The following is a 121896-nucleotide window of genomic DNA, read 5'->3' as shown; positions in this document are numbered from 1 at the left end:
AAATCTGGATGGGCACATGGACAGGAGGAGTAAGAAGGGTTATGGTCCTGGTGCAGGCTGAAAGGATGAGGCAGAATAAGTTTGGCATAGACTAGATGGGCCAAAGGACCTGCTCTATATGGTATTGTTCTATGACTCTATAAGCACTAGGTGTAGTTGCAGCCAGAGAGTCTAATATTTTGCTTGGTGAACAGTAGGAATAACATGACCATTTCATGTGAATGTAATTACTTTATTTAATGCTTTTAAAATGACTAAGGAATAAAACCAGAGCTATTAAATTAAGCTCAGCTTCACAATGCTGATGATCCCTACGTCGCTTAGCCGAAATGAGGAGAGCCTGTGAAATCCTGAGAATTGGTGTTTCCTCTGTCCGTGAAGCTGGTCAATAGGCTGCCGCGACCAGCTTCATTGCTTCCTTACAGAGAGGGTCCAATTTCCCATCGCCTCCTGATTCAAGAGATTCAAGATTTTTAATATTATTTCCAGTACACAAGAGTAAAGGAGACAAAATGTTTGTTAATCTGGATCTGATGCAGCAAAAAAAAAACAATAAGATAAAGAACACAATAATAAAAAAGACACAATAAATATAAATATGATGGTATAGTGGCATCCACACTGGACTTCGAGGTGAGAGGTCCCAGGTTCGAATCCAGCCGACCCCTTGCACATTTTCCACCCTTGCCGGGTTGAGCATCGAGCTAGCAACTCAGCCTCGTAAAACAGACAAACGCTAAAGAAACAACAAGGTTGCCACCTGATGAGCCAGTGAGGCACAGAAGGATATGATTATTATATTACCAATCATAAATATATAAGAAAGCTATACACACAGTAAAAACAACAGAAAATATGCAAACATTGGAAATCCAAGCAACACACACAAAATGCTGGAGGAACTCAGCAGGCCCAGGCAGTATCTATGGAAAAGTGTATATTTAACGTTACGTGCCGAGACCCTTAATCAGGACTGGAGAAAAACAGATGATGAGTCAGAGTTCAAGGTGGGGGGAGGGAAGGGGAGGAGAGGAAGAAACACAAGGTGATATTGGAAACCAGGAGGTGGGGGGGGGCTGGTTAAAGTAAAGGGTTCGGAAGTTGATTGGTGAGAGAGATACAGGGCTGGAAAAGGGAGAATCTGATAGATGAAGACAGAAGGCCATGGAAGAACGAAAAGGGGAGGAGCACCAGAGGGAGGTGACGAGCTGGCAAGGAGATAAGGTGAGAGTGGGAAAAGGGAATGGGAAATAGTGAAGGGGATGGAGAGGGGTGGAGGCATTACCAGAAGTTTGAGAAATCGATGTTCATCCCATCAGGTTGCAGGTGACCCAAACAGAATATAAGGTGTTACTCCTCCAATCTGAGTGTGACCTCATTGTGGCAGTAGAGGAAACCATGGACTGATGGGTCAGAATGGGGATAGGAAGTGGAATTAAAATGGATGGCCACTGGGAGATCCTGCTTTTTCTGGCAGATGGAACAAGACTACATGTAATGAATAAACAAAAGAGATTCTGTAGATGCTGGAAATCTTGAGTAATACACATAAAATGCTGGAGGAACTCAGCAATTCAGGCAGTATCAATGGAAGGGAATATACAGTCGGCATTTTAGGCCGAGGCCCTTCATCAGGACTGATCAGGAAGGGTCTCAGCTGGAAATGTCGACTATTTATTTCCCTCCGTAGACGCTTCCTGGCTTGCTGGGTTCCTCCAGCATTTTGGGTGTCACATGAAATAAATATTGCTTTTATTATGGGTAAGTAAAAATCTGTGTCATAATCAGAATTAGAATCATATTTAATATTACTGGCATAATTCTTGAAATTTGTTAACTTTGTGGCAGCAGTACAATGAAATACATGATAATAGTGAAAAAAACTCAATTACAGTATGTATATATAGTGTATGTGTAATAAGTAGTGCAAAAATAGAAATAAAGAAATAGTGGAGTGCTGTTCACAGGTTCAATATTGATTCAGAAATCAGATGACCGAGAGAAAGAGGCTGTTCCTGATTGCTGAGTGTGTGCCTTCAAGCTTCTGTACCTCCTTCTTGAGAAGAGGGCATGTCCTGTGTGGTGAGGGCCCTTAATGATGGATGGTGCCTTTTTGAGGCATCGCTCTTGATGATGTCCTGGGTACTACCAGTGCCCATGATGGAGCTGACTAATTTTACAACTCTCTGCAGCTTATTTCCATCCTGTGCAGTAGCCCCCCTGCCCCCTTAGCAGACTGATATCTTCATGCCTCAAAAAGGACAATCCATACGAACCATATCAGAAATGACTGGAATTAAGACAAAATTTACATCAATGCAACAGTTCAATTCAGAAAAAGTAGTCATTTATACTTTTACCTCAACTATCTGGCAAACTTTGTATGAATGCAGTCAGTTAGAATGAAATAAAATTATACTGAATCAAATGAGACAAACAACTAGAAAATGAGGAAGCTTGTACTGTTTAAGCTACAGGCTCTCCTGCTTTCTCCCCATAACCTTTGGTGCCCTTACAGATCAAGGATCCATCAACCTCTCTTTTCAGTATACCCAAAGGCTTTGCCTCCACAGTCATCTGTGGCAGAACTCAATTCTCGGTCATGCTTTGTCACAGTTTTCCTGTGGACAGACCAAAACTAATATCTTCATGCCTCAAAAAGGACAATCCATACGAACCATATCAGAAATGACTGGAATTAAGACAAAATTTACATCAATGCAACAATTCAATTCAGAAAAAGTAGTAATTTATACTTTTACCTCAACTATCTGGCAAACTTTGTATGAATGCAGTATTTACACAATTTAAGTTGGCTTAGAAAAGATATCAAATATCACTGGACAACAATTTTTCCAGAAGTGTTGTTTCCCCAGAACTTTTTTTTTTGCTTATGATGGACCACTAGACGCCGAACATAAATATAATTTCAGACAGCTTGTATCATGTAGGAATTTGGAGAAACAAGAAATTAACTTTTCTTGAATTTAATGTGTTTAATTGCATAATGGTGCTGACGCTTTGCAATAGTCAATGAAGATAAAAATGTTTAGTTGATGATTTTCATTTGTACTCAGTGTCTGAGGCTACTCTCTTAAGTATCCAACAATAATCAGCCAGCATTGATGGATTTTTGCCTTGATACAGTTTCTCGCTGACTGCAATTTCCTGGTGAAAGTTTCCACAATGTTCATTACTGACAACACCAAGATTTGCAGGGAAGAAGTCTAAATGGGAATGCAGAAAATGAATCTTTAGTGACATGTTGCACTTCATGGTTTTGTATGCTTGAAGCATGTTGTCAACCAGCTGCACATGGTTTGATGCTCTGTAATTGCCAAGAAAATGTTCAACATCCTTGAATGCCTTCCTTGTGATTTTCTCCAGTCCCACTAGCGGTTCTTTGAATTGTCTGTCATTGATGATCTGTTTGATTTGTGGACCAACAAAAATGCCTTCCTTAATCTTGGCATCAGTTATTCTGACTTCAGTTCTGAATTGAAATAATAAATTTCAAAACGATGATGCATCATGGGAAAATTTAATGGTGATTTTCATGATCAGCAGTCCAAATTCCAGAAGATACAAAAATCAGGAAGCAAAATCATTGTTGTCCAGTATATTCAAAGTAGATAAAGTACATGCAAACACGAGGAATTCTGCAGATGCTGGAAATTCAAGCAACACACATCAAAGTTGCTGGTGAACGCAGCAGGCCAGGCAGCATCTCTAGGAAGAGGTACAGTCGACGTTTCAGGCCGAGACCCTTCATCAGGACTAACTGAAGGAAGAGCTAGTAAGAGATTTGAAAGTGGGGGGGGAGAGGGGAGATCCAAAATGATAGGAGAAGACAGGAGGGTGGGGGGATGGAGCAAAGAGCTGGACAGGTGATTGGCTAAAGGGATATGAGAGGATCATGGGACAGGAGGCCCAAGGAGAAAGAAAAGGGGGGGGGGACCCAGAGGATGGGCAAGGAGTATAGTCAGAGGGACAGAGGGAGAAAAAGGAGAGAGAGAGAAAGAATATGTGTATATAAATAAATAATGGATGGGGTACGAGGGGGAGGTGGGGCATTAGCGGAAGTTAGAGAAGTCAATGTTCATGCCATCAGGTTGGAGGCTACCCAGACGGAATATAATGTGTTTGTTGTTCCTCCAACCTGAGTGTGGCTTCATCTTTACAGTAAAGGAGGCCGTGGATAGACATATCAGAATGGGAATGGGATGTGGAATTAAAATGTATGGCCACTGGGAGATCCTGCTTTCTCCGGTGGACAGTGCGTAGGTGTTCAGCAAAACGATCTCCCAGTCTGCGTCGGGTCTCGCCAATATATAGAAGGCCACATCGGGAGCACCAGACGCAGTATATCACCCCAGCCGACTCACAGGTGAAGTGTCGCCGCACCTGGAAGGACTGTCTGGATTCTCTGGGTTTCCCCCCCTCCCCCTTTTCCTTCTCCCTGGGCCTCCTGTCCCATGATCCTCTCATATCCCTTTTGCCAATCACCTGTCCAGCTCTTGGCTCCATCCCTCCCCCTCCTGTCTTCTCCTATCATTTTGGATCTCCCCCTCCCCCTCCCACTTTCAAATCTCTTACTAGCTCTTCCTTCAGTTAGTCCTGACGAAGGGTCTCAGCCCATAACATCGACTGTACCTCTTCCTAGAGATGCTGCCTGGCCTGCTGCATTCACCAGCAACTTTAATGTGTGTATATAAAGTACATTATTCTTTTTAAGGGATGTAGCACGGTAACAGCCCCTTCTGGCCCAATGAGCCAGTTGCACTCATGTGACCATCTAACCTACTAACCTATACGTCTTTTTGGAATGTGGAAGGAAACCCATGCCATCACAGGGAGAACGCACAAACTCCTTACAGGCTTCGGTAGATGTACTTTGATAATAAACTTACTTTGAACTTCTAATGGTAACTGCATCACCTCCACACCATATCAGAAATGAAGCTGCAGGTCAATATACTGGCAGATGTTATAAAACTGACTCATCTTTATGCAAAACTGTTGCATCTAAGATGAATCAAGGGACTTTGCAATTCAATGGTTTATGCTATCGGACTGGTATCAGCTGTGTTGGAATTTGAACTCAGTTCAAGTAAATCTAGAATCAAAAAGCTGATAACATTACCACAGAACGCCCAGATCTTTATAGACATCTGTTTGCTTTGTGACAACAGACCAAATTATCAGAAGATTGATGCCGATAAGAGGACAATGGGGGAACATTCAGAAATGGTAATGAGAGACGAAAGGGATTAACGAAAAGGAGACACAGTTCCGAGTATTGTCAGAGACCGGTTGCTTTGAACCCTGAACTGTTTGAAGTTTGATGGACAGGCGATACCCCAGCAGGGGGATAAAAAGGGACAGGTTCGCTAAGGCAACGGACACACGACACCACGAGGTAACGAGACCCTGGAAGCGGTGTGCCCCCACAAGTTGGTGGGAGTTTTGGAGGTCTGGTCGCGGGACTAGCCATAGACGCACAGGGTGGAAAGGTACGGTCGGGCGGGAACCTGGTATGTGTGTCCGCCCTTGCCTGGGTGCCGGGTTCATCGCAGAAGAACAATCGTATCTGGAACGGAGGAGTCACAGTCGGTGACCTCAGAAGACATTACAAAGGGCTCGCCCGAAAGCTAACTGCGAGGAATATCGAAGGTCTGTTTGGAATTCAATTTGCATATTCATTCTCTCCCTCTCCAACGGCACAACAGCGATTACTGCAAACTGAACTAAATTGAACTGAACTCTGTCACTTGATCATTTTACCCCTAGACTGTGATAGAGCTTGATTGACCCTATTATCCTAGTTCTGTGTACATGTGTCTTTATTCATTGCTAACCTGTTGCATTTATATCCTTACTATTAGAGTACTGTGTTGCTTATTTCTTTAATAAAACTTTCTTAGTTCCAGTAATCCAGACTCCAACTAAGTGGTCCATTTCTGCTGGTTTGGCGACCTAGTTACGGGGTATGTAACAGCTTCAGTAATCTTTTTTGGAAACAAATCTGTTTGCATCCAGCCAGGACCAAGCTTCATGCCAGACTCCCACAATCTTGTTGGCTTGTAATTACTGTTAAATATGCACAGAGCAAAAATTACAACTGAGTAGTATGACTAAACATTTTTACTGAATCATGTTGGCAACAGTACATGCGGGCAACTGAAAGTGGAGGAGTTATGAACCAGAGCTACGCCAAGACGAACTCATGCGCATTCAAAAAGATAGCGGCTCACACAGGTAGGAGGCCCAGTTGATTTACTGCACAATCAGTCGTTCTTGCCACGTTATGTGGGGGTTGGTTTACTTGTCAGTCGAAAGCTGCTCCATTGTACTAGTCATCGATTGGCCTGTTTGAAGTATGCAGCTGCTTTCTCCCATTGGTTGCCCTGTGTGCTGCAACATCAGTGTCCAGTTCCACCTCAGAGATGCTAGAATACCACATGTAGGGGGTTTGCCCTCTTTCTTTTTGTCTCCAGGGCCTAGTGCTGAAGAAACATTGGGAAAGAATGCTCCAGACTCATACTCTTAGCTAAGTGTCTGATTGTTGAATATTCAGTTTTGTAGTTTGTGTAACTTGGGTGGACTTAGATATTTGGTGAAATCTTTTACTGTTTGTAAGCAAATGATTAATATGCTTATTCATAGTCAGAGTCTTCTGTCTCCCTCACCAAACCCATGAATTTGCTGCTTCCATGTTACACATTCTTGCAATTGATCCGATAGGGTTCCATTACTCCAATTAAATAGCTTGGTAAGTTGCTCAGTTACTGGGCATTTAGCAATGAACAATAAAATATTGGTCTTACCAGGGAACCAGCATCCTATGACTGAGTATAAAACAGATATCTTTACACAACACTTCAATAGTTAGTTCAAATACCGAATGAAAAAGATAAACATTATCATTATTTGTCACATATACATTAACACATCAAAACATACAGTGAAATGCGTCATTTGCTTCAACAGCCAATACAGTCTGAGGATCTGCTGGGGCAGCCTATAAGTGTTGCCATGATTCATTGCATGCCCACAACTTACTAACCCTAACCCATAAGACATAAGAATGTGGAAGGAAAGTGGATCCCCCAGAGGAAACCTCTGCGGTCAAGGGAGAACGTACAAACTTCAGTAGCAACTGAACTGTGATCACTGGTACTGTAAAGCATTATGCCAATGGTTATGCTTTTTTTAATCAAAGAATATCTCTGAATTTCAAAGTAATCATGAAACAGAAATTTACAGATAATGGCTTGGAATGAACTGATATCCAAAAGGATCCCCACGCAAAATGCTGGAGGAACATGGTAGGTCAAGTATCATCCATGGAAAAGAGTGAATTGTTGACGTTTTGGCCAAGGCTCTCCTTCAGGGCACCCGAAACAGCGATTGTTAACTTTTTTCCACAGATGCTGCCCGGTTTGCTGAGCTCCTCCAGCATTTTGTGTGTGATGCTTTGGATTTCCAGCGTCTGCAGATTTTCTCATGTTTGTGATTCCAAAAAGATCCCAGCTTCTGCAACAACGGTGTCCACTAGGAATGACCTCCAGCTCTTGGGAACTGGATAAATGGGATTAGTTCAGCTCTCCGTCATTAATGAGAGTGACCTCTGGTGTACATTCCTGCACTGTGTCAGCTAGGAGCTGACAAATGTCTAGCCAATTTGGTTAAGTGACCTGAATGACGTTCAGCTGATACTATTTGGTACTTCAAGGTTAGTTGATTTGACAATGAAAATGTATATTAATCATGGAATAACTCTCAAGCTGTGAACATATGCAGAGAATATCATTATAAAAGTGATTGGCAATTTTTTCTGGATGAGGAAGAAACAGTTTCTCAGCATGTAAACACTGCTTGGCCCTTTAATGAGATTTATGCCATTGTGTGGCATGATTGTGAATCAACAGTGAGGACCCATGGGAATTTGTTTCATGAAATATTGATTTTCAAGTCTTGAGATGTATCATTTTAAAGGATGTTGCAAAGAATTAAAAGCAAGGGTGTAATGTTGAGGCTTTATAAAGCAGTGGTGAGGCCTCACTTGGCATATTGAGGGCAGTTTCAAACCCCTTATCTGAGAAAGGATGTACTGATATTGGAGAGGGTTCAAAGCAAGTTCATGAAAATGATTCTGGGATATAAAGGTCATATGAGGAGTGTTTAATGGCTCTGGGCCTCTATTCACTGGAATTCAGAAGAATAAGGAGTGACCTCATTGAAACCTATTGAATGTTGAAAGGCCTCGAAATAGTGGATGTGGAGAGGATGTTTCATATGGTGGTGGTGGGGGAGGTGGGGGTCTAAGACCAGAGGACACTGCCTGAGAACAGAGAAACTTTTTTTTAGAACGGAGATGAGGAGGAATTTCTTTAGCCAGAGAATGGTGATTCTGTGGAATTCTTTGCCACAGGTGGCTATGGAGGCCAAGTCATTGGGTATGTTTAAGGCAGAGATTGATAGGTTCTTGATTAGTCAGGGCATGAAGGGATATGGAGGGAAGGTGGGAGATTGGGGCTGAGAGGGAAAACGGATCAGTCATGATGAAATGGTGGATCAGACTCGATGGGCCAAATGGGCTAATTCTGCTCCTAAATCTTTTGGCCTTAAGGTCTTTCATTTTGGCATCTATATAAATTACCATACTATGAGTGTAACAGCCAGTAATGTGAGATGATACATGTTCACCCGTTGTGTACATTCTGCGTAACTGAGTACAGAAATTAGTTCAGAAAGTGAGAGAGTCTGAGTACAGTGTGGCCTGGGCTTAGAGGCGTAGTGCCAGTTTTTATTTTAGATTTTCAGTATCTGCAATTTTTTTTTACTTTTTTACTTACTGCAACTTCCTGACTGAAATTTTCTGAAATGGGTGACCTGTGGTGCAGGGATTCCTGATCACTTTTATGCCACGGGCCCAGTACCGTGAAGCAAGGCGTCCATTGACCCCAGGTTGGGAACCCCTGATTTAGTGCCCTGTCAGACTGTTACTGCAAACAGGGGCTTGTTTGTGTTAACAGAGAACACAGTGCGAGAATGAGCGGGGTCAGCCCAAAAGGGTCACCGTGCTTCTGGCACCAGCAGAGCTTACCCACAACGTACTGACCCCCACATGTTGGTTCTTACTATTTAAAACATGGAGCACATAAACAATCACAAAACAGAAGGAAACAGGGGTGGGAGTAGGCCACCAGGCTTCTTGAGCCAATCCCGCCATTCGGTTTCACCATGAGTGACTTGCCCCAGGTTCAGCTTCTCTTCTGCGTATTCCCCATAAGCTTCAATTCCCTGATATTTCAAATATTATTATTATTCTTTTAAATTTAGCAACACATCATGGTAGCAGACCTTTCCGGCCCAAAAAGCCCACTCTGCCCAACTACACCCATGTGACCAATTAACCTCCTGACCCATCCATCTTTAGAATACGGGAGGAATCTGGAGAACCCAGAGGAAACCCACACAGTCACGGGGAGAACGTACAAACTCCTTACAGACAGTGGCAGGATTTGAACCCAGGTCACTGGTGCTGTAATAGTGCTATACCGCTATGCTACTATGTCATCCAAATATCTACTTTTCCTTGAAATACCACGAACGATTCAGACTCCACAGCATACTGGGTTAGAAAATTCCAGAAATTCACCATCTTTTTCAAGATGATATTTCCACACACCTCAGTTTTAAAGGACTACCCTTTATCTTATAACTCTGCCTGCTCTGTCAGGACTCTCAGAAATGGAATCACCTCCATATGACTCGTTAGAAACTCGTTAGATTCTGGACTAGTTCCTGAGGATTGGAGGGTGGCTAATGTAACCCCACTTTTTAAAAAAGGAGGGAGAGAGAAACCGGGGAATTATAGACCGGTTAGCCTAACGTCGGTGGTGGGGAAACTGCTGGAGTCAGTTATCAAAGATGTGATAACAGCACATTTGGAAAGCGGTGAAATCATCGGACAAAGTCAGCATGGATTTGTGAAAGGAAAATCATGTCTGACGAATCTCATAGAATTTTTTGAGGATGTCACTAGTAGAGTGGATAGGGGAGAATCAGTGGATGTGGTATATTTGGATTTTCAAAAGGCTTTTGACAAGGTCCCACACAGGAGATTAGTGTGCAAACTTAAAGCACACGGTATTGGGGGTAAGGTATTGATGTGGATGGAGAATTGGTTAGCAGACAGGAAGCAAAGAGTGGGAATAAACGGGACCTTTTCAGAATGGCAGGCGGTGACTAGTGGGGTACCGCAAGGCTCAGTGCTGGGACCCCAGTTGTTTACAATATATATTAATGACTTGGATGAGGGAATTAAATGCAGCATCTCCAAGTTTGCGGATGCCACGAAGCTGGGTGGCAGTGTTAGCTGTGAGGAGGATGCTAAGAGGATGCAGAGTGACTTGGATAGGTTGGGTGAGTGGGCAAATTCATGGCAGATGCAATTTAATGTGGATAAATGTGAAGTTATCCACTTTGGTGGCAAAAATAGGAAAACAGATTATTATCTGAATGGTGGCCGATTAGGAAAAGGGGAGGTGCAACGAGACCTGGGTGTCATTATACACCAGTCATTGAAAGTGGGCATGCAGGTACAGCAGGCGGTGAAAAAGGCGAATGGTATGCTGGCATTTATAGCAAGAGGATTCGAGTACAGGAGCAGGGAAGTACTACTGCAGTTGTACAAGGCCTTGGTGAGACCACACCTGGAGTATTGTGTGCAGTTTTGGTCCCCTGATCTGAGGAAAGACATCCTTGCCATAGAGGGAGTACAAAGAAGGTTCACCAGATTGATTCCTGGGATGGCAGGACTTTCATATGAAGAAAGACTAGATGAACTGGCTTGTACTCGTTGGAATTTAGAAGATTGAGGGGGGATCTGATTGAAACGTATAAAATCCTAAAGGGATTGGACAGGCTAGATGCAGGAAGATTGTTCCCGATGTTGGGGAAGTCCAGAACAAGGGGTCACAGTTTGAGGATAAAGGGGAAGCCTTTTAGGACCGAGATTAGGAAAAACTTCTTCACACAGAGAGTGGCGAATCTGTGGAATTCTCTGCCACAGGAAACAGTTGAGGCCAGTTCATTGGCTATAGTTAAGAGGGAGTTAGATATGGCCCTTGTGGCTACGGGGATCAGGGGGTATGGAGGGAAGTCTGGGGCGGGGTTCTGAGTTGGATGATCAGCCATGATCATAATAAATGGCGGTGCAGGCTCAAAGGGCCGAATGGCCTACTCCTGCACCTATTTTCTATGTTTCTATGATCTTGTCACGCCCCAGCTGTATGTTATGTGTTTCAATACAACCACCTCTGGTTCTTCTGAACCCCATTCCTCTAAAGCCTGCAGTCAGAGTTCCATGTGGGCAGGAGGAATGAGTTCTGATGGCCCCCTGGGTTCATGAGTCAGTGAAACTGGAATCTGAGGCCTGTTGTTCAGGGTTCTACCACCAGCAAGTCTGGAGTTTGAGGCCCAGTGTTCAGAGATCGGTAAGTCCAGTATCGATGCAGAGGATGAAGACCCAACGACAAATCAGAAGCCGCAATCAAGGCCTAATGGCCGGAGCCAAGTCTGCGGATCTCTGAGAATCTGCTGGGGAGGTTGAAGCTGGTATCTGTTCTCTCTAGACCTGAGTCTGTACCTGCCGGAGGCCTGCCCAGGAGTTAAAGAACTGTGTATATGCAACAGGGTGTGATGAAAGAACAGGGCTTGCTTATCCTGTTGTTATAGTTATAGTCATAGTCATAGTCATACTTCATTGATCCTGGGGGAAATTTGTTTTCGTTACAGTTGCACCATAAATAATAAATAGTAATAGAACCATAAATAGTTAAATAGTAATATGTAATTTATGCTAGTAAATTATGAAGTAAATCCAGGACCAGCCTATTGGCTCAGGGTGTCTGACCCTCCAAGGAGGAGTTGTAAAGTTTGATGGCCACAGGCAGGAATGACTTCCTATGACGCTCTGTGCTGCATCTCGGTGGAATGAGTCTCTGGCTGAATGTACTCCTGTGCCCACCCAGTACATTATGTAGTGGATGGGAGACATTGACCAAGATGGCATGCAACTTAGACAGCATCCTCTTTTCAGACACCACCGTGAGAGAATCCAGTTCCATCCCTACAACATCACTGGCCTTACGAATGAGTTTTTTGATTCTGTTGGTGTCTGCTACCCTCGGCGTGCTGCCCCAGCACACAACAGCAAACATGATAGCACTGGCTACCACAGATTCGTAGAACATCCTCAGCATCGTCCGGCAGATGTTAAAGGTTGTTGCTTGTTGTGTTTTCTGCTGTTCTGCCGAGCTTTGTGGGCATTCTACGTTTGAGCCTGAATGGGGGGGTGACACTTGCCAGTACAGTCCCCAGTACACCCTCGGATGTGTTGGGCATGCTAAATTTGCATCTGACTGTGGGGTGACACTTGCCAGTACAGCCTTGGGTGTATTGGTTGTTAATGCAAATGATGCATTTCACTGTATGTTCCAATGTGCATGTGACAAATTTGAATCTTGTAACCTTGAATCTTACAATACGAGACAATATAGTTCCAACTTTGTTGGCTTCTTTAGACAGAGTATCCTCTGGATACCCATTGAATCTCCTTTGGACAACATCCAAAGTTACTATTTCCTTTCTTAAGTAAGAGTACCAAACTGTGCAGAGTATTTTAGATATAACCTCACCAACACCAGTACAATTATAACAATAGCTCTCTATTGCTGAACTCCAGTCTCCTTGAAGAAAAGGATTCCTCACCTCCTACCGCACTTAGCTGCAAACCTTTCACATATTATGCACAGGAACACTTGGATCTGTTTTGTACTTCACCCATATACAATCTTTATATTTCACTTGTACACAATTCATTTGTACTTGATAGAGGTGTACAAGATGATAAGAGGCAGAGTTCAAGTGGACGGCCAGTGCTTTCTTCCCAGGGCAGAAATGGCGAATATGAGGGAGCATAATTTTAAGGTGATTGGAGGAAAGTATCATGGGGTTGGGAGGGGGTGGTGTCAGAGATGTGTTCTTTACACAGAAATGGTAAAAGCATGGGAAATGCAGCCAGGAGTGATGGGAGAGTCAGATACATTAGGAACGTTTAAGAAACACATAGTTAGGTCTGATGAAGGATCTCGGCCCAAAACATTGACTCTTTTTTCTCTCCATAGTTGCTGCCTGACCCGGTGAGTTCCTTCAGCATTTTGTGTGTGTTACTCTGGATTTCGCGCATCTGTGGAACTTTTTGTCTTTAGTCTCAGGTAGACATATGGCCGATAGAAAAATGGGAGGCGGGGGAGCAGGGTCACACAGGAAAGGAAGGGTTAGATTGATCTTAGAGTAGGTTAAAAGGTCAGCACAACATTGTGGGCTGAAAGGCCTGTATTGTGCTGTAATGTTCTATGTTCTATTTAGATAATAGTTTTCCTTCTGATTTGTTTGACAGAAATACATGATCTTACACTTCCCCACGTTAAACTCCATTCACCAAGTTTCCACCCAGACCATTCAGCCTGTCTAAATCTATCGCCCAAATATCCTCATCGCAACATCATTTCCAGCCTACTGTAGTGTCATCAACATTCTCTGTATGGCCCCAAACAAGAGAAAATCTGCAGATGCTGGAAATTCGAGGAACACACACAAAATGCTGGAGGATCTCAGCAGGCCAGGCAGCATCTATGGAAAAGAGTATACTTGTTATTTCAGCTCGAAATGTTGACTGTACTTTTTTCCATAGATGCTGCCTAGCCTGTTGAGTCCCTCCAGCATTTGTGCATGAAACTATGTATGGCGGCTTGTTGCAAGCAGTGCTCTGTAGATTTACTCATTATTTCTATCATGATCGTTTTTCTCATATCAGTCTAGGTTCTCTGCTAACTGTAACACTTTATCCTGTATTCGCTGCACACATGCAAAATGCTGGAGGAATTCAGCAGGTCAGGCAGCATCTATAGAGAGGAATAAAGAGATGACCATTGTGGGCTGAAACCCTTCATCAGCACCTGAAAAAGGGTTTTGCTCCAAAACATCGGCTGTTTTTTCCTCTAAGTAGATGTTGGCTGGCCTGGTGAGTTCCTTCAGCATTTTGTGTGCATTCTTCTGGATTTCCAGAAATCTGTTTTTTTTTTATTTTCTGTTATTGTTTTACCTGGTCCTGTGTCAATGCCCTGCTGTAATGAAGTAATTTACATGGGCAGTATACATACGCAATAGTTCTCACCGTCCCTCTGAACATAACAATAATAAACCAATTTACCTATTTATTCGCTGCCACTTTCTCCAACATAAATAATAGTAATTGAAAGATAAGAACTTATCCTTGGGCCACTCTGCTGCATCCTGTGAAATAAAACATTTAATCCGATTCTCTGTCTTCCAGGTGATAACCGGTCTTCAATCTATAGAAACATAAAAACATAGAAAACCTACAGCACCATACAGGCCCTTCAGCCCACAAAGCTGTGCCAAACATGTCTTTACCTTAGAAATGACCTAGGGTTACCCACAGCCCTCTATTTTTCTAAGCTCCATGGAGTCTCTTAAAAGACCCGATTGTATCTGCCTCCACCACAGTTGCTAGCAGCCTATTCCATACACTCACCACTCTCTGCGTAGAAAGCTCACCCCTGACATCTCCTCTGTACCAGCTTCCAAGCACCTTAAAACTGTGCCCTCTCGTGCTAGCCATCTCAGCCCTGGGGAAAAAAAACCTCTGACTATCCATGCTAAACCCTTTCCCCAAGGAAAAAGGAAAAGATGTGAAGATTTTACATAGATGCTCAAAAGAAACCACTCTCAATTATACTTCCATGGCACAGTCCTGATAAACTTCAACTATTATTTATTTTATATAAAATAGAATGTACTCCACTTCTTAATAACTGCAATCAAACTGGAACACTGGTATTAGATTCAATAACAGATGCTCCCATCAGTCCCTTGAGGAGATGCCAGGGTAGATATACCAGCTGTGGTGAAATCAGATTTGTCAGAATTTAAATTATCCAGTGAACTGAACAGTGTGGATCTCTTTTATCTCTTACTCAAACATGTTTGTCTCACCAAACATTGCTTGAGGACTGAGGCATCAAATACAAGCCGTCTGTCCACGGGCAGCCAGTGTCTCATCAGAGAGGCCTGTTGGGATGGGTTCAATTATAATATCAGATGCTGAGGCAGTAAAACCCTTGGGGATGAGAATGGTCAGTTGATATAGGATTGATAGGAGTAAAGCTGAAATCTGAGTGTCCATAAAATAATTCAAGTTGGTGCCGTAATTAGAATGACTCTTAAATAAAATTTAAAGTACAGTGTGGCATGAATATTGATTCCTCCTTCCAGTAAGCAGATGCCACTCCTCCCCTTCCTTCATTCCCCTCTCTGACCTTTTACCTCTTCTCATCTGCCTATTACTTCCCCGTGTGTCCCCTCCTCCTTCCCTTTCTCCTATGGCCCATTCTCCTCAGCTATTAGATTCTTTCTTCTCCAGCCCTTGACCTCTCCCACCCACCTAGCTTCACCTATCACCTTCCAGCTAGCCTCTTTCCCCTCCTCCGACCTTTTTATTCTGACATCTTCCCCCTTCCTTCTCAGTCCTGAAGAAGGGTATCGGCCCAAAATGTTGACTCTCTTTACAATTCCATATATAGATGCTGCCTGACCTGTTGAGTTCACCCAGCACTTTGTGAGTGTTGTGTTAAAGTACAGTATTTTCTAAAGCATTCTACCTAAACATTCTCAATTGTGGAGCAATAGCTACAATATACAGTACTGCGCAAAAGTCATAGGCACATATATATAAGGTTAGAGAGCTAAGATCTTTGCACAGTACTGTAGTAATTTTATGTATTGCATTGTACTGCTGCCGCAAAAAAAAAAAAATTCTTGACATATGTGAGTGATGATAAATGGGATTCAGATATGTGTCTCTACTGTGGACTGTGAGTGAGATGGGGGCAGGGAGGGGGAATCATGGTTGGGAAAAGGGGAAGGCAGAGGAGAGGGAGCAGGAGGCACCAGAGAGACATTTTGTAATGATCAATAAACCAATTGTTTGGAATCAAGTGACCTTGCCTGGTGTCTCAGGGCTGGGTGTGTCTGCATCTGTGCCAATGCCACCAGTGGCATTCCTTCTGTGCCACCTGTCCCACACCTGTCCCACTCCTCTGCCACCTGTCCCACACCCCTCCCGCGATGCTCCTCCCTCACCCTTCCCAACATCCTTTGCTCCCGCCAGATTTACAAACTCACTCTCCGCTCCACATTGACAAATACAGTACTGTGCAAAAGTCTTAGGCACTCTAGCCTAGGACTGTATTTGTGCCTAAGACTTTGGCATAGTACTGTATAAGGAAGGAAAAAGGATCACAAGAGACTACAGATGGTGGAACCTGGAGCAACAAACTATCTGTTGGAGGAAATCAGTGGGTTGATTTTTGTCCCCTTTCCCACACACCCCCAAGCCTCCCTTCACCCTTATTCTGGCCCTTCCCCTTCCCCCTCCTCTTCCCCCTCTTGGTTTCAGCCTCCTACTTTGCCCTCGTGTTCTTCCCCACCAACTACCTGGTTCTGTCTGCCATACACCTCTCCCCTAATGGTTCCCATTCTCAACCCCTTTACTACCAGAATCCAGCAGTGGAGATAAACAGCAAATCTATGTGGAGGGGCAGGAAGCAGGGTGTCTGCAGAAGGACTTAGACAGATTGGGAGAATGGACAAAGAAGTGGCAGACGGAAGACAGTGTAGAAAAATGTATGGTTGTGCACTTTGGTAGAAGGAGTAAATGCGTTGACTATTTTCCATATGAGGAGGGAATTCAAAAATCAGAGGGGCAAAGGGTCTTGGGAGTTCTGGAGCTGAATTCCCTCAAGGTTAACTTGCAAGTTGACCTGGTGGTAAGGAAGGCAAATGCAACGTTAGTATTCATTTCCAAAGGACTAGAATATAAAAGCAAGCACGTAATGCTAATACTTTATAAGGCATTGGTCAGACCATATTTGGAGTATTGTGAACAGTTTTGAGCCCCATATCTAAGAAAGGATTCTAAGGTAGGTCATGTACCCACCAAGTCTGCTCTGCCATTTGATCATGGCCAATTTATTATCCCTCTCAACCCCATTCTCCTTCTTTCTCCCCATTACTTTTGACACCCTGACTAATCAAGAACTCATCCACCTCTACTTTAAATACAACAAATGACTTGGCTTCCATGGCTGTCTGTAGCAATTAATGCCACATATTCAGACTGAAGAAGTTCCTCCTCATCTCTGTCCTAAAGCGACATCCTTCTATTCTGAGGCTGTGCCCTCTCGTCCTAGACTCTCCCATTATTGGAAGCATTCTCTGCACCTCCACTCTATATAGTCCTTTCAATATTTGGTAGCTTTTCAATTTGGTCCGAGTGAAACTGGAGAGAGGTGACAGTGAGAAGGTCAGAGCTGATTAAGTGCCACTTCGTAACACTGCTAACGATGCCTTCCATCATTTCCATGATTGGGAGTGAAATGATTGAGCAGTAATTAGCCTGCCTAGATTTGTCCTCCTGCTTTTTATGAACAGGATGTACCTAAGAAATTGTTTACACTGTCTGATAGACACTAGGGTTGTCATTGTCCTTGAACGCTTTGGCTGGAGAGCAGCTAGTTATCTGGTCCTTTCCACAGCAATTGTTTTCTGAAATCAAATTGGTCACTGGGCTCCTAAGGAGAAAGCAACCTCATACAGGTCATGAGTGACTCACGACTGCAGATGCAGGAGTCATGTAAATCAGATGGAGGAGCTCATTAGGTCTGGATGAGAGAGCTAGGGTTTTTCTCCTTGGAGCAAAGGAGGATGAGAGGTGACTTGATAGATGTGCATAAGATGATGAGAGGTGTAAAACAAGTGGACAGCCAATGCTTTATCCCGGGGGAGAAATGGCTAATATAAGAGGGCATAATTTTAAGTATAGGAGGATGTCAGACGTAAGTTTTCTTGCACAGAAAGTTTTGGTGCATGGAACAACACTGCTAGGGGTGATGTTAGAGGCAGGTACAATGGGGAGATTTAAGATACACTTAGATAGACACAGGGATAAAATAAAAATGGAGGGCTATGTGGGAGGGAAACATTAGATTGATCTTGGACTAGGTTAAAAGGTTGGTACAACATTGTGGGCAGAAGGGAAATGGACAGTCAACATTTTGGGTTGAGATTCTTCATCCAGACTGAAAGACTGAAAGAGATAATGAGTATGAAGAGGTGAAGTGAATAAATAGGGCAAAAGCTGGCAGGCAATAGGTGGATCTAGATTGTGGGGGGGGGGAGGGGGGTGAAATGCAGATAAGGGAGGGGAGAGTGGGAATAGCACCAGGAGCTGAGAGGTGATAGGTGTAAGTGAAAAAGGGCTGTCAGATGATGGTAGAGCATGGGGTGGAAGTGGGGAGGACAGAAAGGTCTAGTGGTGGTGGGAGGACTGTGTGAGTGATGGACAGATGGACTGGGCGGAAGAAGGGAAAGAAACAGGTAATTCAGGTGGAGAGAGAAAAGGGACCGAAGGGGAGCAGTTCACCAAAAGTTGGAGAATTCAGTGTTGGCTGTCCTGGCTTGTAAACTACTCAGGCAGAACACAAGGTGCTGTTTCTCTAGTTTGCATTTAGCCTCACCTTGGCAGTAGAGGACGTTGTTCCAGGTTATGGCAAAATCCTGATCCTATAAGCTGTTTGTAACCTAAACAGGTCACAAGTCAGATATATGACCATGAACCCAGTACCCACACGGCAGATTTCTACAACCCAGCAGCAGCTGGCAAATACTTTTATGTATATGGACTGCACAAACATCATGTGATAGTAAACTGGATTATTCAGAAGCTCTAATTTGCACAGACTAGGTACAGCAGTTTAGTTACTATTTAACTTAATAATTATTCATCAAGATGTCTTGATATTATACTTCTCTGAAAATAGAGATTGTGATAATAAGACCATAAGTCATAGGTGCAGAATTAGGTTTTTCAGCCCAACAAGTCTACTCCACTGTTCCATCATGGACAATTTATTATCCCTCTCAACCCCATTCTCCTGCCTTTTCTCCATAACCTTTGACGCCCTGTCTAATGAAGAACCTATCAACCTAATTTTGGGTTGACACTTAAGTAATTTCTCAAATGGCTTACCAAAATCCAGGTCTGTTATGTTACACGTGAAGACAATTTCTCCATTCACAACAAGTTCCACAATATTCCAGTCAAGAGATTGTTCTTCAATCCAGGAGTGACCATTAGCTTCTAACATTGCTTCAAAAGAGGTAATATTCAATGAAATCCACTTATTGAGGACATCTTTCTGACTACAAACAATTCAAAAGTCAAGATAGTTTGGTGTCATTCTTCAGTACAGGAGTGTAAAGGAGAACAAAATGATTGTTACTCCAGATCCAACGCAGCAAAATAAAAGCATAAAGGGCACAATAAATATAAATAAAAAACAGTCCTATAAATGTACATCATGTACAATTAACTGTTGAGTGTAGCTATTTATACATAAGATTAGCTTATATCCATAGGGAGTGGCTGATGTGGATGTACTGGTGGTGGAATGAGTTAATGGGTTGAGGTGTTGATCAGCCTGACAGCTTGCAGCAAGTAATTGTTTTTGAAGTTAGTCGTCCTGCACGGATGCTGCATAGCCTTCTCCCTGATAAAAATGTGACAAACAGTCCACGACCAGTGTGGGCAGGATCCTTTATGATATTGCTGGCCTTTCCCAGCACCTTTCTGAATGTATATCCTTGGTGATGAGTTGGAAAGCTTTAGCTACCCATTGTAGAGCCCTCCTGTCTGCCACAGTGCAGATTCCATAAACACACAGTGATGCAGTTTCTTAGGATACTCTGAATCGTGCACCTGTAGAAGGACTTCTTTATAGATATCTGTTGAGGGTGAGATGCGGTTGTGCATCCTGACTGTCTGAGCTCTGTTGGTTAGGAAGTCCAACACCCTCAAGCAGTATACATAGTGTAAATAAAAGCAAAACTTGTACATTAAATAACATCAAAATGAAACTTAAGACCAAAACTATGTTACCTGATCAGTTAATCTTCAGTGCTAGTTTACGTAGACAGGAAATGAAATGGTGGCCTCTTTGTTTGGTGACCTTTAGCTACCTGTGATTTCTAGCTCTCCCAGAGGAACTTTAAATTACTCAGTGTTCTCATTTCAGAGGATCTGTCCTGGCATTGCTAAGAAAGCACAGCAGCGCCTGTACTTTCTTAGAAGATTTGGCATGACATCTAAAACTTTGACAAACTTCTATAGACATGTGGTGGAGAGTATATTGATTGGTTACATCACGGCGTGGTACAGAAAAACCAATGCCCTTGAACATAAAACCCTATAAAAAGTAGTGAATACAAACCAGTCCATCATGGGTAGAGCCCTCCCATCATTAAGCACATCTACATGGAGGGCTGTCTCAGGAAAATAACATCTGTCATCAAGGACCTCCATCGATCGGGTATGACCATGGATGCTGCATCTCAGCTGTCGCAGTGATATGCAAGCCAGGGCAGGATGATATGGAGAACAGGCTGTTGCCCGTGTAGCAGGCTCCCCCTCTCCACAGAGCTGATGAATCTGAAGGAGCAGTTTGGCTCTAGCAACATTGCAGGGATTGCCAGTCAATGTCGAACTCAATGTAGAACTGCCCTAGGAACTTCAGCTTTGGATTTTTTTCTCAGTGTTTATTCCTGAAGACTACCCCATGAGTAGGTATAGCTGTAAGTCAGTGGAGGTTCAAGATGAGTGTCTTCCTTCTCCTCGATGAGCTGCCAACCACGGCGATGAGCCCCATGTACCCATAGTGACTGGCTTTAAGGCACCAGTAACCCGCCTTTGTTCTTTCTCCTGTCAGTAGAAATGGTTCCGCTGGGTTTAGCAGCTAAGCCACATGCGATGGCCAGAAGCGGACTTGGTTGTCAGAGGCCATTTGAGATGCATGCCATTGGGAGCACTTAGGAGGTAGTGGGAGCTTATTCCTACTACTAGCCCCGGCTATAACAACCTTAAGGGACCTGTACTATACTATTCCATAGATTTGCTGAGTATGCCTGCAGGAAAATGAGTCTCAGGGTTGTATAGGGTGACATATATGTAATTTGATAATAAAATTTACTTTGAACTTTGAACTTTGGTAGTAAATACAAATAATAAACCCAGGCACCTAAGCTGTAACAATGAATTGAAAAGTTGTGCTGTTAAAAGTAAAACTGTTTCTTGTAAATGCTCAGTTGTTAAAAGTGCAATAGTGAAGTCCAAGGGCTAGTACTCTGAACTAGCCATCAAAGTTTTGGGAAATTTAATCTTTCAATAACAAGCCGCGACACAGGGTACTTTGGGGTAGATCTTCCATTTTCCAAATCACTGGCTGACTTCCATCGATGTTGCTGCTTGTTCCAGCAGCTGGTGATCATAAGTCCTACAGAAATGCTTTGACCTCAGGCTGAAGCAGTCAACATTTTTACACAGCATGATATTTTATGATAGTCAGCATCTTCACAAAGATTCAAAGATGACTAAAATGAAACTTACACTATTTTTTAAATATCTAAAGTTTAAAGAGCAGCATTATTTCTCACATGTACATTAAAACATACACTGAAATATGTCATTTGCGTCAATGACCAAAACAGTCTGAGGATGTGCTGGGGACAGCCCACGAGTGTCGTCATTATTTCAGTGCCAACATAGCACGCTGCTTTGACACTGAAGCATGGTGACATTTAATAACTCTAAGTTGTATGTCTTTCAATGCAGGAGGAAATCAGAGCCACACAGAGGAAACAAACACAGTCACGGGCAGGACATATAGACAGCAGCACAAACTGAACCCCAATTAATTTTACAGCTAGTGCTGTAAAGCATTGCGTTATCTGCTACGCTACTGTGCTGTCTTTTTAAACTGAAGATGAACAAAATGAAAACATTAGAAAACAATAATTAAATAATTGTACTTAAATTCAATCAATTCGTAAGACGCATCAGAGGATTTCTGCCAATGTCATGACTCAGTGTTATATCTGAAGTCCGAGATACACAGGGTAAACAGGAAGGGAGCCAATACAGTCCCCTATAGGGCCCAGTGCTCCTTATAACCATGTTGGATGCATAGGTCTGCCAGTCAGGTAATCCATTATCTGAGATACAGTGGAAGTGCATTGAACTTCTCCCAGCAATGAGGGCTGTATGATAAATTGGAAAAATCAGGTGGGTGCTGGATCCCAAGAGGGAGAATTTGTAGAATGCCTACAAGATGGGCTTTTAGAGCAACTCATGGCTAAGTCCACTAATGTTCAGCTATTCTGGATTGGGTGTTGTGCAATGAACCAGAATTGTTTAAGCTTGAGGTAAAGGAACCCACAGAAGACAGTGATCATAATATAGCAGAATTCACCCTGCAATTTTAGAGGGAGAAGCTACAGTCAAATATATCAGTATTACAGTGGAGTAAAGGGAATTATAGAGGCATGAGGGAGGAGCTGGCCAAAGTTGAATGGAAGGGGACACTAGTAGGGATAATGGGGCAGAGCAGCAATGGCTGGAGTTGCTGGGAGCAATTCGGAAGGCACAGGACAGATACACACCAAAGAAGAACTATTCTAAAGACAGGATAACACAATTGTGGCTGACAAGAGAAGTCAAAGCCAACACAAAACCAAAAGAGAGGACACATAATAGAGCAAAATTTAGTGGGAAGTTAGAGGATTGAGATGCTTTTAAAAACCAACAGACGGCAACTAAAAAAGTCATAAAGAGGTAAAAGATGGAATACAAAAGTAAGCTGCTGATAATAGCTGCCAAAGGTAACCTGGACCAGATGGTCTACACCCTAGTATTCTGAAAGAGGTGGCTGAAGAAATTTTGGAGGCATCAGTAATAAACTTTCAAGAATCAATAGATTCTGGGATGGTTCCACAGGACTGGCAAATGTCACTCCACTCTTCCAGTAGGGATCGAGGCAGAAGAAAGGAAATTATACGCCAGTTAGTCTGACCTCAGTGGTTGGGAAGATGTTGGAGCTGATTTTTAAGAAGTGATTTTGGGGTACTTGGAGGCACATGATAAAATAGGATGAAGTTAGCATGGTTTCCTTTAGGGAAAATCTTGCCTGACAGATCTGTTAGAATTCTTTGAATAAATTACAAGTAGGATAGACAAAGGAGAATTGGTGGGTGTTGTGTACTTGGATTTTCAGAGGTCCTTTGACAAGCTGGCACACATGAAACTGCTTAACAAGTTGAAAGCCCATGGTATTACATGAAAAACACTTACATGAATTAGCAGAAGGCAAAGGATGGGAATAAAGGGAGCTTTTTCTGGTTGGCTGCAGGTGACTAGTGGTGTTCCACGGAGGTCTGTATTGGGACCACCTCTTTTTAAGTTATATGTTAATGATTTGCCTTACAAGGCGCGAAACGAAGACTGTGTGGCGCGCCACTCCTCACACAGACAGTAGGTGGCCATTGACTCACAAAGAGTTCACCCACCCTTTGACAGGTTTTGTTTTTAGTCCTGTTGGGTGCCTACACACCCTCCTCCCTGGTTAACCAGAGTTCACCAGGGGGTGTGCCGGTTGTGTTGCCGACAACCCGACCCGAGAGAGGTAGTGCTGGGCTACGTGGTACCGGTAGCAAGGCAAGGCCCTGACCTGACCAGGCCCCCCTAGGCCTGAGTCGACATAGTAGTAGTTAATGATTTGGATGATGGAATTGATGTATTGTGGCCAAGTTTCCAGAGGATATGAAGGTGGAGGGACTGATAGTGTTGAGGACGCAGAGAGGCTGTAGAACAACTTAGGTTGGGAGAATGGGCAAAGAAGTGGCAGATGGACTAAAGTGTCAAGCAGTTATGATCATGCATTTTAGTAGAAGGAATAAATGCATAGACTATTTTCTAAATGGAGAGAAAATTCAAAAATCTGAGATGCAAAGGGACTTGGGAGCCCTCCTGCATTATTAAGGGTTAAATTGCAGGTTGAGTCAGTGATGAGGAAGGCAAATGCAATGTTAGCATTCATTTCAAGAGGACCAGAATATAAAAGCAAGGATGTAATGTTGAGGTTTTATATAGCACTGGTAAGGCCGCTCTTGGAGTATTATGAGCAGTTTTGGGCCACTTACCTAGTAGGGGATGAGGTAACATTTGAGAGGATTCAAAGGAGGATCAGAAAAATGATTTCAGGATTGAAAGGCTTGTCATATGAAGAGCGTTTGATAGCTCTGGACCATCACTAGGTTTCAGAAGGATAAGGGATGACCTAATTGGAACCTAATTTCTTTAGCCAGGGAGCAGTGAATCTGTGGAATTCGTTGCCAGAAGTGGCTGTGGAGGCCAAGTCACTGAGAATATTTAAAACAGAGATTGATTGATTCTTGATTAGTCAGGGCATGAAGGAATACATGGAGAAGGCAGGAGATTGGGGCTGAGAGGGAAATGGTGATGAAATGGTGGAGCAGACTGGATGGACCAAATGGCCTAATTCTGATCTTCTATCTTCTGGTCTTAGTTAATATGATTACTTTATTATTGGACTCCAATGACAGGGTGCAATCTGTATGACAGCAATGATGATTTGAGAGGTAGTCTGAGATCTCACTGTGCTTGAGACATCCTCACGGTTGAGACAGTTATTTCAATTTGTGCCAATAGAGACATCATCATTTCAGTGCAACTGAAGCCAGTGACAGATTAATGAGGCTAAGACTCGAAGGAGTCATTTGGCTCACTTTTATCTTTGTTCATCTTATTTCAGACCTTATTTTCTGTTTTATCCTACAAGTTGAGTTCAAACAACTTAGCTTGTATATGATATTGAACTTGTGAAAAATGAATGGCGTATTAAAAGTTTGAATTATAATATCCCTGGGGTAGATTGTACTTGCTTGTTTGAACATCCACCAATTTTCTAAGTCTCCCATGTGAAATAATGCATTTATACCTCAGCACTCTCACACAGAGGAACTCAGAACCATTATTTCCAGTTGGAATCCGACCAAGATTTAGAAGATTCTCATGTTCTTTTATTATAAAATGATTTCGTACAGAAGGACGTGTAACAGTTTGTTCAAAGATCAATCAATTAATTGTATTCCGCTGTTCCCTTCTCCATACTGTGAATGTTTAACCTTCAAATACTGTACTTATGCAATTCTCTTCAGAATGATACTGATTTCCTTAAATCACTCTTTTCAGGCAGTGCATTCCACATTACCTAAAGTTCAAAGTTCGAAGTAAATGTATTATTTCAGTATGTATACATCATAAAATACTACCATGAGATTCATTTTCTTGCAGGCATTCACAGTATAACAAAGAACGCAATAGAATAAAGGAAGAGCTACACATGAACAGAGACCGACAAGCAGCCAACATGCAAAAGAAGAAAAATTGTGCAAGTACAAAAGGAACAAATGATAATAATTATAAATAGGTAAGTCAATAAATAATACTGAGAACAGGAATTGTAGAGTCCTTGAAAGTGAGTTTATATTGTGGTGTGTGAAGATGTCAATGCTCTTCAGAAGTCAGATGGTTGAAAGGTAGTGCATCATGTAGAAGATTAAGAGTGGTCTAGATCTGTTGCTGCTCACCCTGGTGGAGTAGAGATAGCAGCAGCAGTTCTGGACCATTGCCCCAGGTTTATGAGTTTGTATTTTAGTATTATGAATGGCAAACTTAAATTCAAGAAGACAAATAAATTTGCTGTTTGTTAAACTGAATTCTGTTATCTAAGGTGGCAGCTATGGTTTGAGAGGGAATGATGTTAGCAGAGGTTCTCTTCATTTACCCTCATTTTTGTACTTGAAAGACCAAAGTTCAAAGTAAGTCTATTACGGAGGTACATATATGTCACCATATACAAAATGCTGGAGGAAATCTGCAGTTCAAGCCACACCTATGAAAATGAATAAGCAGTCGATGTTGACACCCTTCATCAGGACTGGAAAGGAAGGGGAAGAAACCAGAATTAGGTGGTGGAGAGAGGGGAAGGAGGATAAGCTTGAAGGAGATAGGTGAAGCTGGGTGGGTGGGGGGGAGGGGAACGAAGTAAGAAGCTGGGAGGTGATAGGTGGAAAAGCTAAAGGGAAGGAATCTGATAGGAGAGGAGAGTGGACCATGGGTGAATGTGAAGGGGAAAGGACACCAGGGAATGGTGACAGACAGATTAGGAGAAGGGATGATGTAAAAGGGGAGCAAGAGTGGGGAATGGAAGAAGCGGGATGGGGGGGGGTATAAATTACTGAAAGTAGAGAAATTGATATTCATACCATCAGGTTGGAAGCTACCCAGACAGAATTATGAGGTGTGGCTCCTCTAACCTGAGAGTGGCCTCATCATGGCAGTAGATTAGGCCATGGCCCACATGTGGGATGGGAATGGGGTTTGGAATTAAAATAGTTGGCCATCGGGAATCCCACTTTTTGCTGATGGAGCAAAGATGCTCAACAAAGCCGTTCTCCAAACTATGTTGGGTCTCACCAATGTGAAGGAGGCTGCATCCGGAGGACTGGATATAGCAGACGACCCCAAAAGATTCACAGATGGAGTGTTGTCTTATCTGGAAGGACTGTTCAGGGCCCTGAATGGAAGTGAGAGAGAGCATGAAAAGGAAGGTGTAGCCCTTCCACTTGCGGGGTTAAGTGCCAGGAAGGAGATTAGTGGGGAGGGAAAAATGAACAAGGGAACCATGGAGGGAGCAATTCCTATGGAAAGCGGATATTGGGGAGGGGGTGAGGTAAAGATGTTTTTAGTGTAGGATCCAGTCAACTGATTATTCATTTTTATGAATGCTACCTGGCCCGCTAAGTTTCTCCAACATTTCGAATGTGTTACTCTGGATTTCCAGCATCTCAGACTCTCGTGTTTATATGTCACCATATAGTACCTTGAGAGTCATTTTCTTGCAGGCATTCACAGTAGAACAAAGAAATACAATAGAATCCATGAAAAAAACCACATACAAAGACTGGCAAACTATCAATATGCAAAAGAAGACAAACTAAAAGTACAAAATGAAAACAAATAATACTGACAACATGAGTTGAAGAGTCCTTGAAGGTGAGTCCATAGGTTGTGGAACCAGTTCAGTGCTGAGGTGAGTGAAGTTATCCACACTGGTTCAGGACCCTGACGGTTAAAAGGTCATAGCTTTTCCTGAGTAAAGCTCCTGCACCTCTTCCCAATGGTAGCAGCAAGGAGAGAGCATAGCCTGGATGACTGTGGTCCTTGATGATGGATGTTAATTTCTTGCTGTAGTACTCCTTGTAGATGAGCTCAGTGGTGGGGAGGGCTTTACCTGTGATGGACTGGGCTGCATCTCCACTCTTTGTAGGGTTTTCTGTTCTTCAGCATTGATTCTTCCATACCAGGCTGTGATCCAAAACAGTCAGGACAAATATAATATGCTCTAGGTGTTCCTACTAGTACAGGTGGTTGCTACAACAATGGTTTCATTGAACCTTTCAGTGAAAAGATTCAGTTTCTCATTACACTTGGGCTTGAGCATGTCCCTACACTTCCTGAAATGTGAGTGACTAATTGCTGCATGTTAAGCAGAATAGAGTCATAGAGATACACAGAATGGAAGCAGGCCCTTCAGCCCCACTCGCCAATACTGACCCGGTTGCCTACTGGGAATACCTGAACTAGTTCCATTGGCCCATGTTTGGCACATATCCATCAAGACCTTCCCATCCATGTTACTCAGTGGCAACTTTATTAGGCACACCTGTACACCTCCTCGTTAATGCAAATCATGTGGCAACAACTCAATGCATAAAAGCATGCAGACATGGTCAAGAGGTTCAGTTGTTGTTCAGACCAAACATGAGAATGGGGAAGAAATGTGATCTAAGTGACTTTGATCATGGAATGATTGTTGGTGCCAGATAGGGTGGTTAGAGTACCTCAAAACCTGCTGCCTTCCTGTGATATTCATGCATAACTGTCTTTAGAGTTTACAGAGAAAAGTGTGAAAAGAGAACGTGGGTGGCAGTCCTGTGGGCGAAAACATCTTGTTAATGAGAGAGGTCAGAGGAGAATGGCCAGACTGGTTCAAGCAGTCAGAAGGTGACAGTAATTCAAATAACCACACATTACAACAGTGGTGTGCAGAAGAGCATCTCTGAATGCACAACAGGTCGAACCTTGAAGTGGATGGGCTACAGCAGAGAATCAAGAACATACTCTCAGTAGCCACCTTATTAGGTAATAAAGTAGCCACTGAGTGCATGGGTCAAAGTGGTTAAATGCTGTAATTTCACCCTCTGCCCCTTCCTCTGACAGCACCCTCTGTGTGAAAAGTCTTGGAAGTTTGAAAAGAAATTGCATGACATCTAACTTTGACAAACTTCTATAGATGTGTAGTGGAGAGTATATTGACTGGTTGCGTCACAACCTGGTATGGAGACACCAATGCCCTTTAATGGATAAGTTTCCAAAAAGTAGTGGATACGGCCCAGTCCCTCAGGTCCCCTATAAATCCCTCACTACGAGCCAGTGTCCTCTTGTGTTAGACCCCATACCCAGGGAAACGAAGAAATTTGCTGGCAAAATGAGTTTAAAGAGTGATGTGCACCATTCTACTGTATTGCCTGCAGATATTTTTATGAATGAAGTATGTTTTTCGGAAAAGGAGTGCTTACTCTTAAGTCCGATCAGCCGCGAGGTCCTGTAGTCCACCACCCCGCACGACTCATATGGGCCATAGCGAATGGTCACCTTCCGAGAGAGAGGCATCGAGGCGCAAGCTTTCTCAAGCCACTCTCTTGACAACCAACAACACAAAACGTTGCTATGGAAATGAACTCACCGAAAAGAGGATGTACTTCCGGGAGACAGCTGAAAAGTTACTGAGACGGGGAAAGTTGGTGCTTTCTCCGTGACTTTTCCAAACTTACTGCCAGCCAGTTCCCTACTTCGGATTAGCAGTTCCTGTTAGTTCCCTGCTGCTGGTGACTGTCGATGTACCGTGACCATGGCTGGACTTCCTTACAAAGCCCCTTCAAGCTTGGATGCACGAAGAGAAATCTTAGTCCCGCGGTGAACTCACAATGTTAAATCATTGCTTGTGTGGATGCTATCGCTGTTTGCAGAGGCTACAAGCGTGAGCATTTGGGACAGGGCACCGATCTGTGTTTGTGTCTTGATTTTATACTATCTGATTTGGTACGGTTGCTGAAATTAGGTCAAGGATAGGATGGGATCTAATATTGTCTTATCATCGGTGCAATCGCTCCGGTAGTGTGTCTGCCTGCTAGAGACCCTCCATTGGTCGCAGTCGACCATGAATGTTGCCTCCCAGTTGTCTATGTAAAATGCAAGTTAGGGCAGTAAATGGAGAGCAAGCTGTTGTCCATGTAACAGACTCCCCCTCTCTACGCAGCTGATGAATCCAAATGGCAACAGCGGCTTCACAGCAATAGCCAGTCGGCGTTAAACTCATCATAGGACAGCCTGAGAGGCAACACCTCCTCGCGGTTTACTCGCGAAGCCTTCCCCGTGAGCGGGTGTAGCCGCAAGGCAGCGGAGGTTTGAAACAATGTTCCCTCTAATTTCTAAAGACCAGTGTGCGCAAAAAAAATCTTGTGCATTTTTTTTGCCAGTGACAATAATATGTGCGCACTCAATAATTTCTAAAATAAAACAGCATAACTAAGCCAGTTCTAAAATCGACACCGTCCGCATCAGAAACCGGAAAAGGAAATGTGATTGTGTCTGATCGTGAAATATCCTTAACATGCTAACAGGGTAGAGGGTGACAGCCTTCCGTGCGCAGTTTAAATTCCTTTGTGCGCTGGTAGCAAAAGATGTGTGCGTGCGCACACTTTAGAGGAATCATTGGTTTGAGATCAGTTTCCTTTCTCCTAGCTGAGCGGCTGACAAGCCCCATTGGCCCGAAGTGCTCTGGTTTTAAGGCGCCAGGAATCTGCCCTTGACCCTTCTCCTGTCAGTAGAAACAGTTCCGTAGAAATGGCGAAGCCAGACGTGAAGGCCAGGAGTGGGACTTGGTTGTCAGAGGCTATGTGAGACGCATGCCATTGGGGGCATTTAATAAATAGAGGGAGTTTGTCCCCACTACCTCCCCCATCTATAGCAGGAGCCAGTGATAAAAGGACCAATTTCTCCACTCCTTTGGATATAACGTGCGAGCTCAAAATATATCGGAGAAACTGCTGTTACGATGTGACCCAGTTTCTGTGGTTAGTGGCACTGGTTAACCACATGTTTTGCATGCAAGCCCAATTCTAGTACACACATTTGTATTTAAATACAGCATAGAAATGGGATATTGGGCCAACCACATCCGCACTGACCTTTATGCTCATCTCAACAAATCCCATCCTTCCATACCCTGCCTGTTCAACCATCTGTATAAATGCCTCTTCAACTCCTTAATTGTATCTGAATCCACCTTCTCCTTTGACAGTGACTTATAGGTATCAAACATTCTGTGTAAAAACTTATCCCAAGGATTCCATTAAAACTCCATCCTCTCATGCATTAACATCAATTTCAAAATGCTCCCCCCCTTCACAATTCCCCATCCCCTTTTCCATCCCTCACCTTATCTCCTTGCCTGCCCATCACCTCCCTCTATACCCACTATAATTTCTTTGGGACCTTCTGTTCTCTCCTATCAGGCTCACCCTCCTCCTGCCCTGTATCTCTTTCACCAATCAACTTCCCAGCTCTTTATCCCTCCCCCTCCCGGTTTCACCTATCACCTTGTGCTTCTCTCTACCCCTCCCCCAACCAACCTTATAAATCTACTCCTCATCTTTTTTTCCCAGTCCTGCGAAGGGTCTCGGCCCAAAATGTTGACTGTACTTTTTTTCCACAGATGCTGCCTGGCCTGCTGAGTTCCTCCAGCACTTTTTGTGTGCAGCTTTTTGTTTTTGATGCCTCAATGACAGGGAAAAATGATTTTAACTATCTACTATATCAATGCTTCCCATAATCTTGAGATAATGAGGGCATTATAATCTAGAGACAGGACAAACTTGTTATCTCTGGAGGAGTGGAGGCTGAGGAGAGGTTTGATAAAAGTTTATAAAATAGAATAAACAAGAAAATCTGCAGATACTGGAAGTCAGCAGGTGCTCCTTGGCCTGTAGAGTTCCTCCAGAATTTTGTGTGTTGTGTGTTGCTACAAGATAGAATGGATAGCCACCATCTTTTACCCAGCGTCAAAATGTGGTGGATACAGTTCAGACCATCACCAAATAAACCTTCCCTGTATGTTTTGTAAATCTAGAAATTAATCGAAATAAAAACACAGGAATCCAGGACTGTGTATGTCTAGTTTTTCTTTAGTAAGGTACTCACATTTGTCGTGATTCATGTACTTCCATAACGGAATTATGTATAACCCAAACTGAATGATGTAAACAAAGAAAGAATGCTTAATCAAATAATATATTTATAATATTACTGAAATATTAAATGCATTCCACATCACTGTGCTTAGCTATAAACTCCAACTCAATGTAGAATATATCTCAACTCAAATATGTAACGCATTTCTCTCTAGTCATTTTATATATTCATACACATTATTCTATATAATACAATTACTAAATAGACTCCAGGCCTAAAGATTTAATCCCCGTGGTGGATTTCTTACTGTTGTGCTATAATCTTTTTCCTGACAGGGAGGTTCACTATTCTTGGCAGGTGAGACTTGTGACTGTGAAACAATCTCATAATGCTGTCCATACAATGCCAAAATACCCCTACCCCAAAAAAATTGCAAAAAGAAGTTTTATGGTCATTTCTTGTACTTTCAGACATACTGAACAACATATAAAAAGTTGGACGGAAATGGAGCATGCAAAAGTAAAAAAACCTGACGTTTAAAAAAATAGCTCTCAGCTTGGATGGTACAATGACTCTCAATTCCCACGTAAGGCAACCCCAATCAATGTTCATCCCAACACTGGTAAAAAGGGGGAAAATGGAAATTCTGCTGCACATTTGAGCCATTTTGGGTTGCCATATAGACCTGAGGCAGTGTGCGATGTTTTCGAGTTACCCTTTGGATCACCTCTGCCATAATAGGCAGACTTTCAATTTGCATTCAGGAGAAAACATCAAAAGGAGTGTCCTCTTGTAAACATTTCAGATATTTTCTTTTCCAAGGGTAAACAGGACAATCCATCAGCATGTCCATGATTGGTTATCTCTTGAATTCAATCTTGTAATTGTGTTCTCCAGGAAACAAAGCTCTTCTCTGCATTTGTCCTACTGTTTTTAGTGGAACACCCTTCTGTGGATTGAAAGTAGACACCAGTGGTTGATGATTTGTAATGAGAGTAAACTCTCTCCCCTGCAATACTGGTTGAAATGTTTTATACCCCAAACCAGACTCGACCTCTCTGTCAACTGGTGCATAATTTTCCTCTGCAGCCGTAATGGAATGTGATGCAAAGGCTAAGGGGCATACAGTTCCATCACTGATAACGTGTGACATGTCTGCACCTATTGTTACTGTATGCACCCGGCCACGCTAGCATTCGGGGTTTGGATGCTCCAGTCCTCCAGAATATGGATTGCTGGCTTGGTCCCTTTAAAGATTCTGTCCCGCTCCACTAATTAGCGACCATGTTTGGAACCAAGATTTGAATATTTGAAGAGCACCTGAATTTGGTGCTCAATCGTCAGCTCAGCTTTGGGTCAGTCTATGACTGCGTTTAAGATTTCTGTCCGATTTAGATTCTCATCAGGTTCTCATCTAGCATCTAGTCAAGAACCCAGTTCTTATTTCAGTGTTGAAATCATATCTCGATCCTAGTCTTGTAAACTCCAGCATTTGGATCCTTACTATCCTCGCCTAGGCCTCTCATTACACCTGTACCATAAGGTGAGGCATTGCAGGTCAATGTGCTGTGACTGTGGACAAAGTCATCAGAGACACCGAGCCTTGACTTGGGTTGAATTGACTTTATTTCTTACATCCTTCACATACAAGAGAAGTAAAAATCTTTACGTTGCATCTCCATCTAAATGTGCAATGTGAAATTTATAGTAATTTATAATAAATAGTATGTACAACAGGATAGTCGATATAACATAGAAATACAGTTGTGTCAGTATGAATTAATTAGTCTGATGGTCTGGTGGAAGAAGCTGTCCCGGAGCCTGTTCGTCCTGGCTTTCATGCTGCGGTACCGTTTCCCGGATGTAGGAGCTGGAACAGTTTATGGTCGGGGTGATTCAGGTCCCCAATGATCCTTCGGGCCCTTTTTACACACCTGTTTTTGTAAATGTCCTGAAGAGCGGGAAGTTCACATCTATAGATGCGCTGGGGCTGTCCACACCACTCTCTGTAGAGTCCTGCGATTGAGGGAAGTACAGTTCCCATAGCAGGCAGTGATGCAACCAGTCAGGATGCTCTCAATTGTGCCCCTGTAGAAAGTTCTTAGGATTTTTGGACCCACACCAAACTTCTTCAACTGTCTGAGGTGAAAGAGGCGCTGTTGTGCCTTTTTCACCACACAGACGGTATGTACAGACCACGTGAGATCCTCAGTGATGTTTATGTCGAGGAACTTAAAGCTGTTCATCCTCTCAACCCCAGATCCAATGATCTCAATAGGGGCTAGCTTGTCTCCATTCCTCCTGTAGTCATCAACTAGCTCCTTTGTTTTTGCAACATTGAGGGAGAGGTTGTTTTCTTGACACCACTGTGGCAGGGTGATGACTTCTCTCTGTAGGCTGCCTCATTATTATTTCAGATTAGGTCAATCAGTGTAGTGTTGTCAGCAAATTTAATTAGCAGATTGGAGCTGTGGGTGGCGACACAATCATGGATATACAGAGAGTAAAGGTGGGGGCTTAGTACACAGCCCTGAGGGGCACATAGTGGATATAGAAGTATTTATTCAGCAAAAATGAGTAGCAGGCACATATTCAAGACACTCTTAGAAGAAAAGGCCTGCCTGACCCAATATTAATGACATTTTTATATGCTAAAGATCAAAGGTAACAGCAAAACAACTCTATAGTTACAATGTGTCTACAATGCTTCCTTTGAATTACATGTAATTTTAAAACACCTCCTTCTTCACACCTAAACTCCAGACACCGAAAATGAATGTTAATCAGCATTGTCTCTCTCTAGCTGTACTCGTACACATGCAGAGATCAAGTGAATGGGTGTTTCCTGGTTTTCAATCAACCCCAATCTGCAGTTCCAGGTAAACTATTGTTCTGACCTACATTTTCAATTCAAACTACAATCCACGTCAAATCTGAAGATTGGTTGCAGATGAGATTAATATTTGCTATATAACCTAACTCCAGTATATGCCCGAACACAGTGTTGAATATGGCAGATTTAGAAGGTCAGGTTTGGAATGGGTAAGAGAACATTCAACACAAAATCATTGTTAAGCCATTGAATTCCTTTGCTGTAATTGTTCAGGGGTATCAGTCAGATTATCACCCATGTAATTAACAAACTCACTGAATACTGAAGTGCTTAATTTGAAAAATACTTCAATAAATAGGAGAGATGAGAAAAGTTGTCAGAATGGAATGAACTAGGTTTCAGAGTTTTTGAGTGTTGGTCCTTACCAAGTCAGGGTCATCAAGCAAAATTTCAAAGTTACGTTTCTTGCATTAGGGATCAATATCAGAAGGATCATAGAAGGACAATAAATCAGCCATCATGGAATGGTGAAGCAGACTCGATACGCCAAGTGACCTAATTTTGCTCCTACAGTATGTTTTATGTCTTATGGTCTAATATACTTTATACTTTATTGTCGCCAAACAATTGATACTAGTACGTTCAATCATCATAGCGATATTTGATTCTGCACTTCCCGCTCCCTGGATTACAAATCGATAGTAAATATTAAACATTTAAATTATAAATCATAAATAGGAAATAGAACAATGGGAAGTAAGGTAGTGCAAAAAAACCGAGAGGCAGGTCCGGATATTTGGAGGGTACGGCCCAGATCCGGGTCAGGATCCGTTCAGCAGTCTTATCACAGTTGGAAAGAAGCTGTTCCCAAATTTGGCCGTACGGGTCTTCAAGCTCCTGAGCCTTCTCCTGGAGGGAAGGGGGATGAAAAGTGTGTTGGCTGGGTGGGTCATGCCCTTGATTATCCCGGCAGCAATGCTCCGACAACGTGCGGTGTAAGGTGAGTCCACGGACGGAAGATTGGTTTGTGTGATGTGCTGCGCCGTGTTCACGATCTTCTGCAGCTTCTTCCGGTCTTGGACAGGACAACTTCCATACCAGATTGTGATGCACCCTAGAAGAATGCTTTCTACGGTGCATCTATAAAAATTAGTGAGGGTTTTAGAAGACAGGCCAAATTTCTTTAGTTTTCTCAGGAAGTAAAGGCGCTGGTGGGCCTTCTTGGCAGTGGACTCTGCTTGGGTGGGCCAAGTCAGGTCATTTGTGATATTGACCCCGAGGAACTTAAAGCTTTTGACCTGTTCCACTTGCGCATCACCAATGTAAATTGGGTCGTGCGGTCCACTGCTCCTTCTGAAGTCAACAACCAATTCCTTCGTCTTGCTGACGTTGAGGGATAGGTTATTGTCTTCGCACCATGCCACCAGGTTCTTAATTTCCTCTCTGTACTCAAACTCATCGTTACCCGAGATACGGCCTACAATTGTTATGTCATCAGCAAATTTATATATTGAGTTCAATGGAAACTTGGCTACACAATCATGGGTGTACAGTGAGTACAGCAGGGGGCTGAGTACACAGCCTTGTGGGGCACCAGTGCTCAGAGTGATTGTAGAGGAGAGCTTGTCCCCTATTTTTACAGCCTGGGTCCTGTCTGTGAGGAATATAATCTATTCTGAAGGAAGGTACTTGAAGCAATCTGGCCAGGCTTAAGCCCAAATCACAATTTCTATTTTTCTCATAGTCAGTCTTGTTGGCCTGTCTTAATAACCATCACAATGGACTCAGTTGGCATTAAAAAACTTAATAAAGAATTTGCTATTATAAATTAGATTAAACCTATGGTTGGGTTCAGTTGTTCTCTGATCTTGACAATTTACTTGCAAGTGTTTCGTCACCAGATGAGGAGACATTGTCAGTACTCTGTTCATTGTGGTGTGTCCTCTGAATGTCTGCCCTTTATATACTTATCAATCAGCTGATTCGTCACCATTTCCTCCCCACATGACAATGAGTTTCTGAAAAGGCGATCACTCAGCTAATTGATAGGTATATAAAGGCCAAGCATTCAGAGGACACACGACAATCGACAGCGCATTGATGATGTCTCCTTGTATGGTGACAAAACATTGCAAATAAATTGCCAAAATTAGAGAACAACTGAACCCAACCATCAACTACCTGAGCTACACATCTCCTGGATTATTTCCAATAAACCAATATTAATGTTGACTGAGTTTCTGTTCAATTCTCAAGTTTTTTTTGTAGGAATTTGTTTAAAAGCCAAGACCAAATAAATAGAACAGCATTTCAATATAACACAGCATTTTTCCAATATACTTTATTGAAGAAAAGTCTGAACTAATTTTTAAGAAAAAGCAAAGCCTTGCACTGTATTCATCATGCAGTTTTATTCCACAGAATTTTCCAGCAAAAATGAAATTATTTGCTTCCCTCCTGCACACATATATTATCCAGCATTTAAAATCTGTCATTTGAAAGGCTCTTTCCCAGAATTTGAGTCCCACCTCTGTCTGAACAAACTAACCAACTTCGGTCTTGCTAAATCCTTTCAACCATGTTTAAACAGTTCCCAGTTATTAAATGAAAATAAATTATCATTTTTGATAGAAACAGACTAAAAATTTCAGTGTGCTTTGCTTTCTCTGTTCTCCTTCAGAATGGGCATGGTTAGGAATTTACAGCAAAATTATTTTTATATCACTTGATTCCAATCTGTCAGGATGGATGTTGTACCTCATAGTCTGTCACATAAATTAATAGTTATTTGTTCAGAAGCTGTGATATTTTGAATAAGTTCTTCAGGTCTAAACTTCATCTTAAATAATGGGCGACTCATTGGGAATTGCAGCAATGAATCTTCTGATTGCAGATAGAATGGTAGAAATTGCAACACCATACAAATCCATTCCATCCATGCACCCTTAAATGGAGCTCCCTCTTGGTACTTGTCCAGATTCAGATTTATTTATCACATGTACAGTGAAATGCGTTGTATGCACTAACAACCAACAAACACCTAACGATGTTCTGAACAGTCCACAGATGTCACCATACATGCTGGCGTCAACACAGCATGCCCACAATGTTCAGCAGAGCAACACAGAACACAACTTGCAACAAAACAACAGCAGCAAAACAAGCCACTTTCCTCCCTTCCCCCCTCCCTCTCACTCACCCACACACACGGATAGTCCATCAACTCCAAGACAGGCCTCCAGTCTCCAGACTTCAGGCTTCAGTCATCGGCTTTAACTGCTGGACTTCCGATTGAATCTTCGATATCAACCCTCGGACGAGCCATATTCATTTTCCTGTACCCAATTTCTTTGTAGATAGTCTTTGTGACAGTCCAACACCAGGATGAAAGTGTTTATTATTTCCAAATGATATTCTTAATTATATGGCTTTGCAACCAATTTCTGTCCTTGACTAAACACCAGCCTATTGGAAACCTTTGTAATTCCCTTCATCTATCATTCTAATTTTATACATTTTAAGTCATTTGTTTCCACATTAAAAGCAATCCATCACAGGAAAAGCCCTCCCAACCATCCTCAGAGATCCTCACCACCCGGGCCATGCTCTCATCTTGCTGTTGCTGTCAGGTAGAAGGTACAAGAGCCATAGGACTCACACCACTAGGTTCAAGAACAGTTTCTACCCCTCAACCATCAGGCTCTTGAATAAAAGGGGATAACTACACTCACTTGTCCATCCATTGAGATGTTCCAACAACCAATGATCTCACTTTTAAATACTCTTTATCTCATTATCTCATGTTCTCATTATTTGTTGCTATTCATTTATATTTGCATTTGCAGTTCGTTGTCTTCTGCACTCTGGTTGATCTTTCATTGATCCTGTTATAGTTACTATTCTATAGATTTGCTGAGTATGCCCACAAGAAGACAAATCTCAGGGTTGTTTGTGGTGACATAGATGTACTTTGATAATAAAATTTACTTTCACTTTGAATATAGGAGCAAATAAAAGTATATGTTGGACACCAGGACCATTATATAGATTTAACAACATTTATTTATATTATGTTGTTTGAAGAGATGAGGGAAGTGATTTTACTTTAGACACTGGACACGACAAACTGATCCCTAGTCTATTCCAAGTTACACAAGGGAGGAAGCTTTTGGTGGTTACAATGCCTCCTCCCTGTTTTAACATTATTTTGTTAAACAACATGCACAATTGTTCCTGTAAAACTTCGGAGTACTTGGTCCATAGCACCAGTTCTAAACACCAAGGCAGCATTAGGAACAACATTTGGTAATGGACCACAATAAATAATCTTAAACACACACGCACACACACACATACATACACACACGTACACACAGACAACGATTTACATTCCAACTCATAGATCATCAGAAAATATACAGTCATATAATTCCAAATACAGCTTTCATCAGTTTCCAACATGAAATACAGTAACACATTTCTTTAATTCTCCGTAAAATACTTCTAGTTATTTTTCATTATATTTTGCAAAATAAGTATCTTTCATTGCATAATTATAAGACTTTTAATAGGAGCAGATATCTTGATTTCTGAACAAAAATAATTCCATCTGATTGCTATTTGGATATACTATGCACCATTGACATTCTACAATAATTATTTATGGAAATGAACACAACAAATTTCAGGGTATCATAAGGAAGTTCAGACTATCAGTGCTGTTTTTGAAGGTACACTACAATTACTTGTACAAGAATGCTATGTGTAAAATTTAAACCAGGATGTCTGAAACATTTACAATAAAGGTTGCAATTTCCGATAACATCACATATTTTAGCACGCCAACTTTGCAATTTAATAAACAGGGACACCATGATGGAGACTTTCTGTTTGGGATATAAAGCCTTCAGAAATAATGTAAATACAATATCACGAAAACAAGTTCATCAGTAAACAAAATGCACCCAGTCTATGAAGAGCATCCATAACACAGAGATCATGGATGCGATGGCACAATATCAACACCGACTATTGAGAAAATATATTTGGCAGACCAGTCTATCAAGGGCTGATGTGCAGAACGTATATTTCTATTTTTCCACATCACTAGCACAGCAGAGTAGACCGAATGATACATTTCACTTCATTATAATGTCTTTTGATATCATGTGCAAATAGTAGTGGGTTAATATGCCACCAGATTACTTACAAGCTTCAAATTGATACCAATTTAATTAATTCTACTCTTTGGCATAGAGAAATGATCGTGTGAACATTTCACAGTACAACCCGATTTGCCAGCTTTCACTGGTGTGATTTTCTTTCATTCTGAACAATATACGTTGCATTCCCCAGAAAGCTTTGCTTGGCACTGGTGTTATACTTAACACACAGGTCCTTCATCTCTTTAAAGCTTCTCTCCACGGATTTTGCAAACATGCTGGAAGAGGTTTCCTTGCAATTATTGAAGCTGGAGATGCAGAAGATAATATGATCGAAACGTGGATTGTAAGCAACACCGTAACCATCTGGAACTACAGGTCCATAAAACAGAAACCCATCCATTGTAGTTGGTACCTGCAGAGAAATGAAAATTGAGGTTCTATAGAGTCATGGAAATATGCAAAAATCCAAGTTCAAAGTAAATTTATTATCACAGTACATATACACATTATTAGATATACCTTTATACTGGTTCATCAATGCAAATATCCAATCAGCCAATCATGTGGAAGCACCTCAATGCATAAAAGCATGTAAGCATGGTCAAGAGGTTCAGCTGATGTTCAGACTAAGAGCTTAAGAATGGGGAAGAAATATGATCTAAGTGATTTGACTGTGAAATGATTGTTAGTGCCAGACGGGATGATTTGAGTATTTCAGAATTTGCTGATCTTCTGGGATTTTCACACACAACAGTCTCCAGAGTTTACAGAGAATGGTGTGAAAAAAAATCTAATGAGCAGCAGTTCTGCAGGCAAAAATGTCTTGTTTTGCAAAATATAATGAAAAGTAACTGGAAGTATTTTATGGAGAATTGAAGAAATATATTGCTGTATTTCTTGTTGGAAGTGGATGAGAAAGGTCAGAGGAGGACAGCCAGACTGACTCAAGGTGACAGGAAAGTGATTGTTGGTGCCAGATTGGCTGGGTTTGAGAATCTCAGAAATTACTGATCTCCTGAGAGTCTCACGCACAACAAGTTCCAGTTTAAGTTCAAGTTTATTGTCTTTCAACCGTACAAGAATGACTGTGAATACAGCCAAACCAAACCATGTTCCTCTGGGGCCAAGGTGCAAAACACACTACCAACAGTCATACACAGCGCAAAGGACATATAACACATATAATTGCAATAGCAGTAAACATACAGTCACACAAAAAATAATTTAGCCCCAGTCCCTGGGTGCCATGCCCAGTAGATTGATGGTGTATGAGATGTGGTCTTTAAGAACAAACAAGCAGCAGTCTGATCACCACACATTAGTGCAGCAGTTGGTGAACGCAGTCCAGCTTATCTTCCACCGAGCGAGCATTAGAGGGCAGAACCAACAGGAGGTGCTAGTCCTCAACCCAACCTGGATGCTTACCCGCATCTCATCCCTTGGGCAGCTCCACCAGGTGAGCCCACTGCCTGGTCTGCACAACAGCCAGGGCCAAACAGGTTCCTCCCCCCACCCCTTGCTGTCAGCCTTGCCAGTGAACCAATGAGCCAGGCATGCAGTATTCTACATTACCAATGACCAACAGGATCTTTTAATCACAGGAAAAGTGCCGAAGACAATCATCGCACTGTCTGTTGGACCACTCACTGCCTCCGATGCTTTGCTATAGCAGGCTGTAACACGGCATGCAACAAGTCCACCTCCACCACTCTTGAGCAACTCCCAGCAGAGTAGACCTGCAGTATCTGAGTTTCTCAATATCCAGCAGTGTCTTTTGATTCTAAAATCCTTTGTTTGGGCCCAGAGAGACCTCTGCAACTGAGGATGCCACCATCTTACAGGAACAGTCTCTACAGTCCATAAGACCATGAGACATAGGAGTAGAGTTAGGCCATTCAGCTCATCAAGTCTGCTCCGCCATTCCATCGTGGCTGATTTATTATCCCTTTCAACCCCATTGACCTGCTCTCTCCCCATAACCTTTGATATTCTGATTAATCAAGGACCTAGCAACCTCTGCCTTAAATATACCCAATGACTTGGCATCCACAGCCATCTGTGGCAATTAATTCCACAGATTCACCGCCATATGGCTAAAGAAATTCCTTCTTGTCTCCACTATAAAATGATGTACCCCTATTCTGACGGTGTACCCTCTGGTCCTAGCACGCCCGCCCCCCGCCACTATAGGAAACATCCTCTCCACATCACTCTATCTAGGTCTTTCATTATTCAATCAGTTTTCTCTGAGATCCCCCTTCATTCCTCTAAACTCCAGTGAGTACAATTTCAGAGACATCAAACCCTCATCACATGTTAACCTTTTCACTACCTCCCCCCATCCCCTCTTCTTCTATGGCCCACTCTGGCCTCTTATCTCTTTTCACTTGCCTATTACTTCCCCCTGGGACCAGTCCTCCTTCCCTTTCTCCCACAGTCCACTCACCTCTCCTATCAGATTCCTTCCCCTCCAGCCCTTTACCTTTCCTACCCTCCTGGCTTCATCTATCACCTTCTAGCTGTCATCCTTCTCCTACCCCCCACCTTTTTATTCTGGTGCCTCCTCCCTTCCCTGCCAGTGCTGAAGAAGGGTCTCAGTGTGAAATGTCAACTGTTTATTCATTTCCATAGACGCAGCTCGACCTGCTGAGTTCCTCCAGCATTTTGTGTATGTTGTTATGAAGCTTGTAATGCTGCAGGTAAAGTGGAAGGGGTAATGTCTCTAACTGGTTAAAACCGGGATGACCATGGGGAATAAACTGTAAACAAGATTACCTTTCAATGGGTCAATGGGAGCAATTTGAGAGTGAGAACACAGACAAAAGAATGCAGGGATCATGAAATGCTCCATTGTTTGTTCATCAACTCCTTTTACAGCTTCGACCCCTGGACCCCTGGCTTTACCCCATCAGAGACACCCCCCCCCCCACCTTAACAAGCTGTTTTTGACTCCATCCCAGTTCATAACGAAGGGTCTTTAACCTGTAATGTTGATTCTGTCTCTCTAGCCACACATGCTGCCTGACCTGCTGAGTACCATCAGCAGTTTCTGTTCTCAGAGCACTGCACCACAGGGCAGAACTTTAGATTTTGTAAATAAAATTACTATTAATAAGAACGCACAGCAAAAGACTTTGTCTTGCATATAATCTGGAAAATGGCATGTTTTTCATTGTACCTCAATACATGTGATAATAACAAACCATTTTCCAGTTTGACTGAATACAGAAAAGGCTGGAAATACTCAGCAAGTCAGGGCACATCTGTGACTAGAAATCGGTGGTTGGATTTTCAGTATAAAACATAGAACATTGAAGTTACTGCACACTACAGGCCCTTCAACCCACGATGTTGTGCTGACCTTTTAAACTACTCCAAAATCAATTCAACACTTCGCTCCCATATACTACTCCATTTTCTATCATCCATGTGCTCATCTAAGATTATCTTAAAGGTCCTTAATACATCTGCCTGTACAACCACCCTTGCCAGCACTCTTCACATACTTACATTCGGTGTAAAAAAGAACTACCCCCGATATCCCTCTATAGTTTCCTCCAATCACCTGAAAATTATACCCTCTCATATTAGCCATTTCTGTCCCATGGAAAATGTTGATGGCTGTCCACTCTGTCTATACCTCTTATCATCTTATACATTTCTATCAGGTCTCCTCTCATCCTCCTTCATTCCAAAGGGAAAAGCCCTAGATTACTCAACCTTTTCTTAGAAAGCATGCTCTCTATTCCAAGCAGTATCCTGGTAAATCTCCCCTGCACCCTCTCTAAAGCTTCCACATCCTTTCTATAATGAGTCAATCAGAACTCAATACTCCCAACATCTGCATTTTAAAAAAATTAACCACATAGAGATTTCTAGTCTGAAAAGGTAGTCTGCACACTTTTGCATTCTTTGTATCCGATACATAATACCGTGAGCACCATGGTAACGTAGTGGTTAGCGTGACGCTATTACAGCTTGTGGCGTCGGAGCTCGCAGTTCAATCCCAGTATCCTCTGTAAGGAGCCTCTGTGCGTCCTCCCCGTGGAATGTGTGAGTTTTCTCTGGGTGTTTTGGTTCCCCCCCACAGTTGAAAGACGTACCAGGTAGGTTAGCAAAGGTCCTTCTGCAGCTGTACAGGGCCCTGGTGAGAACACACCTGGAGAATTGTGTGCAGTTTTGGTCTCCAAATTTGAGGTAGGACATTCTTGCTATTGAGGGATTGCAGCGTAGGTTCACAAGGTTAATTCCCGGGATGGCGGGACTGTCATATGTTGAAAAATTGGAGCGATTGGGCTTGTATACTCTGGAATTTAGAAGGCTGAGAAGGGATCTAATTGAAACATATAAGATTATTAAGGGATTGGACACACTGGAGGCAGGAAGCATGTTCCCGCTGATGGGTGAGTCCAGAACCAAAGGCCACAGTTTAAGAATAAGGGGTAGGCCATTTAGAACGGAGTTGAGGAAAAAGTTTTTCACCCAGGGAGTGGTGGATATATGGAATGCTCTGCCCCAGAAGGCTGTGGAGGCCAAGTCTCTAGATGCTTTCAAGAAAGAGATGGATAGAGCTCTTAAAGATAGTGGAATCAAAGGTTATGGGGATAAGGCAGGAACTGGATACTGATTGTGGATGATCAGCCATGATCACAGTGAATGGCGGTGCTGGCTTGAAGGGCCGAATGGCCTACTCCTGCACCTATTGTCTATTGTCTATTATAGTTGGTTATTTGTAAATTGTCCCATGACTAGGTTAGGGTTAAATTGGGGTTGCCGAGGATTGCTGGGCGGCACGGCTCAAAGGGCTGGAAAAGCGTATACTGCGCTGTATCTCTAAATAAAAATAAAAACAAAATACAAAAGAACTTTTGACAATAATGTGTAAACACTGACCTGGCTGGTGGAGAGGACAAAATGATTACTCGTCAGGTACGTTTTATCGGTGAATAGTTTAGGTATATCCATGTGTAGTTCTTTTGCCATCTCCTGCAGTCCAAGTAAATGATTGTCAATTGCCATCCCTGTAATAGTCTGAAACACAGACCAAAATAGGAAATTGATTATTTCATATGAATTTTTTTCAGATCTAAAATCAAGTGTTTAGAAAATGGGTCTAAAATGCTGAACAAGAACACGGCACAATATTGATTGTTGTGTAGTATCCACCAGGTTAAGTAATTCAAATTGTGGTGTTCTTTATCCAGGGCAAACAAGTTTAATGTCATGTGCACAAGAATAGTGAAGAACAGGGACAATGAAAAACTTGGTTTCAGCACTGTAACAATCTCGTAGGTACGGACAATACATAGAACATCAGTTATACATAAATTTATACAAGAGAGTGAAGAAATAAAGGATGGTACAGAGCAAGGCATCATTATATGCCATGATGTGGGTGATCATGGACTAGGCAAATTTTTCTGCAGAAATGGTTTACCATTGCCTTCTTCTGGACAGTGTCTTTAGCAGATGGGTGACCCTAGCCATTATCAATACTGTTCAGAGATTGTCTGCTTGGCGTCAGTGGTCGCATAACCAGGGCTTGTGATATGGACCGACTGCTCATATGACCGTCCACCAGCTGCTCCCACGGCTTCACACGACCCTGATTGGGGGCAGGGGGATGTGGAACTATTCAGGAGCAACACCTTGCCCAAGGGTGACCTGCAGGCTAGCGGAGGGAAGGAGCTCCTTACATCTCCTTTGGTAGAGACATATCTCCACCTCACCACCCTAAACAAGGCATTAGTGCAAAAGTAAATGCACAATCAGAGACAAGTACAAGAGGCTGTACAAGAGGTGATGTGTAGTGTTCTGTTGCTGAAGTAGGATTAGGATACTTGTCAGGTTTGTGAAGGTAATCAAGCAGTCTAATAACTACTAGAGCTCCATAATTCAAGTGGTTAACTCAGCAGTGTAAAATGTCTTCTAGCCTGCAATAAAAACTATTTTTTTCCCTGTAAGTTTGGAGAAGGGAGAAAAATGAACACAGTTCAACTTTTGAAACCTATGAATGGGGAATATGTAATCCCTTTACTCTCTGCGCAATGGATGAGCAACCGCCCGTCTCAGCGTTTAACAGTCACAAAGCAGCACATGGAAATAATGGGCAACTTACACTCAGTGGCCACTTTATTAGGTACAGGAGTGGAACCCAGTGTAGTCTTCTGCTGCTGAAGCCCATCCACTTCAAAGTTCAACATGCTGTGCATTCAGAGATGCTCTTCTGCACACCACTGTTGTAGCACTTGGTTATTTGAGTTACTGTCACCTTCCTATCAGTTTGAACCTGTCTGGCCATTCTCCTCTGACCGCTCTCATTAATAAGGTGGTTTTGTTTCTTTCACTTTTTCGCACCAGTCTCTGTAAACTCTAGAGACTGTTGTGCATGAAAATCCCAGGAGATCAGCAGCTACTGAGATACTCGAACCACCCCATCTGACACCACGGTCAAAGACCACACTTCTTCCCATTCTGACGTTTGGCTGAACCACAACTAAACCTCTTGAACATGTCTGCACGTTTTTATGTATTGAATTTGTGCCATACAATTGGCTGATTAGATATTTGCATAAACAACAGGTGTATACAGATGCACCTCATAAGGTGACCATTGAGTGTGTGTTTCTATCTCATCGGTAGCTGAACGTCTTCTTTCCCCATCATTATCCCACCATCTGCCTTATAACATCTCCAAACTGTACACTGGAACATCATCTGGGATGTTTTCAAAACACAGGGCCAACACAAGCAGATTTATAAGACAGTCGATACCATGCATCAATCTTACAATAAGAAGTAAATCCAGAGTTTGGAATCTGCAGAGTTTTTTGACAAGAAAATAAATCAAAGTACAGAATTCCTCAAGCTATTAATCTTCAGATGGAACGAATAAACAATTCAAAACAACAATCAGTATTTGTACATGTCCAGTATTTATTCCAATATATATTTTCAGTACACTTTCAAGCTCTTCTCTCAAGTATTGATTCTGTCTCTCTCCCCTCAAGGCACTGCCCAAGTCTTTCCATCATTTTCTGTTTTTAGTTTATTTCAGATTTCCGGCATTCATAGTACTCGCTTTTGCTTTTGGTCTGGTATTTATTTAAAACAAATAAGGCTGCAGATGCTGGAACCTGCAACCAACACCAAGATGCTGGAAGAACACACACAAAATGCTGGAGGAACTCAGCAGGTCAGGCAGCATCTATGGAGGAGAATAAGCAATCAGCATTTTGGGCCAAGACCCTTCATCAGGACTTCTTTACTCAGAACCAAGCAAGTTTAATGTCATATCCACAACAGGTATGATGAAAAACTTGCTTTCAGCACCATCACAAGCACAGGGGTATAAACAACACACTGAATATCAGTCATACGTAAATTATACAAAGCAGTAAAGAAAAAAAAGGTTTGTACAACAATAAATATACAGAGACAAGTGAACTCAGCCCGTGTAGTAGCCTCTGTGGGAATGTTAATTGGTTTTCTTTCCGTAGATGCTACTTGACTGGCTAGGTTCATCCAGTATTTCTGTTTTTTTTTTAATTTCTGTTTTTTTAATTTCATTTTTAGCCAGATGGTGGTGAATATTGTAGTCTCATTTATGTAAAATTTTCCAGGTGCTTCACAAGAGACAGAAGCTAAAAGAGGCACAGGGAGAACAGAAACACTGAAAGAGTGATGCAAAGCTTTTCCACGGATGAGGGATGAAAAAAAAAGTTCAAAGTTCCAAGAAAATTTATTATCAAAGCATGTATATGTCACCATATACTATACTGAGATTCATTTTCAAGCCTTAAAAACAGGGAGTAGGAAGTTATGATTCAAGATGATTTTAAAAATCTCAAATAATAAGGAAATATAATCATAAACACAAGAGATTCTGGAGATGTTGGAAATCCTGATGAACGGACTTTGTCTAAAATGACTCGCCATTGGTGCTGCCTGACCTGTTGAGTTCCTCCAGCGTTTTGTATGTGTATAACTCAGGCAAATAATCATCTGAATTGTTTTCTGCAACTTATTTTCTGCTAATTATCTATTTAATACTGTTTTCTATTACCATCTTGTTTTTATCTACCGCTTTATTTAATTGCCTGAGAGGAAGCAAGACAGAGTTTTATTATACCTATGTATAATGACAATAAAAATTCATTCAATTCAATTCAATCCAATTCTTAGAAGAGCTGTTTATGTTTTTAAGGGCAATTATGCTCTGCTTTCTTTATGTAGGGATGGAATTGGTTGCAACATTTTCTAGAAATGTTATACTTCACAAACAAGTTTAAACTGTTTGATAAAGTTGTAGCGATGATGATTTAACTACCAGTAGATGAGAGTACTCTGGAAAAGTTAACAACATAGCAGTATTTAAGCTCCTCCATTCCCTGTTCCTCTCACATCAAGTATAAGGCATGTACTGAGACTTCATCACAAATAAGAGAAAACCAGCAGATGCTGGAAATCCAAGCAACACACACAAAGTGGTGGAGGAACTCAGCAGCCCAGGCAGCATCTATGCAAAAAAGTAACAGTCAACATTTCAGGCCGAAATCCTTCATCAGGGCTCATGAATGGCCCTGATGAAGAGTCTCGGCCCAAAATGTCAACTATTTACTCTTTTCCACAGATGTCGCCTGGCCTACTGAGTTCCTCCAGCATTTTGTGTGTGTGTCACTGAGTCTTCATATGGTGCCTTATGAAGGTACACTGTACTGAAATGACTTGGCTTTCAAGATTTTAGTGAAAGGATGTCCCTTGAGGACAGAGATGAGAAGGAATTTCTTTAGCCAGATGGTGGTGTACCTGTGGAATTCATTGCTAAGGATTGCTGTGGAGGCTAAGTCATAGGGTATATTTAAATGGGAGGTTGGCAGGTCCTTGATTAGTAAGAGTATGAGCCATTTATCTGTTTTCTGTCTGTCTGCTTATTTTGTGTTGTGTGTTTACATATGGTACTTTGTCATATGGGTTGGGGTGTGATAGGAACAAATGAGTATAATTACATATTCACACTTTGACTTAGTCTGGTTGAGAGGGAATGAGTGGGGGTGATATTTTTTGTTGACTGCTTATTTTGCTTATTTTGTTAATTTGAGTGCTAATTATTCTTATTTTGCTACATTGCTAATTTTAGTTTTATTTGTTTTTTATTGCTCTAAGATCGTTCATCTTTGCTAGTTTTATAATAAAGGATCAAACGTACTTTTTTTGACTTAAAAACAGGGAGTAGAAAGTTATGATTTAAAAAACCTCAAATAATAAGGAAAAATAATCATAAACACAAGAGATTCTGGAGATGTTGGAAATCCTGATGAACGGTCTTTGTCTGAAATGACTCGCCATTGGTGCTGCCTGACCTGTTGAGTTCCTCCAGCATTTTGTATGTGTATAACTCAGGCAAATAATCATCTGTATTGTTATTTTGGAAGCGTGTCATATAGTGTCAGCTCCCGTATTCAGTCTCTCAGTGGTTTTGGTTTGTCTTCCAGTAACCGCTAACAGGAAGGGTGTCAAGGGTTACAGGGCAACGGGGTTGAGAGGGAAATTAAATTAGCCATGATCGAATGGCAGAGCAAACTCGATGAGCTGAATGGCCTAATTCTGTTTCTATGTCTTACAGAATGAGAAGACATATACCTGAACCACAGGAGATAGTAGGTAGTAGTCAAAGATTATAAAGTCACAGAAATATACGTCATGGAAACAGGCCCTTCAGCACTCTGAGTTCATTACACAGACATCCCACCCTGCAAAAACTCATTTCAGAGAGGTAGCACCATCAATTTGCAGGAGACTCCCGGAACTTCCGGGAGAGGTGGGATGTCTGCAATAGAGTAGCTCCTTAGCAGCCAGCCAGCTAGTTTAAATAATGTTAGCTATGCTAATGAATGAATGACATCTGTTAAACTTAACTCAACGTGTCTTTTACATTTTAACCCACCATGGGCAATAGAAAAGTCACTGTTGCAAACAGTGCAGTGAGCAACACTGTCATTATTTTGACCCCTATTAGGCAGTGGTACACTATATTGTAGTCTGGGGTGACATACCTTTTATATTTTCTCTTTTTTTGGAACACTGTGCCATAGCGCGCTCTCAATCTTTCGCGCTCTTGCTTGCTTGCTCTCACTTGCTTTCTCTCTCGCGCTCTCTCTCTCTCGCTCGCTCTCTCGCGCTCTCGCTTGCTTGCTCTTGCGCTCTCTCTCTCGCTCGCGCGCTCTCACTTGCTTTCTCTCTCGCTCTCTCACTTGCTTGCTCTCTCGCTTGCTTGCTCTCAAAAAATTGATTTCCGTGATATTGTATATATTTTGCAAGCATCAGGGAGCCACTATTAATATGCAGGAGACTCCCGGAACTTCCGGGAGAGGCAGGATGTCTGATTACAAACAATAAACAACCATTTGCATAAGATCATAAGTGACGTCCCTCTATTCTCCTACTGTGCCCTCTAGTTCTCAGCTCCCCCACTATAGGAAGCATCCTCTCCACATCCACTCTATCTAGTCCTATATCATGCAAGTTCTATTTTAATCTCATTTTTAAAATTCTTCCAACATTCGCACGGGATTCTACCAGACACCTACACACCACCAGCAATTCACAGTGGCCAATTAACCTATCAACCAGCTCGCCTTTGGGATGTGAGAGTGTAGCTGGAGACAAGATACCAATTATAGCACCAGGTATTGGGATGACACTGTCCAGAAAGAGACGTTGGGAATGACAGAACAGAGGGCACAATGCAGGAAGGTCACAAGATAAATGTTTGGTCTGTTTCAATGTGAGGAAGTCAAGTTATGCTGAGATAGCCCTGTGAAGCATGCCAATATAAATTATCCCACTGTGAACCATACAGAAAACAGATGTTCTGAGACTGTCATTCTGTGAACAAAACACACTTGATGAATTGTGAAGCACGGGCAACTGCTCACAATTAAGGAGGTCTCCGGCTGATAAGAAAATATATGTTCTTGTTTTCCCCATCAACATTGATAGGGTCCAGATCTACACTAAAGATGGAATTGAAGAAAGGAAATAGATGTGTCTTTGTTCAGTCCCTGAATAAATGACAGCTTGAATGATAGACTTCAGAATTGTGAACTCGGATGAGAAAAAAGAAAAGCTGAATCAGAATCGGGTTATTAGCACTGACATATGACATGAAATTTGTTATTTTATGACAGGTACAGTGCAAGACACAAAAAATTACCGAAAGCTACAATATAAATTAAATAAATAGTGCGGTAATGTTCATGAGTTTATGGAGCATTCAGAAATCAGATGGTGGAGGGCAAGAAGCTGTTCCTAAAGTATTGAGTGTCCACAGACATTCTAGGACCAGTTTCTTCCCCTCTGATACGCCTGTCCCTCCTCTCTGATGGTACTAATGAGAAGAGGGCATGCCTGGGATGGTGTGTCTTAATATTACATAAAAATATGATAAGTTACAATGAGAAATATATTTCAAAAATTAAATATGTAGTGCTAAAGAGAGCAAAATAGCAGGGCAGTGTTCATGGTTCATGGACTGATGATAAATCTGATGGCAAATGGGAAGCGGCTGTTCCTAAAACACTGAGCATTGGTCTTTAGGCTCTTGTATCTCCTCACTGATGGTAGTAACAAGAAGCGGGTATGTTCAGGATGGTGAAGTTCCTTAATGGTTAATGCCATCTTCCTGAAGATGTCCTCGATGGTGGGCAGGCTTGGGCCTCTCCAGCATCCTTCAGAGAACTTCTGAAGAAAATTGGAAGTAAAATCAAATAAAAGAGGGGCTATCTGAGAAACTAACAGTGACAAACAGTGAACAATAATTTCAAGATGGAGTCTTAGTTCAGAAATGAGCTTAGTTCTGCTGGAATGAGTGTCACACAGATGGTATTTAAGTTCAGATGTGAGTCTTCTGATTTAATATAAAAAGTGATAAGCCAGAACAGTAAAAGTTAGTGGTGTGCATGTATAAGGAAGTTGAGTGGTAATAAAGGTTAACTTGTACTAAACCTTAGTTTTGCTTGACATGTCACTTGGTAGCCTTACTTACTGCCTGTTACACCACTGGCATTTAGGGCAGCAATTAAGGTCTCCTGTCTCTGTCTGTATAGAAGGATTCTTCATTGCTGTTTCTGTAACAATTGGTTTTTGATCAGTCAGTGTTGTTAGCCCTGAGGTGAACCTCAGGACCTGGAAGATCAGTGGACTACTCTTTGTCAGGCCTCTACCCTTTGACCTGTTTGGCATGGGTGACCCTACCAAGAACCAAAGCACAAGGCCCTGATTCCAGCTAACATGGCTCTCCAGATTCTCTCCAGATTCCACCGATCACATTACATATTCACGGCAATTTACACTGCGGTATACAAGTCTCCAAACCCTATGACAAGGTCGTGGTCCTCTGGGAGGCTCACTTGTGGGGTGAACAGGAGAAAACTGGACCACTCGGAGGAATTCCACATGGTCACCGGGAGAATATGGAAACTCCACTCATCAGCCATGGAAAGGATTGAAGCTGGGTCCTTGATGCTGTGAGGCAGTGGCAGGACATGCTATGTTCACTTTTGAGGCATGGTGCAGTTTAGGCCCGCAACGCTGTCTTTGTGGAGTTTGCATGTTCTCCCTGTAACCACGTGGATTTCTTCTATGTGCTCCTCCCATATCCCCGAGACTTGTGGGTTGGTAGATTAATTGGCCAGTGTAAATTGCCGTGAATATGTAGTGTGATCAGTGGGATCTGCAGAGAAGGGGGTAATTGATGGAAATGTAGGGCTGATAAAATTGAATCAATATAAATGTGTGTTGAAAGGAGCGTGTCAAAGTCACAGAAAAGTACAGCACAGAAACAGGCCTTTCAGCCCATCTAGTCCATGCAGAACCATTTAAAGTGCCCAGTCCCATCGACCTGCACCTGGACCATAGCCTTTCATTCTCCTGCTGAATGATTATGACCCTATACTTTTGGACAAAAGGAGAATCAAGACTTAAGGGGCTCCTGTTTGTGTGGAGCTGAGTCCAAAGCTGAAATCCATCATGATCCCATTGAATGATGTTGCAAGATTGAGGGATCGGAAGTGGAGAGAGTGAGCAATTTCAAGTTCCTGGGTCTCAATATCTCTGAAGGCATAACCAGGACCCAATATATCAATGCAGCTACAAAGAAGGCACGACAGCAGCTATATTTCATTAGGAGTTTGAGGAGATTTGGTGTGTCACCAAAAACACTCAAAAATTTCTACGGATGTTCCAAAGAGAGCATTCTAACTGGTGGCATCACTGTCTGGTATGGGGGGGGGGGCGGGGGGGAGAGGGGTTGCTACCGCACAGGATCAAAGTAAGCTGCAGATTTGTACAATTAGTCAGCTCCATCACACACACTGGTCTCTGTAGTATCAAGGTCACCTTCAACGAGCGCTGCCTCAGAGAGGCAGCATCCATCATTACGGTCCCCCACCACCCAGGGCATGTCTTTTTCTCATTGCTACCATCAGTTGCAAAGTTACAAGTTTCATGCCATCTTGGACAATGTCTCCCATCCACTACATAATGGACTGGTTGGGCACAGGAGTACATTCAGCCAGAGACTCATTCCACCGAGATGCAACACAGAGCGTCATAGGAAGTCATTCCTGCCTGTGGCCATCAAACTTTACAACTCCTCCCTTGGAGGGTCAGACACCCTGAGCCAATAGGCTGGTCCTGGACTCATTTCATAATTTACTGGCATAACTTACATATTACTATTTAATTATTTATGGTTTTATTACTATTTAATTATTTATGGTGCAACTGTAACGAAAACCAATTTCCCTCGGGATCAATAAAGTATGACTATGACTATGAAGGAGGTACAAAAGCCTGAACAGCTTCTTCATCACTGTCATCTAATTTCTGAATGGACATTGAACCCATGAACACAACCTCACCACTATTTTAGTTCCTATTTTTTGCACTATATATAATATATACATATTTAGAGTATGTCACAGTTTTCTTTTTCTCTATTATTATTGTACTTCTGCCACAAAGTTAACAAATATCACGACATGTGCTGGTAATATTAAACCTGATTCTGATTCTGAAAAGAAGGAGCATTTTTCTGGCCTTCATGTTAGGTTCACTCCACCCTATACTTTTCTGTAATTTAGAGATACAGCACAATAACGAGCCCTTCTGGTACTGCTCAATTATACCCATGTGACTGATTAACCTACTAATCCATGTGTCTTTGGAACCTTCCAGTCAAGAATTCAGTAGCCCATGAGGATGCAAAGGTCACACACCTTCTTTCCCCCCCCAAATTAATTCCAATAAAAAGGCACTGATTTCAAACACAGTTTCACTGGCTTTAATCACTGCTTCAGTTCAATCGATGTTAATAGAACATAGAACATAGAAATTTACAGCACATTTCAGGCCCTTCGGCCCACAATGTTGTGCCAACCATGTAACCTACTCTAGAGACTGCTTGGAATTTCCCTAGCACATAGCCCTCTAGTTTTCTAAGCTCCATGTATCTAAGGGGCTCTTAAAAGAACCTATTGTATCCGCTTCCACCAGCACTGCCGGCAGTGCATTCCACGCACCCACCACTCTGTGTGAAAAACTTACCCCCGACATCCCCTCGGCACCTGCTTCCAAGCACCTTAAAACTATGCCCCCTCATGTTAGCCATTTCAGCCCGGGGAAAATGTCTCTGACCATCCACACAATCAATGCCTCTCATTATCTTATACAGCTCTTTCAGGTCACCTCTCATCCTCCGTCGCTCCAAGGAGAAAAGGCCAAGTACACTCAACCTATTTTCATAAGGTACACCCTCCAATCCAGGTAGCATCCTTGTAAATCTCCTCTGCACTCTCTCGACAGTACCCACATCCTTCCTGTAGTGAAGTGACCAGAACTGAACCCAGTACTCCAGTGGGGTCTGACCAAGGTCTTATATTATCTATATAATGTGACATTATTATTGAAAGTTGAATGGATCCAGACTTGGTGCTTGAGCACAGAGACAGTAAGGAAGGCAGTGCTGAGGCAGATGGGATGATTGACAAGGTACAGACAGCACTTGGATGAAAGTGGGAGTGAGAGCACCACATTAGTAATTAACACCATGAGAACATAAGACATAGAAGCAGAATTAGGCCATTCAGCTCATCGAGTCTGCTCTGCCATTCCATCATGGCTGATTTATTAACATCAGGGAATCTGCAGATGCTGAAAATCCAAGCAACACACCCAAAATGCTGGAGGAACTCAGCAGTCCAGGCCATATCTATGGAAAAATGTACAGTTAACGTTTCGGGCCGAGATCCTTCACCAGGACCGATTTATTATGGCTGATTAATTATCCCTTTCAACCCCATTCTCCTATCTTCTTCCCATAACCTTTGACACCCTAACTAATCAAGCACTCAACATCTGCTTTAAACATACCCAATGACTTGGTCTCCACAGCCATCTGTGGCAATGAATTACACAGATTCACCACCCCCTAGCTAAAGAAAATTCTTCTCATCTCTGTTCTAAAAGACGTCCTTCTCCTCTGAGGTTCTGGTCTCTAGTCTTAGACCACACCCCCACTTCCCCCACTATATGAAGCATCCTCTCCATGTCCACTCTATCTAGGCCTTTCAATATTCGATAGGTTTCAATGAGATCCTCCTCGTTCTTCTAAACTCCAGTGAATACAGGCCCGGAGCAGTCAATAGCTCCTCATACATTAAGCCTGTTATTAGGAAGGCAAATGGAAAGGATTGGAATATATACAATGGAGAAGCTGAGAGGACGAGGAGAACCTAGAACCAGTGAGCTTTATCTCAGGATAAGGGGTCTACTGGTTATTTATTTATTTATTGAGATAGCGCATGGAATAGGCCCTGCTGGCTTTTCCCTTTGAGTCGTACCACCCAGCAACCCACGATTTAACCCTCGCCTAGCCATGGAACAATTTACAATGATCAATTAAAATGACATCTTGAAGAGTGTGAGGAAACCCACACGGGGAACGTACAAACTCCTTACAGACAGCGGCAGGAATTGAACTCAGGTTGCTGGTATTGCAAAGCGTTGTGCTAACCACTACACTACCACACCAGTAGTTAAAGAAGAATGTAGAACATCACAGCACAGTACAGGTCCTTTGACCCATGATGTGCCTTTTTAAGAGTCTCCTAATAGTTCCTAATAAATACGCCTCTACCACCACGACTGGCGGTGTGTCCCACGCACCCATCACTTACTGTGTAAAAAAATTAATTATCCCCTTATACTTCCTTCCAATCACCTTGAAGTTATGCACCCTCATATTCGCCAAAATTAGGTGAAACTTCTTCCCTTAAAACAGGGGTTTGCAATCTGAGTCCACAGACCCCTTGCCTAATGGTATTGGTCCATGGCACAAAAAAGGTTGGGGACCCCTGCCTTAAAGTTATCAGTATTGTTTATTGCTGTCACATGTACTGAGATCCAGTGAAAAACTTGTCTTGCATACAGTTCACACAGATCAAATCACTGCACAGTGCACTGAGCTAGAATAAGGTAAAACCGCAACAGTGCAGAATAAAGTGTAAAAGCTACTAGAAAAGTGCAGTGCAGGTACTCGATAACGGGTAGAGTCATAACGAGGTAGATAGTGAGGTCAAGAGTTCACCTTATTGAGAATCATTGGAATTCTCTATCTCAGACTGCTGCGGAGGCTGAGTCGTTACAGATATTTAAGTCCAAGACTGACAGACCTCTGGTCCTCCAGAGTAGTCAAAGGAAATGAGAAAGAGTCAGTAGGCCATCATCAGATCAGCCACGATTCCACTGGGAAGTGCTGCAGGCCCAAGGTGCCTCTGGCTACCTCTGATCCTATTTCTTATGTATATGTAAAATTTAGGGTCTTTTTGTTGGTATCACAAAATATTGGAAATCGGAAATAAAGTTAGATAATACTGAAGCTATCTAGTAGGCTCAATTAAGAAGTGAAAGGTGAAAAACTATGGACAAACACCAGCAAAAGATTGGAAGTTAAGCATTAGAGCTGATTTTTGTCTTTTCGAAGGGTTTGCATTTCTTTCAGTCATTTAATACGTTCCTCGTACCGAGGGACACAGTCATTGTGAGGAAAGTAAGTCTTCCATCTGAACTATTTCCATCGTGCTAATGTTCTCTGTTAGTGATGTAAATGATAGGGAGATCTTTCCAAAGGCCCTTTTGTGATGATAGAACATTTTAATTTGAACATATGTAGCTCTTCCAACATTTCCTTCCTTTGGAATCAAGTCAAACTCATCATTCTGTTTTGTTTCCAACTGGTGACAACCTATAACCATGACTGTCAAAGATTTGAATTATTGCTGGTAACTGGATCTCACATTGTCTGACCCTAAATTATACATGCCTTAAAACAGATTCATCACTGAATATAAAACTGCTGAGCCTTAATAAACTGAAACATTGGCACAGCAGCGAGTCCTACTCTGGTGATATTATTTTAAAATATGGATTTCTTTTTCCTTGCTGTCAGATCATAAATAACATCGTTGCTTTCCTGTTGTAGGATGATATAAAAATTCAAAACTAGGAGATAATTTATTGAACAGCTCATGAAAGTACTTCGCTCCACTTACTGCTTCAGTGTTAATGTAGCTAATTAATTAATTAGACCATTAAAGATATAATCAATAAAACTTTTTAATTTGCTAATGCAGCATTTAAAATTGAAATTATTTCCACTTACTTGAACGGTATAATTGATCTGTGCATTGGTTGCGGCCCAGAGAAGCTCCATCTTCTTTGAGTCCTGAAATGAAAGGAAGGTAAGTACTATACATCAGATAGTTTTACATAGAAGTGTGCAATACAAAGCCTCATCTCCCACCACCCATGCCACCTACTTAAACATGCAATATTTCTCCCATACAATAGCACGCATGGTCTCACTCCTGCTTGTAGTTCATTAATTCACATTGTGTTTCTCATTCAGCTTTGCAGTGGTGTATAAATATTATTCTCTCACATGCTCACCTTCTTCACATGCCTGTTATGTATTTAATATTTCAGTAATATTTGAGTAATAGTGTATAAATATTGTTTGATTAAACATTCCGTCTTTGTTTACATGATTCATTACGAGTTATATTTAAGAAGTACGTGAACAGCGTACATCACCACACAAGCGCGCCATCTGTGAGTGCCTCACTAAAGTCAAGAAACTAGGCAGGCATGTTTTCCTGGGCTCCTATGTTCCTGTTTTGATTAATTTCTGGAGTTACAAAGTATAACAGTGCCCGATTGAAACAAGCACAGAAATTCATTTTTAAAACTAATTAAATCATTGGACATGGGATAAGGCCAACATTAGGAGTATCACACACAAAATGCTGGAGGAACTCAGCAGGCCAGGGGGCATCTGTGGAGAGGAATAAGCAATCAACGTTTTGGGCCAAGACCTTTGTTGTGCATTTAATATTTCAATAATATTTAAGTATTCTTGTTTGTTTAACTAATTAATTACGGGTTATATGTAAAAATACATGAATTGCACACGTCATCACACTACCACATGATACGTGCACGCCTCACTGAATGTAAACCTGAACTAGACCTGTATTCCCAGACTCTTGTGTCTCATTGAATTAATTTAATGTTTTGAAGTTACAAAACTTAGAACGTAGAATAGTACAGCACAGTACAGGCCCTTCGGCCCACAATGTTGTACTGACCCTCAAACCCTGCCTCCCATATAAGCCCCCACCTTAAATTCCTCCATGTACTTGTCTAGTAGTCTCTTAAACTTCACTAGTGTATCTGCCTCCACCACTGACTCAGGCAGTGCATTCCACACACCAACCACTCTCTGAGTAAAAAACCTTCCTGTAATATCCCCCTTGAACTTCCCACCCCTTACCTTAAAGCCATGTCCTCTTGTATTGAGCAGTGGTGCCCTTGGGGAAGAGGCGCTGGCTATCCACTCTATCTATTCCTCTTATCATCTTGTACACCTCTATCATGTCTCCTCTCATCCTCCTTCTTTCAAAGAGTAAAGCCCTAGCTCCCTTAATCACTGATCATAATGCATACTCTCTAAACCAGGCAGCATCCTGGTAAATCTCCTCTATACCCTTTTCAATGCTTCCACATCCTTCCTATAGTGAGGCGACCAGAACTGGACACAGTACTCCAAGTGTGGCCTAACCAGAGTTTTATAGAGCTGCATCATTACATCGCGACTCTTAAACTCTATCCCTCGACTTATGAAAGCTAACACCCCTTAAGCTTTCTTAACTACCCTATCCACCTGTGAGGCAACTTTCAGGGATCTGTGGACATGCACCCCCAGATCCCTCTGCTCCTCCACACTACCAAGTATCCTGCCATTTACTTTGTACTCTGCCTTGGAGTTTGTCCTTCCAAAGTGTACCACCTCACACTTCTCCGGGTTGAACTCTATCTGCCACTTCTCAGCCCAATTCTGCATCCTATCAATGTCTCTCTGCAATCTTTGACAATCCTCTACACTATCTACAACACCACCAGCCTTTGTGTCATCTGCAAACTTGCCAACCCACCCTTCTACCCCCACATCCAGGTCGTTAATAAAAATCACGAAAAGTAGAGGTCCCAGAACAGATCCTTTATAATAACATAACAACCTTTCACCAGGACATATCAGGATTTGGAGTATTGTGTGCCATTCTGATTGCCTCATTGTAGGAAAGATGTTCAGAGGGTGCAGAAGGGGTTGACCAGGATGCCACCAGGATTGGAGTACATTAGCTTTTAAGACAGGTTGGACAAACTTGGACTGTTTTCACGGGTTGTTGTGCATGAATCATGAGAGACACAAATGGAGTAGATAAGAGACCTTTTCCTTGGGCAGTAATATCAAATACACAGGGCTTTGACTGAAGGGGACAAGCTAAGCAGAGATGTGCAAAGCAAATTTTTTTTACGGCAAGTATTAGGTGTCTAGAACATGCTGTGAAGGGAGGAGGTGACTGCAGACACAATAGCAACATTCAGACAGGCACATGAAAGGCGGGGAATTCATTGCCGCAGACACCTGTGGAAGCCAAATCATTTGGGTATATTTAAAGTGAAGGTTGATAGGTTCTTGATTAGTAAGCGTTACTTGGAGAAGGCAGGAGAATGGGGTTGAGAAGGATTTTTAAAAATCAGCCATGATGGAATGGTGTAGCAGACTCAGTGGGCTGAATGGCCTATTCTGCTCCCATGTCTTATGGAGCAGAGAGAAATAAACCTTGTGTGGGCAGATAGGATTAGTTCAATTTGGCAACTTGGTTGGTGAAGATATTGTGGGACAAAAACTCTGTTCCTGTGCTGCTTTGTTCTATGTTCTAATTACTCCCATCTCTAAATTTATTTTATTTAGAGATACAAGGCAAAGACAAGCCTTTCTGGCCATTCGAACCACACCACTCAGTAACCCCCTGATTTATCCCTAACCTAATCACAGGACAATTTACAATGACCAATTAATTGTTCCTGAAGGTTGCTAGACAACAAGATGGATTCCTAGGTACCTGGCTATTTTTTTTTACAAACTTGTCCATATTTAAGTTTCCCAGCCACTGTGCTGGGATTTGAACTCCTGCCCTCAGACTATCAATCCATACCAGTCCAGTAATGCAACCACTACATTTCATGGGCATCCCTGTGTATGGATTGAGTCTTAACGTGCCAGTGACTGGAAGAAGGATTAAATCAATGTATTTATAATATCAAATGCAAAGTAATTTGTATTTTAAAATATCAATGGATTACATGAAAGAAAAATATCTAACAGAAGGAAATAGTGAAAACTTATGCAGTAAACGAAAACTTTTGACCTCATCATTACAATGGGTGGTATTAGTATTTCAGTGCAGACAACTGTGAGATGTTACACTTTGTTTTTGTGCTACAGTGTCCTATGACTCTATATGTGTGCTGAATGCATGCTTCCTAAATTTCCTCCCTTCTTAACAGAAGTATTTGAACCGCCAAAGCACAAATAGCAGTGAGTAAAAACAGGAGGATCCGTGATGGAGAGGGTCAGCAGCTGTAAGTTCCTGGCCGTTAACCTATTAGGTCCAGCTTATAGATGCAATCACAAGGAAGGCACACCAGCATCTTCAAAGTCTAACAATGTTAGTGTGTCGTCAAACACCAACAAACTTATGCAGATATCCTGTTGACAGTATCCTGACAGGTTGGATCATGGTCTGCTATGGAAATTTGAAAGCAAGAAGCTACCCAGTATTGGTAGTATCTCAGAGTCAGGTTTAATAATCTGTTGTTATGCAGCAGCAGTATATTGCAATACATATTACAAACTGTAAATTGCGGTATATAAATATTTAAAACATTAAATTAAATAAGTTGTGGAAAAAGCTGGTGAGGTAGTGTTCATGGGTTTAATCTCCATTCAAAAATCAGATGGCTGAGGAGAAGAAGCTGTTTCTCAACTATAGAGTGTGTCTTCAGGCTCCTGACCTCCTCCCTGATGCTAGCAATGAAAAAAGTAGCAAAGTCTTTTTGGATGTCAATTGGTGATGGGGGTCCTTAATGAAGGACTCCAACTTTTAAGGCATTGCTCCTCAAAGATGTCCTGGAGGCTGGGGAGGCTGGTGCCCTTGATGGAGATGTCTGAATTTACAACTTTCTGCAGCTTATTTCAATCCTGTGCCGTGCTCCCCCCCCCACACCAGGCAGTGATGCAGCCAGTTAGAATGTTCCCTACAGTACATGTATAGACATTTGCAAGTGTCTTTGGTGACATACCAAATCTCCACAAACTCCAAATGGGATATAGTCACAGTTGTGCTTTCTTTGTAACTGCATTGATATGTTGAATCCAGGATAGATCCTTAGAGATGTTGACACCCAGAAACTTGAAATTGCTCACCCTTTCCATGAGATGTTGCCTCATAAAAATAAAGGCATCCGTTAGTCTTGGGAGACCATGGATCTGTGCCTGGAAAGTCTTCACTCTCCGGGACACAGGCCTGGGCAAGGTTGTATGGAAGACCAGCAGTTGCCCATGCTGCAAGTCTCCCCTCTCCACAACACCGATGTTGTCCAAGGGAGGGGCATTAGGACCCATACAGCTTGGCACCAGTGTCGCCGCAGAGCACTGTGTGATTAAGTGCTTTGCTCAAGGAAGCAACACGTTGCCTCGGCTGGGGCTCGAACTCACGACCTTCAGGTCGCTAGTCCAATGACTTAACCACTTGGCTACGTGCTCAAGGAGACAATATCTATCATCAAAGGTCTCCACCATCCAGGCCATACCATTTTCTCACAGTTGCCATCTGACAGGAGGTATAGAAGCCCACAGCACTAGGTTCAAGATTAGCTACCTCCCTTCAACCATTCATTCTTGAACCAACCAGCAAAACCCTAATCACTACTGCAACACAACAACCACTTTGCACTACAATGGACATTTTTGTTCTAATTGTCTTGCTCCTTGTATAATTTTGTAAAGCTTATGTTTTATTTATGTCTTTCTTCTGAAAGTTGTGTGTCAGATGCTGTGTGTCTGTGATGCTACTGCAAGTAAGTTTTTCATTGGACTTTTGCATGTATGAACTTGTACATATGACAACAAACTTGGCTTAGACTTTGAGTGGAATTTTAAGACACAGTAAGCCGGCACATATCTGTTCCCTCTGCTGTCAGAGCAGGGTTGTGGGTGAGGCGGCAACTAGACAGAGAAAAATTAAAATAAAGTAGAAGTAATTTTCTTTTTATCGAAGTACAGATATGTCACCATATACTACCCTGCAATTCATTTTCTTGAGGGCATTCACAGCAGATACAAAGAAATACAATAGAAACAATGAAAAACTACACATAAACAAAGACAGATAAACAAAAAAATGTGCAAAAGAAGACAAAATGTGCAAGTACAAGAAAAAAGTGAGTGAAATTATCCACGCTGGTTCGGGAGCCTGATGGTTGCGGGTAATAACTGTTCCTGAACCTGGTGCTGTGGGACTTAAGGATCCTGTACATCCTGTACCTTCTTCTGAATGGTAGTGGTGAGGAGGGAGCATATAAAAAAATTGTGGCATATCATAAAATGAGAAAGTCTGAAAAAGAGAGAAAAAGACCTACTGTGATTGACGCTCTTCCATCTACCATTGCTCTTGCAAACTCCAATGCCTCTTTAGATGCTGATCGGATATTATCAACTCTTCCATCCTGGAAGCAACGTACAGAAGCACTTTCATATGTGTGGACAAGTCTTCCGTGACATCTGAAATAGTAAATAGTCTTTTAGCAAAATATTCTCTTATAATTAAAAAAAAATGCCTATAATAAAAAAGAAACCTAGCAAGATTGAAACTGTTGTGAAGGATAAGCAGTATTTAGTTAGTAAGTGTAATTTGAAGATCGCAATCTGCTTAGTTATTCTGATGGATAGGTCATCCATCCAGATGCCTAACTCCCCAAACAGATCCTTTACTCCCAGTTGAAGGAGGGTCAGTGAGCCTCTGGTGGGCAAACGAAACCCTTCAAAGATAACATCAAAATCAGCCTGAAGAAATTCAACATTACATCTAAAAACTGGGAATACATTGCACTACATGGATAGACCTGAAGGAAATCTGTACAAGAGTGAACTGCACTACATGGGAATGATATCCGCTGTGCTGCAGAGAACAAGTGGAAGCTGCGATAGGAGAGACTGAACAACCAAAAGACCCAATCACTAACGACATCCACCACGTACTCTTGCCCACACTGCTCCAGAATATATGAATCAGCCTCTAGAGCCACCTGAGGACCAAGCAATAGACAACCCCTTCATACTGACATGAGTGATCGCACTACTACCTCTCTCTAAATGAGATTTTATCAAATGCTTTCGGAGAACCTCATGGAATTTCTTGAAAATGAGTTAATTAGATGGTGAACTGGGTTGGCATTGAAAAGCTGTAAGAGATGATAAATGAAATATGTTATCTGGCGAGAGAGTAATAACAAATAAAGGTCTGGGCGGCATCTGTTAAAGGTCTGTTGTTTTTCATACTAACCAGAAATGATACTGAAGGAAGTGCTTGTAATATCATAGAATTTGCCAGGCTGTTGAGCTTAATGATTTCACTAGAAAGCTTGAGAATCAACTTAGTGTTGGAAATGGACTCTGTGCCTACGTATGATCTGTGGCTGAGAGAACTGACAAATACTTTACATGTGGAGAGACTGAGACTATGTAATGAGAACAGAGGGGGCATCTTTGAAAGGATATGGGGCCCTGTATTGGACTTTCTCACAGGGTGAGGACTGAGGTTTTTTGGTGCGGTGCACCTCTGCTGTGTGTGTTTACTTTTGCCTTTATATTTTTCTCCCTTTTGCTGCTCAATATTTATTTTGTTATGGTTGTGGTTTTTGTGGACGTGCTGTATTTTTTTGTTTGTTTGTTTGTAATAAATAAATTTTTTTAAAAACTTAGTGTAGGACTGTAAGCAGTGCTGATGAGCCTTAATGTTGATAAAAATAGGAAATGTTTTGACGAGTTTTTGGTGTGGTCTCAAAGCTTCCCATTTTTAAGGTGTGCTGAGAAAACAATGGAGTAGCCAGATTTGACTGCATTAAGGACTTTGCCAGGAACTGAGGTTGCTTCATTCATTTTTAATACAGAGCCTGGGTTCTTGCAAAATTGAGCACAAGTTGAAAAATCGGCAGGTCCTGGGATCCTCACTGAAGATGGAAGCCCGAAAGGTCACTCAGAAGTCCAGATGTTGAAGCTCTGGAACCATGAGTCCACTGGGGAAGTCGGAGGCCCATTGTGTGCGAATCCATGAGGTCACTGGAGACTCAGAGGCCTGACCTGGGGCTGGAGGACTCTGTATGTGTCAGAGAGGATAGGTGGGTGACTGGGAGGGAGGAAAGGGGCTTGCTGTGTTCCATTTTGTTACACTCCCTTGTTGTTGTTGCTTATGTTGTTCTGCTGAATATTGTGGGCATGCTATGTTGGTGCCAGAATGCTTGTGGCAATAATCCTTAAGTTGTGTTGGTCATTAACACAAACACCACATTTCACTCTATGTTTTGATGTACATGTGATAAATAAATGAATGTGAATCTGAAGGCCAGTACAATCTGATTGGACAGTGTTTCACTGGAAGGTGTATGGATCTGTGGGAGAGTGAAACAGCTATGAGGTTGAAGGAAATAATTCACAGAGCTGCTCATTTGGTGAATCAGAGTTTGAACAAAACCACAGGTGTCCCATTTCCAATCTCCCTGCATATTGGTTATTCACTGAAGGTGTCCAGCCAAGGTAAAGGTGATGTGACAATGCTACTATGCATATCAAAAATATCTGCTGATAAGCTAAAGCAGTTTGTCCCTACAGTCTCACTTTGCTAGTATTTATCAGATCCGGACACAGAATACCTACGTAAACACAAGGGATTCTGCAGATGCTGGAAATCCAGAGTTAAACATGGCCTGAAATGTCAACTGTTTATTTCTCTCCTTGGATGCTGCCTGACCTGTTGAGTTCCTGCAGCATTGTGTGTGTGTTACAGAATCCCCATCTCGCTGGCTGTGAACACTAATTCTGTATTCTCAGTACCAGCCAGGCTTGGTGAAAGATCACTGGCCTGCAGCCATGCTGGCTAGAAAACCTCTGGAAGCATTGACAACTGGCAAAGCCCTGGTGCTGTAAAACCTCTAAAAGCATTGACAACCGGCAAAATCACAGTGCTGTAAAATCTCTGAAAGCATTGACAGTTTACAAAGCCTCGCTGCAGTAAAACTCTGAAAGCATTGACAACCGGCAAATCCCAACACTGTAAAGACTTTGAAAGCATCAATAACTGGCAAAATCCTGGTGCTGTAAAACCTCTAAAAGCATTGACAACTGGCAAAACCACAGTGCAGTAAAACCTCTGAAAGCATTGACAGCTGGCAAAGCCCCAACCCCATGAGAAGGCAAACCTTAGAGTAACTTAATAACTTCTAAATGTCTCTGTCCTTTGTCAGAAACCTTTAAAAATCTTACAATTAAATGGTCAATTAACTTGAATGCTCAATGGACCCTGTTAGTTGATATATGAGCAGTGGCTTAGTACTTGAAATGAAATGAAATGAAGTATGGTACAATTTGTCATGCACCAATACAGCTAAAATGAGTTTGCAACTCTCGTACTCAATGCTATAAAACAACAAATAAAATAAATAAACAATAAATAAAATCAAGTAACCAGCCAGTACAAGCAATGTCCAGCAGTACAAAAGCACAACTCAGATACGTGCATACTTTCATCTGAAAGAAAAATAAGGAGATCATGGAAGAAAAGAAAGAGTAAAAAATGATTTTTTTTCAGTTTTGTTTGCTTAATTTATATGTGATAGGTAGGGCAGTTATAAATACCATGTACAAGGAAACAAATTGCAGTGGTATGATATGAGCCTGTGAGCTGCCCAAAAATTATTTGCAAAATTTAGGTTTTTTTGCACATTTCTGTGTCAGTCTTTATTTATACATAATTTCTATTGTATTTCTTCATTTTCTTCTAAGTGCCTGCAAGGAAATGAATCTCAAGGTAATATGTGGTGATATATATGTACTTTGATAACAAACCTACTTTTGGATTGATTGACAAAATTGGTTGAAAGAAGTTTGCTGAGTCCTAAACCCATGGAATTTAAGGAAAGAAATAAAAGTTTGGTGTTTTGGGCCAAGACCCTTCATCAGGGTGTTTTGTCAGGGTTGGTTTTAGAGTTCCCTTACTTGTTTTTAAAGCTGTTAATGGTCTGGGACCAGAGAACATCACAGAATCATTTTCGTTTTATAATCCCGCTTGAGCTCTCAAGTCTTCTTCTGCCAGTCTCTAAACAACCGCCTTCAAAAGATAAATTGGCAGCTCAGCTTTCCTGAACAAGGCTCTTGAACTGTGGAATTCAGTACCTAAAGCTATAATGGATGCTGACACAGTGACACTTTTAAATGTTAGCACAAAACCTATTTATTTAATCTTGCTTTTAACTAACATCTCTTTGTCTTTTATTTTTATGTTCATTTTTATTTGTTTTAATTTAATTTCATGTTTGCAGTTTATCCCATTGTAAAGCACTTTAAACCAGATCATCTGTATGAAAAGTGCTCTATAAATAAATTATCATTATTAGCATTTACTTTTTCTCAGCTCAAGCTGGTAAAACCTAACGTATGGGCAGAGCCAAGCACACTCATTTCTCAATTGCCAGGAACTTTCAAACTATTCTAGTGGTGTTTAGTATTGGGTCTTTCTGAAGATTTACACAGATATTACTGTATAGCTCTAATTGTTTAATGCTATTGTGTAGTCCCTTTGGGATGATACCATTTGTAGATACTACTATTGAGACAATGTGTACCTTGTTTATGTTCCAAAGTCTTTCAATTTCTTCTTTTAATTCAGCATATTTCTGGTGTTTTTCATTTATTGATTTCTGTAAGTTATGTGTGCTTGGAATGGCTATATCTATTAATAAGTTGTTCTTGCTTGTTTATCCTGTATTATTATATCTGGACAGTGATTGTGGATTGTCCTATCTGTAATAACTGTGTTCTTGGTATTTACACTCTTCTGACATTCTTAAAGATAGATCAATACACTGTGGAGCCCAGTAAAGCCCATTTCCAACTCCAGGAACTTACCTGTAAAACGATATAATATAATTTGTGGTATTCTGCCTCTAAAACTGGACCAGGCTTGTATTTATAGCAAGGTGAGACTTCTTTTATGAGTTTGTATTTTAAAGCAAGATTTTGATGAATGACTTTTGTCATTTGATTGTTCCTGTGTAAGTAATCAGATTGTGTTAAACTGCTACATGATCCTGTAGTGTGCTGGATTGTTTCTGGTTTTTCTCAGCATTTTCTACCTTTATCATTTTGAATTTGTTGGTCTTTATTCTGTACTTTTGATGATTTTTCAATGTTAACCACTTGGTCCTGTATTGCTACAAGGAACACTTCTGTTTCTGGGAAGAGGTCTCCCACTCTGAGCCTGGCGTCTGAAGCTTCCTTGTCAACATCTAGTCTGCTCAGATCATGGGGATGTCATCCGTGGAGGGTTATGCTCTTCCATTGGTTAAGTTTTTCTTCAAAATGATAATATCTTCATTTTTCTGGGTTGTGCTCTCATTTAAGTTTAGTAGCGTGTACTTCTTATCAGAATTGCATATGCTTGTGTGGAGTGCTGATTCCTGTTTTTGTTGATGAAGTATACCTTAGAAGTTTTATCTGACTGTTGTGTAGATTTCTAATGTCTGTTATTCCTCTTCCCTCTTCTGTCCTAGGCTGTGTTAATCTAAGTGTATTTGAATCTACATAATGTTTTTTGAAATTTGTCATTTCAGTTCTTATTTTTCTTTGTAAATTTTCTAGATCAGTTTCAGATCAAGATATTATGCTATTATTATTATTATTATTCCATAGATGCTGCCTGACCTGCTGAGTTCCTTCCCCTATTTGTTGGTGTTGCTCTGGAATTCCAGCATCTTGTGTTCTTGGTATTTACACTCTTCTGACATTCTTAAAGATAGATCAATACACTGTGGAGCCCAGTAAAGCCCATTTCCAACTCCAGGAACTTACCTGTAAAACGACAGCTGCAAACCAACTTGGACGAAGGCATCGGGGCTCATCTTTTGTCTCTTGATAAAATCTTTCCCAAGATCCCTCAACCGGTAGATGTTCAGGTCAATGTTCTCTACCAACCTAAAAAGAAGTGACATTACTAGAATCAGAGTCAGGGTGAACATCGCCGGCATACGTTGTGAGATTTGTTAACTTTGCGCAGCAGTACAATGTAATTCATAATAATAGAGAGAAAAAGAAAACTGTGAATTACAGTAAGTGTATGTATTATATTAAATAGTTAAATTAAATAACTTGTGCAAAAGAATAGAATATTAAAAAAAAAGTATTGAGGTAGTGTTTGTGGGTTCAATGTCCAGTCAGAAATCAGATGGCAGAGGGGAAGAATCTGTTCCTGAATTATTGATTGTGTGCCTTTTATCTTCTGTACCTACTTCGTGATGGTAGCAATGAGAAGAGGGCATGTCCTGGATGGTGTGGGTCCTTAATGATGGAGACTGCCCTTCTGAGTCATCACTTCTGGATACTACGGTGGGTAGTGCACATGATGGAGCTGACTAATTTTACATATCTCTGCAGCTTACTTCAATCCAATGTATGAATTGTCAGTTCCTTGAGTTGTACAAGACTTTGGTGAGGCCACATTTGGAATACTGTGTTTTGTTTTGGTCACCCTGCTATAGGAAAAATACCACTGAGGTGGAATGAGAGCTGAGGAGATTTATCAGGACATTGCTGGTACCTGAAGGACTGAGTTATCGAGAGAGGCTGGAGAATAAGGGAATGAGGGATGATGTATGAAATCCTGAGGGTCAATGCCTACTATCTTTTCCCCAGTGAGGAAATCAAGAACTAGAGGATGGAGGCTTAGAGTTAGAGGGAAGAGATTTAGTAGAAACTTGAGAAGAAACCTTTTCATCCATGGGTGGTCAGTATATGGAATGTGCTGCCTGAGGAAGTGGTTGAGGCAGAAACATTAGCAACATTTAAAAGACGCTTGGATGTGGACATGGATAGGAAAGGTTTACCAAGACATGGGACAAACATGAGTAAATGGAAATGGCTTAAATGGGAATCATAGTTAGCACGGACCAGTTGGGCTGAAGCACCCCTTTCCATGCTGTACGTCTCTATGATTAATTTGTATAAACATTTCAATTTAATGTCAAAGTTAGTAATTGTAGGAATCATCTCCAGAGTGGCAGCAGAGTGAAAAAACCAGCAGTGGTTATTCTTCTGACTCAGTTCTTGTTAAATATAATTTATAGTCTGCTGTCTACCTTTGAAGTCTCTCAGCTGCTGAGGTTAAGTATCTATGAATTTCGGCGTCGCATTTCCATCTCAGTCTTCGAGGAGAAGGCAATTCACAGAGAGAGTCCACGCGTACCAACTTCCTTGAGGTCTCTTTACTGTAAGGGGGTAGCACATAATTTCTAAAGTACTCAGAAGTAGTGATCTAAAACACAGTTCTGAATGAATGAATGACCTGGAGACACAGGTTGAACCTTATGATAAGATTAGATTTATTTGCTAAATGTACATCAAGACATCAAAACTTACAATGAATTGCACCATTAAGATAGAAACAGTGGAATTTCAGTTCATTTAAGTAAGGAATTGAATTGAGGGGCTTGATGAGGTAGATACCAATCTGTTTTCCCTTTCCAGGGAACCTAGAACTAAGAAGCATAATTTCAGAATAAGGATTTCCCAGCCTTAGATGGGCTTTGATATCTCAGACGATTTTAAACCTTTGGGGAGCTCTCTACTCCAGAGTACTGTGCTTGCCAAATTATTGAGTTTATGAATGAGTAAGAAAGGCGGAATTTAAGAGCACAAGGGGGAAAGGCAGGAAAGTGAGTATGCCATGATATGATTTGTTGTGATCCTATTGAACAGCAGAACAGGTTTGAGAGGACATAATGACTTCCCCCAGTTCGTATATCTCATCATCTCATATCCTTAAATAAACCTGCAAAGTTAGTATGTATAAAACTGCCAGATTGTTAGAAAATCCTTTTTGGAAGAAGATTTGCTTCCTTGACCTTCTCAAGTCTGTATGGATCAGGTCAAGCAAGACCTCCAAAAGCACAGTTGACTAGTAACTGTCCTCTAAATTGGGCTAGCAAGGCACCAGATTTAGGGGTAATTAAGAATGAAAGGAAAGAAAGAAAGATTATCTTTGTGTGTCACGTGTATATGAAAATGTGTTATTTGCATCAAATCAAACCAGTAAGGATTGTGCTGGGCAGCCTGCAAGTGTCAGCTCGCTTCGGGCACCAACATAATACACTCACAACTCACTAGCTCTGACCCATACGTCTGTGGGAAGTAGGAGCAAGCTGGGGCACCAGGGGGAATCATGTTCATGGGAGAGAACACACTTCTCAATTTGATTGTTGTATAATGAGACTTAGTATGAATAGCAAGGAAACAATTACGTACATGTAGCAGAGGAGATGTTCGACACATTGTATGACAGTGATTCCTTCTGCAGGAGAGTGCTCATAAACCAGACCACACAGTCCATCTTTTCCAACAATAAACTGTAGGAACAAAGGCAAATTTTGTAATTTTGTTAGTCTGGAATTTTTTCCAAAGGTTAAAAAGTCAAATGTTTATTGAAATGTCTTCTAACAAGGGTATTATGCTGCTTGTCCAGATAACATATTAAACAATAATTCGCATAGGCTTTGTTGGAAACCACTGCTTTTTTAATAATACTTTTTATAAGATTTATACTTTTTAACAAACTCCTGTATTTTTCACACTCACTGGCAAAAAGGCGTTATACCAGCTAACTAACAGTTTATCATCTTGCTCATTTTTCATTGACTTCATCATCATCATCATCATGGCTTGGCTTCGCGAACGAAGATTTAGGAAGGGGGCTGCCCACGTCTGCTGCAGGCTCGCTGGTGGCTGACGAGGCCAATACGGGACAGGCAGGCCCGGCCACAGCGGCTGCAAGGGAAATTCTGTTCTGGGTTTAGTGCTGCTGTGTCACGGTTCTTCCTCCTTCTCCTTTTGTCCTCAATGCCAGCCCTGCGTGCGTTCTCGAAGGAGGAGACAGACTGGTGAATGGTGTGTCGCCAGGCCTTGCGATCGGAGGCTAGATTAGACCACTGGTGATAGTCAATGTGGCAGGCACCAAGGGATTTCTTCAGAGAGTCCTTGTACCTCATCTTCGGTGCCCTTCTGTCACGGTGGCCAGTGGAGAGTTCGCCATACAGCACAATCTTGGGCAGGCGATGATCCTCCATCCTGGAGATGTGCCCTGCCCAGCGCAGCTGCGTCTTCAACAGCATGGCCTCGATGCTGGGACCTCCGCCTGTTCGAGGACCTCGATGTTGGTGATGAAGTCACTCCAGTGGATGTTGAGAATGGTGCGGAGGCAGTGCTGGTGGAAACACTCAAGGAGTCGTAGGTGGTGACGGTAGGTGACCCACGACTCGGAGCCATACAGGAGGGTGGTCAGTACAACGGCTCTGTACACGCTGATCTTTGTGCCTTTCTTCAAATGCTTGTTATTCCAGGCTCTTTTGTACAGCCTGCCGAATGCGCTGTTTGCCTTTGCCAGTCTGTTGTCAATCTCTTTGTTGATGTTGGCATCTGACGAAATGGTGCACCCCAGGTAGCTGAACTGGTGGACTGTCTTCAGCTCTACCTCACCAATGGTGATGTGGGGACGGTGGTAATCTTTCTGAGGTGCGGGCTGATGGAGAACTTCTGTCCTGTATCTCTTTCGCCAATTAACTTCCCGGCTCTTTACATCACCACTCCCCCTCCCAGTTTCACCTATCACTTTGTGTTTCTCCTTCCCCTCCCCCCCACAATCTTTTAATTCTACTCTTCATCTTTTTTTTCTCCAGTCCTGCTGAAGGGTCTCGGCCAAAACCGTCAACTGTACTCTTTCCCGTAGATGCTGCCTGGTCTGCTGAGCTCCTCCAGCATTTTGTGTGTGTGTTACCAGGATGTATCTCATTGTTCTGTCATGTTGGAATTGTCAGTTCAAGAGATGAAAGGAAACATGACAAAGCTTACACTGATGGCTGAACGCATTTTTAATCAATGGTGAGACTAAGCAATATTAGGTCAGTTCTGAATTTAGTTAATATATTCAATTGTCTTGTCTTGTCCATACTGGACCAACTGCTGCCGCTGGGCTATAAACGTGCAGGAACAATGTGTAGTTAAGTGCCTTGCTCAAGGACACAACACGCTGCCTCAGCTGAGGCTCGAACTCGCGACCTTCAGATCACTAGTCCAACGCCTTAACCACTTGGCCACGCGCCAACATAAGTAATTAATATGCTAAGGCCTACATAGAATAGACATGGAGAGGATATTTCCTATAGTGGGGGAGTCTAAGACCAGAGGACACAGCTCCAGAATAGGACATCTCTTTAAAACAGAGGTGAGGAGGAAATTCTTCAGCCAGAGGGTGGTGAATCTGTGGGATTTCATGAAACAGACAGTGGTGGAGGACAAGACATTGGATATATTTAAAGCAAAGGTTGGTAAGTTTATGGTTAGTAAGGGTATCAAAGATAACAGGAAGAAGGTAGGATAACCGGGGTTAAGGGGGAGAATAAATCAGCCATGATGGAATTGCAGAGCAAACTTGATGGGCCAAATTGCCTAATTCTGCTCCTATGTCTTATGGTCTTATAGTCTAACAGAGTTCCCATCATTAACAAATACAAATATTCCATCATTACTCAATATACACCAAATTTTGACTTGCATGTTAACCAGTCCTGTAAGGCAGAAATATGCCAATCTGACTAAAAACTAGGAACTCACATGATGTTATAAATTAACAGACAAATAATACTTCAGGAGCTGGAATCTGAAATGAAAATAGAAATTCTGGAAGAATTCAGCCAGTCAATCAGTATCTGTGGAAAGAGAAACCAGTTTATGTTCAAGAACTCTTTCCCACTTCGGAGGAACAGCCCTTGAACCAAAACATTAACTGGTTTCTCTTTCCATAGATGCTGCTTGACCGGTTGAGTTCTTCCAGAATGTCGTTAATTTCTTAATAAGGTGACAATCTGACCCTATTCATGTGACACAGCAGTAACTAGACTTCAGTATACAGTCAAACTTTATTTCTGTGACAAGCCCTGGACTTCATGGTACCAGACTAGTAGGTTATTTTGTTGATGCTCAAATGCATTTCGAATCCACTTTTTGAAAATATATATATGTTACTCAATAATACTTCGAAGGATTGGTAATTTTCAAAGGAAGTGGGGGACAACAGAATCAGGCAACAGAGGGGGAGTTCTGGAACCCCTTTGCTGAACACCTTCACTCTGTCTGCCACAAAAGGCAGGAACTCCCAATGGCCACTCATTTCGTTTTGACATCCTATTCCCATACCAACATGTCTGTCCATGACCTCTTTTACTGCCTCAATGAGGCCCAACTCAACTTGGAGGAGCAACAACTTATTCCGACTGGTAGCCTCCAATCTGAAGTCATAAATATAATTTCTCTAACTTCTAGTAATCACTATCCCATTCTCTTCCCCCGCATACTTTTTCCATCGCCCTTTCTGGTTATCCTCTCATCCCTTTTCTTTTCCTCTCTCCACTCTTATGACCTACCCATCACCTCCCTCTGGTTCCCCTGCTCCTTCTCTTTATTCCATAGTCCACAGTCTTCTATCAAATTCCTTCTCTTCAGTCCTTTATCCCTTGCAGATTCTTACTTCATGTAGACATGATCAAGAGGTTCAGCTGTTGTTCAGACCAAACATCAGAATATGACCGATATATGACCTAAATGACTTTGACTATCGTTGGTGCCAGACAGGGTGGTTTGAGTATCTCAGAAAGTACTACTCTCCTGGGATTTTTTACACACAACAGTTTCTAGAGTTGCAGAGAATGGTGTGAAAAGTAAATAAAAATGAGCAGTAGTTCTGTGAGCGAAAACGCCTTGTTAATGAGAGAGGTCAGAGGAGAATGGCTAGACTGGTTCAAGGTGACAGTATGTTAAGTATTCACACATTACAACAGTGGTGTGAAGAAGAGCATCTCTGAATGCATACATCGAACCTTGAAGTGGATGGGCTACAGCAGCAGAAGATTACGCCACTTTCCATTTCTATACCTAATAAATAGCAATTGAGTGTGCTTAAATATTACAGGAAGATGATTTATATAGAGAAGCACTCTCTCAGTGACACTCAATAGGTAAGGTAACTTACTGTATAACCCCCATTACCTGCATAGTTTTATCGTACCACCGATTTGCACCGTTTTTGTGCCAACCTTCGCCATGCATTATCTGCAGAGCCATACTGAGATCAGTCTGCGCAATACCACTTGGTTCATCTAAACATAGTAGAAATATGCAACGCTCAATGGCATCCAGAGAGTCTCGGTTAGCTGAATCTACAGGAGGAAGGATAGAACAAATTAACCCAGGCAGCAGATTTTCAAATGTTCATTGAAATTAATAGGGATATTAAATCACAAACTTCATGCCATTTGAATAGTTTCTTCCCTCCCAGGTTGTTAATCTGATCAACCATTCTAGTTAGCCCACCACTTTCTATCTATTACCTCTGTCACTGCATTGGACTGTAAACATTTAAAACCACTTTTTATAGTGCATTGTAAATACATGTTGGTATTTATAGTATGCATTTATGTACATTTTATTCACATCCGTATCTCAACTTCTAACTTTATTTTTTTATATAATTCTTGCCTTTTTAAAATTGTTGAATGCTGTTGTTTTTTGTTGTATGTCATGCCAACGCACCATGGCAAATTCCTAATACATGTCAGTGCATATGGCAAATAAAGTTGATCCTTGATCCTTGGAATTAATGCTACATTTTACAGAATACACTGGGACATGTCCACAGATCTGCCAAATTATCAGCTGCATATTCTGATTTCTGTCATACCGTGCATTATAAATAATCAGGTGATATGCAGTTCAGATAATGGTAGAGGAATCTGACAAGCCTTCTGAAACGTATAGGAAATGCACTCAATGGTTTGTACACCTGTTCATTAATGCAAATATCTAATCAGCCAGTCGTGTGGCAGCAACTCAGTGCATAAAAGCATGCATGGTTGTTGTTCAGACCAAACTTCTGAATGGGGAAGAAATATGATCTACTGTAAGTGGCTTTGACCGTGGAATGATTGTTGGTGCCAGATGGAGTGGTTTGAGTATCTCAGAAACTGCTGATCTCCCGGGATTTTCATGCACAACAGTCTCTAGAGTTCACAGAAAAACAAAATTTTTTAAAAAAACATCCAGTGAGTGGCGGTTCTCTAGGTGAAAATGTTTTGTTAGTGAGAGAGGTCAGAGGAGAATGACCAGACTGGTTCAAGTTGACAGGAAGGCGACGGTAACTCAAATAACCATGTGTTGCAACAGTAGTGTGCAGAAAAATATCTTTGAGTGCACAACACGTCGAACCTTAAATTGGGTGGGCTACCCTGGGTTCCATTCCTGTACCTAATAAAGTGGGCACTGTGTGTACATTCTATACAACTTCTATTGAAGAAAGACATTCATTGCAAATTTCTGCATAAAACCAGTTCATTTGACTGTAGGTGTTGATGTTCCACCACATTACAGATGTGACTGATCCTCTCTCACTTTACAACAATTATAGTTTAGGTTAATGAGTAGAAGCCAAAGTTTAAGAATTCTGAAAGAGGCACGAATATGTTTAATGCTGACAGTGTGCATTGAGATTCTGCCCCAGTTTGCACAGACTAGAGAGACTGTTCTGTTCTGTAGGAACTGGTCCAAATGTGTGGAACAACCTACGAGAGGAAGTGGTGAATGTAGCTTTAATTTCAACGATTAAGAGGTGTTTGGATAGGTACATGGATGGGAGGGGTATGGAAAGCTATGGTCCACCTGCAGGTCGATCGGACTATGTAGAATATTAGTTCGACACAGACTTGATGGCCGAAGAACCCTTTTCTGTGCTGCAGTGCTCTATGGCTCTAAATTAATTTATTTTGCAATAATACAAGAGAATATATTCTAATATCTATGACAGATGCGTTCTGCGAAGTAAAATAGTTCATCATTTCTGCTTGGTGATCAAGGTCATAACCAAATGCTACACCAGGAAGTGCTTCTTAAAATTACCCTGATAAAGACTTTGATATATTATCTGTTACAATATCACTATCATGCAGTAAGCCAGATGAATCAATTGCAGTGGCATGTAAAATTAGCTTGAATTTTATAATGAAAAAATACATTGTAAGGGAAAAAATGTAGTTCTGACCAACAAGAATTAGCTTGGTTTACACCGCTGGCCTTGTACACATAGAGAATATATTGCCCACTGGATTGCACTCTTAAAGGTAGCACATACAAAGTGCTCAAGGATCTCAACAGATCAGGAAGCATGTATGGAGGGGAATAAAGAATTGATAATTCGGGCCATGATGAAGGGACACAGCCTGAAATGTCAAATCTTTATTCCTTTCAATAGATGCTGCCTGACTTGCTGATTTCCTCCAGCATTTTGTGTGTGTTACTCTGAATTTCCGCCATCTGCAGAATCTCTATTGTCTTTTAAAGATAAATTCTGTTAGCTGGAAATTACAGTATTATAGCAACTCTATGTCATTCATGGGCATGAGTTAGAGTAAAGATCCAAACGGCAACACAAAGGAAGATTTGGTTTATACATTTAGAGTCGGTAATATACATAACGTTTTCTCAGAATGAGCAGCCTTGCAGTTATTGATCTGTTTCCAGGTTAGGAGGTGCCTAAAAATGTGGAAAATATACCGTAGGTCATTTTGGAAGTCAATAGCCTCTGTAGACTTATCCCTTCTCTATAGAAATGCATGGAGGCGAGAAATTTGTCAAAAGAGGTGACCTGTTGAGTACAAATGACCTCCAAAGAGAATGGTTAGTGATGCCATTCTTCATTCTGAGCTCCGTCATGGGAAGAGGTTACCAGATAGACACAGGAAAAGATTCAAAAAGATGCAGTCAGCACCTCCTTGAAGAAATCTGTATCCTCTTAGGGACCTCTGAAACAGGACTAGTGAAGAGGGGGCAGTCAGGATGTTATTGATTTGGGAGTACACAGAAGCCCACAATGAACAGCAGCAGAAACAAACCCAGATACTTCCAACCACCAGGCCCAACAGCATCACTTTGATTTGTTTGTGGATAAACCTGCAGTTTCTGCATTAGCCTCATTAGCAACCTCAGAATCTACATTTTAGAAATGATCCTTGATCATGACCTACTGCCAAAGAAAAGATGAATTTCTGGACTAGATACAAGGAATTTGTTAGGATGTCATTTGGATATGAAGTGCTCCAGTGGTCCAGGGATCGCCAAGGGTCTAGGTATCTCTAAGTGTCTAGGGATCTCTAAGTATCTAGGGGTCTCCAAGGCTTTAAGGATTTTAAAGGTACATGATTGTCATACTGGGAATGTAAAGTTAGAATTAGTTAGTCATGTATTATCTCGCTTCAGATTAGTTAAGAGATGATAACAAAACATTTGTACACTGTCACTTTGTTGAACCACATCTCCATAAAGCATATACAAATACACCAAGTCCTAAGTTGGACGATAGTGAAGTCAGAAGGGGACAAATCAGGTGGCAGCTAATTTACGAAGCAGGGAGCAATATTTACTTTCACATTTTGTCTTACAGCCATACTATATTTTGTACACTGAGGGAGATTGTGTGGCTCATATCCATAAGTTGGTGGTCTTTGTCTCCACCAGAAGAGAAATTAATTGAATTCTCATCTGTTTGACCCAAGAATGGATTTGTGTATGTGGTTCTCTTGGTTCCTATCAGTAGAGCTATCTCTTATAATTTACAATCTCCACAAGTACACTCAGCGGCCACTTTATTAGGTGCAGCAGTGAAACTCATTGTGGTCTTCTGCTGCGGTAACCCGTTCACTTCAAGGTTCAACATGTTGTGCATTCAGAGGTGCTCTTCCGCACACAACTGTTGTAATGCATGGTTATTTGAGTTAATGTTGCCATTCTCCTCTGACTTCTCTCATTAACAAAGTGTTTTCGCCCATGGACCTGCTGCTCACTAGATATTCTTTTGATTTTTACATCATTCTCTATTATCTCTAGAGACTGTTGTGCGTAAAAATCCCAGGAGATCGGCAATTTCTGAGATACTCAAACCAACCCGTCTGACACCAGCAATCACTTCATGATCAAATTCACTTCATTCACATTTCTTCACCATTCTGATGTTTAGTAAGAACAACACTGAACTTCTTGACTATGCCTGCGTGCACTGAGTTGCTGCTACATGATTGGCTGATCAGATTATTTGCATTAATGATCAGGTGTACAGGTGTACTGTACCTAATAAGGTGGTCACTGACTGGATCAGCCCATGTATAAGAGTGAATCTTTTGACTCACTCTTAGCCTAGGAAGCTATGGCAATATTAGGAAATTTAACATGCGTTCCTGAAGTAGAATAATCATAGTTGTGTAAATATTGGAGTGGTTTCTAGTATTAGTCTTCCAGATGTAGATAAGACATCAGATAAGAACTAGTAAACTAGAACTTGAGGTCATGGGTTAAGGGTGAAAGGTGAAGTGGGAACATGAGGAAAACTTCTTCCCTCAGAGGGCAGTGAGAGTGTGGAACAAGCTGCCAGCGCAAGTGGTGGCTGAGGTTTGATCGCAACACTTAAGGGAAATTTGGGAATGCTATGGATGGGAAGGTATGGAGGGCTATGATCCAGGTGCAGACAATGGGGCTAGAGAGAATAATAGTTCAGCACCAACTAGATTGACCAAAGGGCCTGTTTCTGTGGTATAGTGTTCTATGACTCTAAATTAATTAACTTTGCAATAATACAAGGGAATGCATCTCATTTCTATGACAGGTGTGCCCTTATCTTCACTGCAAGGAGAATTAATTGATAATATCTACTTGCATCTCATTTCTATGACAGGTGTGTCCTTATCTTCACTGCAAGGAGAATTAATTGATCATAACCAAATGTTAGGAAGAGCGTCATAAAAATATGCTAATAAAGACATTAATATATTGTGTTATCTATGTTACAATATCAATATAACACAATACACCTGATGAATCTATTGCAGTGGTGTGTAAAGTTAGATTGAATTTTATAATGTTAAAATATATTGTAAGGGGAAAATGCTAAGCTCCTCCAGCAATTTGTGCGTGTTACTCTGAATTTCCACATCTGCAGAATCTCTAATGTCTCTTAAAACTAACTTCTGTTCACTGAAGATTGGATCTGTTCCATTCATAGGTATGAGTTAGAGTAAGGATACAAACAGCAACACAAAGGAAGATTTAGTTTATACATTCAGAGTCAGTTATATACATCATGTTTTCTCAGAACAAGCACGCTCGCTGTTATTGGCCTGTTTCCAGGTTGAAAGGTTCATAAAAATGTTAAATATATATTATAGGTCACTTTGGAAGTCAATAACCACTGTAGGTGTAGCCCTAAGACAATAACCTCTACAGAAATGTATGGCAGTGATAAATATGTCAACTGATATGTTTACTAGAGGTGTCCTGTTGAGTCCAAATGAACTCCAAAGAGAATGGTTAATGATGCCACACTCTTTATTCTGAGCTCTGTCATGGGAGATTACCAGATAGACACAGAAAAAGATTAAAGTATGCGCTCAAAGCCTCTTTGAAGAAATCTATAGCCTCTTGGGAACATCTAAACCATGACTATTCAGACTAGAGTAGGGACATTCAGGATGTTATTGAAAGCCTCAAGATCATGATTTGGGAGTACATGGAAGCCTACAGTGAACAGTGAACAAACCTCGTCACTTCTAATCAATTTCCCATTAGCTACCTTTGGAAAAGTCTGGTTCCCATATTAACCACCTCAGAAACTACATACTAGAATGGATACATATACATACAAGTTTACTACATAAACTATATACTACATACAAGTCATCTTTGATCCTGAAGAATTGCCTAAGAAGAGATGAATTGGTGGACTAGGTCAAAGGAATTTGTTCTGAGGTCAGTGGATACGAAGTGTTCCAGGGATCTAGGGATATCCAGGGACCTAGTGGTTTCCAAGGGTCTAGAGATCTCCAGCGTTCTGGAGATGACGTGTTGTGCATTCAGAGATTATCTTCTGCACACCACTGTTATAACATAGTCATACTTACTTGATCCCAGGGGAAATTGGTTTTCACTACAGTTGCACCATAAATAATTAAATAATAATAAAACCATAAATAATTAAATAGTAATATGTAAATTATGCCAGGAAATAAATCCAGGACCAGCCTATTGGCTCAGGGTGTCTGACTCTCCAAGGGAGGAGTTGTGAAGTTTGATGGCCACAGGCAGGAATGACTTCCTATGACGCTCTGTGTTGCATCTCAGTGGAATGAGCCTCTGGCTGAATGTACTCCTGTGCCCAACCAGTACATTATGTAGTGGATGGGAGACATTGTCCAAGATGGCATGTAACTTGGACAGCATTCTCTTTTCAGACACCACCGTGAGAGAGTCCAGTTCCATCCCCACAACATCACTGGCCTTACGAATGAGTTTGTTGATTCTGTTGGTGTCTGCTGCCATCAGCCTGCTGCCCCAGCACACAACAGCAAACATGATGGCACTGGCCACCACAGACTCATAGAACATTCTCAGCATCATCCGGCAGATGTTAAAGGACCTCAGTCTCCTCAGGAAATAGAGACAAATGATTATTTAAGTTACTGTTGTCTAGGACCTCTCTCATTAGCAAGGCATTTTCACCCACAAAACTGCCACTCACTGGATGTTTTGGGGTTCTTTTTTACATCATTCTATGTAAACTCTATAGCAAGGGTTCCAAACCTGGGGCCCACCAACCCCTTGGGTTAATGGTAAGGCTCCATAGCATAACAAAAGTTGGGAACTCTGCTTTAGAGATCATTTTGTTTGAAAATCCTAGGAGACCAGCAGTTTCTGAGATACTCAAATCAACCCACCTGGAACTGACAATCATTCCATGGTCAAAGTCACTGAGGTCACACTTCTTCCCCATTCTGATGTTTATTCTGAACAAGAACTGAACCTCTTGACCTGCCTGTACGCTTTCATGCATTGAATTACTGCAATATGATTGGCTAATTAGATATTTGCATTAACAAGCAGCGTGCAAGTGTACCTAATAAAGCAGCCACTGAATATATATTTTATAGGGCAAGTAGTCATTTTATTGAGTCCTATACAAATTTTCCATTGTGTGAATTCTCAGCAGAGCAGCCAAGGACAATTGGATTTTGAAGAATGGTGCAATTAGAATGAACTCAATAATTGTTCTTCTGAGACCTTATTTGAATTGTAGAAGGCGGCATCCCAGGAAACAAATGCAAAGCTAACCAAATATTTTGCATTAATGAAAAACAGAAATATGTATTTGCCTAGCTGGTGTTGTGTTACAGAATGATTCTTCATGCATGCTTGTAACTAACCTCTCAAAACCACTTTCCTTGCCTCTGCCCATTTGGGCCTGTCATCTGCTGTCAGCAGTCCAATGGGAGCTGCCCTTTCTTCCTCATTCTCTGCCACTTTCACGATCTTTCTCAACTGGGTGAAAAAGTCACTTTCGTTCAAACGCCTGAAGTTTATGACAACCTCCAAAACAAAGAACTGGGACAAAACAAAAAAAAATGGCAGTCAGGTTTAATGCAATTCTGTATGGAGTCAGTACAAAATCAAGTTCAAACTTATTGCCTTTCAACCATATACATATACACGGCCAAACGAAAGAGTGTTCCTCCAGACCAAGGTACACAACACAGTACATGTAACTAGCCTCATAGCTTTACATGGGTTGACCCTGTCTAGGGACTTCCTCACATCAGCTACAGCCAGACGGAGTACTTGCTCCTTGGGGGAGGAGGGGCCTTCCTCACTGGCGCATCGGTCTGTACCTCAAACCATGCGTAAAAGACATTCAGCCTATCAGGAAGCGAGGCCTCACTGTCGTTGGTGTGCAGGGTGGACTTGTAGTCCACTATGGTCTGAATGCTCTGCTACATGCACCTCGTGTCTCTGCCGTTAAAGAAATGGCTGTATATTTTCTGTGAATAACCATGTTTTTCCTTCCTGATGGCATAGGAAAGCACGGCTCTTTCTGACCTGGGAGCCGTCTTATTGAGAAGCTTGAATTACGTATAAGGACCACTTTATATTTTAACAAGGAGCAGTTCTATTATTTTGTACTTTATTGAAAAAAATCAATTGTTATCCATCAAGAAAGATAAAATACTCAGAAATTATCATCTGAGAACTCTTCCCCTCCAGCTAAGACCACTTCACAGTCAATTTCCAACTTGGCTTTTAACTCCACATTTGCTGGTGCAAACGGAATTCTTACCTGGTTTCGGCAAGCCACAATGACATGCTCCGTTTCAGGCATTCCATTGCTTTTCTGGTCTACCAGTGTGTCTTTTTGTTGGCCTGGGAGACGGTAAGATGAGAAAAGCCGGTAGTATTGTTCCATGCACAAGGCATGTCCTGCTAATTGACCACGGGCAAAATCAATGGGTAAGGCACGGCTGGAAAACAAGGTGAGAAAATTAATGCTTAATAATCAAGTTACTCTTCAACTCATCTTCTTTTAAGTTATATTTTGTCTGATTTGGCAGCTGGTATAGGCAGACCCTGTGTGATTCAGTAAAAAATCAGAATCCAGTTTCACATCACCGTTATGTGTCGTGAAATTTTTTATCTTTAGAACAGCAGTACAATGCAATGCATAATAATGGAGAAAATTATGTGTGTGTGTGTGTGTGTGTGTGTGTGTATTTAATAATTAAATTAAACAAGCAGTGCAAAATAGAAATAAAAAAGTAGTGATGAATCTTTCATGGGTTCAATGTCCATTTGGAAATCGGATGGCAAAGGGGAGGAACTATTCCTGAATCATTAAGTGTGTACCTTCAGCATCCTGTACCTCCTCCCTAATGGCTCCCTAATGGTAGCACTGAGAACAGGCAAGACCTGGGTGATGGGGGACCTTAATGATGTCCCTGAAGATGTGCTGGATACTACAGAGGCTAGTGCCCATGATAGAGCTGACTAAGTTTACAAATCTCTGCAGCTTATTTCAATCCTGTGCAGTAGCACCCCCCCTCCCCCGTCATACCTGTACTTAAGATTATACAAACTCCATATTAGGCATCCGTTAGTCTCATGAAACCATGGATTTGCGCCTTGGAAGGTTTCCAGGGCATAGGCCTGGGCAAAGTTGTATGGAAGACCGGCAGTTGTCCGTGCTGCAAGCTCCCCTCTCTATGCCACTGATGTCGTCCAAGGGACCCATACAGCTTGGCACTGGTGCCATCGCAGAGCAATGTGTGGTTAAGTGCCTTGCTCAAGGACGCACACACACTGCCTCAGCCAAGGCTCGAACTAGCGACCTTCAAATCACTAGACGAACACCTTAACCACTTGGCCACACACCAACACAAACTCCATAAAAATTATACCTAACTCATTCCTTCAAGTGCTGATGGAAGGTTTTGATCAGAAACATCAAAAATGCCTTTACTCCCACAGATGCTGGTTGACCTGCTGAATTCCTCCAACAGATTGTTTGTTGGTCCAGATTCCAGTATTTGCATTCTCCTGCCTCTCTGCTATTACATGGAGTGTTTGTTTACAACTTTTTCTTTAAAGGTGAAAAAAAAACATTGACTAATGTTTGGGCATTAGGTCCAAACAACACTTGTGTTCTACAGAGCAGTCATCCTTCCTGCACTGCCAGATAGAGTAGGTAGACAGTATAGATATAGTAGATAGACAGCATCTTTTTCCCAGGATTGAAAAGATGGTATGCATTTAAGCTGAGAGGGGGTAATTTCAAAGGAGATGTGATGGACATGTAAGTCACGGGGTGGTGGTAGAGGTAGATACATTAGGGACTTTTAAAAGATGTTTAGATTGGGATATGAATGTGAGGAAAATGGAAGGATATGAATATTGTGTCGGCAGATGAGATTAGTTTAGTTGGCCATTTGATTACTAATCTAATTGATACAGCACAACATTGTGGGCTGAAGGGCCTGTTCCTGTGATGTACTGTTCTATATTCTATTATTGTATGGAGCTGAATCATGGGCCACATACAGAAGGCACATGGAAGCCCTGGAACAATAAACAACAAAGATCTTACAAAGGATTTGGAGGACTAGCTGTAAGGACAGACACATACTGGAAGCGGCCAACATGAACATCACCTCCATCACGGTAAACCAACACCAACACCAACTCCGATGGAGAGGTCATGTTATCCAGATCCAAACAGATCCTTTGCTCCTTGTTGAAGGAAGGTCAGTGAGCCCCTGGAGGGCAAAGGAAAGGCTTCAAAGATAACATCAAAATCAGCCTGAAGAAATTCAACATTCCATCTAAAAACTGGCAAGACATTGCACTCAGTAGGTACACAGGGATGGAGTCTGTTCAAGAGAGAGCTGCGCTACACGAGAACGACCTGGGCTGTGCCACAGAGAACAAGTGGCTGCTGCAACACGAGAAACAAGACAACCAAAAGACCCAATCACTAACCACAACCAGCACTTACTCTTGCCGGTGCTGCACCAGAACTTGTGGATCCCAGATTAGCCTCTACAGCCACCTGAGGACTCTACAAAAGACAACCGCTTAGGAGAACATCACACTCGACTCGAGTGATTGCACTACTAACCCTACTCACCAATGTCCTTATCAAATGATAATGAAAAACTAAACTTCTGATGTTTTGAAATTCATAAGCAACAAAAAATAAATTAAAACATTCACAACAATTAGAAGCATTAACTTCTTTAAGTCCTGCAGTGTTATTGAACTAATACATTTTCTTCTCCGCAGACACTGGGTTATTTCCAGCACTTTTGAATATAACTTCAATTATTCATCTTTCTCGATTTCAACTACATTATTTTAGTCCCTACTTTTCTTGCTAGCCCTTGCAACTCTGTTGGCTTCAAGTCCTCAACTTACAATGAGAAGAAACAAAAATCAGGGCATTCACTCTCATTTTAATGGAGTCTCTCTCCACATCTTAGAACACCATCACCTCTCCCCGCCCTCCCCATGTTCCAGCTGTATACCCCTCCTGCAACCCCCAACATTTAAACATGATGTCTGACATCTAATATACCGGTTATTTTTGTTCATTTAGAAATTGACTGGCACTACACTGACAGCTTTGATTTTGATTTCCCAACAGAGGAAAGATAAAAATGCCCCACATATTTCAGAAATTATTGTCAGATCAAAAGCAGAAATTACTGAGAACCTGGAATGAGCTGCCAGACAAAGTGGGTGAAGCAGGTAAAATTGCAACTTTTAAAAGGTATGTAGATAGATACACACAACTCTGAACTGAGTCGACGACCTATGGACTCACTTTCAAGGACTCTACAACTCATGCTCTCAGTATTATTTAAGTATTTATTATTATTATTATTATTATCATTATTATTATTTTATTCTCACAGGTTGTCTCTTTGGCACATTGGTTGCTTGTCAGTCTCTCTGTGTAGTTTTTCATTGATCCTACGCTGTTTCTTTGTTCTACTGTGAATGCCTTCAAGAAAGTGAATCTCAGGGTAGCATATGGTGGCATATACACCTTTTGATAATACATTTACATTGAACGTTGGACTTTGATCATGGAAGTGAAAGGAGGAGCTTGGAGAGTCATGGGCCAAATGTGGGCAACTGGGAGGATGCTATGGTCGGCATGGATGAGTTGGGCCGAAGGGCCTGTTTCCATAGACTCTATAAATTTATGACTCTATATTGAGATAATACATCTTAGACAGTGAATATACTTCACAAAATAACCTTGGGTTTGTTAGTGAGACAAAAACGCAGGAAAGATGGTAGTGTAGCAGTTGGCGCGACATTATTGCAGCTCAAGGCTTTCCAGGGTTCAGAGTTCAATTCTGCCGCCATCTATAAGGAGTCTGTACATCCTCCCCATGGAATGTGTGGATTTTATCCTGGTGCTTTGGGTTCCTTCCACAATCCAAAGGCATACTGGGTACGTTAATTGGTCATTGTAAATTGTCCTGTGATTACAGAGAAAGTTCGAACAAGTTGGGTCTTTATTCTTTGGAACATAGAAGGTTGAGGGGGGACTTGATTGAGGTATTTAAAATTATGAGGGGGATAGATAGAGTTGACATGGATAGGCTTTTTCCATTGAGAGTGGGGGAGATTCAAACAAGAGGACATGAGTTGAGAGTTAAAGGGCAAAAGTTTAGGGGTAACATGAGGGGGAACTTCTTTACTCAGAGAGTGGTAGCTGTGTGGAACGAGCTTCCAGCAGAAGTGGTTGAGGCAGGTTCAATGTTGTCGTTTAAAGTTAAATTGGATAGATATATGGACAGGAAAGGAATGGAGGGTTATGGGGTGAGTGCAGATCGGTGGGACTAGATGAGAGTAAGAGTTCAGCACAGACTAGAAGGGCCGAGATGGCCTGTTTCCGTGCTGTAATTGTTATATGGTTATATGATTAGATTAGGGTTAAATGGGGTTGTTGGGTGCTGGAGTGGCCTGGCTCAAAGGGCCAGATTGGCCTACTCAGTGCCATATCTCTAAATAAAAATAAATCAAATTACTTTAAAATATACAATTGTAAGTCTCGCTCACTGTTAATTACTTACGCATCCAACATGACTTTGTAATCCAGTATTCCACAAATGAGACGTGCAGCAAACCTGTAAAGGGAAATAAACTGTTAATACAGGCACTATTGGAAAGCAAAAACTCCAAAAGCTATATGTATAATTTTTACCTGTGGTTACATTTCAATACAATTACATGTAGCTGAAAATTTACTGTACATTTGATTAACTAGGCGGTACAGCAGCATAGTAGTTAGCACATAGGCCGCATCGGTTCAATTCTCACCACTACCCATAAGAACATTCTCCCCGTGACCATGTGGGTTTCCTCCCACAGTCCAAAGACATACCTGTTGGTACGTTAATTGGTTATTGTGAAAATGCCCCACGATTAGGCTAGGATTAAATTGGAGGATTGCTGGGCAGCACAGCTCGAAGGGTCAGAAGGGCCTACTTTGTGCTGTGCCTCAATAAAAAAAGTTAAATAATACCAACAAAAAATGGCAGCAATACTTTGCAGTTTCATCAATGAAAAATGCCTAAGTTTTGTTTGTATAAGCTTATCCGTTTAGACATAGCTCATCAAAGCATCCCAATGAAAAGATGAATTAAATGGGCCCTGGGCCCCTCTTGAGTAATGTTATGTAACAGTAATAAACGCATTGCAGGCAACTACAGTATACTTGGCTTAATGCGCAAAGTCTTTGAGGATAGGTATTCAGAAGTAACTCTGCCCTCTAACAACAATATCCATGGGAACAAGTGAGCACAACAAAGCAATAGTAACAAGATGCGCATGATCAGGGACACGGTGCTTGAAATGATGGCAAGAATTCCGGCATCATCTGTAAGGACTTTGTACGTTCTCCCTGTGAACTGCATGGGTTTTCCTCCAAGTGTTCCAGTTTCCTTCCACAGACTAGTCAGTTGGTTAACTGGTCATTGTAACTCGTCCTGTGATTAGGCTAGCATGAAATAAGTGGGTTGCTGGTGGTGCAGCTCATTGGGGTGAAAGAGCCGGTTCTGCACTATATCTCTAAATAGATGACTAAATACAGTACTGTACAAAAGTCTTAGGCACATATATAGCTAAGGTGCCTAAGACTTGCACAGTACTGTATTTGAAAACGTCAAGCTGAAAGCAAGTTTGTAAATCTGGCAGGAACTAAGGATATTGAGAATGGTGAGAGTGGGGTACTGCGGGAGGAATGTGGAGCATTTGGCAGAGAAAGAGTGCCAGGACAGGAGGGTGGTGAAGGTGCAGTCACAGCCAGCTCTGAGACACCAGGCAAGGTCATATGATTCCAAACAACTGGTTTATTGATCATTATAGATTGTCTTTCTGGTGTTTCCCTCTTCCTTCCCATTTTCCCAACCAGGATTTAACTCTCCCTGCCCCATTCCCAATCTCAGTCCCCAACAGAAAACCATATCAGAATCAGGTTTATCTTCACTCACATGTCATGAAATTAGTTTATTACTTGCAGTAGCAGTACAGTGCAATGGATAAAATTACTACAGTACTGTGCAAACGTCTTTGGCATCCTAGCTATATATATGCGCCTAAGACCTTTGCACAATACTGTAAATAAATAATCACAGCATAATACTTCTGGGTTGCCTCGTTTATTTTAGACTGAATTCCTAAAAGCAAAGTTAGCTTGAAGCAAAGACTTATTTTATTCATTTATGAGCTGCACTACTCAGCAGCCCATCTATTTAATGCTAGCTCAGGACAATTTACAATGACCAATTAACCTACTAACCGGTACGCCTTTGGACTGTGGAAGGAAACTGGAGCACTCGGAGGAAACACACGCAGTCACTGGAAGGATGTAGAAGCTTCTTGCAGACCACGCTGGAATTGAAATCCGAACTCTGATGCATTACGCTAACCGCTACACCACCATGTTATCGCCATGCATTTTACAACAGAATGTATTCCTGTTGTGCTGCATGAAGATTTGTACCTGAGCTGATCAGCCTCATCCTGAAAGTTCTGACGAGGGAAGACCATTCCGGGGCTGGAGTTTACTGGAAGTGCAACTGGATTGCATAGATACATATTATCCAACCACCAATCATAAATCTTGGGAAGGGAAGAGAAGGAAAAGCAACTTATTGTAACTGCTAACAAACTTTTTACAGAACAATTTATTGTCTAACTTATTCAGTGGTTTCAATTTCAATTTTATAGAAAATTGAATGTTTCATCAATACAGATCATTCAAAGGGTTCAGCAAATACCACCAAAGGAAAATTAGTATTTACTTTATTCTATCATTAAGTTTGTACATTGAGATTCTGCAGACACTGGAAATCCAGCGTAACACACACAAAATATGGAGCAACTCAGCAGGTCAGGCAGTATCTATAGAGCGGAAAAAAAAGTCATCATTTCAGGCCAAGACTCTTCATCAGGATTCCCCATCAAATCAAATTATGTTTAATTATCACTCAAATCATGTGTAGATACAGCTGAATAAGACAGCATTCCTGAGTCAGAAACAGGTTTAATATCATTGGCATACGTCGTGAAATTTGTTCTTTTGTGGCAGCAGTACATTGCAATATATAATAATAAAAACTTTAAATTACAATAAGAAGTATACTTTAAAAATTAAATGAAATAAGTAGTGCAAAAGGGAGAGAAAAAATACTGTAGTAGTGTATATGGGATCAGTATCCATTCAGAAATTTGATGGTAGATGGGAAGAAGCTGTTCTTGAAACATTGAGTGTGTGTCTTCAGGCTCCTGTACCTCCTCCTTGATGGTAGCAATGAGAAGAATGGGGGTCCTTAATAATGAATGCCGCCTTTTTGTGTCCTCACTTTTTGAAAGTGTCCTGGATGCTGGGGAGGCTATTCCCATGAAGGAGCTGGCTGAGTTTACAAATTTCTGCAGCTTTCTCTGATCCTGTGCATTTGCCCCTCCATACCGAACGGTGATTCAACCAATCAGAATGCTCCCCACAGTACATCTGTAGAAATTGTGAGTGTCTTTGGTGACATACTAAGTCTCCTCAAACTCCTAATGAAATACAGCCACTGTCGTACCTTGCTTGTAACTGCATTAATATGTTGGGCCCAGGATAAATCCTTGGAGATGCTGGCACCCAGGAACTTGAAACTGCTCACCCTTTCTACCTCTGATCCCTCATGAAAGGTCTTGGCCTGAAACATCAGCTCCTCATTCCTGTTGCCTGACCTGTTGAGTTCATCCAGCAATTTGCATGTGTCAGTCAAAATTTGCCTCACTGGAGAATTAGTCTCTTGATGCTTACTGATTCAAATAACTAAGAGCCTTATTGTAAATACCATTGCATGTGTCGTGATTTTTTTTTCAGAAACAAACTTGTATTGAACAGGGAATGCAAAATGCAGCCTTCCAGAATCCATTGAGATATAGTATACTAGATTCTCTCTGCAAACTGTAAATAGTGGTGGAAGATTAAAAATGAAAGCAGTAATAACAGAAACAAAAGGAATGCAGCAAGAATAACACACCTAACATGCTTGCTCCAATATGAGTAACATCATGATTGGTCTTTTACCAAGCACCACTTCCTTGCATTCACAACATATCCCTTGATTATCTTCATATCCAAGAGTCTATCAATCTATCTCTTGTACATATTCATATTCCAAGCTTATGCAGTTCTATTGGGTGGAGTATTACAAAGATTCATTGCCTGTTAACACATTTCTAAATTGGCAAGCCATATTTCAAGAGTCTGACATCCTGATCGTGACACCAAGCCAAAGAACAATTCATGAACGCGAGATTCTGCAGATGCTGGAAATCCAGATTAACACTCACAAACTGCTAAAGGAACTCTGCAGGTCAGGCAGCATCTGTGAAGAGGAATAACAGTCGATGTTTTGGGCTGAAATGCCAATTATTATATTCCCCTCCATAGATGCCGCCTGATCTACTGAGTTCATCTAGCATTTTGTATGTGTTGCAAGTGAAAAATCATCTGGTTCACTGCGATAATAATCTCCATAAGAATTTTGTATATTTCAATGAGATCACCTCTCAGTCTTCTGAACACAAGACAGTATAGGCCAAGTCTACTTGATTTCCCCTCATAGACCCATGCCCATTTCCAACAATCAGCTGCAGAGACAAAACAAGATGGTTTAAATGAAGAAATGAAATGATGATGAAGGCATTGCTTAGCTTCTGGAGGACAGTGCAGTGGACACAGGACCTTCCCCTTCACTGGGATTCACAGCAATGCAGAGGCCTCAATATCAAGATATTGCAGCCTATATATGAATTATTTGGATGAAAATGTATATGAGTTGATGAAAATGTTTGTATATGTACAAACTTGGAGGAGTTGCAGAGAGGGAGAAAGTTTGTCAAAAGAATGTAGACCAGCTGGAAATGTGGGCAGAAAATTGGCAGATGGAACTAGATCTGGGAAAATTTGTGCGATGTTGCACTTTGGGAGGTCAAATGCAAGAGAAAAGCATATAGTAATGGCAGGTAAAGTATGTCAGGAACATTGATGTACAGAAGGATGCTAGGGTGAATTTCCATAGCTCCCTGAAAGTTACCACATGAATATCAGGGTGGTAAAGAAGATGCACTTTTTTCACTCCTTCTGACACTCCCTTTAATAGAGCAACTTCGTGCGCAGTTTTCCAAGTACAGTCCAAACTAGATCCCATATAGGCACATTGCAAAAATTAATTTTCTTTGTAACATTTTCCTTGCAGACTGTGTCTGGATGGCCTTTTGGGTAGTATAGCAAGACACCTTGAGTTCCATACATGCTTCTAATTGCTAGTGAAGTTTTGTTATTACCCAGTTAACTTTGCTTTCTTTTCGCTTCATCAAATGTTCCTGCAAAAGTTCTCCGACCCCACCGCGGGCCCCAAACCTTTCTACAATGGCTTTGGTGGTTCTGTATTGGTCCTCCGTCACCAGGTGTTTCATACAGTCTAGGTAGGTGTCCAATGTGACCTGTAGAGGAGGGAGAGGATACTTGGGCAACACCTACAAGATACAGAAAAGTGAAATTGATTTTAACAACCGTCATTGATTAAGAAGCAGTTGAACAGTCAAAAAAGATCAAACTGTAGGGGTCTCATTGGCTGGTAGATATTTCATTGCAAAACAGTGTATATACAGTCAGTAGCCACTTAATTAGGTAAAAGACTGGAACCCAGTGTGGTCTTCAGCTGCTGTAGCCCGTCTGCTTAAAGACTCAATGTGTTGTGCATTCAGAGTTGCTCGGCTGCACACTATTGTTGTAACACATGGTTATTTGAGTTCCTGTTGCCTTCCTGTCAACTTGAACTACTCTGGCCATTCTCCTCTGACCTTTCTTGTTATCAAGGCATTTTCGCCCACAGAACTCCCACTTGCTGGATTTACAGATAATTGTGTAAATTCCAGAGACTATTGTGGTGAAACCCCAGTGATACTCAAACCACCCCATCTGGCACCAACAATCATTCCATAGACAAAATCACCTAGATCATATTTCTTCCCCATTCTGATGTTTGTTCTGAATGACTGAATGCCTTGACCATGTCTGCATGCTGTTATGCATTGAGTTGTTGACACATAATTGGTTATTTAGTTACGTGCATTAATAATTAGGTGTACTGGTTTTTGCAAACTTACTTTGCAAACTGTTTTTGCATTTTGATAAATATTTCACCAACATTTATAATTTGTGTGATTATGATAGGGCATAATCTGAGCATCATTTGAGTTTATTTCCAGTTGGTGAAAGGTATTGTATGTTTAAAAATCTGTTCCTACATTTTTGAACAAAACCACGTTTTATTTGAACCTAAGCCCCATAAGTAAATGCCTAGATTATCATTCTAGCTCAGTATGATTTATTAGGATTACGGCAAAGCAAGCATACTGCTCTCTCCACATAGGTGACACTCTCTTAGGTGTTGGAGAACTGTCAGTGAGCCTGTTAAACGGGCACAAATAAAAGAAGAAAACAAATTATTTAGCCAGTGCAAAATTCATTCACAATGTACCAGTAGATAAATTAGTCACATGGTATAATTCCTAAAGGGAACACGCACCCAAAATCACAGATCACACAGGTTTCACTTTCTATGGTGGAGTTATCGATACAACAAAGAAACACGCCCTTGGGAATACCGCTTCCGCGCAAGCCTAATAGGTCATAGGAGCAGATTTAAACCTTTCAGCCCATCAAGTCTACTCCACCATTCAACCATTAACCCTCTCAATCCTATTCTCCTGCCTTGTCCTCTTAACCTGTGACAGCCTTACTAATCGAGTATTACTTACTAATAAGTAATCACTCTTACGTATCAACCTCCGCTTTAAATATACTGAATGACTTGGCCTCCACTGCTGTGTGCAATGAATTCCACAGATTCACCACGCTCTGGCTAAAAATTATTCCTCCTCATCTCTGGTCTAAATGGATGTCCATCTATTCTGAGGCTGTGCCCTTTGGTCCTGGACTCCCCCACTGGGGGCAACGTCCTCTCCGCGTCCACTCTATCACTCATCCACACTACTTTTTCTCATTCCTCTCAACCCCATTTACAGTGGCCAGTTAGGGGTATGGGAGGAAACTGGAACACTTCGAGGAAATCCACGTGGTCAGAAGGTGAACGTGAAAACTTCCGCGCATAGTGCCCCGCGGGAAGATCGAACTCGGCTCTCTGTCTGTTACGCATTGACTCTACCAGCTGCGCCACTGCATGTAGTGCTTACTAAATTATCACTTAGAGCTATTGATGTGTAAGTGTGTGTGTGTGTGTGTGTGTGTGTGTGTGTGTGTGTGTGTGTGTGTGTGTGGGCAGTTCCTACAATAGCCATACACTACACAAAAACAATTAGATTACCGCATCTCACCAATCCTGTCCCATGTTGATAAAGCTAAACTAATAGACGTGATCAGACACCAGGTCCAGTTTAAGTTAGACACGCCATTCAGGAAGCATTTGATTATCAAATTTCAGAGTTAGACTATAAAACTTCCACACATGAAAGCAGAATAAGAACAGCCACCTGCATGTCAGCATTCGAACTATCAGTGTGTATAAAAGTGAATAAAAGTCGTACATAGCTGTTCCTGAGAGCTCTCGGTCGGACCGGACCCTGATTGGGTTTACGCGGGGCTATCATGGCTTTGTCACGATCTCACGTAATCTGGACGAATGGCGGACCCACAGCGCACAGGTGTAAAAATAAACCCCCTGGATGAAAGAGATAATGTAAGAAGGCAAGCTTTGCCCTTTATCAATAAATAAATGCTTCGCAGTTCTTTATAACCTTTCGCTTTATATTCTATAACATTTATCCAAAGTCCCATTATAATTTTACACTGTTAACCACTTATCCAAGAAATCACAGTTCAAAGTAAATTTATTATCAATATGCATTTTCTAGCGGACACCCACAGTAAATTAAGTACAGTAGAATCCAAGGAAACCCTTAAGTAAAAGAGGCAGGGTCCCTGAAAATGCGTCTATAGGCCGTGTAAATATAATCTACTGTCCGTAATTAACCTAATCTTAACACTAAAATGAAAATGTCACTTTCCTCCCAGCCTCAAGCTCTTACCTGTAACTTAACATATACGAAAACGGAAAGCATTTTAAATACCGGTGGAGATAAGTAAAGGGAACGGAACAGAACTGTACGTGGGGAGATATACCGGAGAATTTGGATCAACTACCTAGCCCCCTCCTTAAGCGGAACACAGTTCAAGCGCGGGACAATGCAGCCTGTCCACTTATAACCCAAAATTCTTCAACTTACAAATGAACGAACCTAGTTCACGGGCACAGTTCGTTTCTGAAGTTTTAAATGAGAAGAGATAATGAATCGATATTTACACTCACCGACCTTCAGGAATCCACACAGAACGAATGGAACTGCCGCTTTAGTAGAGACACCATTTGCAGTCCCATGTTGGAGACTGGAAACCGGAAACTGGTTGCTGGTCAATTCGCTCGGTGCGCCGGCACTGGCGGCTCATACCACTCCTTCCACCGCGTTAAGGATGGGAGCGAACAGAACGGATGGCGAGCTCGATTATACTCTTCCTCGAAACGGCAACGCCCTCCCCTTTTCCCTATTCGTCCAGCATCACACCCGACACTCAGACGTCGCACAGTATCCACTCACTTTGAGTATAGAGGCCAGGAGAGTGGTTTCGGGTTGGGCGGTGAGCGATCGGGTGGGTGGGGGTGGGGGTGGGGGTGGGGGGGTCGGTGTACCGAGGTGAGGGTTGATAGACCACTTTTGAATGGCAGACCTTTGCTCTTTGGGAGGTTATGCTTACGACTTTCAGCAAGCTGCTGAGGAGAGAACTTATTAACGTCGGTTGAAGTAGTTTTCTGATGAAAGACCAGCTGAGTTTCTCTTCTCCCATATACTACCGGATACCTCCCAACATCCCCTGTGCCTAATACTGCTTACGCATGATAATTTAAACAAATTTGTCTGGTTAGTCTATGGTCAAAATTAGTCTAAATTCACCACACATCCCCGAGGGATTGCCGAATGATTATTTAAATTCTATAAAATTTTGCCTTTGATGAGCATTGCCGAGCCGATTCAAGTTCCAATCATTTTCATAAACATAAGATATTCTGCAGATGTTTGAAATCCAGAGTAACTCTCAAATCGCTGGAGAAACTCAGCAGGTCAGGCAGCATCTAATCTATGGCGTTAACATAGCGGACCGAGATCCTACATCAGCACTGATAAAAGTCCTTTTCATAGCTGTTGCCTGACCTGCTGAGTTCCTCCCGCATTTTGTATAACCTTCATCCCAATGAAAGGTGCTTTTGTCTTAACAGTGACCAAGTCTACTTGTACTCGGAGCCGACTCAATACCCAATTGCTTAACTGTAATAACCGACCGAGCTGAGCATTTTCCGATTAATTACAATTACCACGCAAAATATTTGAAACGCTTTCATTTATTGCAATATTTTATATTAATTTTATTTATAACTGCGTTTTTATTTTAACGCTGTCGATTAATTTTAAACACAATCTCGACATCCTATTTGTGGTGAATTCCGGATATGATTTGACTTTAGGACTTTTAACGGGTTCCCTTAGTGCCATTTCCGAATCCCACGTCGGATAACCGGTCGCTCGGTACACGGTTACTGGACAGCGCCTATCCCGGTTTAGGTGGAATAGTTAGTTGCCCGCGTGACTGTGGATTCGGGGGTAAGAGCGGCTTGACTCGGCGCCTGAGCGACGTGTTGCATATGAAAACTGAACCTTTTTATGTTTAACGTTTTAATAGTCACCAAGTGACGCTCTTCACAGACTGAGATAATGAACAGTCTCGCAGAAAACCGTTATTTTCCCCTGTCCAATATAATTGTGCGGCGCGGAGAGAACAGAGAATAAAACTCCGAAGTGAATCAAAAATTGGGACGGGTTAAGAAAAAGTTTATTTTGCTCATTTAATAATAAGCTGTTTTTAACTATTCTGATTTTCACTCCATGAACCAAAACTGTTTCCCCAATGAGAATTGAGTTTTTCGATGTTTACGGAAGGCAGAGTGCGGAAGACAAACCCTGACTCCCTCTTAATTTATTCTTTCAAATATTATTTTGAATTTCCCGTTCGAAGCCACCATCCACCGTCCTATTGGACAATGCATTCCAAAATCCCACTCCGCTGCCGCGTGAAGTAAAATAAAATCTTTATTTCCCCGTCTTGCTTTCATGGTTTCATGTTGCCCCTTCTCCCCTGCCGTTAGCGGGGAGCTGGGGAGAATGGAATCGGAAGCGAGAACAGTTTTCAAATAGCGCTTTCCATTGTATTAGCGAGAAGCCAATGATGTAAGGGCTCTTACAAACTAATTCCAAGCAAAATATTTCGGGAACGAAACAAATAATGGTTTATACGAGCAATTCTGATATTAGATCCAGATTTGTTTTCTGGGGAATGAAATTCCAGGAAAAAAAGGCAGGAGCTTGTGGCATACGAATGAAGGAATATAATTGTGTGTATGTGCTAAAATTAACATTGTGTGTGTAAGCAAAAATATTTCAGATGTTCTGGGATCTACCCGATGTAAATGCGATACCCACATTATTTCCGAGAATGTACTGATTAATCAGACGTTTTATGTCGATAAGATCTCAAAACTGTGTACAGAGAGAGGGAAAAATTCCAACTCTTGCATCACTAATACGCTGTTTTGATTGTAAGGACTGGCGGAACCAATTTATTGAAACTCAGTCATCATCTCTTGATCCAACTTTTAATCTGACACCAGGTATTATATAGCAGCACATATAAGTCAAAATAGCCCGTGACAGAGGTTCATTCGCAGAGAAAAATACAACGTAGTTTCTTTTTTTTCGATTGAGCTCAGAGAGGGCATTAAAAGGAACAGATACTACGTACACTATCTATATTCCCATTAGATCCCTGAAAAAAATCAGATATTTAGCTCTTTTAATACAGGTGTATAACCTAAAACTCACACAAATTCAATTCGAGGAAGTTTTGCACTTGACATTACTTAGATAAGCTCGTGTTAAATATGGATCATTATTAACTTTGAATTTTGATTGAGTACAAGTCGACACAATTCCGCCTTTGACAAAATCTCCATTCCGATTAAACCCACGGAATTAGCGTTTACATAAGTTATACTTAAATATTGTAAGCAAATATAACCTAAATTAAAAAAAAAATCCGGATTATATTAGACATCTAGTACATCACAGGGTTAAGTTGCATCACATTCAGTTATGTCCTGCGACGATTGAAGTGTGTGGAAATCAGTCTAACTATGGTCACTACTGGATGGATCATCTTCAAGCTGAATTATTCACTGGAGTCTTCTTGGTCGGAGCTGTCCAGGACCGAGGGCATGGAGTGATTGCCTGCCGAGCTAACTTGAGTTTTCTTAGTCGCGTTGCGTTCTTCCATTATGATGGTGTCATACAAACCTTTCGGTCCCTCCTCCAAAAGGACATTTCTCTCGGACAGAGAGGGTTTCATTTGACACACGTTTCTGAGGAACAGCAGCGTAGGGGCATAGAGGATATTGACCAACCCCATGCCAAGGCTGAGTTGCACAAACCCCAACGTGTGAACGATCTGTCCAGCCACAATGGGGCCCAAGGCATAGGCAACGGAATAGGAGATATCAGCGATGGCATACACGCTACCGTACACGGACACATAACGAATGTCAACAAGGAAGGCGAGGGTGGGCAAGAGGGCAGTGTCCACCAGGGCAATCCCAAAGCAGAGGGCACACAAGGGAATGATGAGTTCTTCAAAATTTCTGCAGGCTGGGACAGTGCACGAGCTAGCACCTATAATAACCAAACCTAATGCTCCGTAGAACCATTGGTAATTGGGGTATTTAGCGGCTAACTTTACAGTGATGTACACGCCTAGGACGTGCGGGAAGAATGCCGGCAACCACGTGAGTCCCATTTGCAATTCACCAGCGTTCATTGTCTTTTTCATCCACTTTGATATTGTCGGCTCTAAGAAAGCTAGAGGGATGTTACAGGTGGTGAGCGCCCCGGCCACAACAGCAATGTAAGGGTCGATCATCAGTTTATAGATAGGGGTGCCCTGCGGCATATTCTGACGTGTTCTGTTACTGAAGGGCGTAATGACCATTAGCAACAAAATGCCGTCCAGCAGGGAGACAAAAGATAGCACTAAGAAGGGAACACGCTTGCCCGCGAACTCATATAATATACCACCAAAGGGGGGCGCCACTAAGCTACCGAAGGAGATGAAAGCCAAGGCGATGCCCAGGGCTCGACTCCTCTCCGACTCCTCGGGGTACTTGTCCGCGATCATGGCGATTCCCGAGGTGTCCGCGAAGGCGGACCCCAACCCCTGCAGACTCCTGGCTATGAATAACATGGCATAGCTCTCGCCGAAGGCAAACGTGAGGGTGGAGAAGAACAAAATAGTGAGCCCGATCAGCAGCGGAATGTCGTAACCGACGCGGTCGGTGAAGGGGCCAGTCAATGGGTTGGAGATCAGCTGGAGGATGGCTTTGGAGGCGAACAGCACCCCAATTTGTACGTCTTCGTTTGCGTTCGGGCTCCTCTCGGTGACAGCTTTCCGCGTCGAGTTGAACAAAGACCCATTGGTCCCATTGGCGGGTATTGTGACGTACACCACTTTGGAAGTTCTCATAGTTTCAAGATAGTTTGGTACAATGGGTACAATCACCATATACAGCATGTTGTCCAGTAGCATTGCTACGCACACGATGATGAGCAGCAATTTGCGCTGCCGCAGCGGTTCATGCATAGCTCCGCTTATCTGTTTGCTTCTCTCTCCAACCACCTCTGAAAATTTCACCACGGCTGACTTGATCAGTCCGATGGCCATATTTACAGCCATTCTTGACCACCGGCAACTTTCGCCCAATCCTTGCACCGCAGCCACTTACTGCCCTAGTCTCCTCTTACTCCTGGCTCTCGCGGACAGCCACTCTCACGATTAGCTGGTCACGGAGCCTCGGCGTGGTCCCGGCTTCACCGGCGCCTCGATTCTGGGTTCCACAGGCATAGTCTTCGGCCCGCCACTGGGCATCGAACTCCCGGCAACAAAGGAGACGGTAAATGGGTTTCACTCTTAAAAAGACGCCGAAGTCTTCAATCTTGCTTTGCTTCGCACAGTCCACGAATGAAACGATTCTTGCGATTAGCCAATGGTCACATTGCCAGATTGTGGGAGGGAGAGTCCTGGCTGCCCAACTCTTTCCTCACCTGTACCATTCAGGGCTCCTCCCTCCTCTAGACTTGGTGAAGCCACTTACACCGATTCACAAACATACTTCTCCGCTCCTCGCTTTTTTTTTCTGTGACGCTTATGTCAAGACTTCGCTCGGCCGCACCGAGTTACATCTGAACACGCCCCTGTTATTAATTCACCCACGTGACCGGACCCCTCCAATTGCAGACCCTCTCTCGTCTCGTCCCGGGATGCTGACGTTGCGGTGCTCGGCACTTGGCAAGTCTTTAGATCTGCCTCCTCTGCCCCCTCTTCTCCGTAGTTTGATGTTTATTGCAGAGACTAAATTCGTTAGCCGCAGACTATTTAGAATATGGGATGGAGCAGATTTATTTGCCATTGGAATTAGGGGAGATTTCTGCAAAGTGTTTTAATTTCTCGAGTGTATAGTTGCAAATTTATTATCGGCGCACTGTTACTGTTTGATATTACAGGGCGGGGAATGTGCACTTTTTGAAAAAAAAGCCACTTCTACTGTTAACTGCATATTGTTTTATTTATAACGGAGTAGAAATTGCAGCATAGATCTTTCAGTACGCTTAGACTCAATCTAAGCAGTCTGCTTTCATATTTCGTGATTCTGCGGGAGACCAGCCGCATTGTCTGACTCTCCCGCAGTCTCGTTGAGATTGGCGACAGTTCTTGCTGTATCCCAGTTCCCTGGGAACCACTTGGACCAGTTGATTGCTTTGACCCGTTAGATCACCGCTCACTGTCTTCTTATACTGCAGCACTAGAATCCTCTCTTGCGCTTAAATACCGGGTCGAGATAGTTCACACGGTCGCGACCGAGTCACGAACAACTGGATTGGAGGATTGTAATTATGGGGAGAGGGTGGAGAGGCTGGTCTTGTCTTCCGTGAGCGAAGGATGCTGAGCGTAGACCTGCCAGACACCATAAGACACAGGAGCAGGATAGGGTAATTCGGTCCATCGGGGCTGCTCCGCCATTCCCTAACGGCTGATTAATAATCTCTCTCGCCCTCCATTCTTCTGCCTTCTCCACGTAACCTTTGACACCCTTACTAACCATAAATCGACCAACCTCCGCTTTAAATACACGCAATGACTCGGCCTCCACAGCTGTCCGTGACAATGAACTCCACAGATTCACCACGGTCTGGTTAAAGGAACTCCTCCTCATCTCTGTTCTGAGGTAGTGTCCTCTGTTCCCAGAGGCTGTAAAACGATAGTCACGGGTAGATAGTCACATTATTTTTTTATGACAAGAGGACATCGGTCTGAGGTAAGAGGATTGCATTTAAAATGGGATTTGAGGTGTAAAATGTTTTAACATTATATACCGGGAGGGGTTGAGTCTGGAACGTGCTGCCGGAGGAGATGGTGGAATTAGATACTATTTTGTGGTTTAAGAGGCATTCAGATAGAAACTCGCAATACACAAACTCCTAGATGCAGGAAGATTGTTCCCAATGTTGGGGAAGTCCAGAACGAGGGGTCACAGTTTGAGGATAAAGGGGAAGCCTTTTAGGACCGAGATTAGGAAAAACTTCTTCACACAGAGAGTGGTGAATCTGTGGAATTCTCTGCCACAGGAAACAGTTGAGGCCAGTTCATTGGCTATATTTAAGAGGGAGTTAGATATGGCCTTTGTGGCTAAAGGGATCAGGGGGTATGGAGGGAAGGCTGGTACAGCGTTCTGAGTTAGATGATCAGCCATGATCATACTGAATGGCGGTGCAGGCTCGAAAGGCCGAATAGCCTACTCCTGCACCTATTTTCTATGTTTCTATGTTTCCTGGAGGAACTAAACAAGTCGAGCAGCGTCTGCGGAGGGAAAGGAACTGTCGACATTTCAGGGTGGAAATTACATTAGGACTATCACTCACCGCTCTCCCCCCGCCCCCTACCACCCACTCACACACGGATGCCGTTGGATCCAGCACCCAGATTCCAATATCTTGTGTCACCGTTTATATGGATAAATCCTCAACAGTTTACATACCTAACGTAGGTAAGTGGGATTAGTGTAGATTGGCACATGGACCGGCAGAGATATGGCGGGTCGAAGGACCCGTTTCTCTGCCGCACAGCCCTGCAGATCTGGAATTGTGTGTTGCAGAGTTTACAGTTCTTATTCCCTTGTGCCCCAGAAGCAGGCCCTTCAGCCCACTGAGCCCGTGCTCTCTCACTAATTCCGTGCCCTTGTTACCGTTCCTTATGGGCTATTCTCCTCGCACTTCCATTAATTACCCCTAGATTCTACCACACACCTACGCACAATGGCCGATTATCCTACCCACCTGCATATCCTGGGCCGTGCGAGGAAACCGGGGCACCCTGGGGACAGCCACTCAGGGAGACCGCGCAAAGTCCCTCACAGAGATCGGGATTCTGTGCAGGTCTTGGGCGACGTGTAGGGATAGTCCTACTTGCTGCTCACGAACCTGCCTTGGATTCCTGTCCCAATTATTTTTAGCTTAATAATTGTATTCAGATTGTGTCCCATGCTCTACGTTGGACAAAAACAAAGATATTGCAACATTAGCCTTCAGTTGCATGTATCGAGAGTCAGCTTGGGTGTTAATACTCTGGAATGGTATTAGCTTGGAAAAATTAGGCGCTCGCTTCAAATATCGAGCCAGTGCTTTCAGATAACACGGGTTCCAGTTGTTGAAGACCAACACCCAGCTGAACACATTCACAAAAAAAAACGGGAAAACAGCAGCTACACTCAGTAGCCACTGAGAGTATGTTCGTGGTCTTCTGCTTCTGTAGCCCATACACTTCAATGTTCGACATGTCGTGCGTTCGGAGATGTTCTTCTGCACACCACTGCCGTAAAGCATGATTATCTGAGTTACTGTCACCTTCCTGTCAGCTTGAACCAGTCTGGCCATTCTCCTCTGATCTCTCGCAATAAAAGGCGTTTTCGCCCTCTGTTTATTTTCTGTTTGTTTGTTTGTTTTGTTTTTGCACCATTCTCTGTTAACTCCAGCGACTGTTGTGCGTGAAAATCCCAAGAGATCAGTCGCTTCTGATATACTCAAACCACCCCATCTGGTACCAACAACTATTCCACGGTCAAAGTCACTTAGAGCACATTTCTTCCCCGTTCTGATGTTTGATCTGAACAGCAACCGAATCCTTTGACCGTGTCTGCATGCTTTCATGCAGAGTTGCAGCCACGTGATTGGCTGATTAGATGTTTGCATTAACGAACAGATAGTCAGGTGTACCTAATAAAGTGGCCACTCAGTATATTCTAACAGTTTTTGTTCGGATTGTGTACCCTGTTCAATGTTGGACAAGAACAAAGATATGACCTTCAGTAGCATATATTTTCTGTCAGCTCTAGCATCAATACTCTGGAATTGTGGTGGTTGTCTCTCGGGGTCCGAGGAAGACTTAACATTGTGCAGTCATCTGTGGATACGCATGAGACTTCGGAGGCCGAAGGTCGAAGCACACACGCGGTTGCAGGTTGGACATGGAATGGCGGTTGTTGGAACAGGTGCATACAGTACACAGCTTTGTGGCGTCGGTCTCAAGCTGCTAAAAGGCGCTGATTTTGGTTATCCCCGAAGTCAGATGCAGGTTTTCTGGTCAGGGCGCGCCACACAGCCCTGTTGGCTGCAGACTCCTCAAGTTGTCGAGGCTGGAGGTCTGCCCATTTGATGCACGATTTCAGATTGTCTTTGAATCTTTTTTTGGGGCGGTTCTGATTGCGACTGCCATGCTCAAGCTCACAGTAGAGCAGCTGCCTGGGGATTCTTGTTTCACCCATGCGGATTACATGGTCAGTCCAGTGTAGCCGGGCCTGGAGGATCCTTGCCTCAATGCTTGTGCTGTTGGCTCTGTCAAGGACTTCCTGGTTGGTGATTCGACCCTGCCATCGACCACAGAGAGCGCATGTGAAACTGCTTCAGCTGTTTGATGTGCCTGTGGTACAGGGTCCAGGTTTCACAGCCGTACAGGAGAGAGGTGAGGACCACAGCCGTGTGCACCTTGAGCTTGGTTCAAAGCTGAATGTCCCTGTGCTCCAGAACTTTGACACGGAATTTCCTGAGTGCCTGGCTGGCTTTCTGGATCCTTGCTATGATCTTTGTCAAGGGATCTGTCACTGGAGATGGTGCTTTCTGCCAAAACAGATGGAAAGAGCATTTCAGACAGCTCCTGAACCGTCCTTTATCGGTCGACCAGTCTGCTCTGGACCAAGTCACCCAACAGCCTATTCAAGAGGAACTAGATGATCCTCCCTCGATAAATAAAGTCAAGAAGGCTATCACGCAGATGAGCGGTGGCAAGGCGCCCGGCAAGGATGGAATACCTGCTGAACTGTACAAGACACTCTGCAAGGAATCACTTGAGGCTTTCCACAGCCCCCTGACCTCAGAGACGCAACGACAATCGCCCTCTACAAAAATAAAGGTTCAAGGACCGACTGCGGGAACTACAGAGGCATTTCACTACTTTCCATAGCCGTAAAAATCCTTGCCCGCATCATCCTCAACAGACTGATTCCAACAGTGGCTGGAATTGTACATGCTTTGAAAAATCAGATGCTCGCTTCAAGTATGTAGCCAGTGTTTTCAGATTGTGTGGGTTCCAGTTGTTGAAGACCAACACTGAAGACATTTGCAGAAGACTGGGAAAACCGAAATTGCTTTGACTTTCAAGCGGTTTGCATTCTTTTGGCCAGTAGATTGTTGAGGTCGCTGGTTACATTTTGATCCCGTGGGGAGAAAAAGCATGCAGCTGTTAGAAACGGAATAAAGGAAGACTCCTGCAGACTCAAGTGATTGACATTCCATGAAGGTAACGTTGATCGGGGACAAGGCGCGTTACATCGGGCGAGGAACACCGAGTGAAAAGCTGTCAAAGGATGCAGAGACCTACCACATCGACTTGCTTCATTCTCGTCTGCTAATATTTGCAGCCCACTGCATTGAATGCATTGATAATCGTCAACTTGGACATCTACAGATATTTTAAATTACCTATTAATATCATTGTGTTAATATTATTTTACGTGGTGCATGCGATACATGTACTGTGTTTTGCACCATGGTCCCAGATGAACATTGTTTCACTTAGCTGTATAAGGTTAAATGACAATAAATTTGAGCTTGAACCTGAACTAGTTGCTCCATCTTTTTATTGAGGGAAGTAACACTTGGATCTGTTAAGCTTGTAAGGAGACATTCTATAAGAAAACATTATCGGTCCAGGTCCAGTTCTGGAGGACCCTGTGGAGTATCTTACTAAGGGAGTGCTGCACTTCTGTCTTTCCAGCATGAGATAGGATTTTCTATTCTGTCAGACCAAGACACAAGATTGCATATCAACAGGTGAGTTCTTCCCAGTGTCTTGGTTAGAACATAGAAGAGTACAGCACAGGAACAGGCCCTGCAGTCCACGGTGTTGTGCTGAACCAGCTAATAAGTAAATCAAAAATGCCCGACACTAATCTCTTCTACCTACACCATGTTCATATCCCTCCATCTTCTATATGTCCATGTGCCTATCCAAACGTCTTTTAAAAGCATTTAAAGTATTTGCATCTACCACCATACCAGGAGCTACTCCTCACATCCCTCTCGAACCTACCCCCTCTCACCTTCAATGCATGTCCTCTGGTATTAGACATTTCAAACTTGGGAAGCAGATACTCTCTGTCCACTCTGTCTATGTCTCTCACAATCTTATAAACCTCTAGCATATCTCCCCGCAGCCTCCAGAACTCCAGAGAAAGCAACCGAAGTTTATCCAGTCTCTCATGATAGCACAAACTCTCTTATCCAGGCAACACCTCTTCTGCACCTGCTCCAAAGCCTCAGCACCCACTCCAAAGCCTCAGCACCCCTCCTATGGTGGGGCGACCAGAACTGTTTGCAGTATTCAAGGTGGATGTAACCAGATTCCTATAAAGTTGCAACATAACCTCCTGACTTTTGAACTCAATGCCTCAACTAATAAAAGCAAACATTCCATAAACCTTCTTAACCGCCTTATCGACCTGTGTAGCCACTTCTGAAGCTTTAATGGTTATACTCCAGCTAGCAATCCCACAACATATTTTTGAGTTATTAATTCCTTGTTGTTTATGAGAACTTCTGTGTGAGAGTTTTAAACCTTGTATCAATGGCTCCATTTAAAGCAACACCATTGGTGACCACCAAGAAGATTTGAAAAATGGATTGAGAGTGTAGGCACCCATTGCACTGAAAAGGTAATCAATCTTACTACTGGTAGAATATTTGATCCAGTGTAGATATTTGTGTCTATTGATTACCCATCCAATTTATTTTAAGTATGAATCTCTACAATATTTTGCTTTAACTTGTTCAGGGTGCATAGGAATGCAGTTAAATTAATGATGGACGGAAATAGCAATGGCCACATCCGTACGTCGTGGAGAGCAATTTGCAGGCTGCAGAATCATAACATCAAAGTGACTTCTGAATGCCTGACTCAATACAAATGATGTTCTTCTAAGTTGCCTATCAATTTTAATCAATTGTATGGCCAGCTTACTTTTCAAAGTGAGTGTTATTGACGTATTCAGCTTCCCTGAAGTAAAGTGACTTAAGCTTTTAAATTTCTCTGTGGCCAGCATATTATTCCTCCCACTCAGTAAGGTCAAGTACATGAGCATAATTAATATAAATGTTCTGCCCAGACATAACATTCATTCACTTCATTTGGAAAATGGAAAATTTAAAGGACTTGGCGTTGGGGAAAGCAAAGATGACTCATGATCATTGGTTGAAATTCATTTCTATTCTTCAAGCCATTGAAAAAAATGATTAAAATATGACTAAGATGCTTTATATAATTACATTTTTATATCTATATGTCCTTCTGCAGTTAAACAAAGTAGACCAAAGTATGGGGCACCACTTGGCAAAAGATTTGATTATGCCGTGGCATTTCATGCTTCTCCTTGGATTGTAGCATTTGAGTTTCAAAAGTCAACAACTATTACTTTTCAAATATATAATAAGTGAGCGTGTACAATACAAAAGGATTGCAATGGAACTAAAACTGATATTAAACAAAAAATTAATGTCACTGTTAAAATGGATTTTTATTTGATATTTGGTCAATTGGTCCAAAGCCCTTTGAAAAATTGCCATAACCTCATTTAATATTATCATTGAATAAATATTCCAGGCATTGCTTACTTTTTGATCAACACTTTCATTAGACAACAGAAATGATCTTGAACTATTTACTCAGTGTTATATTAATATTTTTGTACTATTGGAATGTTAATATAATCTTGTACTATATACCGAATGCAACTTTAACAGGGCAACATGCTAACTTAGAAGTTAGCACACTTTAAAGCAGGGGTTCCCAACCTTTTTTGCACCACGGACCGGTTTAATATTGACAATATTCTTGTGGACCAGCTGACCAGGGTGGGGGGTGTTCAAGTAGGGTTAAACTCACCTCAAGATGTCTTTTACATTTAGGGTTGCCAACTTTCTCACTCTCAAATAAGGGATAAAATTAGCAGTCAAATCCTGGGACACTTGTGTTTACCTCAGGAAAGACTACCATGACCATGAAGCATTGCGTGGGCACATGACATGCGCATGCACGTATGTGCCGATTTTTTTTCCCCCTCAAATCACTTTTGGCTTAATCTTCCCGACTATACTGTACATACATTATTTCTACTTTATATATGCTGTGTTTTTATCATATCCTTCCTGCTTTTACCATATGTTAGTGTTATTTTCGTTTTTATGTGTTATTTGGTATGATTTGTTAGGTTATTTTTTTGGGTCTTGGAACGCTGAAAAATTTTTCCCATATAAATTAATGGTAATTGCTTATTGGCTTTACGCCATCTTGGCACGAAAGGTTTCATAGGAACGCTCTACCTTAGTGGGGGAAATACGGGACAAGGGCGGTCCCGTATGAGACAAACCAATTTAGCCCAATATACGGGATGTCCCGGCAAATATGGGACAGTTGGCAACCCTATGTTCAAGTTCAACAGTGCGTGACAGGGAAAGGTGCAGCTGACTCATATTGTTTCCTCGCAGCCTGGTAGCACATGCTTTGCGGCCCGATGGTTGGGGACCGCTGCTTTATAGTGCCAACAACGTGGATTCAATTTCCACCACTGTCTGTAGAGAGTTTGTACGTTCTCCCGATGACTGCATGGCTTTCCTCCACATTCCATAAAGGTACAGGTTAGTAGCTTAGTTGGTCACATGGGTGTAATTGGGTGGCACAGGGCTTGTTGAGCCAGAAGGGTCTGTTACAGTGCTGTATCTCTAACTCATAGAACAAATAAAATAATAACTGGGATAACTCCCATAATCTATGCAACGTATAATGCATCGATCAAGTCGGTTCTCCCTAAGTTGTATCAAGTGGGTCCTCCCTCAGTTGTAACTAACTGATCCTGTTGCAACATATTCAATGGCCACTTTATTAGGGACAGCTTCACATTAATGTAATTATCTAATCAGCCAATCATGTGGCAGCAACTCACGGCATAAAAGCATGCAGACATGGTCAAGAGGTTCAGTTGTGTTTAGACTAAACATCAGAAAAGGGGAAAACATGTGATCTGTGACTTTGACTGTGGTATGATTGTTGATGCCAGATGGGGTGATTTTGATATCTTAGAAACTGCTGATCTCCTGGGATTTTCATGCACAACAGTCCCTGGAGTTTACAGAGAATGGTGTGAAAAACAAAAGAAAAAAACATCCAGTGACAGCAGTTCTGTGGGCAAAAATGCCTGGTTAATAAGAGAGGTCAGAGAGTAGGCAGACTAGTTTATGCTGACAGGAAAGCGACAGCAACTCAAATAACCATGTGTTACAACAGTGGTGTGCAGAAGTGCATCTCTGAATACTCAACACATCGAACCTTGAAGTGGATGGGCTACAGCAGCAGAAGACCACAAACAAACATTTAGTGGCCACTTTATTAGGTACCTCCTATACCTAATAAAGTGGCCAGTGAATGTGTGTTTTCTAGAAAAGATGATGCAAGAGAATTAAGGGTAAAGATGTTTGACTGGATAAAATAGATAAAAAACATATATCTAAAGGGTTACTAGAAGACAGGAGATATACAAATACTGTATCTCTGTTTAAAATCATCAAGAAAAATTAATACTGTAGCTGGGTACACATCAGTCAGTCTAATTGTCACATCAGTCAGTCTTTAAAGGAAACTTTTAAAACAGTAACATGGATAAAAATTAATTGGTATTTAAAAATATTGTCTTATAACTAAAACCTAGCATTGATTTGTTAAAAGACAAATTGTGTTTGACCAACCTGATTATGTCATTTAAGGACTACTGGAAAGGGTTGTAAGGGTACTGTGAATGATGTGCTCTTGCAGACTTGAAAAATAATCATTACCACATAATGGACTTGTTTACAAAACTAAATTTTATGGGATTAAAAGGATAGTGGTATATGGATATATCATATTTTGACCAGGACAAAAAGCAGAGAGTCGGGTCAATGATTGTTTTCAGATTATAAAGAAGCATGCATTTGTGAATGGATTTTTTTCAATCTGTGAGTATTGGAAATCAGGAAACTAAAATAGAAAATATTGGAGTTACACAGGCATCATCTATGGAAAGAGAAGCGAGGTTAGTGTTTCAAGTCAAAGATCTTGAAAGGATTCACTGGTGTTAACCCTAAGGTAAGTTTTTGGACTGCTGGTTATTTGGACATACGGTAATATCCTGAAGAATATCCCCAAGCTGCGAGAGCACTGAACTCCCTGCCACCACCCAGGTCCCATCATCTATGAAGCTCCAGTAGCTTTTTACTTTTTACTTTTTGACTTTAGTCATAAATGCACCTTTATTATTTGAGGTAATATTACCTGATGTGTTGTATGTGAGTTATATGTCCTATGGTATGAACCTTGGCCCGGAGGAACATTGTTTCATTTGGCAGTATAAAAGTATACAATTAAATTATAATAACCTTCAACTTGAGTTGATCTTGAATATGGGTAAAAGACAATGTTTCAAAGTAGGCAGATGAAATAAAAATCAGCATTGTATTAAACCAGGGGCCCCCAAACTGGGGTCGATGGACCCCTTGGTTAATGGTAAGGGTCCATAGCATAGAAAAGGTTGGGGATCGAATGTGGCAGATAGTAATAGAAATTTAAAAAAACATGGAAAGAGGCTGTCATAATGTAACTTTTACCAAGAAGTGTAAAGTTAGACACTTTAAATACCGTGGATTCCCGGGGTTTAAGAAAATAAGGTGAGGTGAGGCAACACTTCACCTACGAATCTGCTGGGATCGTCTATTGTGTCTGGTGGCCCCGATACAGCCTCCTCTACATCTTTGAGGTGATTATGATATAAAAAATGTATCTCCTTTATTAAAATGTTCAAAGTTATTAGTTTGTTGTCTTGTTCAATAAATGTGTCATTTCATAAAGTCATCTGAAATAGGATTGGATTTTATGCTATAGTACAGTATAGTGCTCTTTTAAACCCTTAACATAACATTTTACAGGTAATTTCAGTTCCAGCTAGCTATATAAATGTACAAGCAATAAAACTACTGTGTTCTTCAGCTGGTGTGTTACATACTAAACAAACAGGTCTTCCCATTTCATAATCTATCAGTACTTGCAAGGATTATCCAAGTAAAATGAAATATGCTATCACCTGTAAACCCAATTCTACATTTGTCAAAATTTTTGCCTTATAAAGCAAGCCTCATTTAGATACTATGTATATTATGAGAAGGGCAGGCACAGTCTTCACCAATTAATATTTCTTGAAGTTTCTAGTACAGGTTTGGACACTTTAGTTCTTGAAGTTGCAGTTTTCTGTTGTACTCTAAGATCTAGTAGAATAAAAGACAGAATGAAATTATTTTTCTAGCTGTAACTGGTCACAGCATTAATATCACTGCATTCTTCTGTCATTGAGTTGTAAAGAGAAGTTGTCTGTCCTCATCATTTGAAACACAACCATGAGCGGCTCATAATTACTTAATCCACCACTGCTGCCTTTAAACAAGCATCTTACCAAACAATATGCACTGATGCATCATGCTTTCTGCCTGTGAACAAGATTGTAAGGTACGTATTTAGCTTGTGGCCACTGACCGATCATACTTTAGATATGTATCAATTAGAAGAATTGATACACTCTGTTCTCCACAATGAACTTTAAAAAACGGTGTTTCACATAAAATGCTATGTGGGCAGCATTAATCAATGCTAAAATAAAAATTAATGACTTGAAAGTGTTGTCAGTACACTTTTATCTGCATAAGCAATGAATCAGTCTTACGATGCCTTCACCATGCCCAAGATTCTGTGCAAAAGATTCTGCCCTTAACCCAAGCAAAGTACTGCTTATGAAACAGAGAGTGTATGGCCGTTCAGGCTGAGTGTATGAACAAAGAAACAGAGTTAGTTTCATCAGAATTTCCAGTATTTTCACTCTATTTCTAAATTTCCAGGCTCTACAGAATGTTTCATTTTTCATGACATCTCTCTTAGCAATCACATGATTAAAACACTTTATTCAGGGATTTTAAAACTGTGGAAATTCAATTCATTACAAAGGAAACCAGCTATTGAAAGAACAGTAGAATGTGCAATGCTGGGGCAGATACAATTCAATATACAGCTCTACATTTTGGATTTAATATGAGGACAGGGCAGTTCACCTTGAATGATAATGGTTTTCAATGGAGCAGAAGGATCATTGGATCACATCTCTTTAAAAGCTGGGAGGAAAGTAGACAAACTTTTAAGAGGCAAGCCTAATTCTTCATTTTGTAGGGAAAAAAAGCACGGAATGCAAAAACTCAAAAACAATGCCAAAAATATACAGTTATTTGGTCAGTTCAGTCCAGGAGATTTTTAAAAAATATTGTTGGCATCTAAATACTGAAAGCATTAAATCAGTGAAGAAATACTGCATAACCTCTTTGTACGTTTCCAGGGATAAAGGGTAATAGAAAGACAGAAAACGGACAAACGGGAACTTTCATACTCCCTCAAGTCAACCCTTAGAGAGTTGAGATGAAATTTATGCCGTAAAATAACAACCTAGATTCTAATTTGCTGGTACCAGGATTTTTTTTAATGTTTCACAGTACTGTGCAAAAGTCTCAGGCACCCTAGATATTTTATATGGTTTCAGATGGTATGACCTCCACAGTGTCCTGATCTCAACATGATCGAGATTGTCGGGAGATAGAAGCAGATAAGACAGCCAAAGTCTCCAGAAGAACTGTGGCAATTTCTCCAAAATGCTTGAAACAACCTACCAGCCTTATAGTGTGCCTAAGAGAAATGATGCAGTTTTAAGACAAGAGATGGTCACACCAAATATTGAATTTGAGATAGTTTTTTACTGTTGATTGCTCTTTGATATTTAGAAACTTTTCATTCCATTATTTTTGAAAGCATTTTCATTTTATAGATTTTTTACATGTGCCTAAGAATTCAACAGTACTGTATATCAAGATTCAAGATTGCTTATTGTCATTCTTCAGTACATGAATAGAAAGGAAAATGAAATGATTGTTACTTCAAATGTAGTGCAACATAAAAACACAAGAATAAAAAGTATTAAAAACACTGTAACTACAAATACATAGATTAGCTTATACACATAGAAGCTTTGGTTGGCTGAAATTCCTGACTAGAAGCTTCGAAACACTACTTAAGAATTTTAAACTGGCATTATCATTGAGAGCAAAAGAAGTTTCTGCATCTCTGTGTCCTGACTTTTCTTTTGTATTAAGTGTTTTGACAGTTGTGTACATTGAAAGAATTTGTTATACTGAGATGAAGGTTTGTAGACCACTACAGCAAAGAAAATGATGAAATATTTTTCCTTGTACATTTCTGCTCATTTACCAGATCTTCCTGAATTCTTTGTACTTTCAAACTGGATGCAATATTGCTTCTTCAACTACATCACATTTTAGTCAGAAACATTACCATTCTCTTATAACATAGAACATTACAGAACAGTATAGACTCCTTTAACCTACTCTAAAATCAATCTAACACCCCCCCCCTATACGGTAGACCTCTATGTTTCTTTCATCTATCTGCCTACCTAAGAGTCTCGTAAATCTCTCCAATGTATCTGCCTCTACCACCACTCCTAGCAGGGCATTCCATTTACCCACCCACTTTGTTTCAAAAAACATACCTCTGACATCCCCCCTACACTTTCCTCCAATTGCCTTAAGATTATGCTCTCTCATATTAGCCATTACCATCTTAGGAAAAAGTCCCTGACTGTCCACTCGATCGATGCCTCATCATCCTATACAACTCTTATCAAGTCACCGCTCATCCTCATTTGTTCCAAAGAGAAAAGCACTAGCTCACTCAACCTATCCCCATAAGACCGAAAATCTCTTCCATTCTCCAACCAGGTCGAGCTGCCTTTTTCTGCTTCCGTTTATATCCATCGATTTACAGCCAGAGATTTTCCTACAATGGGTTCTTCTCCCTAGCCAGGATTGTTTTCCTGAAGCTCATAAGCATCTACCAATGACCTTATTTGCTGCCTGTATGATGTCCTCTGCTGACTTCATTTGTTGACATGGAGCCAAATATCATAAGCACCATAGTCCACAAGCAGTCCATGATCTTGTCTCAGTTGATTCACTGTTACCTGTGACGAAGGATTAACTGAGTGACTAAGGCTCCTATAACAGTCTGTGAAAGCACGCCACGGATTCCATACCCTTTGATAAGATTAATTAAGAAGTCTGGCCAAATCCAGGCAGAGTGACCTGTCCCATTTACCATCACAAAGACCTTTCATTTCCATCCCCAACACAATCTGCCTAAATCCCAGCTTGTCCAGGTGCAGGGTCTCAACCTGAAACATTGACTATCCATACCCCTCTTGATCTGCCGAGTTCCTCCAGCAATTTGCTCTTTTTTTTGTGTGCTCATCCAAGCTTCTCGTGCCTGTACCAAGTCCAGCACATCTGACATTCTTGTTCTCACTGACCTGCATCAACTCCCATTTCATTTAAAAAAAAATTAGCCACCTCGTTATACTCACGATATAAAGTCTTGACCTGAAAAGCCAGCAGTTACTTCCCCTTCCCCACAGATGCTGCTTGATCCACTAGGTTTCTACAGTTGTTCCAGATTCCAGCATCTGCAGTCTCTTCCATCTCCACATTCCTTCTTTGACTTGTCTGTCTCTCCAAACTCTTACAGCACCCCACCTACCCATCCCTCAAACCTTGTTGCTGTATCCCTGGGCAGTGGAACATCTCATATCCCTGGTAAGAGTGGCTCCAGCCTACTTACTGTACCTCCTGCACTCAGCCATCTACCTGAAGCAAAACACCTCAGCCAGTCAGGCAGCATCTGTGGTGGGAGATGGACTGTCAACATGTCAGGTTCTTCAGTGTTGCTCCAAATTACAGTATCTGCAGTCTCTTATGCCTTTCCGGAGTTCTCTTAAAGATTTTGGTCAAGCCCCAGCCTCTTATTTTCATTCTGAAGAGACTCGGAGTGCCTACCTTCACCAAAGCCCTATTTAAATGTGTTATAAGTTCAAGTACATTTTGTTGTAATAATCTAGAATTTTAGGGTTCGTCGCTGGTGTTTAAGCACTTGCTATAGGTTAACTAAAGTACAGTACAAACACAAATTTATTACCGTTTTGCAAAGAATTATAAAGGACGAAATCCCTAATAGAAAAACAACTCCCTGACAACAACTTTCTTCATTGGCGAATAGTACCCACACTATTCTTGCCAGGGTCCTTCTAAAAACCTCTAAAACCAGCAATCTACTTTGCGAATGTTTACACCCCACAACATGAGTGTTTCCTGCATAATGGTGAATCTGGGAATGCAAGAATGTTTGAATTATTAACATGTTGCAGGATCAAACTTACCCAAAACAACGATCGAAAAAGGTAGTATTATACTGTACGGTATAACTCTGCATTAAACGTATTAGCACCTGTACACATCCGAAGATTATTTTGTGATGCTGTTTATATATTTCCCGCTGTAGCTTTGCGATTATTTTGCCAACTCTTCCAGAAATATTTCGTCTGCTTCACTATTTTGGTAACAGTCAGCCTAACCGCATACATGCAGTACAATGAGGGGTGAGAAGAACGTCGATCAAAATATTGTTCCTTGATCAGTAGGAAGTTAGACAGAATTGGCGAAATGGCATTGAGAAACAAATTATTAATTTAGTGAAGTGACAATTGCCAAATATGCTTGACCAATGGACGGAAAAAAGAGGTTTCAAAAACTATTGGGTTATTACAATCTCCATTGATAGCCGTGGAAAAGCGTACTTCTGCCTTTAACGCGATATTGAGAATCACAACAGCTGTTTGCTACATACAGTATCACATCAATACCGTGGCTACACTTTAAAGGTATTTATTAGTGTGGGTTACTAATGTTTTAATTAAGATTCCACAGAATAATCCATAATCACAAAACCAACAAATGTAAATATTTTAAGTACAAGATGAACTCTCCACCCACCCCAACCCCCTTACAGCTAACACATGCTTTCCCCTACACTCACTGACTCTCACACCGAGCTCATTAATTGGACCGCAGCAGGCTAATGAAGGAGCACGATTTCTGTCACAAATCAATTCGTGTCCATTTAAGAAAGGCGATCTCAGCCGAATGAAATGCAGAGAGCTCAATTAAAATGATTAACCCGGATCGATCAAAGTGATGTAATTTGCCATTCAGTTCTTTTTCGCTGTATTACACCTATCGATCTTATCTCAGTTGGGCTCTTCGGAGAACAGAAATATGCTTCATTGTCATTCAGGTATCCTATTGCTTTTCTCATTTCACTGTCGCCCCCTTGCTAAGCGCTTGACGTTATTTTGTTTGCGAAAGGCAATGCTCCGCAGACCTCTTTTCAATCATCAATAATTAACGAGATCTCAAAACGAAGTAACAGTTTTGGGTTGATCTGTTTAAAACCCCTCGGTTAGCGATGCTTAGAAAATGCGGGCCAGGCATTTGTACTTGCCTTTACACTGATGAGGAACACCATTCACTACTTCCCTCGCGAACGGCAATAAACATATTTCAACAGAATGAAACATTAATGGGATGCATTTTCCATGAAGGTTTTGTTAGTTTCACCAACTCCACTAACAATGATTATCATGTAAATCGGGAGCCAACACGAATGCTTAAAAAGACAACTTAAAGTAGAGTTGTCAAACACAAGAAATATTTAATATTTAGAGTTAGTTCAGTTTCATAAGCAAGATTATTTAAAACGTATACACTGAGTGGTCACTTTATTAGATACCACCTGTACTTAATAAAGTGGCCACTGAGTGTCTTCTTGTCGCTTTGTGCTGCTGCAGCCCATTTATTTCAAGGTTCAACATGTTGTGCGTTCAGAGATGTTCCTCTATATATCACGGCTGTAGTGCGTTGTTATCTGAGTTACAATCAGCTTCCTGCCAGCTTGAACCAGTCTGACCATTGTCCTCTGACCTCTCACCTCTCATTAACAAAGTGTTTTCGCCCAAAGAACAGCTGCTCATTGGATATTTTATTGTTTTGTTTCTCGCACCATTCTTTGTAAACTCCGGAGACTTGTGAGTGAAAATCCCAGGACATCAGTAGCTTCTGAGCTACTCAAACCACCCTGTCAGGCACTAACAACCATCCCAATATTGTCATTAGATCATTTCTTCCCCATTCTGATGTTTGGTCTGAACAACTGACCCTCTTGACCATGTCTTCATGCTTTTACGCATTGACCTGCTACCTGGCTGATTAGATATTTGCATTAACGAGCAGGTGTACAGGTGTATCTAGCAAATTGGCCATTGAGTGTACATTTAACATGTAAAATGTAAACTGAATAACTTCGGCAAGTAGCTTAGCATTTTATTCTGTAAAGTCAAGGGGCTGACTGGGAAACGGTTACAGAGACTGGTCTTTGCTGGAATTTATGCATCCATCCACTTCTTCCGACCACAGTTATCTCATCCTGCTTACAGCTGGGCTTCTTCTGTTCTTTATCTTACAGAGAGTCTCTCTAATGTATAATGCACATTAAACGTACTATATTGTGTATGCAATACTATAAGTTGTATTTGGCAACTAGTTTCGCAGCGGGATGTGCTATTCAAATGTCTTAACACTTTACCTAGAAGTTGCGGACTGTAGTAACTGCCTTTGTTAATGCAAACAGGTTTCTTGATATTACATACAGTGTTTTTGCTTGAAATTCCTCTGATGAATTAAAACTGTTTCCTTATTTTTTTTAATAATGATACAATTATGGGTTGCTTATGATTAGCTTCCAATATGAACTTATTCCTCTGATCACGGAAGAAAAGGTTTTGAAGCTTTTTGGAACATTTTAATTTCCTGGATCTCTTCAGCACCATGGAGAACGCTCGGTTCTGCAGCTGCTTGACAGCTCCGCGATGCTTGGGCGCCACTACACGTTGAACTGGGATAATTGCAACCTTATTGACTGGCATCTATAAGCGCTCCCTCTACCGTTTTATATTTGCAATTGTTTTTGCTTTTGTTAATTTAAATATGAACCATTTCTTTTCAGAGTTAGTTTTTCATTTTGGAAAGTTACACCATCAATCAATTTTTACAGCATTCAAAGCATTGGGATATTTGATAATGAAAGAACGGCTTTTTACACACGATCGCAGAGACCGAAAAGGATAACGAGTTTAAATTTAAAAGCCGAAGTTTAGAAAATCTACAGCTGGTGGTTACATTGAACCTGAAAACAGGATTGACCCGGACCACTGAATTCTGAGGAAGTAGACTTTGTGCAACAACATCCCAAAAGCTTTGCTGATACAGGAGGAAAGTCAAAGTCCAGTTTATTGTCAGTCATATACACAGGTGCAATTATAAATTTACTTGCAGCAGCATCACAGACACATAGCACCACAGCAATGGATGCATTTTAAGGAAATATATTTAATTTTTGGCGCAACGAATGAAGAATATGATAAACAAGAGATTCTGCAGATGCTGGTAATCCTGAGTAACAGACACAAAATGCCTAAGGAATTCAGCAGGTCAGGCAGGCTCTGTGGAAATGAATAAGGAGTTAACGTTTCAGGCTGAGGCTTTTCATCGGGAAGAATGTTGTGTTGTCCTTACTGTATGTATTATGAATAAAGTATATCTTTGGTGTAAGTATAGTTTGTGATGCTGGGAAAGAATAAGAGTTTTACAAAGTTTTCGTTTCAACAGAATGACCTCGATTAAAGAAAGATGAATGTTATTTGGGTAAAGATGAGAATGTAATGTTAAAGGTGAGCACAAATCAAGAGAATCTGTCTATAAATATGTTGGTGAGAAAGCAAAAGTAAACAACAGCAGCACTAAAGAATACTGGTGAAAATGAATAGTAATAAAAAGAATAGCAGATGCTAGAAATCTGAAACAAAACACAAACAGCAAATGCTGGAAAAACTCAGTGGGTCCAGAAGCATCTGTGGAAACAGTGAACATTTCAGGTCTGTAAAACAAGTAGGTGTTTCAAGATTTATGGAGTGGGAACAGGATTGTATCATTTTAGCAGTGAAACTTAACTGGCTTCCAGTAACCTAAGAAAAAAAAATAGATTTTATGAATATAATTTTCTTGTTATGCTGTGAAAATTTCCTTAGACCTCTAGCTCTGGATAGTTGCCATCCAGAAGAGGTTAATCTCATGAATGACATCATTTATAGTGTTTGGAAACAGGAATTACTATGATGGACAAAAAAACTCTAATACAATTTCTAATCTTTACAGAACCCTGTGTTAAATATAATAATATGCAGGGCCCTGATCTACTATTCTGACCTACATGGGTAAATGGTTCATGTGTAAATTGTAAAATAGTTTCCAATATATTTTAAATTCCTTGTTTAATTTATAGTTTGTAACTCACTCTGTGCTTCCAATTTTTATGTATTATTTATCATAAAATGTAATTTTCTGGGTTAAAGTACATAGTATTAGAAGCAGGAGATTAATAATACATTGCAACAAATGGTAAATGTGTAAAGCATCCCTGGTGTAGAAGTGATACAATGCCACACTTTTAAAAAATGGATCACTGTGGTCTGCAATGCACTGTTAGAAAACTTGGAGAAATCATCTTCAAAAGTAACTCACCAAACAGAATTGAATGTGTCCAGAGAGGGAGAAAGATGAATATCTTTGCGTAAGGATGGGAGTGGGATTAATTGAAAAACCCCATGAGAATTACCACATAAGGGGCTGAGTAGCCTCTGTTGTATCATTCTATGATTCTAAGCCTCCGAACATTTTCCATCTGTTCTGATGAAGAGTCACAGGCTGAAACATTGATGGTTTCTCTTTCCTGTCATGAGAGAGCATTCTCATTCTGCTCTTCCCATGGCTGCATTCTAAGAAACAGCAGTTTATCCTGTGGGGGAGATTAGGGATGTAAAAATATCTTTCATCACTCAATGACAGACTTATAGAATATGAAAGGATGGCTTTACTTTGACAACTCAGTGCTTATGATTAATCCCAGGGTAATTTCCAGAAGAGGGATTTTAATCACTTTTATACAGCACAATTGGATAAATCACAAGTCCAAAATTGTTTCAAAGCATAATCTTTTTTTTAGGTACATTAGTCAAGGTGGCTGTAATAATTAAGTTTCTTTGCTGGTACCATGCACACACACACGAGTGTGTGTGTGAGAGAGAGTGGGAGTAGGAGGGGAGTTTTGTGTGTATGTGTATGTATGCACACATGGACAGGAGCGTTTGAACTGTCAGTATATGTGCACAGGATTGTGTATATGTGGGCAGGTATTCTTAAGTTTCTGGAGTGGTACTTGCAGGAAAGAGAAAGAAAAGAAGAGAAGCTTTATCAGATGTGCAATAAAACATGGAATCATACAGTAAAATGTGTTGCTTGCATCAAATCAAAGAGGTCTGTACTCATAAGTGTCACTAAGCTTCTGGTGTCACAACAGCATGCTCACAACTTACTGATCCTAACTTGAATGTCTTTGGGATATGGGAGGAAGCTGGAGCACCTGAAGCAAATCCACGTGGTCACAGGGAGAATGTACTAACTTCTTAAGACAGCAGCAGGAATCGAACCCCAATTGGTGATTGCCGGTGCTGTAATGCAATTGCACTAACCACTACACTACCGTGTTGACCCACTCCACTTTAGTAACAGTGAGATATATTATCTCATCCCAGTGATTATCTCAGTCACTGGCCCTCTGCTGAAAACATTACTTGTGCCCAGTCATAATTTACTAAACATTGGATTGTCTCAACACCGGAGTCGTAGAACACAACAGCACAGAAACAGGCCCATTGGCCCATCAAGTCCATGTTGAGCCATTAATCTTCCCAGTCCCATGGACCATAGCCCCCTATACTCCTCTCATCCGTGTTCCTATCCAAATTTCTCTTAAATGTTGTAATTGACCCCACATCCATCAGTTGCGCTGGCAGCTCATTTCACACGTATTCCACCCTTTGAGTGAAGAAGTCCCTGCTCATGATCCTCTTAAGCATTTCAACTTTCACCCTTAACCCATGACCTCTCATTCTAGTCTCACTCAACCTCAGTGGAAAAGCCTGCCTGTATTTATGCTATCTATACCGCTCTATCAAGTCTCCCCTCAGTCTTCTATGCTCTAGGGATAAAGTCTGAACCTATTCAACCTTTCCTATAACTCAAGTCCTCAAGCCCCAGCAACGTCCTTGTAAATTTTCTCTGCACTCTTTTAATCTTATTTACATCTTTCCTTTAGGTAGGTGATCCAATACTCCACATTAGGTCTCACCAACATTTTATACAACTTCAACATAGCACCCCAACTCCTTTATGACCCTGTGACGCCACTTTCAAAGAATTATGGATCTCTATTCTCAGATCCTTTGTTTCACTGTACTCCCCATTGGCCTACTGCTCACTGTCTAAGACCTACCCTGGCTGGTCCTCCCAAAGTGAGGAACCCACTTTTTCAGCTGGTCCAGATCCCTCTGAAAACTTTGATAGTCCTCCTCGCTGTCCACTACACACTCAATTTTGGAGTCAGCTGTAAATTTGCTGATCCAGTTAACCACACTATCATCCAGATCATTGATAAAGATGATAAACAACAGTGGACACAGCCACTGATCCCCGAGGCACACCACCAGTCACAGGCCTTTAAGTAAGAGAGGGAATTATCTGCTACCACTCTCTGGCTTCTCCCATGAAGCTGATGTCTAATCCAATTTACCTACTCGTCTTGAATGCCAAGAAACTGAACCTTCTCGACCAACCTCCTATGCAAGACCTTGTCAAAGCCTTGCTAAAGTCAATATAGAGAACATCCACTACCTTGCCTTCACCAACCTTCCTGGTAACTTCCTCAAAAAACTCTATATGATTGATTGGACATTACCTACCTGGCACAAAGCCACATTGACTATCCCTAATTAGTCCCTATCTATGCAAATACAGTATATATTTTTTATATCCAGTCCCTCAAAATACCTTCTAATAACTTTCCCACTAAGGTTCAACAGCTTATAATTTCCTGACTTATTCTTGAAGCCTTTCTTAAATAACAGAACAACATTAGCTATCCTCCAATCCTTCAGCACCTCTCATGTGGCTGAAGATGTTTTAAATACCTCTGCAGGACCCCGGCAATTTCTGTACTCACCTCCAGCAGGGTCTGAGGGAACACATTCTCAGGTCCTGGAGATTTATTGACCATAATTTCCCTCAAGATAGCAAACATCTCCTCCTCTGTAATCTGTGGAGTCCATGATCTTGATGTTGATTTGCCTCACTTCTACAGAATCTGTATCCATCTCCTGGGTAAATACAGATGCAAATAAAAATCCATGAAGATCTCCTCTACCTCTTTTTAATTCACGCATCGATTACCACTCTGATCTTCAAGAGGATCAGTTTTGTTGCTTGCTCTTAATACAATATATCTGTAGAAGCACTTAGGATTCCTCTTCACATTGTCTGCTAGAGCAGCCTCATGTCTTCTTTTAGTCCTCATGGTTTCTTCTTAAGTGCACGCTTGTATTTCTTATACTCCTCAAGTACCTCGTTTGTTCCTACCTACTTTACCCACTGTAACTCTTACTTTTTCTTAATCAGTGCCCAATATATCTCAAAAACCAGGGTTTCCTGAACTTGGTATCCTTGCTTTTTATTTTGGCAGGAACATACAAACTCTTTATTCTCAAAATTTCACTTCGAAGGCCTCCCACTTACCAAGTATACCTTTGCCCGGAAACAACCTGTTCCAATCCTCAATTGCCAGATCCTTTCTGATACCATCAAAATTAGCCCTTCGCCAGTTTAGAAGCTCAACTCAAAGACCAGACCTACCCTTGAAACTAATGGCATTATGATCACTAGATGTAAAGTGTTCCCCTTCACAAACTTCTGTCACTTGTCCTGTATCATTCCCTAACAGGAGATCTAGTATCACACTCTCTCTAGTTAGGACATCTATATACAGACTAAG

The 121896-nt window shown here is 41.6% G+C and overlaps 3 protein-coding genes across 5 annotated transcripts; all 3 read right to left on the bottom strand.

The window, feature by feature from the left end:
• Positions 1-224: 224 nt before the first annotated feature.
• On the bottom strand, positions 225-28844 carry c18h10orf53 (chromosome 18 C10orf53 homolog). 3 transcript variants are annotated; one of them, XM_072282051.1, is made up of 3 exons: positions 28708-28844; positions 19184-19303; positions 225-450 (listed from the first exon to the last, which is right to left on the bottom strand). In XM_072282051.1, the coding sequence occupies exons 1-3, from the start codon at positions 28799-28801 to the stop codon at positions 386-388; spliced, it is 279 nt and encodes a 92-aa protein (XP_072138152.1). In that variant the 5' UTR covers positions 28802-28844; the 3' UTR covers positions 225-385. The 3 variants fall into 3 exon arrangements, with proteins under 3 accessions (XP_072138152.1, XP_072138153.1, XP_072138154.1); XM_072282052.1 differs by lacking the exon at positions 225-450 and adding an exon at positions 5061-5116; XM_072282053.1 differs by lacking the exon at positions 225-450 and adding an exon at positions 16572-16916.
• A 10674-nt stretch (positions 28845-39518) lies between these two features.
• chata (choline O-acetyltransferase a) lies at positions 39519-94238 on the bottom strand. The gene is made up of 14 exons (XM_072282083.1): positions 94206-94238; positions 91440-91631; positions 88594-88712; positions 86663-86716; positions 82363-82543; positions 81455-81632; positions 74208-74377; positions 70416-70516; positions 69251-69379; positions 67968-68090; positions 62486-62627; positions 57102-57164; positions 44273-44410; positions 39519-39791 (listed from the first exon to the last, which is right to left on the bottom strand). Exons 1-14 carry the CDS (start codon positions 94236-94238, stop codon positions 39519-39521), a joined length of 1896 nt encoding a protein of 631 aa, XP_072138184.1.
• Positions 94239-97452: 3214 nt separating this feature from the next.
• slc18a3a (solute carrier family 18 member 3a) lies at positions 97453-99006 on the bottom strand. Its single transcript, XM_072282818.1, has one exon. The coding sequence runs from the start codon at positions 99004-99006 to the stop codon at positions 97453-97455; it is 1554 nt and encodes a 517-aa protein (XP_072138919.1).
• Between the last annotated feature and the right edge of the window lie 22890 nt (positions 99007-121896).

This window comes from Mobula birostris, chromosome 18, assembly GCF_030028105.1.
Source record: "Mobula birostris isolate sMobBir1 chromosome 18, sMobBir1.hap1, whole genome shotgun sequence".
Taxonomy (NCBI): Eukaryota; Metazoa; Chordata; class Chondrichthyes; order Myliobatiformes; family Myliobatidae; genus Mobula; species Mobula birostris.
Note: the sequence above shows the minus strand (reverse complement) of the source record. Positions and strands in the feature narration are given on the sequence as shown.

Bases quoted from the DNA above. Each gene is read 5' to 3' on its own strand.
- c18h10orf53 (XM_072282051.1), bottom strand. From the start codon at position 28,801: ATGCCTCTCTCTCGGAAGGTGACCATTCGCTATGGCCCATATGAGTCG. The intron at 19,304-28,707 runs GTAAGCACTCCT...CCTCTTTTGAAG, and splicing joins GCGGCTGATCGGACTTAAGA to CAATGTTAGAAGCTAATGGT. The intron at 451-19,183 runs GTAAGCCATTTG...CTCTTGAATCAG, and splicing joins CATAACAGACCTGGATTTTG to GAGGCGATGGGAAATTGGAC.
- chata (XM_072282083.1), bottom strand. From the start codon at position 94,238: ATGCTTTCCGTTTTCGTATATGTTAAGTTACAG. The intron at 88,713-91,439 runs GTAATAACAAAA...TCCCTTCCCAAG, and splicing joins AAGAAAGCAAAGTTAACTGG to ATTTATGATTGGTGGTTGGA. The intron at 44,411-57,101 runs GTAAGTGGAAAT...TCTGTGTTTCAG, and splicing joins AGATCAATTATACCGTTCAA to ACTATTACAGGGATGGCAAT.
- slc18a3a (XM_072282818.1), bottom strand. From the start codon at position 99,006: ATGGCTGTAAATATGGCCATCGGACTGATCAAGTCAGCCGTGGTGAAA.